This window comes from Chionomys nivalis, chromosome 2 (assembly GCF_950005125.1).
Source record: "Chionomys nivalis chromosome 2, mChiNiv1.1, whole genome shotgun sequence".
NCBI classification, from domain to species: Eukaryota; Metazoa; Chordata; class Mammalia; order Rodentia; family Cricetidae; genus Chionomys; species Chionomys nivalis.
The window spans coordinates 35,061,477-35,205,655 of NC_080087.1; the positions used below are offsets into that span (position 1 = coordinate 35,061,477).

The 144,179-nt window shown below is 39.7% G+C and overlaps 1 protein-coding gene across 1 annotated transcript; it reads left to right on the forward strand.

Annotated features, from left to right (window-relative positions):
• The first annotated feature begins 15,818 nt into the window (after positions 1-15,818).
• Moxd1 (monooxygenase DBH like 1) lies at positions 15,819-94,182 on the forward strand. The gene is made up of 12 exons (XM_057761985.1): positions 15,819-16,184; positions 38,694-38,840; positions 43,517-43,684; positions 43,850-43,933; positions 71,599-71,778; positions 72,070-72,172; positions 73,979-74,145; positions 75,159-75,350; positions 77,395-77,454; positions 80,654-80,796; positions 91,585-91,753; positions 92,883-94,182. The coding sequence occupies exons 1-12, from the start codon at positions 15,921-15,923 to the stop codon at positions 93,045-93,047; spliced, it is 1,842 nt and encodes a 613-aa protein (XP_057617968.1). The 5' UTR covers positions 15,819-15,920; the 3' UTR covers positions 93,048-94,182.
• The last annotated feature ends 49,997 nt before the right edge of the window (positions 94,183-144,179 follow it).

The following is a 144,179-nucleotide window of genomic DNA, read 5'->3' on the forward strand; positions in this document are numbered from 1 at the left end:
TTTGTCCTGTCTACATTTAATTATTTTTAAAGGTTATGGAAGAAATGCTGAACCCTGATAAAAGTTATGTAACTCATTCCCTTTCTGATCTGAAAAGGGTTAATTCCAATACTGAGTAACTGTTACATATAAACAAGATTTAAGAAGCAAAGAAGGTATTATCAAACAAGCCAAAGCAAAAGGGGAAACCCAGGGAACCCGAATAGCTGAACATTTTCAGTGCCTGAGAGCCCAGGGAACACTACAGGCATTGAGTGGAGTAGGAATGTCCTATGAGAGATAGCAGAGTGTACACAACCTTGGATTTGGAGACCAGGGGCCTCACACTCAATCTTTCTGGAAATCTTTGCGGTTAGATCAGAGTTCCCAGGAGAGAGATCTATCACAATAACCTGAATGAGGCTCATGTTAAAATTTCTCCCGTTCACTTACTCATTCTGGACACATTATTGGATTCTTACCATTTTCCAGGTACCACTTTATGTTACAAAGCATAGCAGTAAACTTATCAGACCAAAGTCTAAGCCTCTGTAACATATATGTTCTAGTAAAATACAGATGGTTGAAGCCATTATTATCTTTAGTAGTCATAGAAATCCGTGGGAGGAATCAGGGAAGGAGAGTAAGGGGGAAGGAAGACTGAAAATTTAGAAATGGGAACACAAGAGACCTTCAAAAGCAAAGCTGTAAGATGACCTATCTTGGAAATCAGACTGTCATTTCCATATTATCCAAATGGTCACAGGGGTCAGCTATTCAGAGTAGAAGGAGTTAAGCAAGATCTGAGTGCCAACAGGAAAAGACCATTAAAGACTATTCAAAACTATGTGCAATACTGATACCTTGATAGGTGTGCATTCAAGAAATAAGGAAAGCCTAGAAAAACTTTGTAGAAATATCATGGAATCAATAATTACCATCTCTTGGGTCTTAAGCATAGACAGCATATCACTGAACTTACAAATAATATCACATTAATAACCCCAGAGAGACAATAATTTGGAACAAGACAAGCAGTGTGATCAGAACCTCAAAATGCTGAATCCATAGAAAAATGAGGGCTTAAAACACATGGCAATCAAGAAAGGAAAAGAACATGAAAAGATCCCAGCAAACCGTCACCTTTACTGCCCTGGGTACTGGTAGGTGGAAATGTTCTTTAAGGACTTGGTCCCACAGTTAGACTTTCACATGACTTTGGGTTTGTAATTACACTTCCTGAAGAATCCAAAAACCCAATGCTAAAAAAAAAGAGTCCATAAAGTGGTCCTGAGTTGATAGCTTTGAGATACATGGAAGCATCGGTAGCCAGTCATCTCTGCAGGAGTAAAATATAATTTCTGTTGCTGCAATGAAATGCCATGACTAAAAGTAACTAATGGAAGAAAGAGTTTATTTTGGCTTCTGGTTTCAGAGGGTTGAGTCTGTTGTGGTGGCAGGCATGACAAGTGGACAGCATGGTGGTAGAAGCAGGAAGCTAGGAGAGCAATCATATCTTTAATCATAGGCGGGAGGCTGAGAGTGACTTGGAAGTGTAGTGAAGCTCTAAGTACCCCCCAGTAATGTGCATCCTCCAGCAAGGTTGCCTTCTGAGCCTTCCCAAACAGTGTCACTAACTGGGGACCACGTGCTTAAATACACGAGTTCATGGGGCCCATGTCTCACTCAGACCACAAGCAGCAAGGCTTTTGGTCATGGCTTGTTGGTTTTGCTCTTGTTTCCCTCTCTCCCTTTCATTTTGAGGTAGCTGGAGGAAATCCAGCACCGTGTACCCCTTGTATTTTGTTTACTTGCAGCACATACATAGTAAATCTGAGAACAAGTCATGGAACACATCAACAAACAAGGCATTGTGAGTGAGAATCCCAGGAATAATAAGCGGCAGAATCAGACAGTAAAAAATTGGAATTAGTAATTATTTAAATAATAATAATAATATGTTGTAACTGTACAAAAATAGTCAAAGGAATAAAAACGAAATAAACACATACAAAAAAGATCACTCAGTTTAGGGAAAAGCACAAACAGAAAGATAAAAAAACTAGTAATAAGTAATATAATCAATATGGTCATCTAGCAGAGACACCCTACTCTTAGCATGTGGGAGTGAGGAAATAAACTCTTTACCTGTGAAGCTGGGCAAAGCATCTGTTCATTTCAATAAGTGTAGAAAAGCATTTGACAAGACCAGTCCTCATTACAATAAAAATACCTCAGTGAGACAGAGATAAGAAGAAACTTCTGGAAGAGATAAAATGCACCTGTGAAGATGTCTATGTAACAGCCTATCTGACTGTGAATGACTGGATTATTCTTCTTAAAGTCACCTCCACAGCAAGGTTAGCTAGTGCTGTTACTATGTTCAACGCCATGTTGGACACTCGGTCAACAAATCGAACAATCTCTTCCTGGCTCTCCTTTTGTTGGTTTTGCTCTTGTTTCCCTCTCTCCCTTTCATTTTGAGGTAGCTGGAAGAAATCCAGCACCGTGTACTCCTTGTATTTTACCACTCTCAGAGCTGGGGGAATGGGAAGCCCAGGGACCTGGAGGGACTTAGGCAAAAGAGTCGTCCTGGTGTCAGAAGTCTAAGGCAGTAGTTTTAAAAAGGAGCCCTAAATCCAGTCTTCAGGCTGAGTGGGTCCTCCAATGAGGAATCTTCATCTCCCAGGGTTTAAGTTCACTACCAGAAATCAAGGCAAAAATCTATAACATTCAAGACTTTGCCTATTCTCCTCTTCCTCTCAGGCCTTCTTTTCTCAAAGCTGTCTCTGTGTCATCCTTTCTGAAGAATAAGCTTCAGTTTGGGACAAGGGGTTTAAAGGTGTAGCTTAGTGGGCTGGGGTGAGGCTTTGCTTGGCTTTTCCCTGAGTTTTCATGGATGCTCTGTTTTGATGGTTCTCTTCACTCATCATCTCTTGACGAACTACCTAAAATCCCTGAGGCTAATGCATCACTTGGAGAGTGTGTGATTGATTTAAGTCATCTTTCTTCTGGCAGGCTTGTTTCCCCAACTTAGTGGAACAAGTGAACGCCGCTCTACAGGGATTATAGATGCCCGGAGTTTGTTGCTCTTTTCTTCATGGGTTTCAGGCTCCACAAAAGTCAGTCTCGTGAGGTTATGGAGGGAATCCAGGAAGAGCGAGTCCAGAGGTGACTCAACCTGTCACCTCCATTCAGAGGTGTAATCCTACACACCACATCTTTTTACACGCCACGAAACTTCTGTAAATTAAATTAATTTGCTGGAAACTCCCATGCTTATAAAGAGGTAGAGTTAGGGTACAGAAGAATGACTCAGTCCCCAGAATAACCCCCCAGAATCCCTTTCTTCTGTCACATAGAATACAGCTCTGATGGTGAAAACCTGCTGTTCTCCCACTGACACATTTACATAAAAACACCTAGCCTTACTCTGTCTTCACATTTGACCATTCCTTTCTTTTATCTGTTCTTGAAAGAGTAAGATACTGCATAGTGTCATATAATTTTAGCAGTGACGAAACAATGCACACTTGAAACTCTCAGGATTGCTGACCAGTTCCAGATGATTTTCTCAGGCTTGTGTTTTCCCTTCCATACTAATGAATGGCTATCTCAGAATTCCCAGGAACTAGATCTTTCCATTTGGTCAAAGGTCAGCTTGGTGCAGCCCATAGAGGGTGAGTGTTTTGTGAGTGACGTCAAAGCCCGCAGGGGAGTCTGCCAGTCTGAGGGGGCCTTATTCAAGGCTCCCACACAGCAGCCTCATGGCTCACACGACATCTGGTATATAATTTCAAGGATTTCTTAGTTGGTCCCCAGGAGTGACTTTTTATAAAGCCTCTTGCATGCTCATATGGCACGGCTGCTGAGAAAAATTCACACTTAGCATCAAAGCTGCGGAATTGGTTAGTAACATCTAGCTGGGCCAGGGAGAGTGGGTGGGACCCCTTGGCCCATCACACTTTCCTTTTGCTTTTGATGTCATTCACTCTGCAACTCTTCACCTCTGTATTTATGGCTAATGACACAGAAAAGCGGACATTTCTCTTCTAGCCATGTGATCAGAACCAGCCAAGGTTAACAGGACTCTGAATGCTTTTAATTACAGCGCTCGTAAATATTTTTTTTTTTGCTTGCATCTTTAGGACTCCTGGTGTATCCCATCTCTCACTCCATCTAATTTGAGAAGCCCTGCCTCTCAGTAATGACCTATCAACAGAAGTAGTAGGCAATTTTTGGAACTTGTACAAATGTGAATTCAGTGGATAAAAAGAAATAACTTCAGCTTCTAGAAACAATGTATTTGTTGTGAAAGCAGGGGAGTAGTATGGGTGGGCTAGTGGAAAACTCTGGTGTTTTCAGGAACTTTCCATGTCCCTCTTCTAGGGAAACTATTTCTGGGAGTGAATATGAATTTTGTCTTTAGGGTTAGTTATTAATTTATTGACTACATGCTATATTATTTCCTAGTGTGTGCCATACTCTGAGAATTTTGTGGATAACCTTACTTTCTCCTAACAGTCTCTGAGATATTTATTTCTTTTGCCCACATTTTAGAAATGCCAAAAATGAAACACAGAGAAATTAACTGACTTAGTTCAAGTTGCAGAAAGTGTAGCCAGCAGAGCTGAGGCTCAATTCCATTAATCCACTCCCCTGTCCCAACATTCGTCTTCTATCTGTCCTAATTTGAATTGAACTTATGTTGTCACTTAAAGGTTTACCTGATTATGGAAACCCAGAAAAGGAAGGGAAAGAGAAAGAGAAAAGAATAGCTGAAGGAGGGTGAGGGGGAAATAGAAGGAGGAAAATAGAGGTACAATGTAAGGACAACAGAAGGGAAATCAAAAGTGGCAATGATCTGTCTCCGCAATCATATATAATGCATATATATGATCAATACATAGTGATCAAAACTTAGAAGGAAAGTTTAAGTTTCAGCATTTTTTCCTAAATATAAGATTCTGGTATAAAGTACAGACTCAATGACTGAGTTTTAACTTTTGCAAAAATAGATTTAATTGATTTTAGGCAGATGCTATAGATGCGTGTTCTTTCTAGGAAGACTCAGCTAGTCCATAAAACACACGGTCCACGTGCTGGCTCATGGCCTGTAGTGTGATAGAGGCTGCCCAGGAAATAAGGTTGGGAGGTGAAGCTGAGGTAGTGAGACTTACAAAATGGCACTGAACACAAGCATGTACATCCAGTTGAATAAATATAAGAGAGAAGCCGAGACCATTTCTAATTCTCCAATGTCTAATGATAAAGTGCTTCACGTATACCCAAGCAATCATCTGCTCAGATGAGTTTGCTTCCCAATGCATTTAACTTGATAAGTGAAACAGCTGTGTTTTGGGCTAACCATAACAAAACACATAGTTATTTCTGATGTTGGTGAACTAAAGCCCCACCCAGAATGATGCTTTTCTATTTGTTTCTTTAGAGCCCAAGTGCATGACTTTTGCTGGTTAAAACTTTGTGTTTTGGCTCTGTGAAGAGTGTCTTGATGCAGTTTTATTTTATGTAAATACTCTTCTCCACAGTTTTTGTTTTGTTTTAGTTCTGATAATTCTTACCACATGGACAAAAACAATTCAGCACTTTGTTTAGGAGAGTGAAGGCCTCATTTTGTATTTTTGTTTTGTAGACCTCAAAATTAAGAAAGTAGGGCAGATAAATAGAAGACAGACAGAGAGAGAGAGAGAGAGAGAGGTGGGGGAGTGGTAGATAGAAGGAAAAGGAGAGAGAGACAGAGACAGAAAGACAGAGATATTTCACATCTTAGAAACTGACTTGAATAGCTACATAGTCTTTTTTTTTTTTTTTGGTTTTTTGAGACAGGGTTTCTCTGTAGATTTGGAGCCTGGCCTGGAACTAGCTCTTGTAGACCAGGCTGGCCTCAAACTCCCAGAGATCCGCCTGTCTCTGCCTCCCGAGTGCTGGGATTAAAGGCATGCGCCACCACCGCCCGGCGAGCTACATAGTCTTGAGCACATGTTCCTCATGCCTGTACCTCCCAAGTGCTAAAATTACTTGTGTGCACCACCTCTTCTGGCTATAAGTGAGTAATACCTTAAACATTATTTAATATTAAAGAAAAATATGTCCCATATTTAAAGGAGGGTGTTCTTTGGTTTGTGACAAACTGTATCTTTTTTCTCCTATACCTTTTCAGTCTAAAGCTATCCTAACAGATATTTCAGCTTATAGATTTGCTAGTGTGGTGGCTCCTGCTTTTTTTGGAGAGTCAGTGGAGGGATAAACATAGAGTTTCTTTGTGTAGCCTTGGCTGTCCTGGAACTCCCTCTGTAGCTCAGGCTGGCCTAGAACCCACAGAGATCCACCTTCTTCTGCCTCCCAAGTGCTGGGATTAAAGGTGTGCACCATCAACACCCAATTGCCTATCTCTAATACTTTTTAAGCCACCGAAGGACTAGAATGCAAGAACCATGAAGGAATAAGATGAGTTCTGCTCAGCACTGTGTCTCAAGATAACCCCCAGGGACATGGCAGGCTCTCAGATATATTGGTGATCAATGAGCAAAGTAAATTCATGGAATGCAAGATAAGTGAAAAATGTGTGTACTTTTAAACAAACAAAGCATAAAACTATCAGTCAGGCCCATTAAAATGAAGATTTATTTCTTTTTAATTTAGATGTTCAAACACAATATGCATTTAGGGGAAAGATGATGGAGTGGAGGAGGAACGAGAGCAAGAGACGGGTGGCTATGCTCAAAGTATGGCCTGTGCACATAAGGAAATGCCATAGAGAAACCCATTGGTCTGCACAGTTAATAATATAATCAGGTACCTATAAAGCAATAGAATTTCAAAATATATTGTAGCCAGTGATGGGTTAAGGCATATCCGCAGTTATGGTCTGAATGAACTAAATGCCATTGCCTTCTGATGTCACAGTAGGTCACAAGATAAACACATAATTTAAAACATTTGATCCTGGCAATTTTCTCCGTAATGTTTTGCTGCTGTGAATTCTAAGTAGTGATTACATGCTTGAAAAGGCGATCTGAGTGACTTTTATTTTTAAAGTTGTATCCCACAAGATATCCTCTCTCAGTTTATGCTGCACAAAGCTTGAATTTTCAACATGCCCAGTTTTCCTATTCCAAACAGTGAAAAGAGGAGAAAAAAGATTCAATAGTAGCATGCCCCTTAAGAAGAATGACTGAATTAATCATGACACTCGTGTGTGTGTGTGTGTGTGTGTGTGTGTGTGTGTGTGTTTGTGTGAAGGGAGAGAGGGGTAAAGAGAGAGAGGAAGGAGACAGAGAGAGAGAGAGAGAGAGAGAGAGAGAGAGAGAGATTCAGATTCACTTATTTCTGCTTTTCACTTTCCCCATCATGACTTTTCATTTTTGATATTCTTATGTCCATATGATTAATTAATATACACTCCCCTGGGAATTCAGTAACCACATAAAATCGTAAAAACATATGTCAAGAATAGCTCTAAGTATCTGTAGCAAATTGGTCTTCTTTTACTTAATCTGTAGCCAACAAAAATAGTGTCAATACAGTTATTTGATGAGAGTTATAAAAGAGGTAGCAGTTGAGAGTCTAATAAACAACACTGCATGAAAATTCATTCTTCACAATGGAGAGATGTTCCTTCTGTTCTTACAGAATTTGAATTTTTTTCTTCAGTTGCTTCCAAATGATTTCCATGGAGTTCAAGTGAGATAGTCTTTGTATTACACCTTAAGGACTCTGAATTCTTGTTGCTGTTTTACACTAAGTACTAACAGTAGCTGGCTCTCTTTACCTCCTTTATGCTTCTGGTATCAGGCAAGTGCTGGGTGGCCCTGATATTATATTAACTTCCCATAAATGGGACAGAGAAGTGACAAGGAAGAAGGGGCTGTGCATAGAGTAAGTTTCCCCCCAAATTAGACTCCTCCTCAGTCTTTACTCTGCTACTGAGACTCCATTGATTGTTTTGCTGTTTAAAGTAATCTTGGAATAGCCTGGGGTCTGGATCGCCCACAGTCTGGGCAAACATGGCCTTTAAGCAAGGGGAAAGTGGTTACTCGGTCCATGCTTTACTAAAGGTTTCTATAAAATACCATTCCCCAAAATAGCTTGGCTTATACTTCTACATCACAGCCCTTCACCAAAGAAAGTCAAGGCAGGAACCCATGGCAGGAACCTGCAGGCCATGGAGGAGTACTGCTTCCTGCCTTGCTCTCCATGACTTGCTCCATTAGCTTTCTTATCCAACTTAGGACCCCCTGCCCAGGGATGGTGCCACCCGAACTTGGGCTGAGCACTGCCACTGTATCAATCACTAATTTTATAAAATGCCCTACAGAGTTGCCTAGTAGCCAACCAATATACGTATTTTCTCAACCATGGCTCCCCATTCTCAGATACATGTAGGTTTGTGTCAGGTTGATAAAAACAACCAGCACAGTCTGTTATGATTATGATGTTGAGTCAGATTATTTGAGGAGTTATATTCTATAATTATCTAAAAAAGGGAAATGGTCCTTTTTGAAAACCAAATTGTATTTATATGAAGCCAATTATCTAGTTTGGATCTTAAAGAGTAGACATTTCAAAAAAAAAAAAAAAAACCAAGACTAGAGTTTAGATTTAATTATGAAATAAAATCTTGCAACATAATAAATAGGCACACATAGATTTCTCCTTCTTCCCATTTTTGACTAGAATGCTTCAAAGTCTCAACACTCATTCTCCAAATATGCCGTAAATCTGTCATTTTCCATATGAAGATAAATGGTTAATTCTAGTTTTTCCTCTTCAGAGGAAGCTTTATTCATTGTTTGTTATTCTTGGTAATGGCCATGATGACTTCAATTTAGTTTTCTGGATGTTAAAATTCAGTTTTATGTTTCTGGTTTTGATGTTCTTCATTTCTTACAATACAGATTATAGTATATTATTTCACTATGGTATAGATTTCAGTAAATTTTCCAAAACCACTTATGGAATTCTGGAATCAAGTGAGTTACTCTGAACCTGCCTGTCATTCTGAGTGTGTAGTTAAATTTCCATCCAACTTTGAATCAACGTTATATGCCATTTAGACAGAATGCATGCTTTTCTTTAAATTGATGGCCACAGAAGTATAAAAGTGTCAAAATATTTATATGTCAAGTCTAGCAGAAAGGGTGATGTCTATGGAGGTATAGGCTTGGGTAAGAAAAAAATGATGCTTACACTAGGTCTTCTTCCTCTCTACTATCTACTATAGTCTCCTCCAAGTTGCTAAACGGCAGCCAATGTTGTCCTGGAGAGATTCAAAAGGATCCTTTAAAGGGAGGGTGTGGAGGAGTCAGGCATTGCTGATTGTGTCTGACAACCCATTTTCCTGCCTATTTACTTTTGCAGCTGCAGTCTGGAACGATTGACTTTTCCACAGGATTCATTTCCTTTATTTGCAAGATAAGAGTATGGAAAAGAAGTCTCTATGGTTCTTTGCAAAGCTGACAGTCCTGTAAGTAACTCAGTTCTTTCTCCGGCCCTCGCCTCTTCTCCTGCAGTCGCTGACAACTCAAGTTGTCTGGTCCCCTCAGGAGTTAGATCTAAGAAGCCAAGGATATGGCAACTTTCTAATGTTCAGGACCATCCTGATAAAAGCACAGTTCCAAGGCTTGCCCTGGCTGGGTCCCCAGACAGCAGCTTAGACATGACTCTATGTTAACCCAGCTGAGGGCTTGGTGGACACCAGTGTTTTCCTAACATGTTGCTGAGGTCACCATGCTTCCTTGTAAAGGGAAATTCTAAAAGATAGGGCTAGTAAAAGAATTTTTGCTCCCCCGCCCCATCAATCCTCAACATACTAAAGTTAAAGCAGTTGACTTTTAGAGCATGGTTCATAGATAACACTAAAGTGTGTTTTGTTTGCAATGGTTTGCTTTCTATGCCTTGCAGCAGGCAGAGCCGAGGAGTGATTTCCATGGCCAAGTGGCACCCATTTCAAAGTCACCTCGAGACCCAGCTAGGAGAAGCAAAAGCACGTGGTCCTCATGCTTTTCCCTGCACATCTCTGCTGTCAGTCAGATCGTCCCTGCCTCAGATGGGTGTACATACCATCAACCCATGCAGCTCCTTGCTCCCGAGGAAAATATCAGCCCTCCTGAACACTCCACAGCCATAAACCTGGTGACTTTCAATTTTATTATTGTTTTTATTGGAGATGAGTTGAGAGCTAAAGAAAGTATGTAGTCAGGGAGCCATTACATTTCTATTTCAGTCGTTTCTACCACTGACTCACAACATGAATTTGAACGAGTCATCTACCCACAAATGCAGTTTAGTTACATAGAGTAAAGCATGCAAATGCTTCCAATTTCCTCTGCTAGAGCTGGAGAACTTCTGAACACTTACATAAATATTTTTCTTCACACTCCCTACAGGAAATTTATAAATATTTAGTAGTATTGTTCTACCTTAGACACAAGGAGACAGAAAAATTATGATCCTCCCAAGAAGTGAACTATTTCAAACCCTCCTGGTGCATACCAAGAGACTTTGCATTGGCTTGCCCCCACCTGCCTGAGCTGGTTTTCCCTACTCCCCACCCTCAACCAGTCCTGTGTACTTGACTAATGTAGCAATATAAATAAACATTAGCAACAGGGGTTTGGTGGAGAGTGAGGAAGCTCAGTTTGGGTACAGTTACACTGACTGATGTCAAGCTGTGCATCGTCACAAAAGGGAGTCAACATTAAATCTTGAGTTCCTGAATGAAAAGTGTGAGAAGGAGCAATCTAGTTGAATGTAGGATCTCAATTTATAGCTTCCTTTCTTCCTTCCTTCCTTCTTTCCTTCCTTCCTTCCTTCCTTCCTTCCTTCCTTCCTTCCTTCCTTCCTTCCTTCCTTCCTTCCTTCCTCCTCCTCCTCCTCCTTCTTCTTCTATTTCTCTTACTCTCTTTTCCTTCCTTCCTTCCTTTTTTCCTTCCTCTGTATTTTGTTTCATCTCCTTTCTCTTCTCTGTCCCCCCTCTCTCCCTCTCCACCAATTCACATGTTCCAAAGACATATGGAAAGAAAATAAGCCCATTCAAGGTATCCAGTCACTGTTTATCTCAAGTGGAGTCTTCACAAAATTAATTCACTTGTTTCTTGGCACGTTCTTGCTTAACAGGCTGCTCCTGGGATGTTTCAATGTAACTGGGTCCTGAAGGCAAGGTCTAGAAATGCACACAGGGTTATGTTTGGATGACAGATTTTCAGGTGATTTTTTTTCCAAGTTTACTTTCTTACTTACACTTTCCAGTGTTTCCTGGCTGTTTTATTTCTAAAAAAAATACATTTCAGTTTTACAACCAATAGCTTAAAGATGAGCTTCAATCCTGTTTTGCCTTTGATTTAATTCTCTTCCCTCCTATAGGACATGTTTTAATGGATTAAACCTTTCTTCTACCTTCAATTTCTTTTTCTTTTGTTGGGAATCAAGTCTCATCATCCACACCAAGAAGCCACTGATCCACACCCCAAGCCTTCTGATTTCCTTATAAATTTAAGGCAGGCATTAATACACTAACTGATTTCCAATGAGTTGAAAAGAGGCTTTTGATCTAGGGAACTCAGGCATTTACAAAGGGAACATGACCCAGTTTTCTATTTTGTCTTAAATTACTAGTCTATTTCAGGCCAAAATAGAGTATGTCTCTGGAGTAGGCATTATGCTGATAGTTTTCTGTGTATTCAACCAAGCTCAAGATGGCTAGATGTAGCACCTGTCATGAAAGACAAAAGGCAATAACCTCTTTTTATATAAAAAATCACATTGCCAAACTGATTTTTCTATGAAATATTTTGAAGCCCATCCCATCACTGCTTTCCAACCAGATTAGTATGGGCTATTGAATTGAATGACACATGCATACAAACCTAGTATTGTTCAAATTGAGTTTTAATATTTATAACTTTGATTAGCTATCTTGTTAGCTGTAGACTGTCTGTAAAATTCTTTTGTAAATTTTACAGTAGTTTATGTAGTTTTAGTTTCATCATTTATTTGATAATGTTAATATTTAATGTTATCATTAAAGTCTATTTTCTCTTGGAAGAAAAAAAGTAACTTCACCCTGAACGATCTTCATGACACCAGCTTGCCCTTTTCTCTGTTGTGTATTCATGTGTGGTCTCATATTTTTGCCTTAATACCCATGCAGTGTATAGCATCCAATCACAGCTGGGGCTCGTACTTGCCCTAGCAAGTCCACATAGTTAACAGGGCTCCTTGGGGGTAACCTAGAGATGCTTAGATTTGGTCTTCCTACAGATGTTCATTAAGCATCTCTTTCCTGCCTGCTTGTGTGTTAAGTAATGCGAGAATTAAGGGGCCATCAGCCCATAGAAGCGGCTAGAGGAAAGCAAGCACACATACTTTACATGCTCTCGTGTGTACTGGGTGCTATAGGAAATCTTGGCATATCCTCCCTGGAAACTGCACTATCACTGAGGCAGTAATGCTCCCTGACTGAGAAGTATGCAAAAAGGATCAGGAAATACTTCCAAGGACAGACGGGAGAAAGGACAAACCTGGTGGAGCGAGCAATCTGAAAAGGCATTGGAACATTAGCCAACATGGTTGTCCAAGGGGAGTGGCAGAGGGAGTTTGCATGTATCTAAAGATCAGCGAGTAAATGAGTCTAGTGATGAGGTGAAGCTAGAACAGTAAGTGTCAGTCAAATCCTAGAAGGCATGGCATCATGGCATGAGCAGACAGGAAATGTCCTAGCAGATGTGAATTTAGAATTTACATAGGGATCCCCAAAAGGCAGGTATGAGTGGTGTGTTGGTTCCCAGGTGTGGTAATTTGAACATAATTGGCCCCTATATGTTCTTGGGAGTAACACTATTAGGTGCTGTGGAATAGGTGTAGCCTTGCTGTAGGAACTGTGTTACTTTGGAGGTAGGCTTTGAGGTTTCATATGTGCTCAAGCCATACCTAGTGTCTCAGATCACTTCCTTTTCCTAACAGATCAAAAATATAGAACTCTCAGTTCATTCTCTAGCATCATGTCTGCCTGTATACCACCATGTTCCCTGCCACAATGATAATGAAACTAAAGCTCTGAATCTATAAGTCACCCAACTAAATATTTTTCTCTATAAAAGTTGCTGTGGTTGCTAAGCGGTGGTGGTACACACCTTTAATCCCAGCACTCGCGGGAGGTAGAGGTAGGTGGATCTCTGTGAATTTGAGGCCAGCCTGGTCTATAAGAGATAGTTCCAGGACAGGCTCCAAAGCTACAGAGAAACCCTGTCTCAAAAACCCAATAATAATAGTAGTGTAGTAATAATAATAATATTAAAAATTAAAAAAATAAATAAAGGTTGCTGTGCTCATAGTGTCTCTTCACAACAATAGAAACCCTAACCAAGACACCGGGGTAATTGAAGGCTCACAAACAGGATGCTTAGCTTTCATTATTCTAACATCTCTGCCATTAGAGGCACAGTGAGTCTACCTCTGGTGGCACTGCCTCTGGTGGCCCCTCAGTCCACTCCTCTTGCTTCAGAGTCCACTCTCTTGTCATTTCTAGTCACATCCCTGTTTCTTCTGGTAGAGTTCAGCAACATCCCCCAAAGCTCTGGTAGAAACTCAGTTCTAAAGCTGTGATCTCTATGCTGTTGTCCTGAAGATCTCCCCAGAGGGCTCTGTGGAAGCACAGGCACCCCACCCAGTGGCTGTAAGTTCCATTGCCCGTTCTCCATCTCTTTCAAGGCTCTGCTAGCTCTTACTTGACCCAAGATCATCACATCCTTCTTTTCTCGGCTGTCCTGTTGTCAGTAGCCCTAGTCCCTTCTTTCCTGGGAATAAATCATTTCTCCAGACAACTGCCTAAATACCTCAGGAGGCAGTTCCATCTCAAAGTTACTTAAAAAAAAAAAAGACCATATAGTTAGATGATGGTGGTGCACGCCTTTAATCCCAGCACTCAGGGAGGCAGAGGCAGGCGCATCTCTGAGTTTATAGGTCAGCCTGGTGGTCTACAGAGTGAGTTCCAGGACAGCCAGAGAAACACAGAGAGAAAACCGGTCTTAAATCACCTCCTACAAAAACCATGTAAATATGTATATACTTATATGTTTATATCTAAAACAATTGACATCATTATGGTCATTAATATGTTAATATAAAAAATTTAATTGACATCATTGTGGCTGTTTCTAGAAATGAGAAAGAAAAACTACAACATTAAGCATTTATCTTCATATGGAAAGTGGCAGATTTAGGGATATTTGAGAAGTGGCTGCTAAGGTTTTAAAGTACTCTAGTCAACACAGGTATAAAGAAGTAAAATATGTGTATGGTTATTTCCCATGCTGCAAGATTTATTTCATCTCTAAATTGGAGCTCTAGTTTTGACGTCTTGAAAATTTCTACAACTTAAGCTCCAAAATAGATAATTAGCTTCATATAAATATCATTTGGTTCTCAAAAAGACATGTGCCTGATTTCTAACAGAGTTTAGAGATATATAGGTTACACACACACACACACACACACACACACATACACACACACTTTTATGTCAACTTGACCCAAGCTAAAATCTCTGAGAGGAGGGAACCTCAATTAAGAAAAACGCCTCCGTGAGATAGGATTGTAAGCAGGCCTATAAACCATTTCCTTAATTAGTAATTGATGGGAAGCCCCAGCCTATTGCGAATGATTCCAACCCTGGGCTTGTGGTCCTGGGTTCTATAAGAAAGCAGGCTGAGCAAGCCATGAGAAACAAGCCCATAAGCAGCACTGCTCCATGACCTCTGCATCAGCTCCTGCTTCCAGGTTTTTGTCCTGTTGGAGTTCCTATCCCGACTTCCTTGAATGATGGACTATATCGTGGAAGTGTAAGCCAAATAATCCCTTTCCTCCCCAACTTGGTTTTGGTCATGATGTCTCATGCATGCAAACCCCGGACTGATGTTTAACACGCATGGAGAGAGGAAGAAGCCTAGTTGGTTTGTGTGTCTCCAAACCCAGAGCAATCATGCTTTATCTATATTCTTGCCCTTATTTTGACCTCTTATACCCTTATTTGTTTTCCCATTTGCATTTTTAAGCAAAGCTTAAATTTGCTTTTTGAAATATGGGAATGTGTACATAAACAAACAAGGAATCTAATTTATCCCGAATATGAGTACTGAGCATCTGGAATAGGGGTGTAGTGTTCAAAGGCAAATAAACTGAACAACACTTTTGATGAACAGGCCCTTGGCCAGAACTTAAACCACCAGGGTAAAAGGTCTCCAAAGGAAGTTGACCTTGACTATTCCTCAGATGTGTCTGCAGAAGCCATCCAGCCCTTCCCAACCAAATCAAACCAAATCAGATTCCCAGGGGAAGCCCCTAAACCAGCACATGACCCTTCCACTCCCCCCAGGAGGAAAGATCAAAGAAAGGGAGATGGAAGTGGGGGTGAACTATGCCTTCTCTGTAGAGCAGGTATCACTAAGTGCTCTGACTGGGTAAAGTCCACAGCCAGGGATGCAGATTGTGCGGTAATTGTGTGTGTGTGTGTGTGTGTGTGTGTGTGTGTGTGCTTTCACTTTCCCTCCCCTGCATCCCAGACTCTCAGAGTCTCTTCTCTCCTCTGGTCCTGAGCAGGATGCTTTCATTTGATCAAGTGTCCCTCTCAGACTGCACTTGAAGTCCTTCCTTTCTCCTTTCCTTCTACCCGGACGGGTCGCCCTCTCGCCACTTCTTCCAGGAAGCTCATTCCACTTTCATCTTCTCAGCCCAGACTTCAGGGATGTAGGGCAGTGTCAGCAGGTGGATGCCCAGAGAAAGGTTAGAAAGACCCCGCGCCAGCGGGGCGGGGACAACGTGCCGGCTCGGCCAGCCCCGGGGCGTTCCCAAAGCTGGGTTGTGAGTGCGGTGCGGGTCTTCGCCCCCAAGTGGCTGCAGCCCAGGTGCGGCGGGACAGGAGGATGTGCGGCTGGCGGCTGCTGGTGCTGTGGGCGCTGCTCCCCGCGACGGCTGCGGGGAGCTCGGGTCGCTGGTACCCGCACGGCACGGTCCTCGACCCAGAGGGCAAGTACTGGCTTCGCTGGGGCCGCCAGGGCGGACGGCTGGCCTTCCGCCTGGAGGTGCGCACGACCGGTTACGTGGGCTTCGGCTTCTCGCCCACGGGGACCATGGCCGCGGCAGACATCGTGGTGGGCGGCGTGGCGCACGGACGGCCCTACCTCCAGGTAAGCTAGCACTGCGATCTCTCTAGGCTCACCCTGGAAGCGTGGTGCAGGAATGGATGGGCAGTGGAGTCCGCTCAAGCGCGAGGCTGGTACCGGCTCAGCATAACGAGTACCTCTCAGCCTTCTCTGCCACCTTTTGCCCCGTGGTTACTCGCGCTCGCCGTGGGGTCCCTGCCTGAGCCACTTGCAGTTCCAACCCGGGAAGTTTTCCTCCTCGGAGGACCTTCTCGCGTCTGAGTTCCCTACTTAACAGACAACCGCGCGCACCGGCCACACGTTCCCCTCTGCATCTCAGGAAAAGAAGACCACAGCTTTGGAGACCTAACTGGACAGGTTTTGAGGAAGGGCGGGGTGGACTTGGGCATCTTGCTGTTTAGGGTTGGAAATCGCAGAAAGTCTCTAGTGGTTGATTTTGGGCGCCCCAGGAGTGAATGACGGGTCCTGAAGAGCTGCTTAAGGAAGTTTTGTTATTGACAGTTGTTGGGGAAACCATGAGTCTCCAAGCGGAACACCCTATTTCAGGGACAGTTTTTCCATTTTAATAGGCAACAAAGTTCATCTGATTTGCTCGCTGCCCCTTTGCTCTGGGGGACAGAAGTTTATGCTACCTGGTATGAACATCGTTACGTATGGGAGAATGTACGTGAAATGACATGAATGACTCTGTAGTTCAGTTTCCTGGATGTTGATACTCCTTCGCTACTGACCAACTTTTGGGTCATAGCAAATAGATACACTTTGTTAGGGGCCAATTTCCGTCCAATAATACTTCCCAAAGCATCATGAAACCTCGCAGCTCTGAGATTGTCTCACCCTGGGCAACATGAAAATGTCCAACGTGGATTTCAACGTGTATGGCTGAGAGATTTCTTCCTACTTCTAAGTTGGGTTTTCACATTATTCTGATGGAAGTGTCCTTACATTTTAGCTTCAGTTCTGACCCTGATTTGGGCTAGAAATAAAGTGATAGCAATTCAGATTTCCAAACCTCTCCACCGTGTCTTTACTTATCCCAAGTCCATCTCTTCCTCTGCATATAAGTCCCACATGACTCTGCCAGAATAAGGCTTGATGAGGTTCACAGTGCGGACTTCCCCACATGTGGATTTTCTGGTGCTGCATCATTTCAGATAGGAAATATGATAGCTGAGGATTTCATCCCAGGCACGGACCTTACTAGTCAACTGGCTTAGTCCCCCGTGACCTGAGGTAGAAACTGCCTCGTTTTCATTTCATAGTTCCATACCTATTGCAGCAGGGGATATAGACATGAGTGTAAGGCATCTTGCTTTGTAATAGCAACAGGGCACACTTTAAAAGTTGACTTGATACGATGTTTGGCAAAAGAGCAGCGTTTCTAGAAAGCCCACACAATTAGACAGCAAATGAAAGTCAGAGGCAAGAATCCCGATCCAGCTCCACCATGGGCCCATCACAAACATCTTGCTAAACCACAGAATATTTCCGTCTTGTGGGTGGTTATCCTAAGATTGTGTAAGAATTAAGCATTCTTCAGATTGATTTTGAAACTTTGAAATTTTTTTTTAGGCAACGGGAATATACTACTGTGAGATAAATTAAAAATTGACAGTGCATATGTAATGAACAAGAAACAGCATTTTTCTGCTTTCTGTTGGTCCAGAAGTGCTGCTCTGTGTTTTCATATCTAAGGACTGCTCAGTTTCTCATTTGGCTCATAGACTTTACCAATCTGTTTCCTTAGAGATCCTACTGATTTTTAGGGCATATGTTATTTTATTAGTTAACTGGCAAGAAAGCTTATTTCAAACCTCTTTATGAAGTTAAACAGGAATAATATTGAATAACATTAACAAAAAAATATTTTTACTATGGCTTGTAGTGCACGGTGGGAGATTTCATTTTAGAGTACTCGAAATGGATTCTTCTCCCTAGATATTTACTTGAGATTTCTCATACAGTGGTACTATAAGGGCATCTTAAGTGACTATGCCCAAACCAAAGTGCTTCCTCACTGAAGTGTGTTTGATTTTATTAGTAGACATTGGGTTTTATGTAATTTTGTTTTCAGACTTTGCATGGAACAATGACACAAAAAGCTCTGGTTCCTAGGGCATTGGTGTATGACGGAAGGCACAAATAGTTAACAATGGCATCCAGCTGTGTGATTTAACCTAAGTTGACATCTCCGTCATTTCATTTATGGTTTCCTCTTTTATTTTAGCCTTTTCAATTTTAAACTTAAACTTCTGATTTCTTAATGTTTTGATTTTGTTTTTTTTTTTAAAAAAATATCTATAAATGTGTCTTTGCAGATGGGTGTTGACTCTGGTATGACTAAGTAGTTCCTAACCAACTAGGCAGGGGATTTTTGGTCTAGTAGATGCCACAAACCCGAATGCCTGGAGTAATCCAAACGTAGCACATGCTTGAGAAGAATGGGTGGGAGGCAACAACAGCTGGAGGGTGCTAGAAGGCCAGAGGCTTTGTGAGTTATCTTTCCAGGGGAGTAAAAACCCAGTATTGCCAGATTGTCTGTCTTGTTTTTAGAGATAAGGCAGAAATTTAGTGCGTTTGTGTATGTGTGTGTATGTGTGAGTGTGTGTGTGTACTTCTGACTCTTCAATACTGCCCCCCACTCAAGTCTGCACACAGCACTGTGTACAAAGTATACATACATGTACTCAGCTGGGGTCTATCTTACAGATGATGTAATCTTAGACCAAGAAAGCAAACAGCTAAGTTAGACAAATTATCAACACAAATTATGAAAATCCATAGGAGGCAGAAAGGCAAGTCCAATTTCCATCGGAGTGTTTATTCTGTGCCAGGAAGTGATTTCAGTATCTGGGGTCTTGGCCATTATTTGGTCTATTTATCTTTATGTTAAAAAAAAAAAAACCCAAACACAGTAGTTTAGCACGATCACCATTATTTGGCTCAAAGATAAGTAATTTGAGCAGGGCTTGGTGGGAACAGCTGCTCTTCTCCGCTGTGTCGACTCTCAGGCATGTGGTTAGGAGGATCTGCAGGCTTACTCACCTTATGTCTGTCTGGGGTTGAGGCTGACTGCTGGCTGGGGCCTCACTCTGTCATTTCTGTGGTGGGAAAGTGGCCTCTCCATGTGGTTCTTTAGCTTCCTCACAGCATAGTGGCTGGTCTCAGTTTGGACATCTCCAGGCACCCACATAGAAACCGCGTATGTACAGCCTTTTATGACTTTGTGCTGTTGCCATAGGTTCACAGAGTCAGAAAAGAGCATCGACCCCACCTTATCTTGATAACGGAATATATTAGCGTGTCCATTTTGGTAAAATGGGTTCTGCCACGCCTATCCCCATCCACCATGCCTCCTATTGCCACCGTCACTTTAGACACTTAAGTGTGCATACCTGCTCCATTTTGACATTATTTACATCAGAAGACAATGTTCGTTCATTGACAATTCCTTCTTCTCTTCATTGTGCTCACTTCACCCCTACCTCCAATCGCCAGGAATTGGTAAACTGTAGTAATTTTCCCACTTCCCTGTTTAACCACTCAGTTTCCTTTCTGTGTACCTACTCTCTGTATAAGATTTCTAAACGGTAGCAACCCTTCCTTTGTTGTTGTTGTTGTTTGCTTGTTTGTTTGTTTTTATGGCTACCGATCATTTATACAGCTTAGACCCAAAGGGACGACCTGTAGATGAAAGGGTGGCATTTGTTGGCTGGCTTAAAGAGATTTAAAAATTAATGAATAAAAATCAAAATTTGGATTCCTATGAGTCAGCAAAGCAACAGGCTTAATAACTCTTAAAACTATACCTGAGACTCAACATGGTGGCACACATCTGTAATCCCAACACTAGAAGGGCTGAGGCAGGAGGATCTGAATGCTGAAACCAGTCTGGGATGCATTCGATGCTGTTTCCAAACAAACAAACAAACGAAAGAATGAACAACACCTAAACCAAGGGACCTGTTAGTCATGGAAATTCACTCTGCCATTTTCTGACACTCTGAGGTGCTGTCATTTGTATTTGATCAGCTACAATCAAAATGGGGAGGAAAGCAAGGAGGGATTGCTGTGGAGGGAAGCCTGCCTCTGGGAAATCATCAAGATGAACCATAGGACAGATGAGCTGGGAAGTTTACACTCCTGGAAATGGCCCCTGTGGGGTGCTGGGCAGGTCATTTTCTGTTCTGTCTTTCACAGCAGGACCCAGGCTGGGTGGGAAACACTCTGTCCTTTCCTGCTGGTGTCTCCGCGCCACAGTGTTTTGTCTCCTTGAACCAGCCCAACTGTCATTTTTCTCCGATGGATTCCTGTCCTTCCCTTGTGCTTTGCCCCTTTGACACAACAGCTCCACCCCCCTCTAAACCATTTAGCAACTGTGAGTGCCCCTTGGAAGCCAGTAATCCAGCTGATGAATGCCCAGTTTGTGTGAGCGAGACAAGAGAGCATCATTGTCGGATGTGTTCTTGATTTGCACAAAAATGGACTCACCCTTCCTAAGGGGGTGGACATCACCAGTGAATGGAGCCCAACACATATGTCATCACTTGTGGTAGCCTTGCTTGTTGGCCCATTCAAACACTGAGGCCTTTCTGTGCAAAGCAGTGTCTTAAGCATCTGGGTAATTGCTGCTGGGCTCCTCCCCAGGAAGTGCCTGCGAATGATCTGAAATCTCAGAAAACAGTAAGCATTCTTTGTGGTTAGCGATGTGCTTCTTTTTAAGCTCACGCCAGCCAACTGCAACAAAGCAACATTGGCAAAGCAAACTGGAAGTGCACAAGCCTGACACAGCTCAGCTGCAGCTTTGTTAAGAGATATTTATATAATTTTGGGAGGCTGCTTCCCGATTACCAGATGAGGAAGAGACCTTTCCACGCCGCTTCTTGCTCTGGGCATTATGAACGAGGACACACGTCCCACTGTTCAAATACAACATAATGGTCTTCAGCGGGAAGCTGTGTACTTCTAGCAACAACAGAAGAAGATTTCATGATTAGCCTGGGGAAACAAGTCGACCTCACTGCTAAGGAAACAAGGCACCTGAATTGAAAAATAGAGTTCAAATTTTGAGCTTCCAAAAGTAGATTTGGGGAATCTTGGATGGAGAGTCCAGAGTTCACTTCAAGGAAAATGAATTGTGGCTGATTGTTTCACAGTTTGTATAATGGTGCTCTTAAAGTTATTCACACACACACACACACAAAAATAAATTCATTACACACTACAGAGTTTCTGGAGATGTTTTATCTAATAATAATAATAATAATAATAGAAACTGTACACAGAGATGTCTCACAATGCTTCCCTGTAATATAAAATTAGTCACCAGTAAATAACTTTCAAATAGAAAGAACTTTAAAGTAGGAAAAAATAATTTCTTTAGGAAACTTCTTCCAAATTTATGTCGTGTGTGTGTGTGTGTGTGTGTGTGTGTGTGTGTGTGTGTGTATTTAACTGCCTTGTTTCATGCCTGGGAGAAATAAATCACAGAGCATGTAAAATGACTAGAGAAAGTAACACATAAAGCATAATCTCTTTCAAATCCATAATTTTATAATTGTTTTGCTTTCTGAAACAGGGTCTCTCTATGCAGTCCTAGCCATCCTAGAATTCCCCATATAGACCAGGCTGACCTTGGATTCAGAGATCTGCTTGCCTCTGCCTCTCAAGTGCTTGGTTTAAAGATTTGCAACACACACCCAGCTTCAATTTTTTATCTTTTAAAAACTTGTCAAATTCTACAGTAAAAAAATCTGTTTGAAGGACTGCACACAGCAAGCACATGAGCAATGATTGTTGCAAAAGCAATTGTAGGGTGTCTGCTCAATAAACATGCTTGCTACCAAGTCTAATGACCTAAGTTCAATGCCTGAAACCTAGATGGTGGAAAGAGACAACTAACTCTCAAACGTTGTCCTCTGGCCTACACATGTCGTGTATGCACACACCTTTCCTCTTCTCTGATAAAAATGTAGCAGAAACATAACTTTATTTTTTTTTTTTATTTATTTATTTATTTTTTTTGGTTTTTCGAGACAGGGTTTCTCTGTGGCTTTGGAGCCTGTCCTGGAACTAGCTCTGTAGACCAGGCTGGTCTCGAACTCACAGAGATCCGCCTGCCTCTGCCTCCCAAGTGCTGGGATTAAAGGCGTGCGCCACCACCGCCCGGCTGAAACATAACTTTATTGACTATGGTCCTGGGATCATCAATTTGAGTGAAATGTAAATAAATAATATATTATGAAAGTATTGTTTGATTGCATGTTCACCCAGTCCAAAATTTATGGCCTTTTCACTGCTTTTGCAGGTTAAATGTTGCTGGCTCGAGTATTTAACTATTGCCTTTTAAGAGTCCAGTTTTTGATGGCTTCCTTTCAAGCTTCCTGGCCCGCATCCTTCTCTCCCCATTTTGTAGGTGAGGAAAGCAGGGCCTGAAGAAATTGTTAAGTGACTTTTTGGAGGTCATACAGATCTAAAGCCTACAGTCATTTCCTCTGAATCCTGTTTCGCTGCCATTCATTCTTCCATAAGAAGTCTCCATAAAAACACATTCTAGCATCTTTTTCTTTTTAAATGAAAGTACATGCTCTGTGAAGTATGCCTCTTACTAATTTTATTCCATTTTAAATGTCACAGACATGTATTTCTATGATAGGATTTTATATGCCTCTCATTGTGGGTGATAAGTCTTTTAGATAGCTGTCTGTGTAACTTTCAAACAGCACATTTGAGGCCAATGTCTTATGTATAAGCCCTGGATTCCAGGTTACACACCCTAAAAATCATCTGTGGTTTCCATACAGCTGCTCCATGGAAGGGCTCACCTATAGGCAGAGGATGTTGAATCACTCATTCTTCCATTCAGACAATATTGATTGACAGTTCTAGATGCTGCAGAGGGTCACATCATAGAACCAGATGGCATCAGTGGTTTTATGAGCTTATGTTTTAGTATAGAGGTTTTCATAAATAAATACTTAATGAAAATTATCAGAAAGTGAGAAATGTTGGGCAGAGAATTCAAATGGAGGAATGTGAGAAGGTGTGGCTGTGTGTTTAACTCTCTCTGTGATGCTAACAAACCCTAACAGGAGGAAAATAAGTACCATGAGTATTGAGGATTGCCTTTGGCAGTTGACTGTAGTGCTCCCAATGTGAACATCATACAACGGGAAGAAGGCAATCTTGCCTGTGAATAAAGAACTCAGAAGACCTTGAATGTAGGAAACTATCTACCTGGATAAAACATAATGAACTTGCCCTTTCTTCAGAGGGAAAGTGGGGTGGAGGCTGAAACATGATTAATAAAAACTCAGAGCGAAAAACTGGGGTTCAATCTAAAGGTCAGAAAAGCAAAAGAGCCAGCCATTAGCTCTTACCTCTTTCTCAGTCCAAAATGGCGACTCTACCTCTAAGAATCTCAGAATGAGATTGAGACTGAGAGCTGTCTCCTCCTGTTTTATAATCCTCTGGGATTGAAGGCATGCACCACTGGGATTAAAGGCATGAAGTGCCCAGCTACTATGGAAACTAGTGTGGCTCTTGGGGTTAAAGGTGTGTGTTACAATTGTCTGGTCTGTAAGGCTGACCAGTAGGGCTGTTTTACTTTTTTGATCTTCAGGCAAGCTTTATTTATTAACGTACAAATGAAATGCCACTATAGGAGGCTGAGAGGAGAGGAGGGAGGGGAAACTGCAGTTGCGATATAAAACAAACAAACAAATAAATTCAAAATGTACTAAAAAATTAAAAATAAAACAAAGACAAACATGCTGTAGAAACTATTTGCAATACAAAAAAATACCTGACCACATGACTGTCTCTCCATTTCTGCTTTGACATCACAGAGGTAATAAGTAAGCTTATCCGGGGTCTTCCAAGTTCTCAAGATGGTGTTTCTGTAAGAGCTTCTTTATTAGCCTTTAATATTTTTTCTAGCTGATTGCATGAAATTAGAGAGTTAAATACCCTTGAGAAATTACAGCAATAAAATAGCACGTGTTTGAGAAAGATTTTTATCTTTTTATATGATATTTTTATGAAAACTTAGAACTCTCAGTTTCTTAGAGGAGTTTTAATTTCTGCTTTCAAAAAGTCTTTCTCTGAACAAGGAAGTGTATATGGAGGATATAAAGGGAGGAAAGGGAAGGGAGAAGTGATATGATTACATTGTAATAACAGAAATAACTAAATATCTGCCTGCAAATGTCATGCACTGAAGGCCACTTATAAGAATTGTTGACAGAGGTTTTTGTCCTGCCTGGTTCCCAAAGCTGTTCAGCCCCAAAGAAACACAAGGAGATCTACGTTAAATATTAACTGGTGGGCCTATTAGCTCAGGCTTCTTATTAACTCTTATAAGTTATATTAACCCATAATTCTTATCTATATTAGCCACGTGGCTTGGTACGTTTTATCAGTGAGGCGTTCTCATCTTGCTTCCTCTATGTCTGGTTTACAACTGCAAACTCACCCTTTCCTTGTCCCAGAATTTTCCTGTTTTTGCCACCCTGCCTGTACTTCCTGCCTGGCTACCGGCATTTTATTAAAATACAAGTAACAAATCTTTACAGGGTACAAGAGCATTGTCCCACAGCAAAAAAAAAAAAAAAAAAAAATGTTTCTATTGCTGTGAAGAGACAAAATGACCACGGCTACTCTTATATAGGAAAACATTTAACTGAGGTGGTTCGCTTATAATCTCAGAGATACAGTCTATTATCTTCATTATGGGAGGCATGGTGGCTGATGTGGTGCTGGAGCAAGAGCTGAGAGTCTTACATCTTGCAGGCAGCCTGAAGTCAATTGAGACACTGGGCAACATCCTGAACATAGAAAACCTAAAGTCCACTTCTACAGTGACAGACTTCTTCCAACAAAACCATACTCACTTCAACAAAGCCATACTTCCTAATAGTGCCACTCCCTATAAGATTATGGGGGCAAATTACATTAAAACTACCACAACAGGGGAACTGATGACCGCCACCATCATATAGACACTGGGTATCCTGGTGGCCCAGAACAGAGAGGGATTCATTTTATGCCATATTATAGAGTTTTGATAAAGCTGGTGAAAACCAGAAACTATATCTACCAGTAACTGGGGACATAGTCAGTTGGTACAATGACTTGAGTTTGTTTTTTGGAACCCATGTGAAAAAGTCAGGCATGGTGTCAAGCTTGCAATCCCTGCTCTAGAAAAGTGGAAACAGGAAGGTCTCTAAAGCTTGCTGGCCAGTCAGCCATACCAAGTCTGTGAGCACTGGGTCCCAGGGTGAAATATTGTCTCAGAAAGTGAGGTGAACCCAATCCTGAGGAATGACACTTGAGGGTTTCCCCTGGCCTCTATACACATGTGCACACACTTGCAAAGGCACTCCCACCACAATTCCAATGCCTAGGTACCCTCCTCACCTCACTCCTAACTGATTAAGCTGGCATATGGATACAGATGCCTGAGGTAATTTCCGTATGAAGGCAAGTCTGCTAACTGTTGGTTTTCTGTGGTCATGCTCTATGACAGAGTCATGGAAATCAACTTGCTGTCATTTGGAAGATTCCAGGCAGAAGAGTTCATGTAAAGCCATTTCACAGTGACCTTTTGATGGGCTAATACCAGCTTGACTCTTTAACATTATTTTTTAAAACTGAGACACAAGGTGGTTGTTCGTAGCAAAGGAACACTTCTGAGATGCATTTAATGAGTCTGTATGTAGTTCTAAGCATTTCTTCAAGATCAAATGCTTGCAACAAGAGCAGTGACTTTTGCCCTTTGATTAGAAGTATGTTTGAAAATATGCTTAGCAAGGAATCTTTCTTCCCTTCCCACCAACTCTCTTTATAACTACACACTTTTGCTGGCCTGTACCAGTTGCTGTATTTCTAACCAACAGAAATATCTACCCCCATAAAATGTAAAGTGTATGGTATGTGTTGCCACAGGCTACCTCATTTCTTTCATTATTAATTGGAGGTCCCAGGGCTATAATTTCACCAAGAGAAGGATTCTGACTGGAAACTTTTGATTAGGCTCAACAGTAATGCTTTCTTTTGTATTCGGAAATATTCTCTAGTGTTTCTCATTACATAAATAGATACCATTCCCCTACCTCCTCCATTCTGCAAGATTGCTAATAAGCCATGAAAATGCCCTCAAGCTATAGTTGCAAGGGAGGAGGAGAAGTGGTATAGGAGTGGGGGATAATTAGCATCTTATTAGGGCATGGATGGAACATTGTAGGTTGATGACTGTGTCCTTGCTGCCAAACCTCCCTGAGGTATTGGGAACACTTCTATGCTCTTGGCAGGACCTCAGAAAAGATGGCTGAGTACAGCTAAGAGCAGGGAATCTACTAGACTGACCCCGAGTCTCAGCAACGCTTGCTGCTGATTTCTTGTGTGGCTTTGGCAAACCATTACCCCCTTCTAAGTGGCAGCTTCCTTTTGTGCAGAAGGTAAATCGTGTTCTTTAGCTCCTGGATTTTGTGAGGATTAAACAACATAGGCATTAAAGTTTTGAGCAGAGTATGCTACATGCAGAACTGTATAAATGAGAGATATGATTAGAGTGAGTCAGTAGTGCATTGTGGGAACAGTTAGAAGATTGCACAAAGACAAGCATCCCAGGTTTTCAGCTTGGGAAAAAGGCATTTGCTAAATAACAGATAGGAGGCTTGGATAGTAAAATACCCAATGAAGTATTAAGGCAAACTTCAAGCAGTTGGGTAGTGATTATTGGAATTATTAATGTCTAGATGGTGTGGGATAATTGTCTGTATTCTGTCAATCATGTTTTCAATAAATGTTGATTGGCCAGGTAGGAAGTATAGGTGGGTCAACCAGACAGGAAGTAGAGGCGGGGCTGATGAGAACATGAGTATTCTGGGAAGAATGAAGCTCTTCCCGCAGTTCTTCCCAGAAAACCAAAGAAGCAAGATGTGAGCTGCCCCACTGATAAAGGTAAAGAGTCATGTGACTAACATAGATAAGAATAATGGGTTAATATAAGCTACAGGAGCTAATAAGTAGCCTGAGCTAATGGGCCAATCAGTTTTATAACTTATGGAGATCTTTGTGCGATTTTCTTTGGGGCTTGCCGGCTGTGGGGAACTGGGCAGGACATAAACCCCAACAAGCCCACCCCTCATGTTACAACTAGAGGCCAACTTATTTCTGTAAATGTAATTTGTAGGCAGCAACTGCCTTTTCTTTTACAATTGATTTGTTGTTCTTGTAGTTTGGGGTCTTAAGCAAATGATGCCTCTGAATGGTACAGTAAAGTATTTTGCAGGGTTTCTTATTGTATCCTAGAAGATGGAATAAAATATTTAGTTCATTATAATCACAAATATTTAATATCCATACCCAAATGGGATATCAAAATGGCCATCTTAAGTTTCAGATGAGGGCTTAAGAGACAGTGGTACACTAGAAGAATGCAAGGGAAACCAAAGGCTAAACAATTGTTCAAAATATAAGCAAAGATCAGTAATTTAGTTGAATAATGCTAACTGTAGAATGTACAACTTTATAAAATTGTACTAAATTGGGTTTGTGTGATAAAGGCTTTGTTAATTCACTAGGTTATGTTTCAGTTCACTATAATATGGCTGATAAACACTAAGAGGTCATATTTGTTAGTGGTCTAACTAATCAGTGGATGCAATATTGACATTGTACTGTGTCCCAGAGTGACCACACCAAAGGGCCCTTTCTAGGAATACTGTTTCCGAAGGGCATATGGATAAATGAGAGCATTCTAAAGGTAGCTGAAACTTCTGGAAATTTGGATGTCCAAGGACAGACAAATAGCTGGCAGTGTTTTCAAGGAAAAAGCATGATTCAGGACGCAATCATTGTCATCTAGTGGACAGACTTTCTCCAGAAATGTGGGTGAAGCATCACTCATCATGCTCCAGAAAAGTTAAGACCCAGTTGGCACCCCTTAAGGGGTAGAAGAATGCTCTATCTTAGTGTCAGTGTGTTTCTGTTGACCAGAGGCACTGACACTCAATGGGTGGCCTCGTGGGATTGAAAGGTCATGAACTTCATACTGCAAGTGTTCAGTACTGTGTGGCCATCTCTTAGAGATGCTTCTGAAGACCTGCAGAAACAGATGGACTAGGCGATGAATTGCTTGCCTCATAAGCATAAGGGCTAGAGTTTGAATCTCCAGAATGAAGGTGAAAATCTGCGGAGGTAGAGACTGGAGGGGTGTTGTGGCAAGCCAATTGAGTCTCGCTGGAAAGTTTTAGGGGTGGATGGGACCTGAGGAAGGATATCCAAGCACTCCCAGACATGCACACACATGTGACAGGAATGCATTTGAGAGAAAGCCTGCTAAGTGCCAGCCAGGATTAGGTTTCCCTAAGAATTAGTTTCCAGCTACAGCCTTATGCTAAAGAGAGCCTCACTCCACATACATGCTTTTTGATAATCCCAGAGATGGATAGAGAAAGGTTTAACGTCATGTTGCTTTTTAAATGACAGTTTTCCTCATGTCTGTGGATAGTTATGTATGGAGCTGGTATGGTCAAGACAGAATGTCATTTTTAGCCCTTTTATAAACTTCAGTATATTTAAACGTGCAGAATGTGTGTTCAGGTTTAAATCTGGAGAACATGGAAATAAGAACATTTCTTTTTCAAAGCAGTGTTTGGAGGGCTTCAAGAGAAAAGTCAAACATGAATTTGTTAGGATTCTGAGCACCCCCCTCCAACCCCATGCATTGTTTTGACCTTTCTTGAAGTACTTTCTGTCTCCTGACCTGCCTACTACAATATTGAGGTTGGCTGCTCAAACTGAGCATGATTTATCTCCAACCTGTCTTTTTGCCAGTCTCCCCAGTACATGGCAGTCTTTGAAAGTTCCAGTTAAACTTCAGAAGTAATTTTTCCTCTCTTTCCTCGATCCATGATCTAAACCCTATCAGATCCTACTGTCCTTCCTATAACAACTTAAAACCTGTTCAATTCTCTGCAGCTGACATAAGACCAGTGGGATTACTGAGAAATTCTCTTAGCCACCATTCTTGTCTTCTCCTCTTCATTCTCCACATAGTAACCACAGTAATCTGTGACTACTTTACACACACGCGCACACACACACACACACACACACACGAGAGGAAGCAAGGAGGGAAAAAGCTAGGAGAAAAGGAAAGTAGGGAGGGAGTAAAGGAGACTAGGAAGAAAGAGTAAGGAAAAATAATCTGAATAAGATTTTTATCACTCTTTGGATAAAATGGATCTGGGCTTGATGTAGGAGTGTCTTCTATCTATCTGTTGCTTTCATTGGTTAATTAATAAAAAAAACTGCTTGGCCTGATAGGTCAGAACATAGGTAGGCGGGGAAGACAGAACAGAATGCTGGGAGGAAAAAAGCAATGAGGCTGTCACCATGCTTCTCCTACCCAAGATGGATGGTGGTTAGAATCTTCCCAGTAAGCCACCACTTCATGGTGGTACACAGATTATTAGAAATGGGTTAATCAAGATGTGAGAGTTAGCTAATAAGAGGCTAGAACTAATGGGCCAGGCAGTGTTTAAATGAATACAGTTTCTGTGTTATTATTTCTGGTATAAAGCTAGCCGTGTTGGAGCCGGGCAGGACAAAAAGCAGGCCTGCTTGCCTTATCACTCCATGGGGTCTTCAGTGAGGCCATCTAAAGTCATTTTTTACAAATTAGAAGATGAAATGATGGAGGTAAAATAATGTTTCTTTTTTAAAAATTATTTATGTATGTATTTTTTAGGTATGAGTGCTCTGTCTGCATGTATACCTACATGTTAAAAGAGAACTTCAGATCTAATTATAGATGGTTGTAAGCCAATATGTGGTTGCTGGGAACTGAACTCAGGACCTCTGGAAGAGCCGTCAATGCTCTTAACCTCTGAGTCATCTCTCCAGACAAAATGATGTTTCTGGAATAATTAAAACTGAGACTTTATTTTCAGGATTAGGAACTAGAAATAGAAATGAAGGATAAAACAATGAACTTTATTCTACATTTCTCATAATTTTATAGATTATTTCCATGAAAGTTGAAGTGAAATGACCCTTGTTGTTGACTGTGTGTGTGTGTGTGTGTGTGTGTGTGTGTGTGTGCAGGCACACGTGCCAGAGTGAAGCACTGACAGAAAAACACACTCCTTGGGTGGCCCTTTAACTAAGCCTAAGAGTTGATATTTTAGACTTCAGGTAGATATTTAATGACTAGTATGAGACTCAGAGAGAAGTTTCTCAGACGTTGTTTCCTAAGCACCATCACCTTGTATTTTGAAACTCCATTTTGATTTCTTAGTGAAGAAATTCCATTTGAAAGTTATTGAAATGGGAAAATTTATGTGATCTGCTTATACAGCTTTACACAGCCTCCCGATTGTTTGGGATCAAGGGCGCTTCTATGACACAACAATGTTCACTATGCTGTCAATATTATAGCTACCACCATGAACAGAGATGTGCGACCGGACAGACTTTGGAGAAGTAGAAACAGGAGAGAAACTGCAGGCACCTGTTGAAGGAGAGGATGCCGGATGGAAACAGTGTGTTTTCCCTTAAGATCTCCGTGCAGCTGTGCTTACATCCAGTTTCCCCAAGCCGAACCAAAGCCTATTCATATCTTTTATTACACCCAACAGAATTTTTGCTTCATCCTGTTTAACACAAGCATTCGTCAAAGTGCTATTCTATAGCAGAGATTTCATTTCAGAGAGGAGGAAAAAGAGTGGCAATGGCAAGAAAGCAACCGAACATCTGTGTGATCACATTTCTGAAAAAGAGACCTTAGCAATCCTGCCAGTTAGCAAAGCTAGCTTATTGGTATATTATCTTACTTTGGAAATGACAGCCAGTGTTCTTGGTACCATATGAAATAATTGCTGTCGACTCCCTGCCAACTGCTGCTGGAGGGTAGCTTACTTTATTGTTGTTCACACAGCATTTTTGAAACCCCAATTATACACTTCATTTTTTTTTTAAGTGTAAAGCCTTCCGGGGGAAATACCCTGTGAGATGATGCCTCGGGAGGTGTACTTTCTTGTGACAGAGCCAACGAATATCTTCATTGCTGAGGCTGATTAACTGACTTTTGAGGGTACTGGGTGATGTTTTGTTAGGAAAATAAAAACAAGGTCACTGCATGTTCAGTAAAATAGTCCACAGTTAGAATCATGACAGGATGGTTCGTATGGAAGCCAGACAGAGTGTCTGTGATAGAGTCAATAGAAACCCACATACAGTAATTAAACAAGTGGGGTAGCAGCGCACCATGTTTGTACTGGAGAACATTAGCACTGACTGAGCACAGCCAAGCTTTGTTACTGTACATCAGCTCTTCTGTTTGCATATTAATGATATCTGCATGTTTTTAGTCCTAAATTCTTACAGTTCCTGTGAAGCCATGGTTTCTTCTATCCTCTGTTACAAGGTACACTTTTAATGAATTAGTGTGTGTGTGTGTGTGTGTGTATGTGTATGTATAGTATGGTGTGATATGGGTGTGTATGTGTATGGGTTTGTGTATAGGCCGGAAAGTGACACTAGGTGTCTTTTCTTGACTTCTCTTTGTTGACCGAGGTTTCTGTCCTGCCTGGTTCTGTGGGCATTAAGTCCCAAAGAATCACACAGAGGTCTACATTAGTTATAAACTGATTGACCCATTCTTGTTTATTAATTCTTATAGTTTACACTATCCTGTAATTCTTGTCTGAGTTAGCCACATAGCTTGGTACCTTTTTCGGTGAGGCAGTCACATCTTGCTTCCTCTGAGGCTGTGTCATGATTGCAGACTGAGCTTACCTCTTCCCAGAATTCTCCTGTTCTTATTGCCCCACCTTTACTTCCTGCCTAGTCACCCCACTTATACTTCTTGCCTGGCTACTGGCCAATCAGCATTGTCTCACAGCATCTCTCCACCTTTTTGTTTAAAAATGTTGTTCAGAGTCTCTCACTCTGAATTGATTCGCCTCATTGATTTGGCTAGGCTAGCTGGTCCATGAACTTCAGGGATCTGCTTATCCCTACTCACCCCAACCCACCATGGTAGTGGGGTTAAAGGTGCATGCTACCACACCTAGCTTTTTACATGAGTCCAAGGGATCTGAACGCAGGTCCTCATGCTTCTGCAGGAGGCACTTACTGATTGAGCTATTTCTCTAGCCACCCACTGCTAACTAATCTTAATTAAAAACTTTCCATATTATTATTTTATGTTTATAATACATGCATTTATTGCATAGGTAATACATTTAATAATGGCTCCAGCATTCTACCTGTGTATTGTGAGACACACTCCTATTCTTATTTTAAGCCCCAGACCATCATGCACTGCAGGAAGATGACTGAGTAATAAATGACCTTCTTCGTGCAAGTGCAGTGCAGATGTGTATGGCTCCATTTGCTGTGTAGAACAGGGAGTGGTCAGGGCATTGTTTATTTGATTATCAAGATAGAAATAAAATGCAGTGGAAATGAGCTGGGAAATTTAATATCCTAAGTTTTATATAATATCATTTTGTTAATTTCAATGTCTAGGTCACTTTATCAATATTTGAATTCTCAATTGGCTAATGTTTTAGTGTTCCAATTTCATTTTTTTCTCCCCAGAGGATAAGAAAACAATGCTACACTTTTAATTAGCTCCCTGAACAATTAAATCTTTTCTCAAACTGCCAGGAAGCAAATTCATTAAATCTTTTTTTTTTTTAAAAAAAAAAAAAAGTTTATTTTAACTTTTAGCCCTGATCTTTGCTTTCTTATTCTATTTCCTTTGTTTTTCCTAGTAAGGATGTTTGAATGATGCAAAAATTAAGATACGTTTTTATCCTCTTTTTTCCCTTTTCCTCTCTTAATAAATTGCACTTGAAGATTTTCCAATGTGCCATTTTCTTTTCTGTACAAGACTAACACCATCAAGGCTGTGCTTGGTGGTTGTGCACACACTTCCTTGTGTCCCTCCAAGTTCAGTTTTTCCTCTAGAACAATGAGACAGACAATATGTATCTTTTTCTTATTTTTTGTTTAAAATTTTCTCATTCTGTTAAGTAGTCACCTTGTAATTTCTCTCTCTCTTTTTCCCCTAAATTATGAGCTCAGTCTCCCAAGATACTTCTCATATAAAGGACATGACAGTGTTTCAGAGTGTCACAGGAAGCTGGGCAGTAGATCATATGGACCCAAATCCATTCCAGAACCTTCCATACCAGGCCTTAAGGATGTAATTGAGAGTACATAGTAGTCAACTGGATCACCTTTGTGTGGTTCCATTTACAATATAATTGACTGCTTTAAATGTAGAAATATGTAATTGGATTAGGAGGATTAGTTGCCCATTTCTTCACAGTTGCCTAGGGCTTAAGATGATTTTGCAATTTCTTGAAAGTATCATTTGATACAAGAATACAAACGGAGAAATAAAGATTCAGAGAGGCAGTGATTGCTTCCTGCAGGGAGGATCAACAAAAATTGCAGTGGAAGAGGAAACTGCATGAAAGAAAGAGAGAACTTCAGTGGGTGAAGTTAGCAGAGGGAGCATCTCAGTTCTATTCAGTGACTAGAGAGATGGAAAGGAAAAAAATGTAAACAAGGCAAAAAGTTGAGGAAAGGTTAAATATTTAAAGAAAATAACACTCAGGGAACATGTATTAAATAGCAACTTTGGAAGCTCAGGTTAGGTTAAGTTTCATGAAACAAGGACCCTAGGGTGAAGATTTTATTATATTGTAGCATGGGCGTTGAATCAAATGTAATGACATACTGAGAGAAACGCAATGAAATTTCAAAGAAAATCTTAACAGAACTGTGTAATTGATAGAGTCTAAAATGAGTTGTTGGCATGAATTAGAACAAGGTGGATTGTTTATTTTCAAATTCTAACTTAATAAGAGCAGAAGTTTCTGAATAGAGAAGAGTCATGGGGAACGTTAAAGATGAGAACTTTGAACTTGGCTTCGTGGAGGAGTGTCCGATCATTAAAGACCATCTGGACAACATATACAAGGGGTCCAGGAGTGGAAGTACAAGGTTGGATTCATTGCATTTGAAATCACAGCAAGACTTGCCAGTGAAATGGACTTTGGTGATACTGATTAAGGGTGACAATCTGAATGTTGACAGAGGTTTCTACCCTGCTCAGTTCTGGCAGTCATCAAGTCCCAAAGAAACACAATGAGGTCTACATTAATTATAAATGAATTGCCCTAGTAGCTCAGACTTCTTATTACCTCTTATAACTTATTTTAGTCTATTATTCTTGTCTATGTTAGACAGGTGGCTTGGTACCTTATTCGGCAAGGCAGTGACATCTTGCTTCCTCTGTGTCTGGGTCACAACTACAGACTGAACTTTCCTCTTCCCAGAATTCTCCTGTTCTTATTGCCCTGCCTCTACTTCCTGCCTGGTTGCCCTGCCTATACTTCTTGCCTGGCTACTGTCCAATCAGCATTTAATTAAAAATAATGCGAGTGACAGGATAAAAGACCATTGTCCCATAGCATCTGAAGTCATTAGTTAAGGAATAGGAGAACACATAGGGCCAGGGAACAACAGGAATAGACTGGACCTCTAACAGTGGGGCCTCTCTCTCTCTCTCTCTCTCTCTGTGTGTGTGTGTGTGTGTGTGTGTGTGTGTGTGTTTATTTCTTTGCCTTGCTTCCAAAACTTATTTCCAACCATGGGCTGGAAGAGAATTCAGTCCCTCATCATTAACTCTAAAGGTGTCTGTAGACCTTTTATTGGTTCCCATTTTATGGTTGAGAGTTGTAATATTACCCTTCTATTGAATGATCACTGAGAAGTTTGGCTGTGAATATCTCTTCTAGTGACTTGAACACACTTATGGAAATATGACTTTTTGTGGTTAGACTTTTTATAGGAAAATTGGATGACTGTTTTTCTATTGTTGACTCAAGTCAGTATATTAATGATATATAATTTTTATACTGCTGCCATGTATTTTCCAATTATTTCTGTTTTTATTTAAGAAAATATATGCCTAACTCAATGAGAGATATTAATTTGCAATTCTTTATAATATCTCTCACACTGGTATCAGCATAATGTTAGAGACTTAAAAGTATGACTTAGAAAGAGTCCTTTTATTTTCTAGAGAAATTTAGGAGGGATTGGTATTAACTTTTCCTTAAAATATTTGATACAATTTTAAGTGAAACCATCATGGCCTAGAATTTACTCTGTAGGAAGATATTTCACTTATGAGACACTTCGACTGTCTGTGTTCTCCTGAGTGACTTTTATTGGTGTTTGTCTTTTTAATTTTTGTTTAAATTAATTCATATTTTTTCCACTAAGAACTGCATGATGTTAAAAACTTTGAATGTCTGTACAATGTGATATGAACTTTGACTTTCCCTATATTTCATTTACATTAATTTTTTTTACTTCACCTGTTCTATGTGTTTCTTTTAGATTTAGTATATTTTATGATTTAGCAGAGTTGATATTTTCTAGGATAAAAAGAAGGTAGGAAAAGAGCTCTCAAGTATCATGGCTGAAATTCTCACTAAATGAGAGAAGACATAGGGTGAGGGTGGGAAATGTTGACATCTTGTAAAAATACCCTTGTAAAAGTACCCTTGGTTCTCCTCTGCTTAGAAGGAATGATGCTCTCCCTATTTATCCTGGAGACCTGAAGACATGTAGATTTTTAGTCATTGATTATCTGAACTAAATACATAAACAATAACACCATTTGGATAGCTGAGGTACAAAGATGTCTCCAAATAAGCTTAAAAATGGGAAAATGAGAAAATCATCATGGTGGTTAGATTATTTTACATATAAATTTAATTTTAATAACATTCAGCCATATTTTAGTTCACTAATGTTGAGATTATCAGTTTCTTTTGACAATGTTATTTGGATCAAAGCTTTCTCCTGTCTCATCCTGAGTGCTGGGTCCACAGATAAAGGCACCATGTCTACTCCAGACTTTTTCTTTTTGGAAAAGAGAGTTTTATTATTTAAATATTATGTAATAACAAGATTCGTACATATACATAGATAGGTTTTGAATAATTATTGTATTTGTTTTTTAATTAATTATTTTTGTTTGTTTTGGTTATGAGCCTAGTCTTTGCTATTTGGCTAAGATCAAGTGCAGTAACTGTTCTTATCAGTTGCCACTTCAGATTGTTCTGAACATTAGTGACTGCATAGACCTATAATTCTAGCTATTTGGGAAGCTGAGGTAGAAGGATTACAAATTCGAATTCAATACTGGGCTACAGAATAAATTGAAAGCCAGCTTTGGCAACTTAGTAAAACTCTGTTGCAAAAAAAAATAAGTAACAAAAAATGTAAAAAGAAGACAGGGGAACATATGTACCCCGGTCCATAGCAGAGTGCTTGCCTAGCATGTGGTACCACAAAATACATCATATCTACATGCATGCATAAGTAGTTCTTATTGACAGAAGAATGAAGGAATCTGCAGTAGTCCTAAGGGAAGCTTCTCCCAATTTCTCAAAACTGAGTTCCCCAAGAAGCCAGAGAAAAGTAGCTGGTAGGAATTAGTCCTGGTGGGCAAGACAAGATGAATGGAAACTTGGCAAGCAAGTTGGATATTGTATGCAACTATGGGTGGGGGAAACATTTGCAAGATCAGGATAATTATCCTATACTTTGAACTGATTACATTTTGCACTGTGTTCATTTTTTGTTTACAAAATGAATTGCATGACTAATGTAGCAAACTATGAGTGTGAAGGCACAGTTGGTCTCAATTCCTTCTTTCCTAGGCATTGGGATCTAACTGAAGGATTCAAATCTACGTGATGGAAACCATCACACAAGAATTATCATGGAATATGTCACAAATTATTTTCATATTTATAACCTAGTTCTCAGGGTCAGTCCTCAGGTTTAGCACACATAGGTAATATTTTATGTAAAGCCTAATGTAATGAGTTTCTACAGGCAGAGAAAAGAAAGTAAAATAAAACAAAACCCACATTCCAGCAGTGGTGGCCACAGTGAAGTATACAGACTGTGGGCTAGGGCGGACAGCATCTACCTGAGTTATCCTGTACCTATGGCTTCATTCTTGTTTGCAAATGAAGAAATGGTTTCATATCATTGATCTAACACTCTAAAGAACGAGTGAGTACATGTACCAGGCTGCAGCAGCACCTTGGGCATTATATACATAGAGGTTACAATTGTTATCCCCACTGTAGAGAAAGGTTAGTTAGACTCTGTCAGTAATTGGAGGGTTTTGTATTAAAAAAATCTAGATCTTGGATGTCAAATTTCTACACATTTGATAATTGCATTAAAGTATACTAAGAATAAAATTGCCAAACGTCACTCAAGTGTTGCTTCCCTACATAGTTAAAGACTTTTCTTGTGTGCTATGGTTTTTTTGTTTTTGTTTTTTTGTTTTTTTTGGTTTTTCAAAACAGGGTTTTTCTGTAGTTTTAGAGACTGTCCTGGAACTAGCTCTTGTAGACCAGGCTGGCCTTGAACTCACAGAGATAACCTGCCTCTGCCTCCCAATTAAAGGTGTGCGCCAACACCACCCGGCCTGTGTGCTATGTTTTCTGAGTCCAACACAGCAACCAATTTTTCAAATATAACTTGATGTTGTTTACAGTAATTATAATTATGTTCTGGTGTGTGCACTCTAACACAGTATGATCTCAAAAATGAAATATATTCATGTTGATAACAATTAAGCTATATATAAAACTTAGTATTTTGCAACAAAATGACCATATTTATTTTGATCCTTTTCAGTGTAATAGGCTACATGCTATTTAAAAACCTGCAACAGAAATACATGCTATGCCCATTTTGCTAGTGCTCAAATAGAAGATCCCAGAATGTGACCTCTACGATACTACAAAACCATTTACAGGACCGGTGGAGGTCGAATTCCAGTCACCTGGTTTCAAGCTCATGCTGCTCGTGTCCACGTCCCAGAAGTGACCCACAAAACCAGAATTTTTTCAGCTGGTCAATATCCTATATTTTGGAAATTTCATTCCTTTGCATATTTTCTCATTGCATTTTGTTACAATAAGTGTGTGCTGTTGAAGTTTGTATTGGAATTGCCCATCACTCCTCTTGGTGTTCTGGATTCATGAATGAAGGGATGTTGTAAGCAATAGAAAAGTGCTGATCTTGGGCCTGGTTCTGGCTTGTTGCTGTCATGGGGGACCAGCCATTGCATGATGCTGGTCTCCCCTTTTTCATTTGTACACCAGAAGAAATCCACTTGGTGACCTTACATGGTCATTAAGTTTTGATGCTCAGCGTGAGTATGGATCTTTACTGCTTTTCCCCCAAAGGACTGGTTGTTTAAATGTAGATCAGTTAGCTAGATAACCAACTCTTGATTTGTAATAATCCAGTCCACTGGGAAATCCCAGGATTCATAAAATGGGTTTAGATATAAAGGTTTTATCCTGAACAAACCAAGAATTGACTTTGTAATGTCCCCTACATTCTCTTAAACTATTTTTATTCTGTATTAGAATATCCTGATCTTTGTTTTTCCTTTTTCGACAGGACTATTTCACAAATGCAAATAAAGAATTGGAAAAAGACACCCAGCAAGATTACCACCTAGACTATGCCATGGAAAACAGCACGCACACAGTAATTGAGTTTACCAGAGAGCTGCACACATGTGATGCCAATGACAAGAGAATCACTGTAAGCAGAGTGGGACTGAGCACTCTCATGGGTAACGTGGTAGCGTGTTTACATATATGAAGCGATTGAGAGACTGGAAGCAGTATTGGCAATGTCGAACAATCCTTGGGAAATTTTTGTTCTGCTCTTTGCAAACTCTCCCAAGTTTAAAACCATACATTTCATGGAAGGCATCTTTATGCAGATGTAACAGTTTGAAGTCCTCCTTTAGGACAGCTGAAATAAAAGTACATCTTAGCTTTTCCCTGTAAAATTTGAAAATAGATAATAAAGGTTTGAAGAAATGTGCTACACAAAAGACATTCATAATGCTGAATATGAGGGTGTAATTCATCCGATTTGTAACCGGTTTGGCTTTGTAAATTTCGGAAATCTGGATGAATAGTCAGTTGATTATAATCACCTATTGGCACGTTCTATGAGGTTTCTTATTTTTAGATTTCACACAAAATTATCTTCATGAATATGCAAATTAAATATTTGGAGGAAGTATGCTCCTGTGGGGCTTTCCATCGGTTGCTTTTGCCATTTCATTTTTGTGTAAACCAATAAAATTTTCTTTTTCATTCAATCCACTAAAGCTTCAAAAAAGAGAATGTAAAACATCTGAAGTCCTTCTGATTAGACTTTGGCCTAAGGAGTGAAGAAGGAAGAAGGCACAAGGACAGACCAGCATCACTTTCCATGTAGCACACAGTACAACCATAATTCTGCTGGAATACTACTGTAGTCATTGGACCTACAAAAAGTAGAGCTATGTGGACATTTGACACAAGTAGCCTTCCTTTATTGCTTATTCTCAGAGTTCTTATTCCAAGGAGCAGGCTGAAGGATCCGGTCATTTTTCTGTGTTTCTGCAAACCTTTCCCATCCCACAGCCCCTCAGGCAATCTCCCTCTGTAGCTTAGTCAAAGTCAGTTTCACTCGCTTCCCCTTGGAAATTCCTGGTATTCCCATACTGAACACAGATTTGAGTTGTAAAATAAACAAGCCCAGACACAGAGCTGCCTTCTTCTGTATTTGCACCTTCTCTAAATCCATAATTGAGTTTGTGCCTAGAGGAGAATCTGCTGTGGAAACAAGCAGTCTTAGAGTAAGCTAATGTTTTTTTAAAAAAGAACTTTTTATTTTAAAATTATTTTTAAGTTAACATACAAAGTAAAGGATTTCATCATAGCATTTTCCTAGAAATATGCTCTTCTGCTTTGCCACATTTGTTCCCTTCCCCACTGCCCTTTCTGTGCCCCCTATTCATAGTTTCTCTGCTTTCTTGCCTGTCTTTTCCTCTTCTTGAAGATCCCTTCCAACTCTCTCATGATCCCCATTCTGGTTTCATGACCTACAAACACACACATACCTAAACAAACACATACGTAAATGCATAAATATATAAAATTTAAACTCTGGGTTCACTTAAAAAAGAAAACAGAAGCTTTCTGAGTCTGGCTTATTTTGTTTAACATGGTGATTTTAGTTACATCAATTTCCCTTAAATGTCAGAATTTCCTTTTACCAATATCGAGGCACTGCTCCATTAACTATGTGTACTCCATTTTCAGTATTCATTCATGACTGATGGGCATCTAAGCTGATTCTATTCTCTAACTATTTCGAATGATAGACTAAAAATGAGCGTGCATACACAGGTGTCTTTGTAGTGGGATATAGCCTCCTTTGTAATATGTCCAGGAGCAGGATAGCTGGATGACGTGGTTCTGCTTTTCACTTTGCAAGGGAACTCCACATTGACTTTCACTGTGGCTGCACATGTTTTCACTTCCAGCAGCACTGAACTACAGGTTAAATTTTTTCACACAATCACCAGGATTTGTAGTCATTTGTTTTCTTGCTGATAGCTATTCTGACAGAGGAGAAAGGGAATGTCAAGATTTGAAAGGAGGAGAAAAGGGGGTGATAAGAGAGGGATTATAGGGAAAGACAATTAGCATTAAAAGCCGTTTGGAGAACAATATGAAAACTCACTACTGTAGAAGCTTCTGAAAATATACACATGTATGAAACAAATGGAATGGACTCACCGAACAAAGAGGGAGAAAAAGTTCCAGCAGACATCTTATGCCACCAAGTAAAACCTCCGTTGCCAAGACTAGATCACATTTAATTGATTGGTTAGTCAAAGTGGTACCAAGGAAACACCAAAGATCTTAAAACTTAATTTGAAATTCTCTAATAGCAAAGGATTTATGACACTTGTTTATATTTATTTGTCATTTGTATTTATTTTGAGAATAGACTATTCTGTCCACTAGCCCATTTGTTGACTGGCTGATTTAAAGTTATGGTAATTAATTTTGTAGTTCTTTATGTACCATATTCCCCAGTCTGATGATTTGTTAGGAAACACTCTTTCCATAGTGTAGTCGGGCTGTCTCTTCATCCTGGAGATTGTCTCTTTTGATGTGCAGATATGGTCTGCCATCAGTTCTTGAAATTATTTCTAGTTCTATTTAAAAACAATCCTTGCCTGTGCCTACATTTTGACATGTTTTACTTCTTTTTATCCTTAGCAGTTTCCAAAGTTTCTTACATTAAAGTTTTCATTTAATCCATTTAGATCAATTTTTGTTCATGGTAAAATATTAGTTCCCCCCCCAGAAATGTTTGTAAAGACATTGTCTCTTTTTCAAGCTGTGCTTTGGGGACATTGTTGAAAAGTAGCTATCAGGAGCTTCCTGGATTTATTTCTAGGTCCTCTACTGTACTCCGTTTACCTACATGTTTGCTTCATATTGATTCTGCTAACCCTTGACTACGGAACATTTTTCTGTCTTCTAGAGACTTTTTCATTCTCTTTCTTCAGTGTCTTAAAGTTTTGATTGTAGAAATCTTTCACCTCCTTGTTTAGCTTTGTTCCTTGTTTTTTTTCTTTTTTTTTTGATTTGAAGTCATTGCAAGTGATATTTTCCCCTAATATCCTACAGAGCAAGTTCATTATTGATCTATAGAAAAGTTACTGATTTTTGTAAATGAATTTTGTATCCTGCTATTTTGCCCCATGTGTCTACTAGAGGTAAGAATCTCCTGGTGGAATCTTTAGTCTTTAAGATATAGGATCATTTCATCAGCAAATAGCAGTAAGTTGAGTTTTTGTCTGTTATTTGTATAACTTTGTTTCTTCCTTTTACTTAGTACTCTAAGAATTCAGTCACTACAGTGAGTAAAAGTTGAGAGGCTCCCTTATCTCATTCTAGACTTCAGAGACCATGTTCTCTGTTTCCCACTATGTGCTATGCTGGTCACAGATTTGTCATATATTTTCTTTATTATGTTGAGATATGTTCCTTCTATTCCTGGTTTCTTCAGGGTTTTTATCCTGAAGGGATACTGAACTTTTTAGAAGGCCTATTCTGAATTTGTTGACATCAGCAGATGATTTCTTAAGTTTATGGGCTGATTTATATTTACTGACTTGTGTATATTGAACCAACCTCACAATTCTGAAATGAGATGAACTTAGTCATGGAGTATGATCTTTTTCATATGTTCTTGAGTTTGGCGTGCTAGTATCTTAATGAGAGTTTTTGCCTGCATATTCGTATGGAAACTGGTTTGGTAAAATTTGGAAATGAATTCATCTAGTCATAAGCTTTTCTTTGCTGTGAGACTTTGTATTCCTGTTTCAGTCTTGTTGGTGGTTATATATCTGTTTAAGGTGCTTATATCCTCTTAGTTTAATTTGGGTAGATCACGTGGTTGTGTGACACTATTCATGGGTAGACATGAGCAAGCATCTACTCATCCTGGTAAGAAACTGGCAACAAATCAAACTAAAGATAGTACCAAATTCAAACTTGGTGAACCAATGGGTTTTATTGGGATTACTAGTGGGAGGATAGGTGAGAAATTACTCAGGCAGCTGCATTACTAAAAGCTCACCTTGGGATGGGTCACCGTGTATGAAAGCTGGAAACCTGGGCACACTGCACAACTTGTGGGCAGCTCAAAAGATTGGACTCTTCTAAGAAGCTCATCTGGTCTCTCCTTTTTTCAGGCATCTGGACAGATGGGTATTGAGACCCATCTGGACAGTTCAGCTTGTCTGAGTCTTTTTCAATAGCTTAGTTGGTCAGAAAGTATTCTCAGAGCCTCTGTTTGTCTGAGTATGTTGCTCAGAAGAAGTCCTTAGTGCCTATATACACTTAGAAAGGAAGATTCTGGTCAGTTTCAGGGACTTCCTGAAACTGTTGAGTTGTTTATTTGTGTCTAAGGAGGTTGCTTTCAGGACAGAATGTTTCACCTCACTTTAGAACATCCTGTAGTCTAGTGCATGTCCTCAAAGATGGAAGATTTTGTTTTAGAAAAAATTTCTACACAACACATATATGTATAGAAATTTACCATTTCTTCTAAATTTTCCACTCTTTTTTAAAATCAGTTTTAAGGGTTCTATAATGAGTTTCTGGATTATATTTTGATAATATTTTCCTTCTTAGCCTTTAATTTTATTAATTTGAATATTCTTCTTTTGATTAGTTTGGTTAGTATTTTATCATTGGGTTTTTGGGGGGGTTAGAATCAACCCTTTGAATATTCTAAATATCTTTATTCTCATTTCTTTATTCTTACAAGCTGATTTAAGTAGTATTCTTCAAACACAACTCAATGGCAAGGATAGTGCTGCTGTGAGACATAATGTACCTATATCTGATTACCAGGATAGCACAGTGAGAGTTATCTGGGCCTACCACCACGAAGATCCTGGAGAATCTGGTCCAAAATACCACTATTCAAATCGAGGCACAAGGAGTCTGCGGTTACTGAACCCTGAGAAAGTTGATGTGTTGTCTCCAGCCTCACCATACTTTGATCTGGTAAATCAAGACGTAAGTTTCTTCTTTCTTTCTTTTTTTTTTTTTTACCTTTTCTATTTTTAAACAAAAATATTGGTTAATGAAAGTATATAGGAGACTGTTTACTTATATTATTAAATTTAATGCCATGTCAATAGAACGTGACTTTTTATTTTCTTCCCCTTCTTCTTAAGACAGGTCCCCATTCCAAATAAAGGCACAACATACTGGTGCCAAATGTTTAAGATTCCTGAATTCCAGGAAAAGCGCCATGTAATAAAGGTATGTGACTTTCATGTGGGCCATGTGAATGCCAAATTATTTTTTAAAAATATAAAATAGTAAAAAATATAGAAATGATTTCTAAGTATATGGAAGTTACTGAGAAAGAAGAAACTGTTTTGTCTGATCCACACACTGTTTTCTGATATTGATAGCTTGGATTGTGGTTAGCATTTCAGTTATCTTCCAAGTTTACATATCTGAGGTAAGTAGGCGATATTGTTGTAGTAGGAATAGCTATTTTAAATAGTATGTTTGCATATTGATATATCCTATGAAATAAGTGACATTTCTTACTTACATTGTTTGAGAATATCTGCTTCATTGAAAATACTAGATTTTGTCATACAAAATATCATGTTTTCTTGAAGATGGGAAAAATTGTAATCAGTGGATTTCTATTGAACTGATGAAAATGAAAAATTGGAGAAGCTTAAATTGCCCTTGACATGGAGTTCTCTCTTCTCATTCCCAGGGATTGGGTCTCCCAAAACTTTTACATCTAATGAATGAATGAAGAGACCTTTGGCTCTGACAGTTACTGACAGGTCCAAAAGAAAAAAAAGATTGAAAATTAGGCCATGGGCTCTCCAAAGCCTCACGTGGCTATTATAGAATAAGATAGAGTTAAATATTGCCAATTGAATAATGTGAGCCTTTAGAAAGCCTAATGTTGCTACCTTTCTCTTGGCACCCAGACTATGTAATTAAATAGTATGGATGTAAGAGAGGAGCAAATGGTTAGATTCTGGCATCTGAATGATACATGGGGTTGAATTGTTGGTTCTGCCTTTCCTCAACATTGTTCTCACAGGTAAATATCTCTGAAAAATGCTGTAGCCATAGTTTTCTCTGCTGTAAACAGTCTCAATCACAAGATTCTCCCTACCAAGCTCAGAGCATTTAAGTTGAGGTATGATCGCTCTTGTATCCTCTAGAGTGACTTACATATGTTGATTTATAATGTGTTCATCCAGTTGCCCAGATCTATCTTTGCTTCTGGGATGCTTCATAGCTGCGTAGGGTACAGGGGATGTCTGAGTTAATAGATGGTCCTAAACATTTACAGGGTATATTTTGCCAACAGTTGTCTTAGCAACCATACAACAGTGAATGCATTGCTTACCTCTAAAAGAAACTAATTTTGACTCCTTGCATGTGTAAGTGGAAGGAGGATCCAAATACGTACTGGTGCATAGGCCAAAGTTCTTCATTCGTGCCAGTGGAGTCTTTCTCAGAAAATAGAATATTCATGAACACCGTGTGTCATTTACAATTTACAAGGTCCGGGCTTAATAAACAGATGTAAAACTAGGTCCTGAAATGAAAGCAAACATTTCAGAACATAGGTCCTCTATTCATTTTAAACTTTAGTAGAAGGTAAAATCCTTGACTGCTTCTACTCACATGTTTCGTTCTTACTATTATTAATGCTAAAAATTGAGTTGAAGGAAATAAAGTCAATTGTATCTATCAGTATGGCTTTCCTTTGCTTGACACCTCACCAAGAATTCTTAGGTAACTTTTCTGTCACAAATCTATCACAATAACACACAGATAAGGGGGCCCTGGAGTAGGTACTAGAGAACATATTGAATGCCTTTGCTGCATATTTGTAGCAAGAAAAATCAATGGCATGAAAGACTGTACACACACACACACACACACACACAATATTTGAAGTTCTACCAAAACTCAAGAGAGCCTTATTTTATATAAGATATAATTTGAAGGAAGGAAGGTCACCAAGTAGAAGGGGGTTCCTGTCAAACTTATGACTGAGGAGAGTTTTAGTGACTGCAGGTTAAAATTCTATTAATTAGTTTAAAATATCCCTCACAGGATAGACTTTTGATCTTATCTTCCAGCTCCCAAAGTAGAGTTCAAAACAGAGTCCTCCAACTAAGACAACATACAAAGAATCAAGCCCTACTGGGCTAAAATACAAGTGCTGTGCAAAGCTGGTTAGAGTCCATTTTTCAAAAGGTATTCTACTTTTTAAATAAATGTCACAATTAAGTTCTAGGAAGTATCTGCGGTAAAATTCATAGGTCTAGAGCAGAGATATTATCTCGATTCCAGTCTTTTTGTCCTAGAAGAGATGATCTCTAGTACTTTAAAGGCAATGTGTAATCTTCCCACGGAAACAAAGACTCCTGGTTTGTTTGAAAAGTCATTAAGTGGGGTGTTTTCCCTAGTGCCTTGCCCAGCAATGAGATGTGTTAATACTGGGGAGATGATCCTGCAGGTAAGAGCACTGGCTGGAAAGCCTGATAACCCGAAACACACACAGTGAAAGGAGAGAACCAACTCCCACACGTTATTCTCTGAGCTCCGTATGGGATTTATGAAAACCTCTGTGGCACATACTCATACCTCCCGGTATACAATAAATGAACAAATAAGCATGGTTAGGTTTACTATTTCTGTAATGAAACACCATCACCAACAGCCAACTGGGGAGGAAAAGGTTTATTCAACTATGCTTCCACATCTCCTCATCACTGCAGGAAGTCAGGACAGGAATTCAAGCAGGGCAGGAACCTGGAGGCAGGTGCAGATGCAGAGGACATGGAGGAATTAGTGGCTTGTTCCTCATGGCTTGCTCAGCCTGCTTTCTTACAGAACTCAAGACCACCAGCCCAGGGGTGTCTCCACCCACAATGCATTTGGCCCTTCCACATCAGTCACTAATCAAGAAAATGTCCTAGAAGCCTAACTACAGTCTGATATTATGGAGGCATTTTCTTAATTCAGATTCCCTCCTCTCAAATGACTTTACCTCATATCACCTTGACATAAACTATCCAGCACAAAATATCAAAAAATTTAGACATCCATCCTTCTCTGATGCAAAGTCCTTTTTTTTTTCAGAAGATAGCTTTTGGATTATCAATGATGTGATTTATAGTGAGTTTAAAAATATTGGTATAGGTAGATTTTTATAAGATATAAATTTCACTATAATTCAAAGAAAGTTTCTATTTGTGGCTTAAATGTTGAGTCTATATCTTTTATGACTGTAAACAATAACAAAAATAAATAGAAAAAATATATTAGTTATCCAATTATGAATGTATTTAATGGTAGTGACTAAAGTTAATAGCATTATTTAAATTAAATTTTAACCTTAAATATGTAAAATGATTTATTATAAAGATTATGAAATGATGAGGTAAATAATACTGAAAATTGCTACAATCATTAAACGAATATTTTTTCTGGAGCAAGATGGGATCATAATAAAAGTTATTTGTCTAAATTCTCTCATGACTTCAATACATTTATTTCTATTTAGTTTTTGAAAAAAATTTGCTTAACTGTGAATTCAAGTCAGGCATAATGGTATCTATGTATCCCAAGCACTCAGAAGGCTGAGCCAAGCTTGTCTCACAAGAAAATATTATGACTTTGCAAATGTGTATGTTAGATGACGGTATTTCATTATTACAAGTACTTCGGAAACCATAGAAAGTTATTGGTAGTTTCTATTACTTTCTCTTCTTGTCTAGGATCATCTGCTCATATCATCTGTGCTATTCACATTGGTAACCCACGCTCCAGCCCATCTTGACAGTTTAGCATGGCCTGCTTTATTTAGCCTTCTCACGCTGTGTCCTCACCACCAGCTTGGAATTCATTTTAATATATGATTCCTTCATGTGGTGTGCTCAGCAGCCATAGAGTTGTCGTGAGAGAACCCTTAAAACATGCTGCAGTAGAAGCTGGAGTTACTAATTGGTTTAGTACAGTGTCCTTTAAGGGTTTTATCATTGGGAAATTCTCTTCATTTTGAATTTATCTGTTCAAACAGGATACATCATTTTGTTGTTTTTAATCTAAGTTGTTCTATTACCAATAAGGACTTGGGAGGCAGATACTGAGTTGGAAACCTGATAGAACAAAGAGGTGGTGAGAGGAGCGACCAACCGACCTTCCCCCTTTCACCAGAGATCCAGCAAGCATGTCTCTCCACATAACCCATACCAAAAAGAACCTTGAATCTCCCTCCTACTTTCTGTGGGTCTCTCTATCTATCTCATTCCTGTTTCCCCCCTGAAATGACATCTTAATTGATGTTGGCTTTCTTCCTCATGGGAATGGCTTTGATCCTGTTATCAGGATGTGTCTCCATGCTTTGACTCTTTCTCACACGTCTGCCTCCCATTTCATTTTCTCACGGGGGGGGGGGGGGTTACTAGATGTTTGCTATGACTTCTGACTCAGTGGTTGTTTGTGCTTTGCCGAGATCACTCTAATCATGTAGGATGGTGTTTGTTCATGGCTGTTTCCCTCTCATCTCTGGCTCTTACCATATCCTCTGGAGGCAAATCTTTGGATCTTCAGATGGATCTTTTTAACAAGTTGAGACAAATGAACTTTCACAATAAGCCTCGTGGGAAAACTTTTCTCTCCTTTTTAAAACTTTGCAACACTAACTATTCTAGTAAAAGATCATGGTGTAAATATAAAATTTCAAAGATCCGCATTCTGGTGATTCATGGCATGAAGATTATTGGTGTTAAATAATTATACCCTAATATTTAACTAATCTGATTTTATATAAACATGAATGAAAATATGGGAAGTCTAGGGTATTTGCTATGACTCAGTCTAAAATTCTGTATAGAAAGATGTTAGTAGAAACACCAGTCCTACTGAGTGACCAAAGCAGCAAGTTTTAAAGCTTTCTGACACAGGGTGCTCAGTTTTAAAGATGTTGCTCTGTTTCATCCGTGTCACAGATCTATGTGACATAGATACTTCTTTGTCACAGATAGGTCGGGGGTTTGTCTCGCTACCTGGGTGTTCTCTGTAGTCCCATAGAGTACAAGTTATTGAGTTCACTCTGAAAGCTTGTCTGTTTGTGAACGTGATTTATTGCTCTGCTACTAATTAGTTTTCCAACCCTAGAGAAAACACTTAACCTTGCCTGCTCCTCAAATTCTTTCCCAGTCAGATAAAGAGATTTGACCAGATGATCTCAATTGGTTCTTTCTGGTTCTAAATATCTATGACTTGCTGAAAACAAAAGCTTAAGTCTGTGGTGGAGACCAGATGTCCTGTGGTCTGAGTTTCCCATACTCTGGTTTCTCACAAGCCTCCAGCACCCAGAGTGAAGATGTTGACCCCTGAAGTTAAAAGGCCCCCACAAGGGTTCCTTTAACATAGATTTTGATGTATCTTGGTCCTCTCTAGGGCATTCCATCAGAAGAAACTGTGAAGTCGAGATGCAATTGTGGCAGCTCAGTATGCTAACAGAAAGACTCAATTTTAAAAAAGGAGACCAGGAGACTTCATTCTGTCTGGGCTGTCAATCATTCAGCTTTTAATCTTTATAACCACAAGTTACTGAGCTTGTTGCTATTATTATTCAATGATTCTTACGTTTCTGTAACAATTTATTTATTTATTTATTTATTTATTTATTTATTTATTTATTTATTTATTTTTGGTTTTTTGAGACAGGGTTTCTCTGTAGCTTTGGTACCCGTCCTGGAACTAGCTCTTGTAGACCAGGCTGGCCTCGAACTCCCAGAGATCCGCTTGCCTCTGCCTCCCAAGTGCTGGGATTAAAGGCGTGCACCACCACCACCCGGCTCTATAACAATTTCTTATGAACATATAAAGATTTTGCTTTAAACAAAACAATGAAATCACACATGTTTATGGCTTCTATTGTGTAGTGGCTCAAACAGAGTCTGATTCAAATCTTGACTCCTTAGCCAATAGATGCTGATCCGGGCAAGTTTCTTCACTTCTTTAAGTCTTAGGCTGCCATTTGTAAACAGGGCTGATAAAAGAACTTGTCTTGGTTGTTAATTGTCAATATCAAATGAGTGTTTACATGCTCAGCATATATTGGCTGAATGAGGACTCATCTGCGTTACCCATTTTACCATGGTTTTCAAACCTCTTACATCTTAGGAGAAGACGGAGTTGAGGCCTTTCTGAAATGGGCTGGAACAGAGCACACTGACTATCCGACTCTGCTTTTCATTAGCTAAGTGCCCTTGGGCAAAGTAAACTATCAGGACTTGCCTCTTCAGTTGTAAAGTCCAAAATCTCAGGGAAGATTAAATGAAGACAAGTGAAAACACCTGTTGCAAAAGAGGCTCACCATTGCTTGTTTTCTTCCCTCAGAGGGGATTATAGTGATAGATGACTAAAACTTACTTCAAGTATTTTCTCAGAGGCTGGACAGAGGCCCTGATAGGCAGTAAGTCACTATGTTATTTTGAAAGAAAGATTCCTCCGGAGTTAGATTTCATTGCTTGCTTCTATTACTCTAAGCCAAACGAAATGTAAATGACTCCCCCCAACTCTTGTCTAAGTAGGGACAAAGTCCAGCTGGTGACACTCCTCTGGGACATTCTTGGGCATTCTCAATGCTCGCCATTAGTCTTGCATCTGGTGACTTTAAATAATTTTCAACAGACATTGGGTATTTATTTTCCTCAGCTTTCCTTCCCCCGCTCAGTCCTAACCCCCATCTAGGATATCACTTTCAAGTGGTGCGAAGGTTGGGTGAGAACATGGTGAAGCATTAGCACATACAGTGGGAGTTAATGGCTGTAAAACTGGTAAGAGACTCCATCACCACTTTCATTCAGATGACACAAAAATATTTGTATTGAATTCTAGGTGTGGGTGCTACAGTCAGATTAGGAGATGTTGGTATCACTGAGATTTGAATGACTTTACCTTGACAGAGGGAAGTATTTAGGTAAAACTTTTGCTTATTTTTGCTACATAGATAGATCGTTTCATCAGTCTTTCATATTTTCTGATAAGGTAAACTGACTTTCCACAACTTTCTAGTGTCGGGCAAGGTCAAAGGAATACATCCATCACTGTACAATGCGTGTCAAGTGGAGCTGAGATTTGAGGATAGATCCTCAGTGAAAAACTAGCAGACCTTCCTCTGGAGAGTCTGTGCAGCTCATGCCTTTTGACTCTCGCCCAGTGGGAAATGGCTGATAGCACTCAGTCAGCCTGAGGTTTCTCAGCAAATGCCTCAGAGTTTAGGCGACGTTCAGTTTTGTTTTCTCAGCTTTCCTGAGACATATGGTATACAAAGAACTGTACATGTTTAGTGTGTCCTAAATCCCCCGACTTGATTTCCAAAGCCAAGGTAAAAGACACTTTCACTACTTTCCAAGTTTCCCAATGGTGGGAGGACAGAAACCAGGCAGGACAGAAATCCCGACAACACATATGACTATAGAAAGGGACAGAATGTTGAATCTGAGGTGATGCTTCCCGGAGGTGGGGGGGGGATTAGCAATAATTTAAATGAAGATTGCGAGCTCTAATCTAATTGGGCATATGCTGTAGTATAAGAGTCCTTGGGACCAAACGAGCAGCTTTTTGACTGAGTTAAAAAAAACTTCCTCAGAAATGAAAATAATGGTAATGGGCCGTTTTATTCCCATCCTTACAACGGTCTATCTAAAGTGACCCATGAGATGAAAACTAATATTGACATTCAGCCTTAAAAATACCTGTACTGCTTTTAAACAAGAAGAGGACACATTGGGAAGAATGTAGAAAAACCGTTATCTCAGAGCAGCCTAAGAACCACTGGGAGCCCAGATTCTGATCCTACCCTAACTGCTGGCCACCAGAAAACTAATACCATGGTGCCTGTTGGAGGTCAAATTCATGTTACCCAAAGCACTGGAAAACTAAATCTGTGAAATCAAGAGGTGGTCTATGTGATTATTAATCCTTAAGAATGTTGTATCTTCATTCACTAAATATTGTAATCAGGAAAGCTGGGCATTTATGAATACATAAATTTATAAGTGTTTCTTTGCATTCTTTGGTTAATTATGCTGTAATACAAAATTATCTTAAAATTGCAAAAATAGTGCAGACAGCTTTTATGTGTTCCTAATACAGATTATGTTACAATTTTCAGTGTGAAAATTGTATTAATATACAACCAGGATGACATTACCCAACTGAAGCAACAATACTTTTTTTTAATAGTTTTTAAGAGTTGCAACTTTTGTTGTTGTTGTTGTTGTTGTTGTTCTTGTTTTGTTTTGTCAAGACAGGGTTTCTCTGAGTAGCAGCCCTAGCTGTCCTGGAACTCACTCGGGAGACTCTACTGGCCTTGAACTCACAAAGATGTGCCTGTCTCTGCCTCTGAGTGCTGGGAGTAAGTGCATGTGCTATAGTTAGAACTTTTAACAAGTGTAGTAGAAACATCACGTGTGCAATGAAAACTGACTTTTACTAAATGAGATATTTGAAATTCAAGTTTGTGTAACTCATGAATTTAATATATTTCACAACTTTGTAATTTACATTCTCCAAGCTGAATTGGCACACTGTTAAGGTATTTACTCATCAAAAACTCAAAATTAAAGCTTAATAATACAACCATTTTTGAAAGGGGAAATTACACCAATTTTAGAAGCATTATGGATGACTCTTGTTGAGTCATTATTGTTCTGCCTGGTTCATATCCTTAGGGGAGAGCTTAAAAATCATTTGAGCTAGATCTTTCTGGATGGTGCCAACTCCTGTGTGAAGGGTTGATTGTCAATACTGTTTGGAAAAATTCTTCTACTAACCCTGATGTCAACCTACTGCTGGAGAACCACTGTTTCGTGCTTATTTAAAATTCCTGCATGGCACTTGTTATATTAATATTCTATAGCACATGGTAAATTATGTTATACTTTAATGCTTAATACAAAGGATGCTATGCTTTAATACAACATTAATACTTTTACAATACATTATGTTGAGATATTAATGTTTATAATGTAATGGTTGCTTTTCATAGCAACGTTAATACTGTTTTTATAGTAATAAAATGGAAGACTGAGCAACATTAATACTACTTTTACATTAATAAAATAGAAGACTGAACACATATTAAGCATCTACTATCAAAACGTAGTAGTCTGCTGAAGAACCCAGGTGGCTGAACAAAATGGCTTAGTGTTCAAGTGTACTTACTGATCTTGGAGGGGGCCCAGGTTTTATTTCCAGTAGCCACATGATGGCTCACAATGACATCTAACTCCAACTAAGGAGATCCAGTGCTTTTGTCTGGCCTCTGTGGGATGATGCACACATGGGATGCAGGAAATAGGAACTCAGACAGGCACAAATACACACATAGCAATATTAAGGACAAATCTTTATAATTCAACAGTTTATGATATTGGCATCCTTTGGTGCATTGGTGATTTAATTGCAGACAGAGAAGCTGGAAAGCCAGTCACTTCCTGGAGCCACAGCTGCTTTCTATTACAAAGCCTGAGCCACTTGAGAGCTGCAGGATGCTTTCTTCACGAGGCGAATAAGACTTGCTTGCATTCTAGTGGAACTGAGGCACCACCATTATGTCGCGACATTAGCGTTTATAATGTAATGATATTCAAGAAACAATCCTGAAGGCCACCTTGCTGACTTTTTTAAAGGGTGAATTTCTTTAAATCATTTTGTCACCCAAAATCTTACCAAATCATAGAGAAGCTGTCTACCCACTGAAAAAGGATTCTCACCGAATCACTGTATCTATATTTTAAATGTTAAATAAAAGCAAGACCATGTAAATAACTTTCCCCCCCTTTTTTTAGTTTTTCAAGACAGGGTTCCTCTGTATAGACTTGGCTGTCCTGGAGCTCACTCTGTAGACCAGGTTGGCCTCGAGCTCAGAACTCAGAAATCCTCCTGCCTCTACCTCCCAAGTGCTGGGACTAAATAAAGGCATATGCCACCACCACCTGTAAATAGGTTTTAGCATGTGCTTATTGCCTATAGCTTCTCACCCTGAAGAAGGCCTGAAAATACACACAGTATTTATTAATAGTATAATCTAGATATACGTTCACCACACCCACTACATATCTTAATTACCTAGAATCATCCTTTCATCCGACACCTTTACATTGCAAAGTGAGTGCCTGTGAAGGGTCTACTCTAGTAAGTGTTTAGTGCCGTGTCTTCTATCACATAAAAGCCATATAACATAACAGCCATCTGCATGAAGGAACTTACAGCCCCCATAAGGAGAAAACGTGCATATGCAGAAGTGAAGCGAGCCTGTACACACACCTAACCAGTAGACTTTGGTGCTCAGTTCTGTGATAGAGGAAGTCAAAGAAGAAAAGGGAGAAAACAGTAGAGTTTGGGAGCAGTGTAGCGTTTGGAAACCCTAATTTGGAGACAGTACAAAGGAGACAGGTTTCAAGTGTGAAGAGGTACTGAGGTGGTACTGAGGATGACTGGAAGCAAACTCTCTGGGACAGACTGGATACAAACAGAAGGCCATAAGATCAAAAGCTCACTGAGAACACTGTCCGTTCTCACACCAAAACTCAAAAAGGAGACAACATTATCATCCTTGTTCCATAGGTGAGACACTGAAGCCCAAACAGGTTAAAGAACTTGCCTGTGGCTGACCATTCTCTTGACATCCTCTCCCTTGGGGAAGAGTGTCTATTGTAAAACTAACCACAAACAGCACTGTGGGTGCTTTAGCCTTAAATGGGACTTTTGTATCTGTAGAAAACAACATCCTTTGCCCCCAGACTCAGGTCTTTGCTTTGCTTTAGCATTCTGAAACATGACTCATCAGTATGGAGGAAGCTCCATTTGGTTCCACATGTGGCAGAGAAGCATTGATGCTATAACCAGCATCTGCTTGTACCAGAGCCAAAAAGCAAGCAGCTGCCAGCCCAACTTCAGATTCTTAGTCTAAATATGTCAAATCTGAATGCACAGTGACTTCTTGTCAAGAAAACCATATTTTTTTTAAAAAAATCATCGAATGCCCCAAACATACCAAGACTCCTAGTGTGAAATATTGAAAGGGGTTGCATACTGTAGGCTTTCATACCTAAAGGGAGGTACACATTTTTGTCTTGAATGGTATCATTGTGTATTTCACAACTTCATTTAGTGTTAAAACTTTGGCAAATCGCATCATACTTTCCATGCTACATATCAAGGCTACCTCTGAATTGCAGGCATATGTATATAACTATCAGCAGTGAAGTTGTGACTATTCCTAAGATTCAGATAATGGCCCCTCAGTTCTCCTGGAAATGAAGAGATCTTCCCTTGGATGACAATTTGAGTTTATTGAAATAATGTCTGTTCCCATGTCAATGCTGTTCACCCTTTCTTAATAGTTTAAATGTATATTATACACGTGAGCTTCTGTAGTGAAGGTGTTCATATAAGTAAGCTCTCCATTTTATTGACATACAAAACCAAGAATGATGTCAATATTAATTGTTTGCTTATAGTCCAACATTTAAGAAAAAATATTGCTTTAACCAGACACGCTGACACACATCTATAACCTCAGCACTCTGGAGGCCAATGTAAGGGGATCATGAGTTTGAGAGCAGCCCTTGATAGTGTAGTGAACTTCTGCCTCAAAAAAAAAACAAAAAGAAAATTTGCCACCTTAAAGCCACCTACCTAAAATCTACATTTGATTCTCTTAAATATTAAGCCCTCCATATATGTGTTCAATTCATGTGTACATGTACGCATGTGCATATACATTTCCATGTGTGTGGGTGCACCTCTATGTATTTGTGTGTGTGTGTGTGTGTGTGCACGCGGGGATGCGTGTGTGAATGCCCTTCATATAGGGAAGCTTGAGGTTGACATCAAGAATCTTCTTTGGTCATCTTCCTTCCTTGTCCTTCGAGTTGGGACATCAAACTCTGAACTCACTTATTCAGCTCTCTCTCCAATCAGCTTCCTTCAGGGATGCCCTGACTCTCTCTGCCTTCTTGAGCTGCAATTACGAATGAAGCCCATACCCACTTGCATTTGCATGGATTCTGGGCAACTCAACTTTGGTCATCTTGCTTTGACAGCAAGTACTTCAACTGCTGAACCATACCCTGGTCCCTTTAATCTTTTTTTAAATAATCACTTCCACTATGAAGCTAGCGATTATGTCCACAGTAATTGATTCTTGACCCATGACTTAGAGGTAGACATTCATCCTTTCAGAGGGAAGCTCAGTGCAAGTCCCTCAACACTACAGTGGCTACAACAGCCCCCGAGCGAAACGTTTACATGATGGCCCTTGAACTCCATTACCTTGATGTTAGTGGGCATACCAGTAGGTGAATACGAAGGCTTTAAAAGTGTCTAGATTTAGAGAAGTCACACTTACGATTGCTCACTGTATCCCCGGACACTGTTTTATTTAACAGTTAATAATTGTCCAGAAGAGAAAAGCAAGGCTCAGAAATGACAGGCGTCTTTTCTGAATCCGCAGAGATGGAGGCAGGACAGGATAGTTATCAAATCTAATCCCCCCCCCCGTCTCCCATATACATAGGTAAATGAGGGTAATCAACCCCAAGAACTGAGTCTATTTAGTTTTATTTAGTTTAGCTGAGGTTGACTTTTCAGCTCACAGAGATAGCTTAAAATGCTCACCCTACTCTTGACCTTTAATAACTTCTTTGAATCTTAGTTTCTGTATTGGGAAAAACAGATATGATACCTATTTACAAGACAAACTTGGAACTTATTTGAAAATCCGTAGAGAGCACATGAGGCTGATAGATGGCACACTGTCACCTTATTGTCACCGTTCTTCCTTCTGACAGTCTGAACTAGCTGTCTGTTTATGTGATTATTTTATCTCATGGTTGTTAAAAATGAAATATAGTGAGAGAAAGACAAAACTTCACAAAACTCTTTCTCAACCTGTTAATTAAACTAGGATTTAAATTTAAGTCATAAATGGCTGTTACTTATCTGTATTTTCCTTTTAACATGTGAAATTTAAAATAATTTCTATTTCCATATATATATTCTTCTGGATAATCTTTTAATAATCTATAATTAAAGAATTTTCAGCGCTTTTGAAAAAGCTCTAATTGCTTGGATATAATTATCCAATAATTCAAAGCAGCTGAAAATTCACTTTGATTTCTTTGACTGTTTCAAGACATTTCAGAATAGAAAATTGAAATGTATTTTGTTTATAGCTGACTGGATTCTATGAGGTGTATCAATTCCTTTACATCTTGGAAGTCAATAATTTTACCATCTTTGTTTTTTATTCCTCCATTCTAAACAGTGAAGAGATTACTGCCTAACTCATTTTGCTCGCTCATAGCCTAGGATAGATTTCTAAGATTTACAAACTAAACTTAAAATGTCAGAGAACTAAGTTCTTCCTTGTTACTATAAACAAGGAACAATAGTTCTCTGAGAAATGTTTTCCACTTATATCGCAATTAAAATTTTTTGATAGCTTGCTGATGTAGTCACGTACTTTGACATACTATTTATTGAAGTGCTAAAAGTCACCATTATGAAATAATTTATATCTTCATCTTGAATTAATAATGAGAAATCCCCATGTCACACCGTGTTCTCCTGCCATGGCTTTTGGAGGTCTTGAAAAGAAGTCAAAACAGCCTTGTTCTGTTCACTCCCCACTGGGAAGAGGGAGGAGAGTATCTTCAGCTCTTAAGACAGTACACAGTTTTCCAACCTGAGAATATTCTCTGCATGTTCTTGCTTCATTTCCAATGTAATGATACTTGTTTTTATTTTAATTACTCAAATATTTTCCTGTTTATGTTTTAATTTCATTAATTTAATACTAAAGCTTGCAAACAAGAGAATAACACACCAAAATGAGGCAGATCCAAAGTCTAAATACTTGTTCAAATAAGTAGGAGAAAGAAGCATTTTTAAAAAATTAGTTATGCCTCTTTCTCCTGTTTCCCTTTCCAGGAGGAAGTTGACCAACGATAACAAGTATCTGTATTCTTTATTATTTTATGCTCAAAGAAGCGTTTATAATATTATGCAGGTTTTTTGTTGGCTTAATTCCTCTCTTTTGTAAAGTTACTTTGAAATTTGTTCTATCAAATTACCACACTTTTTTAAAAACAGGTTAAAATATAATACAGCATTAACTTCCTACTCTGGTTTTTTTTTTTTGTCGTGTTTCGCAGCCCTCTCCCACTGATGAACATGCAAAGTGACCTGAGGTTTTTTGCTGTTATAAACATAGCATTAAGTACTGGTGGTTTCATTTCTGTAGGCTGCACTGCAAGATGTGCTTGGTCAACGCTAGTTTCTACCACATCTCTCACATACCATCAGGATGCACGAGTATCTTCTCAGCATCCTTTTAGCACTGAGTCTGTTGGTCACGGCCACCTGATGGCTAGAAACATGCATGGTTGTAGAGATGTTCATGAAATCTTATTATCCGTCTGTCAGAAGCTCAGGCTCTAGAGGTAGGGGCTCAAACGTTGTGTTGTCAGATTTGGGCTTTAGAAGTTTAGAAGGAGCCGGGCGGTGGTGGCGCACGCCTTTAATCCCAGCACTCGAGAGGCAGAGGCAGGCGGATCTCTGTGAGCCTGGTCTACAAGAGCTAGTTCCAGGACAGGAACCAAAAGCTACGGAGAAACCCTGTCTCGAAAATCCAAAAAAAAAAAAAAAAAAAAAGAAGAAGAAGAAGTTTAGAAGGGCATGGCCTAAAGCATAAAGGAAAATATAGTCTTAGGAGTGTTTGAAGATTTTGTAAAAGGACCAGAAAGATTGTGCATGGTAGCCCATAAAGTAAAGTCAGTATTTTTTGCTTTTGAAGGTGGGGGTGAGATAGAGATTAGATAGATAGATAGATAGATAGATAGATAGATAGATAGATAGATAGATAGATAGATATAAAGTGCATATATTTCTATTTCCCCCTTTCCCCCTTTATACATGTATGTTTGTGATGCATGTAGATGTGTGGGTATATGGTCCCTGTACATACATACAGAGGACCAAACAGGATATTGGATCTCTTCCTTATTGCCTTGAGGCAGGGTCTCTTACTGAGCCAAGCTAGGCTAGCTAGGGAGCTGTCAGTATCTGCCTATCACTGTGCTCCAAAGCTAGGTTTATAGGCATACTCAGCAATGGCTGGCTTTTACAGGGATGTAGGGTTCAAATTTAGACCCCCATACTTACAGAACAAGCACATTTAACCACTGAGGCTTCTCACCAGTCTCTGAAATGACTTTTTTTTTTTTTCGAAACCAAGCACATGTATATGTGAGCTCACGTGCACAAACATGTGACCATGGCAGTAAGAGCAAGTGATACCCATCAGTTCTTCACCTGATTTTTGAGGAAGGGTCATTCACTGAACCTGGAGCTAAATGATTTGTCCAGATTGCCAGACCGACAAGACTGAGAATCCTCCTGCCTGCCTTCCTAGTGCTGGGATTACAGGCGTAGCATATGCTGATGCTGCTGCATCCAGTTTTCCCCTTGGGTATTGGGTATCAAACCTGGGTCCTCAAACTTAGTAGATAAGCACTTCTTACACACTCTAGCTAAAACTACTGTGTTTGGACTAGAGAAATGGAGTGATGTACGGTAGAATTTAGATCTCAGATCACTAAACTGGGAGTTCAGCCAGAGGTATTCAGATGGGGTTGGGGTGAGAGGAAAGGAAGCAATCTTGAGGACCAGGAATATGCCCATGACAGCTGTTGCAGAGGAGGGGCTGATGTGTCACTTCGTTTGATGTTAGGCGATAGGACTGTAATAAGCATCAAAAAATAAGTGACAGTTCAAAGGGGAGAGGAGGCAGAAAGTTCTTTCTTAGAATGATGACGATCACTCAACTCATCAGCTCCTAGGATCTCTTCTTCGTCTGCCAAGAAAAGAGACCAACCACCTTTCTAAGATTGTAAACCTTTTCTTTGAGTACCTAAGGAGGCTCTGAGTTACAAAGTTTAAATGGACTGGTTTTTATCTGTCTGGGAAAACATCCAAATATAGAATAAATCACCCATTTTTTTATGTTTCATTTGTAACTGGATCCATTTTTCAATGTAATTTCTATGTTTCACAATCTAAGAATATTTAAATTCTGGAAAAGCCATTGCATTTGTTTTATTTAAAGGGAGGTGACGACATGTTTGTTATTTAAAAACAGGTTAGATCTATTGAGACTAATGAACTCAACAAATTTGTGCTTGAGACTCACCTTGATGAGTGAGTTTATCTACTCATTTTATCACTGGAAGTACTGGAGGGAATGCAGAGATTTGCTGGATTCGGTGGGGATGGTGAGTGATAAAACAAACATTACAAAAAGTGAATTCATTTGGCGCAGTTGCTGTTTGAGGATTGCTAAAATATTTTCTCTGTGTATTAACTTATTAAATATAACACACATAAACAACTGCAAAGACGAATAAGACATTTGTCATGCTCTCCAAATATCAACATCTATGGGAAAAGACTAACTTATTCACATACCTGGAAGGCAGCAGGAGCCTCAAATGCTTTAAGACAAATTCAGTGTGGGTCCAGTTTATGAAGATAAACAGCCTTACTAGCATGGGAAATACCTATCGAGAGGGAAGAGTCACCCACAGGCAGTGACATCAGCATTTAATCCAGTCATAGCCGGAGACAACTGAGGTTGTTATTTCTCTGCTTTTTATGTAATTGTCCTGTTGATGGTGACATTTTTAAATGGTATCCTTCAACTTAAACACATAAAGAACAAGAAAAAAGTCATAACACAAAAATCTGTCAATTTACCTACTTTTTTTTGTTTGTTTCTCGAGACAGGGTTTCTCTGTGTAACAGCCCTAACTGTCCTGGAACTAGCTCTTGTAGATCTGTCTGCCCCTGCCTCCTGAGTGCTGGGATTAAAGGCATGCGCCACCACCACCCAGCCTAATTTACCTACTTTTATAAAACCTAAAAGAACATGTTTCCTTTCCCCCTTTTTTGAGTGTGTGTAGTGTATGAGAGTGTGCATATGTGTATGTATGAGTATGTGTGTGTATGTGTGTGTACGCAGGTGAACATGTGTGCAGGTGTGGAGGTTAGACATCCACATCAGGTGTCTTCCTCAGTTGCCCTCCATGTAATTTTTTTGAGACAGAGAGCCTTTCACTGTTGTAATAAGAGCGGCGGGCTGCATCCCACCACCCAACTAGCTTTACACCTGAAATAATTACATGGAAACTGTATTTTTTTAATCACTGCCTGGCCCATTTGTTTTAGACTCTTATTGGCTAGCTCTTACATATTGATCTAACCCATTTCTAATATTTTGTGTAGCACCACGAGCTGGCTTACCAGGGAAGATCTTAACCTGCATCTGTCTGGAGTGGGAGAATCATGGCGACTCACTGACTCGGCTTCTTTTTTCCAGCGTTCTGTTCTGTCTACTCTGCCTATCTAATTTTCTGTCCTATCAGGGCCAAGCAGTTTTCTTTATTAATTAACCAATGAAAGCAACAGATAAATACAAGACCCACCTCCATCATTTCACCGAACCCGGAGTTTGTTGTGTTTAGGGTAGACTGGCTGGCCAGCAGGCACCTGGGGTCTTCTCCTTGCATCCCCAGACATGGGGTTCGAGTCACACAGTTCTGTTCTCAGCTTTCCCCTGCATTCCGGACATACAAACCCAGGTCACCATGCTCACGCAGCAAACCCTTTACCCTCTGAGCTGGCTCTGCAGTCCTAGACAGCATGTCTGAATTCCAGGCATAATAAAACACAAATTAATAAAAAAAGGACAAGATGACCTTTCCAATTAAAAATATTTTCCCCTTTCGGCCAAAAAGAAATGCTCCATACACTCTAATGACATTTTGAAATGGTGCTGTAACACAAAATTGTTACACTCTCATCCCTTTCCTGACCTCAGTCCTCACTCTGCTTTTCCCCAGCAGCCTGTACAGGTAAGAGCATCCGACAATTTGTATCGCCCTCAAAATGGGACTGAAACTAGTGAACTCCGAGGGTGAATTCAGGCTCAGAACTCAGAAACTGGGTGAACGTGTTCACATTACTTAATTGGTCCTCAGTTTCTTTGCTTATAAAATTAAATGAGATACTACGGGAATATGCGAGGAGTGGTGTGTATGTATATACAAAGGCACAAATTGATACGGTAGCATCTCTGCCCTAACCTCCAGTCCTGGGACAACTGTATCATGCCATCTTTGATCTTTAGCACTGGGCACAGGTTCCAAGAGCTTAGGAAATCTTTGTGGACTCAATGGCTCGAATCCAGACAGAGCAGAGTAAGCGATGGTGAGTTGTAGCCAGGCTCCGAGCATCTGTTTTCTCTCCAGGACAAGTGGACTTTAAAAGGGTGACCTTAATCTCAGGAGTCTGTGTTGAACTAAGGCTGGCCGGATGAGCTGTGCTACACTGCTTACAGACACCTCACAGATGAAACCAAAATTCAGGAAAACAAACTAATAGTCACGAGCCAGGCGGTTATCAGGTCTAAAGGAAGTTTATTTTCAGTCTCAGAGAAGAACAGCATCAGTGTCCTGCTTTCGTTACTGATAAAACAGAATTTACTGCGAAAGCCTTTAAAGGAGTAATGGATTCTGGGATTTTGGATGAAGTCCAGCACAGAATTCTGTACGAAGCAATGTTCCTAATTTGTATTGCATGCAAATAGATCTAATCTTTAGATTATGTCTGAAGGAATAAAAACTGCCATTGTATTACTTCCCTGCTCTCCGAAGAAAAGAACAAGACACCTCGTTTAGTGATTTCTTCCAGCAAATAAATTCATCAATAAATTATGATAACTAGCCAGGCAGTGGTGGCATGAATCTTTCATCCCAGTACTTGGGAGGCAGAGGCATGCAGTCTTTGTGAGTTCAAGGCTAGCCTGGTCCACAAAATGAGTTTCAAGACAGCCAGTACTACACACAGAGAAACCCTGTCCTGAAAAAAATCAGAAAAAAATGATGAATAAATGCTAAAATAGTATACTTTAGTTGAAACTGCCAAAATCATTATAATAAATTATATTTAATATAGACAATCAAAATTTCAGGATGAAAAGTAATATATAAACATATATCTAATATATATATTACAAGGAATATATATTTTGTATATAAAGATTTATCTGTTTTGTATATATAGTACAAGGAAACTAGACTTAAAATATGAAGGATTTAATTGATAAGTTCAACTTGTTTTGTTTGCAAGTTAGATTGAACTAAATGAAAATCTTTTTTTTTTCCACTTCCAGTTTGGGGATTTGACATTTTTACCTTTAGAGTCATCTGTTAAATTCTGTCCCAACATGCTCGGCATTAAGACTATGAAATCACACATTTAAAAATATAATAAAATAGAATAAAGATACACTCCAACAACAACAATCAAGATAGAGCCAGCAAGCTGATCTTTAAAGGAGACCCAGAAATGAGCAACAGCTCAGAACAGAAAATACACAGTGTAGAATCCAGGTGAGATTGTGATATTCCTGCTGGCATCTTCTCATGAGGAATGAAGCAGTCAAGGAACCTGTACATTAGTGCTGGGAAAATTTTACACCAGGTTTGAATAAGAAAACTGTGGTGATTATTTTTTGAGATGAAAGCCTCCAGGACTATAATTGAGTCTTGAAAGGGAATATATACATTGTTAGACAAAGCTATCTTTAAATCTATTACAATTAATACTATTCTAAATATTAACTTTAAATAAAAATTATACAGTGAGTTTAATTGTGTTGTATTAACTCAGTATTTGGAAAATTCATATCAATAACATTTAAGTTAGAAATTTTAACTGAGGGCTGGAGAGATGGCTCAGAGGTTAAGAGCATTGCCTCCTCTTCCAAAGGTCCTGAGTTCAATTCCCGGCCACCACATGGTGGCTCACAACCATCTGTAATGAGGTCTGGTGCCCTCTTCTGGCCTGCAGGCATACACACAGACAGAATATTGTATACACAATAAATAAATAAATATTTAAAAAGAAGAAAAGAAATTTTAACTGATACGTAAAAAACATAGAAACTGTGCTATATGAACACCATGTAGTGACTCAGTACACATGTACATTTGTTGAATAATATTTAAATCAGGATACATATATCTGTCTCCTCAAAATTGCTCAGTTTTTAATGCTGAAAACATTTGAATCTTTTCTTCTAAGTTCTTGGGAAACACAATGCATGTTATTTCCTTCTGGGCCATGGCATAACACAGCCTGCTTCTATCTTAAGTGGAGGTTAGCATGTGGAGAGTTTGGTGGATAGACATACATAGTTTTGAAGGATTGCACAGACTCTTCCTAAGTAACTATGATAGCCCATAATAAATATAATTTAATTTTTCAAAGAAATAACAAGTTGTGGGGAGAAATATGATCATTAATTCTGGGTTGATGCTTTTGTGACCACTCTCTACTGTGGGAGATTTCCACTTTAACTGATGCCTTCATGATTGCCTTACAAGATAGGAAATGGAGACTCATAATGTTAAGTTAGTGATAAAATCAGAATTTTAAGTGTGTGCTGTGAATTAATATCTTTTTTTGCAGCAAAACAAACCAAGTTATTAAAGAACAAAATTCTATTCTCTCTCTAAGTTCTTCACAAAACATCACTAATACCTTCTTGGATTTTTCTGAAAAATTCTCTTTCCATATATCTGTGTGTATCTGTATGAAAACCTGTCTGTTATGATATTTCTCTCTCTCTCTCTACATATATATATATATATATATATATGCATATTTTCATTTGGCTTTTAGACTTTAGTTAATTTTGATGATCAATTCTCAGGGCTGAGAGGTCCCTATGCAGTCTCTGTGTGTGTCTGTGAGGGCTTTTCCAGGGGTCGTAGGTCAGGAGGGCTCCGCGCCAATGAATGGTTTAACCCCTTGACAGACCCAGCATTTAAATAGATTCTTTGGGGTGTGTGGGAACTGTGGGAGAAGGGTTAACTGATGAGAGAAGGTCACTGGCTGTGCCTTTAGAGGACATAGCCTGCCACGTGCCCCTTCCATTCACTCTCTCCTCCTCCTGGCCTTTGTGAGTTAAGGAACTCTACATCACACCCTTCCGTCACAAAGTGCTCCCAAGTCTGGGAACATGGAAGCAGCTCACTGCGAACTGAAACCACGAAGAACTATCAATCTTTCCTCACATAAACACTTCCCTCAGGTGTTTGTAGGATCCATGGACACTCTAACGCAGACTCTGATAAGGTATGACAGTTGCCTTCTAAATTTAGACATGTCTCCTAAAGTGTTACATTCTAAACAGAGATATATCTCGTTTTTATGACTGTATCTGTTAACTGAATTTACTGTAATTTAATTAACTACCTGAAGTGATTTCTAGGTTCTTGTCATTGCATTCTTTTGAGCCAACATTACCTGCTAACAGAGCTAAGTGTATCTAGTCTGGCAGGTAAATGAACATGCTGTTTTGTTCTTGTTTCCATATACTTCATCACGAATGAGTTTTGGTGTCTTTCCCTTGTACCCATGGGGGTGTAGTTACATAGACTTTGAGTTCATGTACTTTGTCTATTTTCACTCTTGTGCCTTTGACGTGTGACTGATTTGGAGACAGGGTCTCACCCTCTGTTTGGCACAAATTTGCAAATAAATTTTCCATTATTTTTCTTATCTTTGCTCAGTTTAGCATTACTTCCAATTTTTTCTTCTGCTGCATTTAGTTTTCTTCTCCAGGATTAGCAGTGAGGCACATAAATAAAGTTGATATATGTGTTCATTGCGTAGCTATGGCTTTCCATATGATATGCAGTTATGTAAAAGGTTCCCTGTTTCTGCAGTGCTCACACACAATATAACAAGTTGATCCATGTCTGTCCATCCTGAGTAGGTCTGTCATAAATCTAGCTACATTCATCCCTTTGACATATTGCTGCACCACAGATTATATACTGTTTAAAATAAAATTGTTTGAATGTTATCTAAACTTTTTTTTCTATAGCATTAAAAAATTCAAACCACATGTATATGAACTGTATACACCCTTGGCTCTATACATTCTCAGAATTTGAAATGTACAAAAGAAGATATCTTTTGAAAACAGTGCACACTTATAGCGATGTAGAGATATCATGTCAGAGAATGTCTAGTTTGTACATGTGTGTCTCTCTGTGTGTTGTACATACTTGTTATTACGGATGTGTTCAGGAGTTTGTTTCCATGGTGCTTTTTGTTAACTCTCTTGATAATTTGCATCTACTACATACACGCACACACACACACGTGCACACACTAAATGTTTTGAAAATGTCTATTTTATTGGTGGCATGAGAAAAACAATGAGTTGTTCCTCTAAGGGGGTAATACACTTGTGCAATAATTATATTCAATTAAAAATATAATTATCTACTATGTTGGACAGAATTTAGTACAATTTTTACCAGAATTCACTGTATATTATGCATTGGATGTACTTCTTTCATTTCAGTTTCAAAGTCGACTAAAACTGGATTCGGATTTCCACTCATAAATAAGAAAACTGGGTTAAGCCAAGGTAAAGAAATGAGCATCAGCTCACAAAGCCTGTGAGTGGCAGACCTGGCATTCAAAGCACAGACTTTGTCATCGGGCTGTGCACACAGTTCTACGTCCTGGGGAAAACTTAGAGAAACAGGACAAATGTGAGCCAGATAGAAGGAGGCATCCAAAGAAACAAAATGGGCTCCAAAGACAAGTAATACGTTACTCAAGAGGTTGCATAAAGGCGACTAATGGGATGGAGGGGAACCTGAGTGAATGAGATTTTGGTGGCAAGAATGGATATGTGTGTAAGGAGAAATTTGGGGGTTCAATGCCTCAGAATTCATGTTAGTGGGACTGTATGGATATCTAACATGCCGCTAGTTAAGGAGAGAAGGCCATGGTTGTCAGAACAGAAAACTCCTCTGCTCAATTACCATATATAGCTCAGCGTTACTGGTCAGATCGCCAGTGTGCAAACTGCTGTATTGGGAAGACTGGCTGGTACTTGGAGTGCTTTTAGGGGACAAGTGTCCAAACATCTGTCTCAGATTGCTTATGCTGCTGTAACAAAATAATTCAGACCTTAGTATTTATAAAGAAGAGATGTTTACTTATCACTCTGGCCTTTGGGAAGTCCAAAATAAAGACACTCATCTGGAAGGTTGGCATCTGATGGTTCCAAATATGAGCAATGAAGACACCAACCTTCTGATTCCCTAGATTTGGGCAATGTTGTACACCTGATTTGAACTATCACATGAAAACAAAATCTTGGCATTGATAACTGCTGAGGGCTGCTCCCTGCTCTCACGGGAGGTCCTCTCTGTGTGTGTGTGCAAAGTACGGGCTAGGAAAAACGGCTGGAGAATAACATGAAAGACATTCTCAAGATGTCTCTCAGCAGGTTCTCAATATTCAATGTTGTATTTAGTAAGGTTTTTAAAGTCATTTCAGGCATAAATGGCTGTTTGTCACAACATGCTACCTTTCTGAAGGGAGCTTGCATGTTCGTCAAGTGAAGCAGCTTAAATGCTGGAGTCTGTGTGGAAACCCTGGGGACGGGAGTCAGGAGATAAAGGTCTGTATATTACAGCCTGTGTTTTGGTTTTTCTCTCTTAGAACACTTACAGGGAATACACTGAAATAACTGATGATAACTTGCTCAGATTCAGTTAAAATAGTAAATAAAAACATTAGGTGACAGTATTTCTAAGATAAGAAAAATAAGAGAGCTTCAAGGTGCTGTGTGCAGGACCTGTGGATAAACTGGTGGCCTGTATTCATGTTTTCATGGCTTTGGATGGCCAATGGAAAACTAAACAAAACCAACAACAAAGTGAACCAGCTTGGGAGGAAAAGGTTGTATTAGCTGAGGTGTACAAGTGACTAAATCTCAGAATGGCAGAGAAGGAACTGGATACAGAAACCTTACATAGTAAAGCTTCCCCGGGACTGTCCCTTCTCTATGTGCTGGCTTTATCGTACACTCTGCGCTGGGACTGTTTCCCACGTGCTGAAGCACATCACTTGTGGCATCTTCTGACCTCATAATGTGAGTCTTTTAAAGACAGCAGATTATTTCTTATAGTTAAATAACAAACAATGGCAGATAGATGGGCTGGGTGCCCATCCCTGAGCTGATCAGTTGTGATATGTATAAGATGGCAATCCTAGTGAGGCTTCTGCACTACAGTAAGGGGCGAATGATCTCCCAGAATTCTCTTCTTCCTACTTCTAGTTCCCATTATTTTTTTTTTCATGTCTACCCCAGTTTGACCTCCTCTTCTTGTCACCTCCTCTCTCTGCCAAGTTCATTCTTGTTGGGCTGTAGAAGCCACATCAAATAATGCTTCGCTTTGATCCCCAACTTGCTTTCAGAGTGGAATATTTGTGGTATGAAGACTCCATTCCAACTCAGTCTGGTCGAATGTATTGTTATGCTCACGTCATTCATTTCAGAGATGAGAGTTCGTCCAGGCCAGGTGATGGTAGACATTTCCTCCACCATCTTCATATGAGCATGCCAGTGAGTTCATGCAGAGACCTACCAACAGCTTTGCCCGGGACCTCAGAGGTAGTGCCACTTTAAGAGCCAGCTCACCTTGAATGCCCTCTGTCAGAGAGAGTTGATGAATTTTCCCATGGATATTAACTTTGGCCTGGCTGTGGAAGGGTTGTGCGGAAAGGGGGCCCATGAAGCAGAGCACCAGGAATAAGAATCGGCAGGAAGAAAAGTGATAGGACTTGACAAAAAATTCCAGCTCATTCCAGATTCCTCCCGTCGCCTCTCCACTTTGTTTCAAACTTTAATTTATTGAATCGCAAGTTGGTTTTGGAGAGCTTCATTCTGCTCCTCCACTCATGTTCCAACAAGCAAGGAACCACATCTTAGGCGGATAACTTGGAAGAATGAGAACATGGAAATCAATCCAAAGAGTTCTAGTCACCAGTGCCCCGTGGTTATGCTTAGCCCAGGCGGATAGGACAAGAAAGGTACTTCTCCCTTTATACTGCCACGTTAAAACTAAGGCAAAATACACGAAGGTTTACTTTTAGATAAAGATAGTATTAATCACAAGGGACGCGTGTATCCTTGTGCTTTCTGTGTTCTGAACAATTGCAAGGGCAGTCACGACCTCCATATAAGACCTGAAAATTGCTAATTTATGGTACAAAATTCAGACCAGGTGATGTATCAGCTTTCTGGGATGCTAGAATAAAAAGCTGCAAACAGGACCTCTTGAAACCACAAAAGCATTCTATCCAAGCTAAAGGTGGGGGCAGAGCTAACATGATTCCTTCTCTCTGCCCAGCACCCTCCCCACCCCCGCCTTCTTGCCCCCACCTCCTTTACGTTCCAAAGGTTTTTGCTTCTTCCAAACTACTTTCCATTTTCTCACATAGTCAGGTCTGCATCAAGCTTCCTTTCTGTTTTATAAGTAATTTACTCCTCAAAAAAAAATTCTTAATTTTTTTTTTAGGTTATACCCTTAATTTGTAATCTGTAGATGAAGCCATAATTAAATTCTCCTTGAAGCTCTGGTAGGTTCACTGGAGACACATTGTCTTTTGTTCTCTTTAAGAAAAGGATATATTAACAGGCCAAGGGGCCATGGGGGATGGATAATAAGAAGATCAGGAGACCCAGCACAAGACTTCCAGCTTGATTCAGCTTCTCTGATGGGAACTTTGTGTGGTGCCTCTTGCTGGTTGTGCCCCAGAGACTCTCCTGGCGTTAACTTGTGATACCATTTCTCTCTTACCAGCTGTTTCTAGCTAGGCTTATTGTAGGCTTTCAACCTCTGTCCCACTGGTAGTGGCTTGTAGTGTTGGTGGCTTTCCAACACACCTTCCTGCCACAGCATGTTCTCATTAGAAGAGACTTTGGGGTCAGAGCAGTCTGGTCTCTCATCTTTCTCTCACTCCATGACCGCAGTATTTGTGGCTTATTGCCTACTCTCTTAGAATCTCGGTTTTCTTATTTATTTCGTGGAGACAGTGAGCATTTATCTATGTAGTTTATAGACCAGATATAGGAACAGAGAATGATCCTGTGGGTAGTACATGAGAGTTGCTGGATAAAGGAGAGATATCATTATTCAAAGAAGGCATTATAATCTAGAAGCTTGATGTTTGTTTCAATACTTCCTGCAAGAACAAAGATTTACTCCTAAAAGGCATTTTTTATAGTGGTATTTGGGGCTCCCAAATCTTAACAATCACCCAGCACCACATACTCTTCACTTCCTCTCACTATGTCATGATGAAGGTGTCTGCAGCAAGCCAGGTCCTTCTTGTTCTTGTGGCTCCCTTCTGAGTTCTGATTTGCAGAATTCTGTGCACACTCCAGGCTCTGCTTGAACTTTTCCCAGACATGTAACAAAAACCTCACATGTATTTGAATATCTGGCTGTGGAGAGCTTTGCTTCTGTCTTATCTTTGTGGGTGAGCTGAAGTACCCAAATAAGTCTATAATATCACAGGACAATTTATCCTGGCTATGGAAACACAATTTTGAAAGAAGTTCTGAGTTAGACTTCTATGCAATTATGGCTAATTTTATAATCATGCTTGAACCATACCTGTCATTTTCAAGCAAATGAAGAAATAGTTTATGCCTTCAGGACTTATGACCTTTAAAGATAATCAAAAACAAAGCCAGATGCTACCTTATTTCTACAACTGGGGGTCAGAAATGTGCAAGTAGGTAATAGGAAATGGGATTTAAAAGGTTGAATCTCATAGCAGCTTGCTCCAGACCTCTCCCTGCTACATCCTTGTGCTTCTTAGGCTATTTGGATTTTCCTTCCAAAATGAGAAAATCTATAAAAACAACAGATGCAATGTCCTAGGAGAAAATGGCTAAAGTTGCTCCGTCTAAATCTGCAGCAAGTGTTTCTGAATGCAGTGCCTGCAAGTGAAGAGAGAGAGCTAAAGCCTAAGAGTAGCTGAGCCCTGAGAACACCAGAACCACTGGAGTATAGCAGGTCCTCTGGAGCTGATGCCCATACCCAGAGCCCAGGCTCCCATTTCATCTGGGTGTGGAGATCTCTGGAAGGGCGTCCTGCTCAACTCGTTCTGGGTGGGTTCGTATGCAGCTGGGTGAAATAGTCACAAGTATCTTGAAGGACCCAAGTCCATGAAGGAGACTTACAAAGATGTTGATGGAAAGGAGCTGTTCACATGGGCCATCAGTGCCAATTACCCTTTCCCTTTTAACTGGTTTCAGATCCACCTCATAACTCAAGAAACGTCATAGTAGTTCATCACTAATAGTTGGTTTTTTTGACTTCCAAATTCCATCTCCCCAAATTGCTGTTAGAACTGCAACTTTATCATTAAAATTAAAATGTCCATTATTGGGCCTTATTTCATGTCCAGCCCATGTTTATAGAAAAATGACCAAGATATCATCTGTTATTTCAAGTAGGGAAAGAATAATATTTTGAGATAGAGAAGAGAGAGACAGAGAGTTTGTACTGGTAGCCTTGATATATATTTTCTACGTGAGGGAAAAATAAGAGGGAACAATAACAATGCAAAGCGAGGGGCATGAAAGAGAGGAAGATGTATTACAGAATGGACAATGGAAATAGACATGAGTTAGACATGATGGAAAGAGAAAAAAGTTGGTGAAGTCCTGCGACTCTTGAAATACACGATTGTCTCTGTTGTCACCCTGTCATCTCGCATCATCACCAGCACCACCATCTTCAGGACAACGCATACTTGGATCTCAGTTCCCTTTCTATAACAGAGAGGGATGTTCCTGTGAAGACCGAGCAATCAGTGGTGCTGTTTCCACGCTCTCTCTGGGATGTTATAAGGCGCTGTTGGTTATGACACCCCCCCTCTTATCTGTATTTGTGTAGGTTGAGCCGGTAATAGAGAAAGGCCATGAGAGCCTGGTCCATCACATCCTCCTCTATCAGTGCAGCAGCAACTTTAACGATAGTGTTTTGGACTATGACCATGAGTGCTACCACCCAAACATGCCTGATGCCTTTCTGACCTGTGAAACTGTGATTTTTGCCTGGGCCATTGGTGGAGAGGTAAGGCTAATGATGATGACCAGTTTGTAGCCAGTTACCTGATTGTGCTTCTCCTACATGTATGGGTCTAGCAGAAACACACCATTCTCATGCAAAAATAAATAAAAATTTACTTATATTTCTAAGTCTATAGGAAAAGATTCTTCCCTTAAATGGTTATGTTTGATCTGTGTTTGATGAATGGTATTGTTCTAAAAATTGAAGTGTCGTGGGGGAATAGTTGGGTTTGGGAACCAGCACTCTTAGGGACTTTCACAGGTTACTGTCTCATGAAGTTTTTTCCATATTTAGGGATTTACTTATCCACCTCATGTTGGATTATCCCTCGGCATGCCATTGGATCCTCATTATGTGCTTTTAGAAGTGCATTATGATAATCCCACACATAAGAAAGGTAAGCTCTTTCTTTATTTTTAACTGCTAGTTTTAAAATATCAGATAACTATTGTCTGTAACATAGATGAAGTGGAATATGAAACTCTGTAAGGAAGTGTTAACCTGCACATTTGCCATCTGAATTAAGATGCTTTTCGAAGCAAAACAGGATGCCATTCAGACTGACACTAGGCAATAGCCATTAACCAGTAGCATCTAGGCAAACGGACATACATCGTCACAAGTCCTAAGAATACATCTCATATTTCTCACCAGGAAGTAGGAAAATGGAAGTTCCCTTTGTGATATAAATTAGTTCAAAATGAAGACAAAGGGGTCATTTTGGATACCTTCCTCACTTGCCCTCCACCTCATCTTTTGAGACAGAATGTGGGTTTTGGAGAAGACTGTCACCCATAGGTGCCTTTGAATACTTGCTCCCCAGTTGGTGGACACATGCTAAAAAGGGAACTCAGGACGTCCTCACACTTGCAGATCAAGTGCTTCATCAAGGGAGCCTTCTCCAGCCCTAAACACCTTTCTTTCTAGTTGTACATATGAAACAGTTACTGCCATCCCTCACACTGAAAACTACTGGCAATTTGTTGTTTGATAGGCTCTCTGCAAGTGTACTAAAGAAATATCTATGATGAGAAACTGTATGAGAGAGGTAGCTATGAGGATATCCACTTGGTTTCTGAATTTACTGAGACCATTTTTTTTCAAAGCAAAAACACAGGAGATTCACTGTGCGTTCGCCAATGAAAGCAATCTTAATTATTTTAATTCACATTTTTTTTCCCAGTAAACATCAAACATCAGTGAAAAAGATACTCTCTCAGTCATAGAAGTCATAATCATGGCAGGGTATACTGGTGCATGCCTGTACTTGCAGCACTTGGGACCTGGTAGAAAGGATTGTCTGTTTGAACCCATCTCAATCTGCATAGTGAGACCCTGATGTGAAACAAAACAAAATGACAGAAACGAAGGTTATGGTCTTGTAGGGAAGAGAAACAATTAAAGTAACACCACGTTTCTACCAATCGATACAAAGGAGGGTGTATCTGATAGTACAAGAGTATCTCATTGTTGACCCAATTAAATCAGGAGGATGCCGTGGTAGACTGTCAAAGTTTTCCTTGTAAAAGCAGATTCTTCATAGGTATATGTCGTGGTACCTCTGGGAAGGGTTTCAATTAATTAAAATTAATTACAGGCTTCTAGTATCTGCGTCATGTATTCTCCCTCCTGTCAGCAACATGTCATAGCAAAGAATTTGTTATTCATCTTTTAACCCCACAATACCCACCATGTTCATGCATCAGCCCTAGCAACTCTTCGATGAGTTCATTAAGGATGAAGAGAATGTTAACAAACTGTACAGAGGTAAGCTTTAGTAGTTTGCTCTATCCGAAGATGATTTCTAAGCTGAATGGTTTGTACCTATAAGTAAAAGGAGATTGTCATCCCAAAGCAACATAAAATAAAACTTCTGGACTTATTTAATCTTATGATGAATGACTTTAAAAGTTTTGTTCTGCCCTTGTGTTAGAGAATTGTGGAATATGTCCGCTAGATAATTCAAACATACCCCCCATAGCGTGTGGCATGGGTCTATGGTACTTATAGACAATGTGGTGACTTTTGTTCTGGTTTCTGTTCACAAAGCTAATTTTTGTCTTCGAGTTATTTCTGTTTGTATTTCTTTTTCTCATGAGATTTTAATTTCCATTAAATCAACCTATAAATGGTCCATTTCAAAGAACCGTGAAAACTCCTCTTAAAGTACCCCAGTTTTCTTCGTCATTTGCTGTTGTTACAGGCTTGATAGACAGTTCTGGGCTGAGGTTTTTCCATACCACGGACATAAGGAAATACGACGCAGGAGTGATTGAGGCCGGCCTCTGGGTGAGCCTCTTCCATATGATCCCTCCAGGGATGCCCGAATTCCGTTCTGAGGGTCACTGCACACTGGAGTGCCTAGAGGAGGTAAGCTGTGCCACAGTCTACAAATTGTCATCCCCAGCTTAGCGCATGCTCTTAGACACCGAGTTCTGAAAGTTTCCATGCACATTTATTATGCTTTCAATAATGGCATCTTGGAAAGCTATCGGTGTGATCCCAGTAGGACATTTGGCTGCCGCCTCTTCTGAATCTTGAAGGCTGGAAGAGAAGAATGATGGATGGCCGAATAACCAGGGTGCTTTCTCCTTTCTTGGTTGCTTTTGTTCCTACTTCCTTTGGGCATTTTATGGTTTTTCTTCCTTTGTGTAGTTTCTTTTTCCTTTCCCAGTTTTACCTGTTATTCCCATACTTTCCCACTATTCACTGTGGCTTTTCTCTTTTCCTCTGCTTTTTAATTCTCTTCTTTCAGTAAAAACAATGCAAAACACATGGTAATACATGGTACAGAAGGGAAGTTGGAACCTTGTAGGCATTTCATGACTACTCTCATTAACAGGTTTTCTCTTGAATCAAAGCCTTTCATTCAGTGTGGATCATATTTCTGAAATATGGGATTCTGCAAGCATTTACTGGCGAAGCAGAAAGATTATGTTCATCTGAGTCACTTAGCCACCCCACCCCCATTAAATTACCATGACAACACATATTAGCTGTAGAACCAGGGTGAATCATTTCATTCCACTGGGGAAGATGCTCTTTTCTATCTGGGAACAGGTCCTCCTTTTGAGAGGTTACATTTTCCCGTTAGCGACCTGCAGCTGTCGTCTTCACTGGGCCATGGTTTGTCTCTTCACAGACCAATGGCAGTGAAGAGAAAGCTAAGTTCACTGTGACCTGGTACCTTCCCCTTCCTTCTCCTGGCAAATGGTGAGCACAAAGACAGTAGTCAGTAATCCACATTCAAAGTGTTTGGCAGCTCAGGCTTTCACTGAAATTGCTTCATCTTTTTTTTTTTTTTTCAATTGAACCTCAAGTATGCCTGAACTGTCTGAGCATGCCTTCCATGGGCTAATCGGGTCCTCCTCGCTATCCCGCAGGCCCTGGTGGCAGAGAAGCCAAGTGGAATCCATGTGTTCGCTGTCCTTCTCCACGCTCACCTGGCAGGCAGAGGCATCAGGCTGCGTCATTTTCGCCACGGGGAGGAAATGCAGTCCTTGGCTTACGATGATGATTTCGACTTCAATTTCCAGGAGTTTCAGTATCTGAAAGAAGAGCAAACAATCTTACCAGTAGGCATGCATGCTCTTTGTCAGAAAATGTTGTGTCTTGAGGCTGATCTCCCAGGATGCAGTAGGGATCCTGCTAGCCAAGAGAATTGCTCATCAAGTTCATATTCTTGAAGCCACCCACTGTGGGTGTTGCATACATCAGAGGGAATGCGTTTGATCTGCTTCCCAAACTGGAAATTCACTTCTCTTAGCATCCCCTGGAGGCAATGCAAGCTCTTGATTAAAGAAAGAAACAAAACAAAACAAAACCAAGCAACCGAAGGGTTCAGATTCCAATCCCTGACTAGTGACTCTTTGGGTTACAATTACAATAATGGTGAAATTGCACGTTATGATAGATTGAGGAGGGGACACATCTTATCAGTTTCATTTTCATGAAGAATGAACCGAGCAATAATTCTTCCTTTAGAAGAGCAGGGCTGGAGAAATGACTCGGTGGTTAAGAGTCTTGCTGTGCTATCAAGAGGACTTGTGTTCAAGTCCCCAGCAACCTTATAGAAATGATACAGCCCTGAATACCTGTGACTGGCATGTTGGGAGGCAGAGATGGGAAGCTCAGTGGCCAGCCAGGATCTGTGATTGCACACATGTACGTGTATGAGTGCACGCACACAAACCCAAGGAAAGGTATCAGACATAATTAACTATTCTTTGCTTTATGAACGAATTATGTAGCAGTTCTTTGGTTTATGGTGTCCGAAGAGAATTGTATGTCTTACAATAGTGAAACCTTTCACTTTTTTCTTGATTTTTTGATGCATTGTCTCCCTTCAAATGTTGTCCTATGCTCATTGGACTCAGTAGTCATACAATTTCCAAGCCTTATATAGAGTATTAAATGTTAAATATCTATACAATTTGTGAAATGACAGCGGCATATAGGTCTTCTCTAGGTGAGTGAGGCTTGCAGTAGAATTTTTTGGATGAAGTTCAGGAAAAAAACAAAATGTTGGAAGGAAGTTTGAAAAACAGAAGTAGCTAATGAAGAGAAAGGGGGCCTTTATTTTTAAATGACCACACTTTACTCATCAATCTGACTCACTACACCTTTTAGAAATTTTTATATACCTTGGCATATGTAAGATGTCTTGAGAAAGAGTGATTTGGTGTGATTCTTTTTATGCTACACTTTGTCTCATTGTATTCGTCTCATGACTGGCTATTCTAGCACATCAATTTCTAACAAGGGTGCTGTGATTAGGGCCATATTCAAGCTGAGAGACTGATCTTCAGGAGCAGTGAGGGAAACCAGGGGGCTAGTGCCAGAGATGCCAGCATCCAGCTCATGTAGAGTTGTTCCACGCACTTAATAGGATGCTTCTTTTTCTCCTTCTTATCCTAGGCCCTGAGGATTAAACTCAGGCTGTTACACTTGATAGCATGAACTTTTATTCACTGAACCATCTCGCTGGCCCTTTAAATCTGTTCTCAAAAGTTAGGTTCTCATATAGTTTGTGAAATGGCGCCAGCAGAAATATCTACATGGCGGGAAGCTATAAAAATGTCATCATTCTTCCTGTCGGCTGTAATGTTCAAAAAGTTGAAAAAAGCACTAGCATAATAAATTACTAATAATTTCTAAGGAAAGGAGAACATCACTAAAGAGCTTTAGGGGTGATCATGGGTGCAGAAGTAATCACAGTTAGGATCTTGCCTACTATTTCATTACATGTTAATCGCTACTAAAGAATGAATACTAATTATATCGTCAAATCGCCTCCAAAGAGCTGTGCAAAGTAAGTACTATTTTTAATCACTGTGCTCAGATGAAAAGAATTGTGCCCAGATTGTTCAGTTTCTTACCTAGGTGTCTGGCCAGAATACTGGAGAGTCTGCTCTGAACTTAAAGAGTCCTCTTGTTTGCTTGCTTGCGGATTACGCTAACACACTACGGTTAAGCATATCAACATCTTCTGAATCAAACTGCCTGATGCTTTCTCATGCAGTAACTATAAACTGCTGATCTAACAATTAGACAGATTAGATGGATTATATAGACAAAAGAGCACCAACTCTAACCTGAAGGTGCTTGCTTTTGTTTCAGGGAGATAACCTGATTACTGAATGTCGGTACAACACCAAGGACCGATCTGGGATGACATGGGTAAGAAAATATTATTCTTAAATTTCGTTTAAAGAGAGGAAGGAATAACCTTTGGTTTTGAAGCTGAGAAGTCTATTCCTATCTTGAAACAAAACTCTGAAGGTCTTCATCATGAAGCATCATAGAGGGGAAGCAAGAGCTGCGTTCGTGTCTTACCAGACTTCAAAAACCTGGTGGCACTACGGAAAAAGACTATGCTGTAATTTACTGGTGCTTTGGGAAAGCTATGCCTCCTTATCTTCATCCTCATCAAAGAGACAAGGCCCTAACTAGTCTCTACATTATTTGGGTCTGCCTGGGTGTTCACTTATTCACTTACATAAATCCAGACTTCAAAAGGAACAACGAAGCACATTAACTCAGAGCTTCCGACCCAAACAGACGTCCAATCCCAACAGATTTACTGGGGACTTCTGCCAAACTCTCAGGAAATAGATATTTCATGCCTTGCTTGGTCTCTGCTAGGAACACAAGTAGAGGTCATCTCCCACCAGCTTGTTTTATCTTTACTCCAAAGCTATATACAAAGGCATGAACTAGGCCAATATACTGACTGATTGTTTGGCAAAATACCGACTGATTGTATTCTGTTTTATAAAGCTGTTATAAGTGGTTTGGGTTCAGACAGAGAATATAAAGTTGAAAAATCAGAAAATACATCCTGCCAATTAGGAGGTTGAAGGAAAAAGATATGGCTTATCTAAAAGAATCAGAGAAAAACTTCCTAAAACCCTTAAGCCTAGGGGGAAGAAAAAGGTAGTAGCCAGGAACAGGAGGAAACTGCCTTACCTGGATCAATGACATATCTAGATCAAAGTTAGCTATGATCAAATCTGTAGCTGATCTTAAATCAAATGCTAAAATATTTCTTCACATTTGTGAAGAATGCAGGGTCACTTTTTATTATTGCCTCTGTTGGGTGTTGTGTTGAAACGTCACGGTGCCTCTTGGCAAAGAATGAACAAAGGACTCTAAGGACCACAAAGGAGAAGGTGAGACGGCCAAACACACCCAAGCTCCCCATGTTTATATTTAACCCTAATTGCAGTTTACTGTCAAAGAGCAATCTCGAGGTTAAATAATTGAAAATAAGAAGTTGCATAGACATAAAATCCAACATTAGACACGCTTAATTTTGTAGATAAAAATATAAATATTTGTATGAGACAGTAAATGACAGCTAAAGAAATTAAGAGACACTGTCTTCATGGACAGTATGCTCAAAGTATGCTACACATTTATATAAAATACCCCTGTTAAACACAGTACAGAGTACAAATTAATATACAGCAATAAAAAATTTTTAAAAAATCAATAAAACTTAAAAAGAAAAAAACTAAATAAAAGGAAGTGGCCTGTAAATTCATATGATTCCAGTAAAAGTAATTCAGGGAAATTTCATGATTTGGGGGGGGGTTGGTATACTAATTAATAAACCTTTGCCTAGTCACCACTAAGATCTTCTCTTGCTTCATTTTTATATATAAAAAAAGATGTTTGCTGTTTTAGTTCTTCCTGCGTCAAAAGTAAACTTGGAGGAGCGAAGGGTCAAGAATAGGAAAGACTGCGGAAGAGAGCGAGGGGGCGAGAGCTAAAGCAAGCCTTGCTTTGCAGCCGTGGTGACTGATCCAGGGTGGTGTGGGCGCTCAGTTAGAATCCCTGCAACAAACCTACTCACCCTACATCTGGATATGTGGCTGCAGATAGACAGATAAGTGAGGAAGGATGCTGGCATGACCAACTGCCTATAATAAGAAAAAGAAATATCTTTTTATAAGTATCCTTCTGTTACGTGGGTCAATTTTATCAATTAGTTTTAAAATTCAATAAGTCATAGCAAATATGCGGTTGAACTCGACTTGTGGACTTTCATCTCTTGAACTCCCGTTAGTCTGGGTTTCCTCTTTCTAGTGTTGCTCTTGAACTCTTCCCCCAGTTTGGCCATATTTGCCTTTAATTACTTGACTGTTACCGCCTTTGCTAAATCCATCATCTGCTTCTCATCACAGTTTGTGACTAGTGACTTCTTCTTGAGCAAAAATAACAGTTCATTGTTTCTTTAATAATTTTTAGTTGAAAGCTGGACAGAGCTACTCTAGATTCTTCAGATACTTGAAGTTTTGATTAAAATACAGTGGAGAAATTGCCATACCGATATCCAAAGGGCCTGTTCCAGCTTGCACTCCCATCAGCAATGCAGAAGTGTTCCCTTTACCCCACAACCTCTCCAGCTTAAGTTGTCATCAATGTTTTTGATCTTGGCCATTCTTAAAGGTGTAAGATAGAATATCAGAGTTGTTTTGATTTGCATTTCTCTGGTGACTAAAAATGTTGAGCATTATTTTAACTGTCTTTCAGCCATTTTAGATTCCTCTATTGAGAGTTCTCTGTTTAGATCTGTGCTCCATTTATTTTTATTTTGTTCTTTTGATGACAGATTTCTTGAGTGCTTCATATAGTTTTGAGATCAGACCTCAATATTACCTACTTATATTTAGAAGGTACTGCCCGTGGTCACCGTAGCACATAGCTGCTGATATTTATATACTAAAATAATATAGAAAATTCAGTTTTCCTGAGAAAACACTCTAACAGTACATTGGAGATGGAGGCAAGAGGACACTGAGTTCCAAAACACCCTTGACTCCATGAGACTCTCCCAAGCCTGAATAATTCCATCCAACTGTTTTGTAACATGCAGACATCGCCAGGAACTTCTGAAATGTCTACTGTGGCAGAAGTTTGTGTAAGATCAATAGAACTCCTACAGACTTTAATAGATTCTCTAAATAAGGAACCTTTTAAAGAGATATAAATAATATTAATTTTTAATACTTAAGTATTTTTGAACGTTAAGAGTCCTTTAAGTTAATAATTTTCAAGCCATCTACATGAGAGGCAGAGGCAGAAGGACTGTGAGTTCAAAGCCAACCCTAGCAACATAGTGAGAGCCCATAATAAAGATTTTTTTAAAAAGAGACCTGGGCTAGAGCTTAGTGGTAGTGGTTTGTCCACCAACTCTGAGACCTGAATTTGATCCTCAGTACCACAAGAAATAACAATGAGTGGTTGCTTGTGAATGATAAAGACCCAATGTATTTCAGAGCTGGGGATCTGCACAACACTGTCAACTTTGTTTGTGTCCTGTGTGTGGGGGGCTGGGAGAAACATTACAAAATAAATCATCTCTACTTTTCAGGGAGGATTAAGCACCAGGAACGAAATGTGTCTCTCATATCTTCTTTATTATCCAAGAATTAACCTGACCCGCTGCGCCAGCATCCCGGACATCATGGAGCAACTGCAGTTTATCGGCGTGAAGGAGATCTACAGACCTGTCGCGTGAGTGGCAGTGGGTTTTAGGCTTCCAAGAGAGGGTCACATCTCCATACTGTGACGTTATGGGATGTTTTACGTGCTGCTCTTTCTAATTGCTTGGAAACTGGCAGAGTGAATGAGCGTCTTGGTTGCTCTGTCCAAATTCTTCCACAATACTCTGGGGATCATTGATGACTAGGAAGACCTAAAGGATCCAGCCATTAGCTGGATAAAGTTCTTGCAGGGAAAAGATACAAAGGGAAATGAACACTGGGAAAGGCAAAGTTCAGAGCATCCAGTCTCCCAGCTGCCTGTCCAGGTAGCCACAGGGAGCACACATCCAGTTGGGATTATACCCCTGAAGGGATTTCTCCTAGAAGCGTTCCATAGAGCCGCTGTGCCTGGGCTTCTTACTGGGCATGCTCCTGTAGTGCTGTCTGACTGATGCATGACAATTTGCAGACTTGACAGTAGAAAGCAGGTGTTCAGGATGAAGCACATTGACTATCATGCTGAGCCTTCTGATACATTAGAGGAAGTTTCCTACCATTCTAGGAAACGGCCAACTATTTAAGTTGATAGCCCATAGCCCAAAGCGAACCTTGTGGTCAGACTTTAGGCAGGGCCTTCCTGCATGATTTGGGTCGACTTCAAGTTAGCGATCTTCCTGCCTCTTCCTCCCAGGTGCTAGGATTCTGGATGTGTGCCTGCATGTGTAGCTAAGAAGCGGGTGTTTGTGAAGAGCAGTTTCAGGCCTGCTCTGTAAACACAGTATGACTGCATATCATAGAAACCAGTATAATTAAATACGAAGACTTTTCTTCTCCTCTTAAGGTTATTATATTCTAGAGATTTGGGGGGTGTAATAGGCAAACAGATGGAAATTCAATTTTAAATAGTAGTGGTTATTATAAAACAGCAAATATAAGGAAGGAAATGAGCAACTTTGCCAAGAGAAGAGTCAAAACCTTTCTGGGAAGGTGACATTTGAGCAGGGACCCACAGGCTGAGGAGCCAGGGACAGAAAGATAGCAAACGTATTGTATGCAGAGAAAAGAGAGTGATGAGTGTCATGATTCTGCTGGGTGTGAAAATGAACAAAACGATGCCTTTGACTGGAGCAGAGTGGAGTATGGCAGAGACTGTGTGAGGATGTGGAGTCAGAAGTAGCCTGGGCCACAGCGGCCATTATGAGTAGTACAGAAAGAAGCCACTATGGGATAGAAGCAAGTCTGTTTGGCTACAGTAAGAAGAAAGGACCACAGGAGGGTAAGATACGACAAGAGTACTGATCAAGAAATTACTGTGACTCTCCACTGAAAGTCAAGGGCATCTTGGACCTAGGCACGACATCATGCTAAGGATGGTTGCAGGAGATGCTGAAAAAAAAAAGTATGTGTTCTCAGGGACACTGGTACAAAGTATGGATGGTGGGAATTCATAAATGGTGCAATTTGTCTTAATAGGAAGATCTGAGAATTCAGACTTTCAAAAAAGAAAAAGACTGATGCAATTGGATAAAAATATACACAGGTTTTTGAGTGTTTTTAAGAACAGGATGAAAAACATTTAATGAAGATATGAAAAAACGCAGATAGTCAAAGAAAATATAATCTCTGTTCCAAATAACACAAGGATTAGAAATTGTAAACTGTTTTCTTGTTCATTATGTGCATATACGCTTTCCCCTGTTCCTTTTCACACCACACTGTGACCATGAGAGCAAAAGGCATAGTCCAGTTCTCACTAAATACTAATCACAAACGCCTGTGTGAACTGAGTAGCAGTTACTAAGTGTGCTTACATGCATGATTTAGTTTAACCTACTTGTACATAATTCCAGTTGCTAAAGCAGGACATGGGCAGCAGTGTGATAGAGGAGAAAGCAGAAACTGCATTTAGGAAACTATTCGGCACTGAACATTATATTCATAAATGGGAGAATTAGGATTCACAGTCCAATATACCCTCACCATCTAAACAATGGAAGAGCTTCCTAAAAGCTCACATCTTCCAAAATGAAAATGTGATGTAATTAGACAAAAGTACATAGGATTAATATGTTTTTATAGACATCAAAACAACATATAAAATGTGATTCTAAAAAACACTAGGATGGAAGCAATGAGGAGCATCAATGGGCAAAGGCACTTGCTACCAGACAAGTGAGAACCTAAGTTTAATCTCTGGAAACATAAGGGTATGGTTTGTTTAAATATTTGGATGATTGGATTTGGGCACTTGTGTGTGTGTCTTTGTATGTGTTCATGCATGCATGCTGATGCACTGCTGGAGATCAGACACAGAGCCTGGCACCTGACAGGCAAAGGATGCACCATTGACTTATACCTCTAACTTACCAAATATTCATATCATATCGCTCCTTACTTCAAGTACATTTTTCTCTTTAGAATGCATTCTACACTCTTAACAGGAAATTTCCTAACTGTGTGTTTGTTAACAAAAATGTAAAAACCACATAGCTGTATGCTTACAAATGAATGGATGCACCTTGCTCCTTCCTTTATGCTCACCTTGGAATGAGCATCTCTCCAGACTCCCCTCACTGCCTCATAGGTTGCCCCAGTGTCCCTTACTTCTAGCTCCCTCAGAAATGCTATATTTGAGTTCTTACCACTTGGAATGGAAGGGAGAATTACTTTCCAAAACAAGGTTAGCTGTGGGCTATCATTACCCAGAGAAATAGTACTTCATTTTCTTGTATTATATCTTTATTTTCTAATCTATTTAGAATTTTCCCTAGATGTTTTCTTTTTTAAGAAAATATTTTCTTTTGGGGAGGAAGAGACTGAGATACAGTGTTTTACACATGACAATCCTCCTGCCTCTTGCTCTGTAGTCTGTCAGTGATGCTCTGCTCATCTTTTTGTGCTGCTCTATAACTTCTACTTGAGGTTTTAATCATTCAATTAAATTCATTAAATCCACATTATTAATTAAAATAAACTGCAAGAGGAGACGTTGTCTATAACTTTGTCCAGTTTCATTGGCTCCCACTTTGTTCTGAGTTCAGCTTTCCTGTATTTTTAAAGATTTGCTTTTATTGTGTTTAATTATGTGTATGGGGGAGGGTTTGTGCATATGGGTATAGTTTCTCACAAAGGCCACAGGTGTCAGGACCCTGGAGCTGGAGCTTTAGGCGGTAGGGAGCTGCCGTGCGTGGGTGCTGGAAATTGAACTTATGTCCCCTAGAGAGGCGATACATACTCTTAACCACCGAGCAAGCTCCATAAACCCCTTTAATTTATATTTTATGAGTCTTTTATAAGTTGTGCCATGTGATTTTCTTTAGCCTTGTGGTTTCATGGTTCCCATCTCATTTCTTGCTTATTCTGAGGGCTTCTGTCCAAAACCTCATCAAACATATTTGAACCTAGGCTTTCTTCTTGCCACACCGCAGCTGGGGGATTAGATGAGTCATTTTCTGCACACATATTTTGAGAGGAAAGGGTTGTAGGGTGGGACTGGCTGCTCCCTGGTTGAATGTGTGTGTTGTCTGGGCTGTGGATTTATTACTGCTGTTGGAAGCCACTGTCTCTCTGCTGGGCTGAATCATTTTCATGGAGGAACGTGTTGGCCTTGGACAGGGATGTCCAGTCTCTTGCTACCCTGGAGACTGCCTTCTGTCTAGGAGACTCCATCTGGCTGTGTTCCTTTCAGTCTTTCTTCAGGGTTGTGCATTACTGAGAGAGTAACAATTCATTAATATTCATTAACAATCAGAAAGGTATGACGTCATGCTGCATCTTGTTTTTGTTTTCTTCTTGTTTATCTGCTTCCAGCTAATGTATTTACCCTTTGTGTCAATTGCTTGGGAGCATAATTTAAAATTAATAATAATAATAATTTGAAAGTGTTTATTTAAATGTAGTCTCAGAAAATTTCATTAATATCACACTTATCCTACCTGATCATAACATAAAGAGGTCTGGCAATCCCACCTCCTCCTTAAAGTTCTGGGAAGCTGAAAATCTGCTATATGTCATTATATGTTAATTTTTTCTTGCATTTTATATATGTGCTTCTGTGTCAGGCTCCTTTATTAATAGTGATTCTGAGATTCATCTGTATTTGTGGCTGTTTCATTTAATGCCTTTTTCTTGCTAAGTAATATTCCCCTGGACCAATCACTTCCTAAAGGCTCATCACTGTGGAAATACAATTTCAGTGAGATGCAAACATTCAGACCACACCAAGCCTGACTTTTTCCAGTTCATCATTCTGTTGTTTGGCATCTTTCAATCCCAGAGTACTCTACAGTTACTATTCAGAATTACAGAAAGAAAAAGTTCCCTTAAGTTATTTATGAGTGTGTCTGTGTGATTCTTTTTACTTTTACAATTTACTTTTCATGTATTGTTAAGCTGAATCATCTGCTTTCTTATTGAATTATAAGGACTCTTTTTGTTATGGATATTCATCTATGTTAGACACTGAACCATGGATAATGTCTCTCGGTCTATAGCTTTATTTCAACTGTTTTCTGAGGTTCCTTCTATCATTTCGTGTCTTGTTTTGATTTTTTGAAATCCCCTTCAAGAAGTCTTTGCAAACTATACATTGTAAATATTTTCCTCTTTGGGACTTTAAAGTTTAACTTTTACATTTAGAGTGATTATTTATTTTGAATTGATTTTTCTTATAGCACAAGGCAAATTCAAAGCAAATTTGTTTTTCAAATAAATTTCAAGAACCATTTGGTGAAAGAAAACTGCCTTAAGTTTTTTTATATTATTTATTTAGATTATGTAGGTGTGTGTGTGTGTGTGTGTGTGTGTGTGTGAGAGAGAGAGAGAGAGAGAGAGAGAGAGAGAGAGAGAGAGAGAGAGAGAGAGATTAGGACAACTTGCAAAAGTCAGTTATTCCTTTCCACCATGTGGTCCCTAGGGATAGAATTCAGGTTGTCAAGCTTGGTGGCATTTACCTGCTGAGCCTGAAAGCTGCAAATTTAGAATTTTTGTTGCATAGCCATTTGACCATATACTAACTCTGGCCTGGGCTGCGTTCATGGCTGTGTTCATGGGTTTACTTTAGCACACATTTGATCTTTGCAGTCCTAGGGGGAGCCTTTAAATAGCAGAATACGGTCTGCAAACCCCCACTTGCCATCATCCCTTCCCAAATTAATTTTATTGTCTAGGCTCATTATATTTTCACATATAAGATTAAGACAATTCAGTCAAATTTTTAAAGGAAACACCCAAACAAAACTCTTTAAAAAAAACGTCTGATTGGAAACATTACAGAAAGCTCAGGATATGCAAAGGGAGCCATTAGTCACCAAATAAAAAACAGACATTCCCAATTAGCAATCTATCAGCCCCTGTTTCTGTCCCTGAACAAAAAGCTTGAAAACAAGCAAGCAAGCCAACATCAAGACCAAGGGAGAATTATATGGGTTATATGGAGTCCCCAGAAAAACTGGAAAGGACCGACATGTTAGCCGTAGGAAATCTACTCCATGAACATAGTACACTCCACACACTGGAGTGTTCCCTCATTTTCCTCAGCAGTTTTTTAGGTAGTTTTCCTGGTGGTTTTCACCTGTTTTGTTACTAGCATTTATCTTTTATGTTCCGATACCTTTGTATGCTAATTTTTTAAACTCTCTCTCTCCAATTTCCAGATCTTTGTGTTTTTCTAGTTTGTCTTTAGATTCAGGTTCATCTTTATATACCTGTTCGCGTGCTTAGCAATTTTTGACTATATGTTTATATTTTGTGTTGATTAGCACTATACTTTCTCTAATTCCTTAACATCCTTGTCGGCACGACTCTAGAATGGATGTTTAGGGCCACTTTCCTTTTCTACTAAGGCCTGATCCACTCTTAGGTCTCTGAGATGGTTCTCTGAGATGTCACTGGATACCTGTGACGTCAGCAGACTCTCTGCTCTGGCTAGCTGGAACTGGAATGTGTACCATATCTGGGAGTTCTCAGAATCGTAGTTTTGTGCTGTTTTTTTTTTTTTTTTTCTAAATAGTTCCCCGGTTCCTCTTTGCCTATCCTTGTACAATTTCATCTTTAATCTAGTTGTCTCATTACGTGAGCTTAGTTACCCCTAATACAGACTTAAAGAACTCTATGTTTGCTACTTCCCCGGCAGGACTCTGCTTTGAAACTTGTAGTACTTCCAGACTCCTTTATTCTGACATTTGTCTCTTTAGTTCATTGAGATTGTCAATTTATTGCTTGGAAATTCTCCTTTGCTGCTTTGTGACCCAGGGCACGCTCACCGGCAGAGCTCTTGGGTGAACAGAGTGTTCAACTATGACATGTGTTCCTTTCCTCCAGGGTCATGGTTTTCTCCTTCCTGTTTTCCAGTCTCCTAGCCCAGACATTCTGTTCAGCTTTGTTAACAAGTGCTGGCATTTTTCACAGTAAGTTGGTGTCTGTTACTCCACACGGCTAGGAGTGAAAGTCCATTAATGAGCATCTTGTTTGTTTTACTAATTTTTAACCATATGTTTACTTGTGTGATGGAAGGAGACTCTATAAGGCTATTCATTCCGCTGTATGGACCCGGCCCTGCTTCTTGGCTGAAGTTACCCTCTTTCTCCCCACACCTCTTCCTCTTCCCAAGACCTACTCTAGCAGTAAGACCTTAGAAACAGCCGCGGGGGTTCAGGCAGGCTTGAAATCTAACAACTGCGTTACTTCTTCCACCTGGTTTTACATGATACAGGAATGCCGTGCCTAACGCCATTGCATCTTGGATGAACTGAGTTTATAAATATTATTGCTTACCTTTGGCAAAGAAAACTAAAACACATTCTAGATTGAGGTGGGCAGCAGTAAATTTTGCTGTGTTTGTTTCAAGAAAAATGTACCTCGGAATTTAAACTCGATTTACAAAGGAAAATTATCCATCAGATTTAAGGCAAAATATTAACAAAACTTGCTCAAATCAACCTCAGTGATTATTTATAATATCATTTTATTATAAATATATGTGTATCTGTGTAGACATGCCCGAGATATATCATTTTAGTTTCTCTAACAGTCTCAATTCTTCCAACTGAACCCTAGTCCCAGCAATAGCAGGGATATTTGTTATTTTAACTAATTAATTTATTTATACTAATTTAATTTATTTATTTAATCCCACTACTGTTTCTGACAGGAAGCTTAGTCCTTTTCAAACAAATAATTAGCGTATTTGCTTTTGCAATGCTCCCTCCTCTCTTTCCTCAGTTCTCCATGGAGTAACCTGAGCTGTGTCGTTAGAAAACTTGGATGGTTTTTGTTTAGAGGTGACGAAAAGGACATTTATTATGAAGGGAAGGATCGGAAGAGATAAAGTCTGAGACAAGAAGCTCCGAGAGGCTGGTTCTGCATTTTCAGGTTCCCAGTCCTCGAGCCTTGTCTCCAACACATGAGCCATTCGGTGTGTTCTTGTCTCCCTGGCTGCCCTACCAACACACGTAGTTACCGCTTTTACTATTTTGGAGCGAAATCTCCATAAATATTAACTTACTGACTTATTATAGAATCAAAACTTTTAGAGTCAGCTCTTCAGAATGCTCACAGTGTTCACTTTGGCCGGCAAAGCTGCACAAAGGTCACATTTACCACACTGATCATACCAAAGCCCTTAGTAAAAGTTCAGGTGCCCCCTGGTGGTGTTTCAGGAGATTGCAGGCAGATGTTTCTTCCCATCCCACCTCTGAACCGTCTCCATTTCCACTTACTAAGTTGGCTGATGGAGGTGGGTCTTGTATTTATCTGTTGCTTTCATTGGTTAATTAATAAAAAAACTGCTTGCCCCTAATAGGACAAAAAATTAGGTAGACAGAGTAGACTAAACAAAATGCTAAAAAAAAAAAAAAAAAAAAGCCAAGTCAGTAAGTCACCATAATTCTCCCACTCCAGACAGACACAGGTTAAGATCTTTCCTGATAAACCAGCTCATGGTGCTACACAAAATAATAACAATGGGTTAGATCAATATATAAGAGCTAGCCAATAAAAGGTTAAAACTAATAGGCCAAACAGTGTTTAAAAAAATACAGTTTCCGTGTAATTATTTCAAATAAAGCTAGCTGGGTGGTGGGACACAGCACAGCCACAGCCCCCTACTACAGTTGGTCTTTCTTCTTTCAGTATAGATACCTTGTCTCTATAAAACTAAATGTTATTTTAATAGTTAATATCCACTATCTTACACGTAAAAAAACTAGCAGCGAATTTTAAATGGCAGAATATGCAAATTTAACAGGCTTCTTTCTAGAAAAGGTTTGCTTTGTAGCAATTCTGGGTTGTAGCTATTTTAGAAAACATCACGGTGTATTTAGTGTAATGTGATGCTGGCTGCTCTTATTACAGTACTCAGCTTTAAAGATTGTGTGAAATAATGTGTTTAAGACTCCTCAAAGTTCTATTGACTTTAATTAGAGGGGGGAACGAAGATGGAAGGTGGAGTTTTTCTTTCCTGTCCCAACCACCCAGTCCCAAATAAACACACAGAAACCTAATATATATTAACTACAGAATGTGTGTCCTATAGCTCTGGCTTATTACCAGCTAGTTCTTACAACGTAAACCAACTCATCTCTAATGATCTATATTTTGCCACATGGCTCTTGGCTCTGCCTGCTCTAGCACTTTGCTTCTTCAGTGGCTGCTTGCATCTCCCCCTCTAACTCCACCCTTTTCCCTCTTTATATATTTTGTTTGGCTTTCCCGCCTAGCCTTATTTTGCCTTGCTATAGGCCAAAGCAGCTTCTTTATTAACCAATGAGGGTAAAGCATATTCACAGCACACTAGGGGCTTATCTCACAGCATAGAAGCCTTACTAAAATAGTACCCACTTTTCTTATTTTCTCACTTCTTAGAACAGATAAAAAAAGAATTTTCAATTTTGTCACAAAAATATTATTTGTATACCCTCCACAGATTCATAAGGTTTGTGTTTTTTGTTGAAGAGATAACATGTAGTGATGAGGCAAGTGGCTAGTTTTACCCGAAATAATTATACAGAAACTGTATTCATTTAAAACACTGCCTGGCCCATTGTCTCTAGCTTCTTCTTGGCTAACTCTCACATCTTAATTAACCCACTTTTAATAAATCTATGTATCACCACATGACTGTGGCTTACCGGCAAGATTCTAGCCTATATCTATCTCAGGCAGGAGAGCCATGGCATCTGCCACACTGCCTTCTACCCAGCATCCTGTTCTGTCTACTCTACCTACCTAATTTTCTGTCTTATCAAAAAACCAAGGCAGTTTCTTTATTTAACCAATGAAAGCAACACAAAACAGAAGACTCTCCTACATCAATAACATCCAGGGTATCTGACGGGGCTGTCCAGGTTAGAAAGAAGGTGGCAACAAACAAGTGAACAGAGTGTGAGGACCCTTTATTTAAACCGTGGATTCAGCAGCTGGCCATGATTATCCTTGACTACTGGCAATCCCTAAGTCATCACTTGGGGCTGTCATGGGATCTGACACATATTGGTCACTCATGATAATCCCATGTAACAACTGTGAATGAGTTAATGTAAAGTTTTGGATGTGTAAATAATTATACCTTTCTTTGTCTAGGAATCAATAATCTGCAGCCTGGAAGGGAAGCTGCCTCTTGAATATCTTTTCAAGCTGCTAAGATACTTTCATGTTAACTCTTCTTGTTTGGCATTTATAATCATGTGTCTTTTTTTTAAAGGTGCCCATGAAAGCAAAGTATATTGGGCGTGAAGCATAATTTTCTGAGTAAATTCATTTATTTCTTTGTTTAGGTTTTTCGAGGCAGGGTTTCTCTGTGTAACAGCCCTGACTGTCCTGGAACTAACACTGTAGACCAGGCCAGCCTCGAACTCACAGAGATTTGCCTACCTCTGCCTCTTGAGTGCTGGAATTAAAGGCCTGTACACTACCACCCAATCAGTAAATTGTTTTTTAGCAAAGGTTGACCTTGAACTTTTTACACATCTCCCTGTCTCCTGAGTGCTGGGGTTGCAGGCAGCTGTCACGACGTATGACTTCAGTGCAAACTTAAGTCCCTGATTCAGTTCTAAATATTTTGTGTTTATCCTTGAGCAACCAGAGCAGGACATCCTGGAGAGGCTTTTCCCCAGGGAACCGGGGAGTTTATTCCTGTCACGGTGACTTCCAAGAACCTGCAATATTCTTTTCTGTGGGGTGATCATATATGTACATGATCGTATTTTGTTGTGTGTGTGTATGAAATTCTTAAGAACAAAGGAAATTTGAATAAAAGAATCTGCGATCAAAACAAACTTTCTGGCCACAAAATTTGATCAGTGTGGGGAACTGAAAAATATAAATAAAGACTGACTATAATTTCACCTGAAGCAATCAAAGTAAAAGTAGTGACCAGTTTCGTCTAAAGAAGATGAACCACTCCATTAAGAGTCTCGTCATTTGTTAGCCTGAGAGCCCATTAAGCAGTTAAGAGCTCTTGCCTTTCAGGAAACCCAGGTTTGTTCCTCAGCACACAAATGAGAGTTCACTGCCATCCATAATACTCCACTTTCAGGGAATTTGACCTGTGTTCCAGCCTCCCTTGGCACTAGGTCTGCACATGGTACACATCCATGTAGGCAGCCCAAACACTCATACACATAAAATAAATACATGTATAAGGAAAAAGAAAAAAGAAAGGCACCTATGAGTTCATAAATGCTTTATATGGAATTATTCTTTTATTTAAAAAATGAGCAAGCAAGAAGTCTATGCTAGAATGTTGAAAATTATAGGAAATACAAAATGTACTCTGCTGTCATGTGATGTACTGAATGCAATTGTGATTATTTAATTTCAGGACATGGCCTTTCATTATCAAAAGCCCGAAGCAATATAAAAACCTTTCTTTCATGGATGCAATGAACAAATTTAAATGGACTAAAAAAGAAGGACTCTCTTTCAACAAGCTTGTCCTTAGCCTGCCCGTGAACGTGAGATGTTCCAAGACAGACAATGCGGAGTGGTCGGTAAGCTCCGCTTTTCATCCTCTGGGAATCTGATTTTCACAGTTGGTCTGAATCCCAAAGAAGAAACCTAGGCTTCAGATTCCCACCCATTGATCAGTGGTCTGGGTCCTTTCCTGCTTGATCATGTTAAGCTTGCTCAGAGATAATCTGGGAGGATGAACAACTTCTGATTCACAAGAAGTCCCTTTGAAGAGAGAAATTTATTCTGAAGCTGTAGTTGTGTTTGTTGTTGTTGTTGTTGGTTTTTTTTTTTTGTTTTGTTTTTTTTTTTTTTTTTTTTTGGTTTTTTTTGAGACAGGGTTTCTCTGTAGCTTTGGAGTCTGTCCTGGAACTAGCTCTTGTAGACCAGGCTGGCCTCGAACTCACAGAGATCCACCTGCCTTTGCCTCCCGAGTGCTGGGATTAAAGGCGTGCGCCACCACCGCCTGGCTCTGAAACTGTAGTTGTGATGAAGTGGAATAGATCCCGCAGCTTAGAAACCACAGGGACCTACTTGTAGCTTTTTCCAAGGAGTGCCTGGTCCTTTCACACCCCTCCCTCCTTTCCAGGGCTAAAGTTTCTGCCTCATCAGATGCTTTACTTCTTCAACAAGTGCAGTCTGTCTCATAATCGCAGATGGAAGTGGAGGTGGATAGGCGAGTGTCTCGGTGACTTTTTAATGCTGTGATAAGATACCACTGCTAGAGCACATATAGAAGGACGAGTTTGTTGGGGGATTAGAGTTTCAGAGGGCAAGTCAGTGGCCATCGTGGCAGGGAACTTGTCAGCAGGAAGTCAGGCATGGTGCTAGAGCAGTATCTGAGAGCTTACATTCTTATCTTATCAAAGTAGGAGAGAGAGAGAGAGAGAGAGAGAGAGAGAGAGAGAGAGAGAGAGAGAGAGAGAGAAACAGAAAGAGCTAACTGGGACTAGCATGGGCTTTTGAAACCTTAAAGCCTCCTCCCCTTGATAAAAATACTCTAACAAAACCGCACCTTCTAATCATTCCTAAGCAGTTCTACCAACTGGGGGTGAAGTGTTCAAATATATAAGTGATAGGGACCATTCTCCTTCATGCCACTGATGTGAGCAAGGCCACAGCCCTGCTCTTACACAGCTGCTCACAGGGACTGCCTTTTTCTTTTTTCAGATTCAAGGGATGACAGCGTTACCTCCTGATATCAAAAGGCCTTATAAAGCAGAACCATTGGTGTGTGCCATGTCAGCTTCCGCTCCTCTGCATGGCGTTTTCTCCCTCAGGTTGCTCGTGTATTCTCTGCTTCTTGGGAGTATGCTTAGCACCCAGGGCTTGTGACTGCTGTACTTGGTGATGACACTAGAGTCTGGAATCAGAGACTGCCTTTAAAGTCAGGTTAAGGACTATGTTCATGTTGGGCCTGAAGAGACGGGTGTGAAGAGCATGGAGACTTTCAATACGCACACTCACTCCATTTTCCTCCACAGGGTACCCGGACAATGTCACTGAGGTTCTCAAGGGTTTCCTTATAAAAACAGATGTTCTATGCCTATAATTAGTAAAACGAAACAGACCCGACTAAATTGTTTTGAAAGTTCGAGAAGTCAAGTAGAAAGAAAAGAATCTTTCATTTTTTCCACATTCTGTGTTATTTCAATACCTATTGTTCAGCTTGACACCCATCCTTCTTTTCATCAACAGCATCAAAGGAATGCTTGTGAATTACTCTGAGCTCCATTTTCCTTCCTAGGTGTAACTTGCAAGTGTGAGCACAACCCTACTCCCTCTGACATTGCCCAGCCCCTGTGTTCTTTGTGACCCCTGACCTCAGTGTTTTTCGGTGGTACCGCTCCTGCTTCTTCACTTATCCTGGTCTGTTGGTACCCAAACCCACATCAAAGTGTTTCCCTGTCTCTGCAATACTGCTCTGCTGATTTTTTTCTTAAACTCTTTAGCGCTCTTAAAAGAAAGAGATTTTGATAAATGTAGAGATGGTGGTAGCTGATTGTAGGCTAAGAAAAAAATACAGATGGCTGCAAATCCTTTGCTGTGAAGGGTCCCAGACGAGATTCCAAAGCAGGGCAGACAGGGTGAGCAGACAGGAAGCCATGGGGTCTGTAAAGCTCCTCATCGCTGGGTGTTACACACTGGCTCAATCTGAATCATATTTCCTATGATAGATTTATTTTTATATTAGTTGATGGACTGACTTCCAATATAAAATTTCCACCGACTGAAGAACCTATCACTCTTTTTGTCTATTTGTACTAGCTAGTTAAATTTTGTTTTATGTCTCCTTTCCTTATCTATGTGATCCATGTTCAGATCATATTAATAAACTTAATGGAATTAAAGTTTTTGTATGGTATCATTATGTGGTCCTTGAGGGAACCAAGTGATTGTGTACTGATGTCAATAAAAGCACCTGAGGAACTGTATTTTTTCCACTTTATGCCTTTTCTGTCCTCCAAACATAAGCTATATTGTCATTTAAATAAATATTATATTTTAGAGTGTTTGCTTCTTGATTCAAGAATTTTTCAATGTGTGGAACTATTAATATATTCTGTGGTTGATTTTACTTCTTTTTTGTATGAATATTTTATATCAGAATCTATGATTTTTTCATTTGGATATTTGCATAAGAAATTTGCAAACATTACTTCAGATAACCCCTGGTTGAAATTTCATGTTTAATTTTACTTCGGAATTTCTGGATCTGAGGTATCAAAACCAAATGATTTCCGTGGTAAATGAAGCGGTACTATATTTATTGTCATTGTTCTTGGTAAGGAACAGGAACACACCCAACCATAAAAAAACAAAGAGTTTTGGGAGCTGGCTTGTGAGGAGCCAGCCCAGGAGAACTCTTTCCACTGCCGTTGCTAACCACAAAGCTGGCATTCTTGCTCCCCGAAGGTTTTCTTATGACTATATATGGCTTTGAGGAATCACATATAGGCTGGTAATAGGTGAGATTATGTAGGGGGAATTCTGCACAGTGCTCATTAAGTCTGAAGTTGTTTGATACGATACTAAGTAGGCTTTCTTATACGGCCTGTGCTTCTTTTTCATGGTCTTTGTGATGTTATCTTGGACGAAGCAAACATGTTAGCTGCTTCATAAGGTTGTCAGGTAGAGAAGCCAGACACTTAAGGAAATTTGAAATCCAAGCAAATGAAATAACCTCTGCTTTGACATGTAAGGGAGATGTGAATGATGAAATTCAGAATTCACCATGGTTGAGTGGGCCTTAGATAACCACATTTTTCTGAAAGGGTCCAGGAGGGGTTCTAGCACTGAGAAGACCAACATCCTCAAGAGAGGCAGCAGATATATTGAGCAGCTTTGACCTGACCCTGATCCTAATGGCCACAGAAACCAATGAAAGGACATTTGGAAACAGAAACAATCATGTTGCACAGTTTGCTTTAACGAGACTCACTACAGAACATGGAGGCTATTTCTGGTTTTCTATATAATAAGCACCATTAGCTTTCTTATAAGAAAAGTCCTCGTACTTGTGAGTATGTATCTATAACTGACTCAGTATAAGAGGAATTAAGGAAACAATCCCATACATTTCTGTGAATTCTGATAAATGTTGATAGCTGTCTTTAATATTTCTTCCACTTTGCGGACATCGACTTATTTATCTTGTATTTACAAGGGGAATAAGTTACTTTACTTAAACACAATGAAAGGTTAACAGCGATGAAGCTAGGATGAAGAGTGCAGGGCTGCATTGTACATTTCCTCAAGTTATTTTTGTTTGAAAATATTTAAGAATAAGAACTTACAAAGTAAAGTAGAGAATAAGGCAGCTAATGTTGACTTAATCCAAGGTACACGCAGTCAAATGGGCCTTCTGCCCTTTGTAGTAACCCGACATTTGGGGTAACAAAGAAAGAGATTGGGGAACGGGTGGTAGTGGCACACGCCTTTAATCCCAGCACTCAGGAGACAGAGGCAGGTGAGTTCAAGGCCAGCCTGATCTACAGGAGCTAGTTCCAGGATAGGCCCCAAAGCTACAGAGAAACCCTGTCTCAGAAAAGAAAGAAAGAAAGAAAGAAAGAAAGGAAGGAAGGAAGGAAGGAAGGAAGGAAGGAAGGAAGGAAGGAAGGAAAAGAAACTGATTGGATTGATAAAAAGGGCTGTTTCTGGTCTTTGTCACCTGATGCACAAGGACCAGAAATGGGTATGTTACCAGATTTAAAGTCCAAAAGGGGAGGTGGTTCAAATAATCAAGAGAGAGGAAGAATTCCAAGAACAAAGATGAAGGAAGAATGACTGGTAATCATTACAAAAGAAATAAAGCAAAGGGTTGGTTTTGATTATAAATCCATTGTGTGGCAGTGCTTATCCACTAGAGAAAAACATAGAAATTATGGTAGTTTAGATAAAAAAAAAATTTATTCTACTTGGTTAGGCAATAGCACTTTTAGTGTTCAGATGTACATGCTTCCAGTCTTGTTTAAGAAGGTATGTATTTGTCTGTATCCATATGTAGATATTTATAGGGATGTGAAGGAACTAAAATCTAGAACAAATTCAAAATATTATTGGTTTGGTTGCAAAAAGTTTACTTTGTATTTAATAGTTTGGTGGGTATGGCCCATTTTGTGATTTCCTTTCCTTCTGTGAAGAGTCAAAGCCCTAGAATTTGTGGTTCCATCATTCCTAGCACCCAAGGGTACCCTGTATCAAGCTGATACTGGAGAAAGACTACCAAGGAGGGACATAAGTCACTCTGCTTGCACTCTCTTTGTTAGTCATGTGACCTTATTAAAATGTAGAGATTAGGAATACAACCTCTGATACCTTGCCAAACATGACGCCAAGATGTAAAACCACTTTGGATGCCACATACATGTTAGCAAAATTAAATTTTACATAGTCTGGTGACTCTAAGATTTTTGAGTTCTAGAAATGGCTACCATATTTCACAGAATAGTAGTGAAGAGAAATAATTGTTATCATTGTTAATTGCATCAAATGCCTACTCAGATATAGGTGCTCAATGAGTGTTGAATTTAAAACAGTTAATAAAATCAAGCATTGTCTGTACCATGATGTGAAATAGAGTTTCAAGATGATGTTCATAACTGAGTAAATCTAAACTTATCGTGAACAGTTCATTTTTGAAAATGGACAGATTCAGAACAGATGTGAGTCCTTTAAATTGAATAAACATGGGTTTGGGAACAGCCTACTTCATCATCAGGGACAATTAATTTTTCCAAAGATGCTTTCAACCATTAAATTGATTGATATAGTTTTCATCTCCCCTGCCCCTGTACACCCTGAAAAGACCTTGATTGGCAGTACAAATCCAACAGAGTTACATTGATACATTATGGGCAGGAAATATTCAATCAAACAGACTCATAGAAGAATCTGTTACTGTTCAGCTGAGAGCTAAGATCTATGGAAAATAAGGGTGAAAATTGTTGCAAAGTACAACAGATGGATTAGAGAATTTCTGAGTATCTAATTAAGCCTTTGAAGTCCAAGAGACTTTGCCTAGGGTGAAAGATCTCCCAGACTCACTGGCCATTGTGCCAATGGTAACAAGACAATACTTGTAAAGGAACACAAACTTTTAATGGATGCACTTTTTAAGCAGAATGCATCTATATTTCTATAACAAATGTTTGGTCTTCTCTGGTTCTTTGCCACTCTGTTTTATCAATCATTAAATAACCTATTGTTTATTAATCTATAGTGGTGTGAATTACATAATGTCATAACGATACCAACATATAGGGATTTGAGGTCTGCTCTAAAGCATGGAAGGAATGCTTACCTTGTGCTGTAATCTGCCCCAAAACTTATGCCTGGGGAACTCAAGGGCCCAAAGGGAAAGCCTACAATTATTACTTTGTTAAATTGATGTAGTATCAAACTGCCTTTTAGATATTTATCCTTATGCTCATCAATTAGTGCAGTATTCACCCTCATTCACTTTGCAGTTGATGGCATGTAATTCAGAGTTTCCTGACTGGCAACAGCAAGTATGAACTAAACCAATATCTCCAGTAACTCACTAATTATTGCCACCAAAGTAGCATACATGCATATGATGTTTTAGAATCCATAAAGTGATTTCTCATTTTTTTCATTTAACATGAAAACTGCTTTTCTCAATGAGTGTTCATATTCAGAAAAACTCAGCATATGGCATGTTGAGCTTCAGTGATCAAGGGAGACTTAGGTCCTAATTCCTTTACAACCTAGGATAAAGAAACCAGGTGAAAATTACAGAGCTAATGACAAGCATAAACATCAGGTCCAAACGAGTTTGACCATCACTTCCAAAAAAATATTTAATGACTGGCTCTGCACATCTTAGGTCTCATGATGTGGGATTCCCCTCTGTATGCTGTGATTATTATTGGTGAATAAAGAAATTGCTTTGGCCTGTTGATAGGGCAGAACTTAGGTAGGCAGAGAAAACTAAATTGAATGCTGGGAGAAAGAAGGGCAGAGTCAGAGAGAAACCATGTAGCCCTGCCAGAACCAGATAGAACTTTAGCTGGTAAACCACAGCCATGTGGCGATACACAGATTAATAGAAATGGGTTAAATTAATATGTAAGAGTTAGCCAATAATAAACTAGAGCTAATTGGCCAAACAGTAATTTAATTAATACAGTTTCTGTGTGATTATTTCGGTTCTGGGTGACCAGGACGAGCAAGCAGCCCTTCCTCCAACAGTCTCATGCTCCTGTGAAGAAAAGATGTACTACCCTTTGCTCTCTTTTCCCCCTTATAAAGAGTCCAGTCTCATTAACAGTAACAAAACTCTAGAGTTAAATTGAACCAGTATACCCTTTGTCTTTTGTATGGTTTATTTTATGGAGGTTGCTTTACATTTTTTTCTCTTTTATTGTTCTGTGAGCTTTTCTCTTGCATGTTGGATTTACGTCTGTACATAAGTGTAGGAGGAGGCTGCTTGTTTGTCCCAGCTGTCCAGAACCAAAATAATCACACGTCATTCATTTGGGTATAGAATTCCTGAGTAGCCTCTGGCCGCTGTCCTTCATATTTTCTCATTAAATGCCTCAGAGTTGCTCCAAGTTCTCAGGTACCTTGACCACCTGTGACTGTATGGTGGGTTCTCTGGTTGTCTCAGTTTGACTTTCTTGCTCTTTTTGGCTCTTTTGGCTGCTGACCAGTCAGGGACTTCCTCGTGGCCCCTGCTCTGTGTTTTACACTGAATATTTGTTTTAATTTTATCTTTCAGTATTTAATGCTAAAATTAGATTCGAGCCAGCCACATGGCTACAACTGCGCCACAACACTTACTTGCAGGTAACAGTTATTGCACCTACTCCAGCTCAAATTCAATCACAAGTCAAATTTATAAATTAAAATGCAAATTATAAATTTATAATTTAACAGGGAAAGATGACAATTTAACAATCCAAGAATTCAATAGCTTTTTTACTTATACTTATACTATGTATGATGTTATGCAATGTTTATATGATTTTCCTCCTACATCCCTCTATTTGATTCTTGGAATTAACTTTGTCCATATTTTCTTCTTAAAAACATGGTTTGATAATAGGGCTAAGAATGATGCACTTTTAGAAATGATACAGCCCTTGCAGACTGATAATGACAAACTAAAAGGGAATTCAATACTCTGGTGAAAGGTACAACGAATTTGACAAAAAAAAGTCAATGACAGAGGGTGCTGAGACATTGAGAGAATTCATACTGTTGAATGTATTAATTGGACTCTGTCAAAAGGTTATGATACAATGACTGATAGAATGTCTCTCCAGGAACATAATATGTATTCTATAAAAATTATGTCCAAGGATGAAATGTTATCTTTACTGGACAGACTTCACACCTTGGAATCCTCAATGAGGGCATTAGAAGAAAACACTGGACAGGAGATCCAGACTTTATAAATGGCAGTCATAAAAAGATTTGAAAGGGAATTTATCGAATTTGATGACCAGGGACAAAAAGTACAAAGACAAAATGTAACCTCATCAGTACATACCAAACTTGAGGATAGCTTACCCACAGTTCTACCTGTCTTTCTGGTGATATCACCAGAAAGAGCATCTGGCACCCAATACTCTAAGGTAATCAAAGAATATACATGGGAGCCCATCCATATGACTGATCTAATGTAAATTAAACAAGTAATTGTATCTTATGGAATACATTTGTCCTTTGTTAGGGATATGGTCAAAATGTGGGCTTTAAGTAACAAGGCAACATTACAAGATTGGATTCAGTTAATCTCAGCAGTCCTAGAAAAGGGACCTCAGCTGCTTTGGAAGTATTATTTGAGAAAAGAAGCAAAAATTTTAGAGCAACAGGGAAAAGCAAAGGACTTGAGATTTCCCAAGATCAAATTCTGGGCTAGGGACATTACTCTGATCCTCAGAATCAAGCTCTTTCTGATGAACACATCTTGTTCCTATGTAGCATAGCAGCTTTAAATGCTTGGGACAGGATTCAGGAAATAGGAAACAGATCGAATCATGTATTAGAGTTAAATGGGGTCAGAGAGAATTTTTAGTGAGTTTTTACAAAATTAATTAAGATTGTACAAAGAGGGGTAACAGACTCATAAGTTAGACATGTTAAGTTAGACTAATTGAATCTTTCACTTTTGAGAATGCCAACTTAGACTGCAAAAAGATCCTTAGGCCTTTAAAGGTCAGATCAGCACCAATGGATGAATGTATCTTACATACAATAGACACTAGACTATAGTACTGAAGCTTGGGTAGGAGAAGCAATTTCCAATGGTATGAGGAGACATCAAATACCAAATCGTTTAATTGTGGTAGAAAAGGACATCTGAGAAGGAATTGTAGACAAGGAATTCCTAGGAATAATGTATCCTCTGGGAATGGCAAGAATAGGAGAATTCAGCCTTCAAGTATATGTAGGAGGTATGGCAAACACTGACATTGGACCGATGAATGTAGGTCAACAAAAGACAGACAGGGAAACCTGATACCATTGATAAACTCCTTGGGGTCCTCTCGCAGGTCCCCATGATGAATGTGATCTAATCATTCCCAGTTACTGTGGAGAATGTGTCTCACCAGGAAAATTTAAAAATACAGTGCCTACTGTAAAAAAATCATACTTGTCTAGATGATGGAATAGACGTGGAGGATGAATAAAAAACTCCAGTAGGACGTAAGAAATGTGTATTCTGGCAGACTTCTATAAATGATCAAAGATCAAAGCTAAGAGTGTATATAAATGGCACTTTTATTGAAGGCTTACTAGACATGGGTGTGGATGCAAGTATTACTACAGAATCTTGGCATGCGAATTAGCCTCTTCCGGAGGTAGATGTTCAGTTCCTAGGAATTGGAACCTATCTCAAGTGAAACAAAGCACAAGATGGATTTGTAGTGCGGAGCTGTGGGCTGTCTTCCTTCCACCCCAGCTCCTGGTCACCTGGCTAGCTTATGCCCCGAAATAACAACACACAAATTGTATTCTTTTAAACACTGCTTGGCCCATTATATCTAGCCTCTTCTCAGCTAACTCTCGTACCTGGACTAACCCATTTCTAATAATGTGTGTAGCACCCCAAGGTGCACTTACCGGGAAGATCCAAATTTTGAAGTCAAGGTATTTTCCAAATATCTATGTTGGATTAGTTATAGCAGCATTTATAAACAAATATCTTTTAGCAGATGTTGCTCTTTCCTCAGCATTCAAACAATTCAAAGAGAGCATAATAGCATACAGTATCAAGATTTTCTGTTTATTTTCCATCTTTGTGTAGCTTTATTTTAACTCTATTTTGTTTATTTTTACTTTTTGAGACAGGTTTTCTGTATATCTTTGTCCTGGAATAACTCTGTAGACCAGGCTGTCCTTGAACTCTCAGAGATCCTTCTGTCTCTGCCTTCCAGGCATTGGAATTAAAGGCGTGTGCTACCACACCTTGAAGTCACAGAGGTCAATCTCCCTCTGCCTCCCAAGTGTTGGGATTAAAGGTTTGTACTACCACACCCAACTACTTTCCTCCTTTTTTTACTTTTAAGAACTTTAACTTTTAGCCTGCATATATCTTTAAACACACTGTAAATCATTTAAAGGTTTTCTTTGTCTTTGAATCTCTCTTTACTGTATATCTCTCTTTTTCTGATCACACGAGCCTTTAAATTACTGAGCAATATGGGTAGGATTAAAGCTGTGGCTTTAGAGACTGGATCCAGCCCATTCCTTAGCTTTCTAGCCTCATGGCGGAGGTACCAGCTGTAGCCATGTTTATTGCCAAAAGTCTATGGCATTTCAAGGTCCCTGCCAGCAAGCAAGCTGCAACAGTATATCCACAGACAACACTCAAGCCCTCTCTCTGTAGCCAGCCCTCCTGCCTCAAACAGTCAGAGTTTGCCCTGGCAGGATGGCCCAGAAAGCCGGCATTTTTAAATGGCGTAGCTTTTTTCCTGCTACGACTGAAAACCGAAAAGCATGCATTCAGCTTTTATCAATACCATTTAAGTGTTTCGTGGCAGGACCTCTTAATGAGCTGCAGGGTTTTGCAGCTAAAGCTGAGTCAGGAAGACTCTCTTAGATGAGAGTGCTTGCTTGCCTCTACCAAGCAGAGCAGACTCAAGAAATTGCTGCTAACAAGAAAACATGCTTTACTCTATTCTTTCCCATGATTTCTCAGGCTTTCTGTGGATATAGTTGTCCACACGTTGGGGGCCATTCTGTTGTAGGAGCTGTGGGCTGTGTTCCTGCTGCCCCAGCTCCTGGTTGCCTGGCTAGCTTATGCCCTGAAATAACAACACACAAATTATATTCTTTTAAACACTGTTTGGCCCATTATATCTAGCCTCTTCTTGGCTAATTCTCATGTAATAATTTAGCCCATTTCTAATAATCTGTGTAGCACCCCAAGGTGCACTTACCGGGAAGATTCTAGCCTACGTCCATCCTGGGTTGGAGCTTCATCGTGTCTGCCCCAGAGAGGAGAGCTATCGAGTCTGAGCTCACTTCCTCTTCCTCCCAGCATTCTGTTGTTCTGTTTACTCCACCCACCTATGTTCTAACCTATGAGGGCCAAGCAGTTTCTTTACTTTTTAACCAATGACCTTCCTCCATCATGGATTGAATACATAGGACCAGAAGTACAGAGAGGAAAGCTGAGGCCTTTTGTAGCTAATATTGCAGTGAAATTGTGCAATGACCTATTGCAGCAATGGAATACCCAGATTAACATGTCTACAGCCCCAAAACTTATGTTTCTGGGAAAGATATTATAGACAAAGGTTATCAGTCATTAAGGCTCTACAAGAACACAAAGCAATTACAAGACTTCAGAGGCAATAATGGCCCAGCCTTTAAAATGGTTAATTGAGAAACCAATATAGGTTAAACAGTGGCCTCAACTGGTACAAGAGAAACTAAATGCTCACCATATTGAATAATATACCAACTCTTGGAATTTTTCTGTACTTGTGGGTAAAAAGAAATCTGTAAAATGGAGAATGGTGACAGTTCTTAGAGCTATCAACAAGGTAATTCAACCTATGGGACCTCTACAATCTGGAATTCCTCTGCTTTCTCTGTTACCAAAGGGATGGCCTCCATAGTTATTGATTTAAAGGCTTATTTCTTCCTTATACCTTTACAAGAAAAGGATAAAAATAAATTTGCCTTCACAGTGCCTACTAGGAGATATCACCATCCTCCCACAGGGAATGCTCACCTGCCGTATTCTTTTTTTTTTTTTTTCCGAGACAGGGTTTCTCTGTGGCTTTGGAGCCTGTCCTGGAACTAGCTCTTGTAGACCAGACTGGTCTCGAACTCACAGAGATCCGCCTGCCTCTGCCTCCTGAGTGCTGGGATTAAAGGTGTGCGCCACCACCGCCCAGCTCACTAGCCATATTCTGTGCCAATACTTTATCAGTCAGCCATTGGAAATAATATGTGAGCAATTTCCTAAGTTTATAATCTACCATTTTATGACATTTTATTATCTGATTCAAATGCAGACACTTTAGAAAGAATGTTTGAAGAAGTAAAGAAAGTTTTGCCTAACTGGGGATTACAAATTGCTCCTGAAAAGATTCAAAGAGGAGATTCTGTTAATTACCTACATTACAGAATAAGTTTATAGAAAATTAGAACTCAAAAGGCACACATTAGGAGAGACTGGTGCAGACTCTTAATGACTTTCAAAGAGTGTTAGGAGACATTTCCGGTCTATGACCAGCTGTTGGGATAACATCTGGTCTAATAATTCATTTTAACAAAGCCTTAGATGGTGACAAAGACTTAAATGGTCCCAGAGAATTAACAGTTGAAGTAGAAAAGGAATTGACAGTTGTTGAGGAGAAATTACAGGAGGCACATGTGAATAGGATGAATACAAATCTTTTTTTTTTTTTTTTTTTTTTTCGAGACAGGGTTTCTCTGTAGCTTTGGTGCCTGTCCCAGAACTAGCTCTTGTAGACCAGGCTGGCCTCAAACTCCCAGAGATCCGCCTGCTTCTGCCTCCCAAGTGCTGGGATGAATACAAATCTTAATTGTATTCTAGTCATATTGCCTTCCAGAAATTCTTCTATAGGAATTTTAATGCAGAAGGATGACATTATTTTAGAATGGATCTTTTTTTTTTTACCACATAAACCAAGTAAAAAATTAAAAACTTATGTGGAAAAAGTCTCTAAATTAATTATAAAATATAAATTGAGACTTTGTCAACTAGCAGGTATAGACCCAGCAGAGATTATAGCGCCTTTTACTACTGAAGAAGTTTTTTTTTTAAAGTTATGGGAAGACAATAAACTGTGGCAAAGAACTTGTGCTAATGTTTTTTGAGAAATTAATAGCAATTATCCCAAAAGCGATAGACTTAACCTTATAAAGAGAACTTCTTGGATTCTTCCCCGAATTGTATAGAATGCTCCAATAACTGGAGCCCATACCTTTTATACTGATGCAAATAAATCAAGGAAGACAGGTTACAAGCCAGAAGAATTAAGTAAGGTGGAACAAAGCCCTTATAATTCTGTCCAGAAGGTAGAATTATATGTTATTCTTATGGTACTGAGGGATTTTAAAGAACCTCTCAACATAGTTACTGATTCATAATATACAGAAAGAGTTGTCTTACATATTGAAACCACTGAATTTATATCAGATGATACACAATTGACTTTATTATTCATTCAGGTGCAAGACATAATCAGGAATAGGCTTTGTCCTATATACATAAAACACATCAGATTCCATATGGGTCTGCCAGGTCCTCTAGCACAAGGGAATGCAGAAATTGATTAGTTATTGATTGGAAGTGTGTTGTAGGCCTCAGAAATTCATGGAAAACATCATGTCAATAACAAAGGTTTAAAGAAAGAATTTCCTATTACATGGCAACAAACTAAGAGGATTATAAAGAAATCTCCTACTTGCTCTTTCTATAACCAAACACCATTGCCTGCAAGGAGTAACCCAAAGGGCACTTAAAGGAATGAGATATGACAGATGAATATGTTCCACTTTATGAAATTTGGAAAATTAAAATATGTGCACCACACCATAGACATTTATTCAGGTTTTCAATGGGCAACTTCCTTGAGCTTGGAAAAAGCTGACTCAGTAATCACACATTTATTAAAAGTTATGGCCATCATGAGTATTTCTGCACAAATAGAATCAGACAATTGTCCAGCATATATATCTAAGAAAATGAAACAATTTTTTCTTATTATAATATAAAGCATATTACAGGTATACCAAATAATCCTACATGTCAGGCAGTTATAGAAAGGTCGAATAGAACTATAAAGAATATGCTAAACAAACAGAAAGGGTTGGAAAATACCCCCAGAATTAGATAGCATAATGCTTTACTAACCTTGAATTTTCTTAACACTAATGAGAAAGGAATGATGGCAGCACAGAGACATTGGAAAATGAAAAAAAATAAACACTGAATTGAATCAGCCAGCGTATTTCAAGGATGTGTTGACCTCACAATAGAAAACAGGAGATATGCTACTTTGGGGAAGGGATTTTGCTCTTGTTTCCACAGGAGAGGAAAAACTACGAATACCACCAAAATTAATAAAGATTTGCTTTGAAAAGGAGAAACAAGGGAAATGACAGCTCATCTACAATGGTGACAACCATACAGGTGGTAGGGAAAACATATAGGGTTGGGGCAGGGTTCTGTTCTTGTCTTTGCAGGAAAAGACTCATATTCAAAAATTCAAGAGACCCTGAATGTTTGGATGCAGAAGGAAAAATAACTATCCAATATGGATCATCACAAAAAGAAAAATGACTTATGAGGACAGGTGATCAAAACGTATACATCTCTATATATGGATATATAGAGCTGGCTTTGAAGTTGGACAATGGCTCTGTCCTTCTCTAAATCCAATTTTGTTGTTAAAATGAACATTCAGAGTTTCTGTCTCATGTCAGGAGCCATCTGGTATGACAGAAGGAAGACTGTGGGAAAAATTTTACTTTCTCCATGTCCATTTTGTGTATATTGTATTCTTCATTGAATGTATGTCTACATGAATAATGTTTAAGTTTTCCATGATGAACAATAGAGTTTCCTACAGATCTTTTTTCTGCAGTAATCTTTGCAGTATCCAGGAAGAAGATGGGCCCCACAGCAACAACTCCACCTGGTTGAGATGACATCATGATGCTGATAGTGTTACTACAGCTGTTGAAATGGTGCACCTTCTCATGACATTCTGGCCAGAACTCCATGTAAGAACTCTGGAAAAAGCCCCATCTACTGCTTGGAAATTGTTTGCAAATATACTAGACAGTAATCTTGAAACTTAACCATCATTTTACTTTCTCAGGATCCCATAAAAAGAACATTGCCCTCATGACAGCTGGAAGCAATTCTAGAAGACAATGGCCCCTTTCTTAACAAAGTATATCCTTAGGGTTAGGGACACCTTTAGGGGTTGTTGATTATTATTTGTACAAGGTAGAGGGTTGGGGTGGAAAGCATGTGGGCTCAAAAAAAAAAAGAGAAAAATCGAATGGGATAATAAATAATTTAGTTTGTGCTTATTCACACTAATAATAATAGTGGGCAATAGAGTAAATACTTGTGAGCCATTATTTATGGATAATTTACATTGGTATAGTTTTGTATATTGATATATTTGTTATTTCTGTTTACAATATTTGTACACCTATGCAAAGTTATTCTGTCAGATTGTATACATGCATGTTTCTACCTCTGTTTAGAACATTTTGTATATTGATACAACTTTTAGGATATATTTTCATATTGCATTATATGTTATTCTTGCCTCTGATCAAGATACTTATATATTGTTTACATTTTGCGATCATTGTCCTCATTTGCTGCACATTTGTTTATAGATTATTTAATATTCTGACATGAAGTCTTAGTCTTTAAGTTATACAGGTATTAAATATTATAGGTCAATAATTGTTCATGTTTGTTATATGTATGTGATGGAGGTGGGTCTGTCATTTCTAGAGTTTGAAGTTTCTTATTTCTTGTTTACTTAGGTAATATTATATCCTTCTGGAGTCTTTGATGGAGTTGAAGAATGGGTAGATAGTTATAGTTTTCCTTAGTTATGATAAGAGATAAAATAGATATAAATATTGTAACTGTAATTCTTACTTTTGTTATATGTAATTTTACTATGTTAAAGTTAAAGCCTTTCTTTTTTGTTTAAACAGAAAAAGGGAAAATGATGGAGGTGGGTCTTGTATTTATCTGTTGCTTTCATTGGTTAATTAATAAAGAAAACTGCTTGGCCCTGATAGGACAGAAAATTACATAGGCAGAGTGGACAGAACAGAATGCTGGGAGAAAGAAGCTGAGTCACTGAGTCGCCATGATTCTCTCTCTCCAGACAGACACAGGTTAAGATCTTTCCTGGTAAGCCAGCTCGTGGTGCTATACAGAATATTAGAAATGGGTTAGATCAATATGTAAGAGCTAGCCAATAAGAGGCTGGAACTAATGGGCCAGGCAGTGTTCAAAAGAATACAGTTTCCGTGTAATTATTTCTGGTAAAGTCATGCGGGCGGCCAGGTGCTGGGACGCAGCCCCGCTGCTCTTATTACTACACATATATTCAGATTAATTAGGTTCTTTAGATACTTAAAGATTTTATTCTGCCTAGATAGGTAGTCTTCAACCACTTCAAGGATCTGTGGATCATGGAATTTAAATAACTTAGGGTTCTGTTGACCTGAGACATGATTGCTCTTGACGGCACCAATCTATTCCCAAGAGAATGTTGAGAACCGAAGACACTCCACTGGGAGTTTGTTTTCTTCTTGGCACAACTGACCTTTGGGCAAGGAATTGCCAATGCCTCAACCACTGACAAAGTACATGGTATCCAGACTGGACAAGCAGGACACAAGGAAAAGGGCTGCCAAACCTTGGCAAGACAGGGTAAGACAGTTCTGAAAAATTGCCTGTCTCTGAAAATGGTATGTCAGTTAAGCAAAGTTGGTTGCTTCAACATTGCAAATGAAACTTTGGGTGATTACTCAGGTAGTCAATTGTCTCTGTCATATATTGCTTGCTTTGGAAGCTGCTTGATTGCACTTCCTGCCTGCTAAATTATTTCCCTTCTCCAGCCTTTGATGTGGTTGAAGATTAGATACTCGTAGTTACCATCCTCTTATGGTTTAGCCAAGCCTATTTCCGATGCAAGACTTAGACTTTCTGGAATAGAATGTCTATTAAAACATTTATCACGAGTTCCTTGCTTAATATTTTTTATGTTGGTTGTAATTTTATACTTGATTTCTGTTCCTATTGTATATAGTTTTGTATTGGGTTTGGATTGCTCTTATTTAGAAAAAAGAGGGAGGTCATGGGGAATCTTTGCCAATTAATTATCTTTAAGAGGTGGGACCAAGTCAGGGTGTGACTTTCTGGGACCAAGAGAAAAAGGGCTAGTGGCCCAGGTGCCCTCTCTCTGAGGTTCCTTTGTAGCACAGCAGAGCTTGGACTTCTCGTTCTGGTTTCATGAGTTTTCCCCTTATAATAAATAAAAATATAATTGTTTTATCTTTTAGCTAGCCTGGTTATTTCCAGAATCGAACTAACTTCTACAACCTCACACTGTCCAGTTGTGGGTCTCAATATCAGTTCCAATCTATAGCAGGAGGAAGCTTCTCTGATGATGGCTGAATGAGACGCTGATGTGTGGGAGTTTCTCTGATGATGGCTGAGTGAGACTCTGATGTGTGGGTATATCAGAATTTTGTTAGGAGTCTTTTTATTGAAATTGCAGTGTTAAGTATTGGAACCGCTTTGTTCATTTTGTTTTGTTTTTGGGACAGGATTTCTGGCTGTCCTTATACTCACTGTGTATACCAGGCTGGCCTTAAACTCAGAGAGATCCATTTGCCTCTGCCTTCCAAGCTCTGGGATTAAAGGTATGTGCCATTATGTTGGGGGTGGAGGAGGAATGGGTCACCAAGTTTTCAACAACAAATATCTTTTTCATGGTTGAATGGATGAGTTATGGTTGATGGATTTTCACTTTTATTAAGAAAATTTTAAAGAGGCACAGGACACAGGTGACAGTGGGAAATCAACACTGTTACATGGAGTGACGTCTGGACATGACCTGGCAACAATCCTGAAATTAAAATGGGAACAGATTGTCATTTCAATGACATTTGGTCATTTTCAGAGGGCATATTCTCTAGAAGTAACAGATCTTTGTAGTAAGCTGAGAAAATGAAAGAAAACTAAAAGTCGCAAGCTTTAAAAAGCATCTTCTTTGAAAGATGTTCTGTTTTCAAAATGAAGGTTCGAGTGTGTGTGTGTGGGGAGTCAATTCTACTTCTTTGCTCCGATGCAGTTGTGATTGGGGACCAGGCGCCATCGTGTGGCACTGACGAGAAATGACTCTGTTAAACCAATCGTCTCATTTGTGTTCTTGCTGTCGGGACTCTCGAGGTAACTCAGCACGGATTCTCTTGTTCAACCCCATCCCAGTACAAGACACAGATGCAATAGTTTTCTTTTGCAACACCTGGAACTTTCTGGAACCATCTAGGATGGCTCTAAACTAGTGAGCATTTAGGTTCGTTTTACCTGAACTGTGAGCGCAGTGCCCTCTGGTGGTAGTTCTGTTACTTTGCAAAGAGAATGACAAATTTGTGGAATCCTGATTTTAGTTGAGAAAACCTAGATCAAGGTGTCCTAGACTATAGTGAAAGAAGAAGCAAGGATTTCTGTGTGAGATTGCAAAATAGGGAAAATTAAGATACACTGCACATTTTTTAAAAAAATAGGAAAGGATTCGGGATGTTCCATTATAAATTCTAAAATAATCTTTGAGAGTGATACACTGTACCTGAGTTAATACAGGTGTGACATAAATCAAAAGTCACATGATACCACGCTACTTTTATTTTTTATATTTTATGTATCACCTAAAATATATGTAGCATAGAAAAAGGCATAAGCACTGATTTATGGTTGGGTGAGTATTTGAGGACCTGTGGACTCTCAAATAACATACACGAGGGTTAATATTGTCTGCTTGACAAGATCACAGATCACTGAAGAGACAAGCATCCAAGTGTGTTTGGGAGGGGTTAACTAGATTAAGTGAACTGAACTGGTAAGAACCACCCTCAGTGTGTGTGGCACCCTCTTACTAGGCTAGAGTCCAGGGGTTCACATGGAGGGGGGAAGTCAACTGAGCACCAGCCTTCCTCTCTCTCTCTCTCTCTCTCTCTCTCCTTTCTGACCTGGAATGCAATATGAGCAACTTCCTCAATCTCTTGCCTGTCATGATGGCCTATATCTTCAAACTGTGAGACAAAGCAATCCTTTCCCTCTGTAGGTTACTTTTATAAGATATTTTGTCCCAGAAATATGCAAAGCAGTCAACACACCATACTAATCTAGTTTAATTTTAATATCTATTATTTATTTATTTTATCAGTCAAACTGGCATTGTAGCCAGATCTGAACTTGATCCCTTTTGGTCCAACCTCCCAGTCCTATGATCACAGGAGTACACCACCGTTCATAGTTCACTAAAATTTATATTTCCTGTCTTATTTAGGGTGTCTATTGTCGTGAAGAGATACCATTACCATGAGAACTCTTATAAAAGAAAACATTTAATTGGGATTGGCTTACAGTTTCAGAGGTTTAATCCATTATCATCATGGTGGGAAGTATGGTGGTGTGTAGGCAGACATGGTGCTGGAGGAGTTGAGAGTTGTACATTCTAATCTGCAAGCTTGAGGATGGAAGACTGAGAACCACAGTGGGCACAACTTGAGCATCTGAGACCTCAAAGGCTGCCCCACAGTGACACATTTCCTCAAATAAGGCCACACCTACTCTAACAAGGCCACACCTCTTGATAGTGCCACTCCCTATGGGCTTATGGGGGCCATTGTATTCAACCATCACATTTTATGATATTATTTCATGAGAAAAAAAAGAAATTTTATCTTATTATAGGCTTTTAAAGGAAATTTTGTGTAAACCTTTATTGGCTAGTTTTATGACAACTTGACAAGCTAAAGTCATCAGAGAGGAGGGAACCTCAATTAAGAAAATGCCTTTATAAGATAAGGCTGCAGACAAGACTGTAGGGCATTTTCTTAATTAGTGATCAATGGGTGAGGGTTCAGTCCATTGTGGATAGTGCCACCCTGAACAGGTCATTTTAGGTTCTATAAGAAAGTAGGCTGGGTAGGCCATGGGATAAGCCAGTAAGCAGCACCCCTCCATGGCCTCTGCAATCAGCTCCTGCCTCCAGGTTTCTGCCTTGTCTGTGGTCCTGTCCTGACTTCAGTAATGAACAATGCTATGGAAGTGTCAGTCAAATAAACTCTTCCTTCACCAACTTGCTTTGTGGTCATGGTGTTTCAGCACAGCAATAGAAACTCCAATAAGACAAAGACATTGACTTTGAAACTAAGTATGTTTCTTTCAAGTGTCTTTGGAACATTAGTGGAATCACTTCAAAATAATGACATGGTAGGTCACTCTAATCAGAGAAGCAAGCATCAGTAAAACCTCCCAAATGTATTATCAATTACTGTTTTCAAAACATACTGTTAAATATGATTCTTCCATCTTAACCATACCTTAGCAGACATCCAAGGAAAACACATTGGCATCATCATTCGTTAATTAATAAGTAGGAGATCCACATTATCTTATCTTTCTGCTGCAGTTCATATATGGCTATTTTCATGACATAGGCAGGTAAGTGAGTAAAAACCCTGTGAATTATGTTTTTGGTGTTTTAAATGTATTTGGAGAGTGTGTAATTAAGATAAAGCCCTCATTTACTATGGGTGGGTTGAGTGATAAGGTAACCACGTTCAGTCTGATTTTGAGAAAGTAGATTGATCAATAACTATATTTTAATTTCATTTTCCTCAGAAGAAATAAAGTTCTATGGTCAGTTTTCTTGTGTGTTTTTTAAACTTTCTAAAATAAAGAGAGATTTGACAAAAGTTTAATTTGGCACAAAGTTCCTACATAGTATGGCCTTCTGAGGCCTGTTTCTGCCTTCAGAATAGTGACAGGAAGTAGAGTTGTGGGACCACAGGCATCCAGATACATAAGGCTTCTTCTTCATGTCATGATCTTCCATGACATGATGGTAATGAATGTCTTAACATGAAATAGGTGTCGTTCTTTGCCAGCATATCTAGAGGCTAGTCATCCTACAACTTTCTGGGACTGCTTAGGACTGGAACGTTAGCACTGAGGACTGGATTCTATTCCTTTAGGATTTTGCTACCTCATCTCGGAATGTGCAGAATGTACTTAGAATTACATTTGCTCATTTTTTTAAAAGGTGCCTCTTCCATAATACAAGTCCAAAAAGAGCATTTCTTCACAGACTTTCCTCTTTGGGACATGAAGGGTTTCACACATCAATTGTCCCCTACACTCATCTGCTTTTCAGCATTGCTTTCCAGGATTCTTTCCACACTGAGTCCCCATCACTCTTTTCTATGATGAGCATAGTTTTGGGAGTTAATAAAAACAGCAGGGTGAGAGGAAGAAACCTAGAAACCTATACTCTGCTTCCCCAAATTTAGAATGATCAAAACAAAAAATCTTCAGGAGAAACTATGTGTGAAAGCAGATAATGACAAGCAACCTGTGACAACCTGTAACACTTCAAGATACAAATGAAGGCAGTCTCAGAGTTAGACCTCTTCCCTAAGCCACAAAGGTACACACAAAAAGCCAAATGTTAAAGGTATATAGTGTCAAAGGCTAGGTGGATGATTGAAGACAATAGAAAAGATTGTAACAACATAACATAATTATAACAAGATGGTGGAACTTCTCAAGGTGCCCCCGCTACACTAGGTAGCAGTACTGAAAGGGAGTGACTCCCTGTTGTTTTGTAGTTCAGAATCTGACGTTTAAGATTAAGTACTTCTGTGTGTCACTTACAGTTTCTATTTGTCACTTAGCAATGATAACATCCACAGGAAAATGAGTCATGAGGCCATTTTATCCTTGTGTGAATGTCAAAGTGTGGCTTTATATAAACCTAGATTCATCACTTGATGTGGCCTCTTGATGCACCTCAGATATAGTAAACAAAATGGATAACACTGCTGGCAGCTGACTGTTTTTTGATAAAATAGCTATAAAATACAGTAAATATGTACACTGGCACATGTTCATCGATATGAGACAGTATTATGTCCCATACTTCATTGTATGTATTACACTTACCAGTGATTGACATCTGCCTACCTATGCCAGAATCATCACAAACATAAGTAATGCTGTATTATATCATTAACATAGCTCTGATGTTGCCATCATCAAGCAGATGGGAAGACTATCACAGACCTGTCCAGGAAGACAATCATAGGTTCACCCAGCGCCCCAGAGCCCAGTATCAGGCACCGCTAAGATGAACAGGTATACAGCAGAGAAATGGGAGAGGAGAAGTAGAGTGGGTTGCACACTGTGGAGAGAAGTAGAACTAAATGAAGCAATGGTGGTGAGGAGCAAGCGGATATGGGTGGTGTATGTTGCCACCTGAGGCCATGCTGACATCCAGGCCTGAGTGACAGCTGAGGGCCGTGTCTGAGTGGGTGGCCCTACCACCCACAGTCAGACTCTGTGGTAATGTCCATGTTCCGTTATCACTGAAAGCCATAGGATGGGATGCCCATGGTCTGGGCCACCACCTGAGGCCATACAGATCTGATTGGTCTATGCTGGTGTTGATGTCTATGATCTGTGTTGGCCCTGGTGGCCTGGGCACCAGAGAACTGACCCAGCCACTCATTAGCTTCATCAGAAGAGCTGTCCCCTACCCCGGAGAACTGACCCCAGTGGCATGGGCGTGGAATGATGTCTTAGGGAGAACTATCCCCCTACACCCACCACAACGAGAGAGCTGGCCTGCACGTGGGAGAACTGGCTCTCTTATGGGAGAGTTAGCCCTGACTCTTGCCTAAGAAGGGTGTTCCTAGTGGAAGCCCAGACTGACCAACCCAGCTACGACCCAGGACCCCATGCAGGGCTTTGAGTTAGTCTACACCATCATCCACTTCACCTATGACCTGCTGAAGCATGTGAAGGGACTGGTCATGCAGAACCATACCTTCAGGATTTCCATGACTCAGGGCAGCAGCAGGACATCTGAAAGGAGTTTCAGGGAGGGTCCAGGATTGATGGTGAACCAGAAGCCAGAGGCCTTGAAACTGACCAACAACTCCTTGCAATGAACATTTATAAGTACTTGGGAAAAGGGGTATACTGTGTACCACACTGTAGCTCCCAAAGCCACTACAACAAAAAGAATATATGATGGAGATGCAGACGATGGACTGGTGAAATGTTTTCCTTTTCTGTTATCTTTCGGGGAGGGAGGCTACAAGAGTGGAGGGCAGACATGGAAAGATTTGAAAATGAGTGGGGTTAGGGTGCATGATGTGAAATTCCCTAAAGATTATGTTTAAAAACATACTTGATAAAAGGCCTCATGTTGTAAATAAGACGATAGAGCAAATAAGGATAGCCTGTCCCACTCCCCTTCTTTGTACAACACCAGTCACCAAGCACTGCTCCCTTGTGCTCTGGCCCAGTGTCTTGCTTCTGAGGATGCAGAATGTTGTTGTGAAGGATCCAGAGGCACATAAGGGCCACTCAAGAAGCCTGTTGCTGCTGACTCTGGTAAAGGTTCTGAGCACTTGGCAAAACACAATTAACAAAGAACAAATCTTAAGGTTCTACCAATATATCTCCATCTGATATAATGACCAAGTACTGCCAATAAACAGGTCTTTAGGAAACAATACTGTATGGATTCTGTTTGAAAGCATAAGTACAATTTGTACTTAGGTATAAATGAGTAGTTCATATTTTAGTAGTCTGCTAATGTATTCAAATGGACAAAAAAACTTGTTGGTCAGTAGCCCTTTCCGTAGAATTCGTTTCACCACTGAATACTATGTAAACATCAGGTAGATAGTGACAGTGTCCTGGATGGTCAGAACACTGACCAGGTAGTGACAAAACTCCCTTCCTAACTCTGCTTTTCCAGCTGTAGTGACATGTCGCTTTTAGGAGGAAATCCACATATCCAGTGTTCTCAGACACTGTGATTTTGGAAAGCCAGCACACCAGGGATGTTTTGTTTAACCTTAAAAATTGCATGCTAATCTTGGTCCCAAACTTGATGTCCCCGCCAGCCCCTCTGATGTTCAAGGAGCATCCTGGAAGATGAGGTAGAAGGACTATGGAGACCGACATGGGGAGGAAAGCATTGTGAGACTGTGCCCTGGAGACAGCATGGACTTGGCAATCATGAGCAGCTGCCACTGCTGCCTGGGGTCTGAGAAAAGAACTGGGGGGCCATGAAAGTAGGGAGGGGAAAAAGAAGAAAGGAGTGGACTAGAGTGGGAAGGGGGGGACAGAGGGTAGTGGGAAGTGAACGCAATCCGAGTGCATTGTACACAGTGTGAGATTGCAAGAGTAACAATATCCTTAATTACACACAAAGAAACTGCGTTCCATAGAGCAACTAACAGCCTCTCCTGACCTCTTTTCTCTTTTCCAAACAATCTACATCTCTGTAGGAAAGAGAGTTAGTGTGCACATGTGTGTGCGGGTGTGTGGATGTGCACATGCGCATGTTTTCACGCAAATGAAAGCTATTTCCACTAATACTCAGAAGAAAAACCTTGACATTTCTCCTGTAGGAGCCTTCAGAAATACCAGCGTGGTGTAATGTCTTAGAATCACAGTTTCTACCAAACTCCACAAGTCCACAGAGGTTCTCTATTGGCGACCCCCTACCCCATTCCACTTGATCGTCAATGAACCACTAAGCATGGGCAGCTGGACCCTAGTCTTGGAAGGGTTAAAAACGAAAAAGGGCTGAGTAAGGACAGCAGACAGTCAGCTGTGTTTACCCACCCTGAGCCAATAAGCAAGGGGTAGGAACAAGTTCCCACTGGGGTGTAGAGCCAGCTGCACCAGGATAAAGGACCAACTCACTGACACAGGAAGAAGACTGGCCAGTGTTTGCTCTTGATATCTGGCTGCTAAAACAATTTACGCAAATCACACAGGGCCGAGTAAAGGAGGCCAACGGCCCGAGGTGTAGCCTGGAAGGGAGATGTCTCAAGCGAAGGAGGGAGAGTTTTCACATCCTGTTCAGCTTGAGGCTCGAGTTATTTTCTGTAGTAAGTCTATGGAAAATACTGGAAGGTTTGGGCAGGCAGTTCGAAAACAAAACAAAACAAAAAAAATTGTGCTGCATGTAGCTGGACATCCGCCTCCTTGCCAGCGTCTGTGGAAGGGAAGCAGGCCAGGGTCACTCCCCGTGTTTTAATGCCCGTTTGGAATGACTGATTCTTAAAGGTCACCCAGCTTGCCCGCCAGAACATTTTTAGGGGCGGAATCCAGCTTTCTGTTTTGACGCGAGTCAGATGCGTATGTGGCACCTGAGGAAGAAGGAGGAGACCTGGAAGAATCTCAGTCTCATTTGGCTCCACCATTCTCAACATGGAAACACACGTCTGGGAGCCTTATTTGACCTAGATACTTTCAACCCTAGCAAAATATCCCAAGACATTTTAATAATATTTCCTTTACCACAGTCTCAAATTTTAATATTGATTTCCCTCCTCCTATTCTCTCCCTCCCCTCTCCTTCTAGTTCTAATCCCTTTCTCAAGCCCTTTCTAGATTCTCACTCTCGATGTCGGGCATTAGGTCGCTGTTGGGCATCAGAAAAGGTAGAGGAAACAGCCTCGGGGCGGCTGTGCTTAGACTCATAGAAAATAATGACAAGCAACACAACCATGCAAAGGCCAAGGAAGGGCTCATGTACAGAGTGCCATGTATCCTGGGCAATGACCTACCAAGCTTGAAAGATACACAATAAATGCTACAATAATAAAATTGCTTTTCTTATCAGTCTATCTACCTGATTAGCAGGTTTTACTTTATTGTTATTTTATTCCTAAAAATCTTTATTTGTTCTTACAAAGCTCATGTGACTTATCCAGTTCAACTAATTTGTCTTGAATGCTGATCACACATTAAGTGCACACTAGGATGTGGGGCTTGCAAAATTGAACTAGAAAGTCACCTGAGTAAAAAGCACACGACATTGTAGATTAGAGAGTTGAATTGCTTTTATATTTATTTGTTCATTTATGGGAGCACATTCATGTGCTTGCACGAAGTGGTCAGAGGATAATTTGTGGGGGATAAATTCTCTTCTTCCGCCATGTAATTCTAGTTTGGAGGAAGAAGCACAGAAACAGGGAACATGAAAAACTTTTATTCCACTGATGCATTTTCTGGGAGATGGATGATCAGGTGAGATCACTAAATGGAGAGGAGAGGTTGGTGCGAATGTTGAAAACAGTTAAGTAAGACTTCACAAGTAACAATGTTTATTCCAGACTATATTGGGTTAGGTACAATAAGATAGGACGTTGCAAGTATGAGTTGTATCTACTTAGGATTTCCCATTGGTGCTCTGAGGTTTTGACTTGTCCTGACGATTTTGGCCATACTACTCAATCCTCTCTCTCTTTAGCCTTCTCTTACTTACCCTGGGTCTCCATTTTCCTGACCCATGACCTTAGGTTTCCTTAAACTCCACTGACTTCTCAGCCACTTTTTATGTCCATAGACACTATGAATTTGCACCATCCAACAAAAAGCTGTCACTGAGATCTTTGAAATTTTAGACAGTTTTTCTATGCAACCAAAGATACATTGTTCTATTATTAATTTTGAATATCTTATTTAATATCTGTGGAAGTCACCAGAGTCAATTTCAGCTTTAATAATGTTTAGTATTGAAAGTCTCCATGAATCACTCATGACTGTTGACTGCATATTATTCTAGGTATTCACTTCTTGCTCTTTTTTTCAGCTTGTCCCCATAACATAGCACCAATGTGATTACTGCACATCCTTCCAGTACATTTTACACCAACCATTCCTACTAGAGAGACTGTATGTTAACATTTCACTGCTGAATGCCCAATGTTTCAAATCAGAGTGACCCTCATAAGATTAGCTGAGTCTTTATGGCCCTCAACACTAGTTTGAACTATGAGAAATCTAATAGCCAGTCATGGTATTGGATCTGTGGAATTCTAGCACTTGAAGGCCATCTTAGGAGAATCATGGATTATAAATTCCAGGCCAGCCTGGGTTATACTGCAAGTCTCTGAGAGGAGAGAAGAGAGAGAGATATGACTGACCAAGTATGGGTTAAACACCAAGCAAGATGATGCATAGCAGAGATGTAATGGTTGGTGACTTATGGTCTATGTTTGACAGTTTATAAGACTTAAATTATGGAGTTATAGCCATGAATTCCTCGGGGCTTTTGTTGTTTAGTCTGCTGCAAATACACTGGGCTAAAGAAAGTTGCATACAAATTCTGAGAAGCAAATTAAATACATTTTTTAGGGAGTCTGCGTTTTCTGACCTTTTCCTTAAATTGTCTCTTTGATGGTAAGGGCATATTGGCTTCTGAGAAAAGGTATGTTCTTGGAACGACTGTATAAAACTAAAAATAGTGGTAACTGAACCTAAGAATGCCTAAGGCAGGAAAGTCAAACTGTAGATTCTGGTTACTATATTTAACAAAAACCACTTTCACAGGACAGAGAACAAAATCCTAATCCAATTGGTCTAATTTAAAAAACAGCTGTCTTTTATGATGCAGAAGTTATTTCCCTTAAAGTACCCATTTCATTTCATTAATTTTTTTTTTTTTAGTTCTCAGAAATTCAGTTCAATTGGCTTTAAGTATTAGGCATTATTACTGAATACCTAAATTTAGTTTTATAATCATGAAGTAAAAGTCATAACATACCATTGCAGACTGTGGTATAATCATCTGCACAGTTTTTTAAGAATCCAGGTTTCTTCTCAGTGTCTAAATGTCATTCTCGTCATAGGGTGCTGGAAGCTTCAGGTGAGGAAGTTATTTAAACCCTGAGAACAACTAACGATCCATCTAAATCCAGTGGTGTGCTGCTTTGGGATTCACTATTTGGATATCAAGGAGACATAACTTATTTTATATTCCCCTTGGACAACATCTGTGCAGCCATTGTTGTAAAGATGAATAACTGAAGGTACTTTTAAGATCTTCCATCTAAACTCAGTCTTTCATTACTATAATTGACATTTGATAAGTGTCTGCTTTCAGATACCCAATTAACCCATCGGTTGACATATATTTTAGTGGGGATGCCTGGCAAATAGGTGATTCTAGTTTGGTTTTTGAAGAGCTTCTGAGCCTACTCAAACACGTTTTTGTGTGTGTGTGTTTGTTTGTTTGTATGTGTGGTAACAAGTAGGTTCCAAGGATTCATGGAAATGGAGCATGATACTTGACCTAGAATTTCAAAATTCTTGGCACATGTTTTTGGTGATGGACTTGTCATCTGTATGACTGACAGATGCACTTTTTAGTAACCCATCAGTCTTTATCCATGCTTTAATCTTCCCTCACATCTGCCCAGTGATTGGAGGTTACCTACTTTTGGAAATCATATATTATTTGTGTATTGGGTAGTGCTCTGAAGCTGATACTAAACACAATATCAATTAACATGAGCCACTGGTGCAGCCCAGTGAGAGACTCTGGGCTTCTGTGGGTTAATAAAGCACATTGAAGCTGGAGGCTCTGATAAAGTGTAGAGAATATTGTAAAGTAGCCAAAGTGGTACCTCACAGGGTTGTGGAAACACTAAGTATGCCATCATATCAAAAATGAGCTCATTAGGAAAGTCTCCAAGTGATGTGGCTATATTGTCAAAATAATAATAATAATAATAATTGTTTCCTTGAGAAATTTCAGTGTCGGTGGTAGAACATATTAAAAAAAATATTTTCTAGATACTCTTTGCTCATGAAACACACCCATTAAAATATTCTTTTTTGGGGGGGGGGTTCGAGACAGGGTTTCTCTGTGGCTTTGGAGCCTGTTCTGGAACTAGCTCCTGTAGACCAGGCTGGTCTCGAACTTACAGAGATTCACCTGCCTCTGCCTCCCAAGTGCTGGGATTAAAGGCGTGCGCCACCACTGCCCGGCTAAAATATTCTTTCTCTGTAAGAGGAGGCTGCTTGTTCGTTCCAGCTGCCCGGAACCAAAATAACCACACAGAAATGATATTGATTAAAACACTGCTTGGCCCATTAGCTCTAGCTTCTTATTGGTTAACTCTTACATCTTAATTTAACCCATTTCTATTAATCCGTATATCAAAAGTCATGGCCTGCCAGCAAAGTTTCAGCACGTCTACCTCTGGGATTCACGGCATCTCCCTGACTCTGCCTTTTCCTCCCAGCATTACGTTCAGTTTCCTTCGCCTACCTAAGTCTGCCCTATCAACAGGATACTGCAGTTTCTTTATTCATTAATGGTAATCACAGCACACAGAGGGGACTCCCACATCATTTCTCCCGTGATCTTAAATAAGTAGCAGTAATTTATCTGAGCAGACAGAATTCTTATCTCATTTTTACTTCATTCCTGTGAAAGAGGGAGATGACATGACCAATTACCCCATATTTATTAAAACATTACCATAATTAGTTTACTGAATATATGTTAATTGAGGGCATAGAAGATATAAGAAATATTCCCAAGGCAAGAGATATGGAGATCCTGCTTTAAGAAGAAGTGTGTGTAAATGTAAGGTCATAAGCTGGTACCGGAAGGTATATGGTAGAATTAACAGAAATGTCTATATTGATCCACATAGTTTTAAAATATTGATATGGTTGAAATAGGAATACGTTTTCTCCATATCTGCATATTTAAGGAATTTATGAAAACTTGTCATTGGGAAGAATTTAGCCTGGGTGGAAGACACTGTCTTTAGTTCCTATCTCATCTACCTTTTCATTCATTTTAGTCTGATGGCAATGCAGAAGAAAGAAAGGGAGGCATTGCCAGAACTGATAGTTCACTGCACAGGAGAGCTGGTAGAGATGGGAATAAGGAGAACTTGAGGATGACCCCAAGCTCTTCACCCTCAGTGTTACATTTCTGACATTATGTTCCAATATGTTGCTATATACTTTTGTATTATGTAATGTTTTGTGTTATGTAGCAAAGAGAAATTATCCAGGTGACCTAATTTAACGACACAACCTTCTCTATCAAAGTAGCTGTTTATGGCTAGGAGAAGGCCAATAATTCATATTTGTAGGATTGGGATTATTCAGCATAACCATGTGAATGCCTTGACATCACTGGTTGAAGATGGAGAGGCTAAACTGAGGAGTTTCCTGAAAGTTGGAAAAGACACATGACCAACGTCCAGCAAGAAGACAGTGACCTTGGTCCTCCAAACGCAAGAAACTGAGTGCAGACCAATCTGAGTGTGACTGAAGAACGGTTCTCTCCTAAGCCCAACCTAGTCAGCATCTTACTTCCAGCATGCTAAGCAGAGAAAGCTTGCCTGGGAGTCAGAGCTGAAGAACTGTGGAAATAGGTGGTGTCACTTTAAGACACACAGTAACCTCCACCAACTGTAGTAGAAAGGACTATTCAAGTGGGAAAATCATTGGTCAATTCCAGGTGACTACAAGCATGCAAGTATCTTTAAGGAGAATAGTGAAAATTTTAAAAAAGAATCAGATTTTAAAAGAAATGGGCGAATTTAGCTTATGGCTAGGCTCCTTGAGTAATTCATCCACTTACATGGAGGTCAAACAGCATTTAACAGATACATACCACATGCTAGGTGTTGGGTTTATATTGAAAACACTGATAAAACTGACCTAGATGCAACGGCTGGTAGATAGTGAACAATCAATACGTGTTGAATTCAGCTGAATTTTATTAAATATTTTTAAGAGGCCTCAGTCTTGTGTGTTAACACTTTTAAGCTATATAAAGAATAAATATTCATGTCTTCAGAGTCTACCACCCCATGTGATCATGATCTGACTCAGTTTCTTATTCTCCTCGTGTGTTTCCTATGTACAGGCATTTACGACACAAACATATCGATGATAATTGCTCCACAATTTGAATAGTGTATAGTGTGTGCTTAGAAGCTTACAGGCAGCATTTTCAACGCCCACCATTAAAGTGATGGACAGGCATGACTGGGCGCCTCCATCTGCAGGCCATTCTTCTACTTGAAATCCACAGCAGATGCTTGGCATGGACTGTGTCCACCGACTTCCGCCGTGATCTACCAGCCAGGAACAGTGCTCGTCAGGAGACGGTCCTAATGTCACCCTTGACCTATTTACTTCTCAGACTCCTTTACCAGACCTGTCCTGGACATCTAGTTCAGTTTTGATGGATACATATACTTTCTGTGACAGTGAGTGAATCTAGAGATTCTAGACTGCCCATGCTTTCCATTTTTGAGTCATAAATTTTCCTTTAAGCATTTTTTTCCTGGCCAAATATAATAGTCATAGCCTTTTAAAATTCTTGGGGGAAAAGGGCGTGTTCATTGCTCCTAACCTGCGTGATCTGATTGCCATCCTCTTGCCGCTCTTAAATTGCTGTTGTACAAATGTTTTCATTAGATAGTTTTGAGATGAATGGGATTTCTTAAAAGGGCAAAAGGAAAATTTTCATTTCTAAATGTTTTCCTAGAATTATAGCTAGAAGAGGATATAATGGGATTTTTAAATATCAGCCACAATTTTGCTATTAAAATGCAATTATAAGTAGGTTTAAAAGTACTAATAATCAGCAACAAGTCTTAAAGTCTATGCAGAACGCTTATAATTAATTGGAGTAATTAGGTATAAAGATTTAGAAATTGATAACACTATTAAATATTAATTAATTTTGAATATACATGTATATGTCTAGCTTTTATGGTAGTGAAGGTTTCGTCATTCATCATTAAGATACTTTTAAAAGAGCAACTTAAAAGGAAGGATTTCTTTTGACTCAGTTTCGGAGGTCTCTGCCAATGCTAAGTTTACCTCATTGTTTGGGGGCCCTGGTTAGGGAGAATATTACCACAAGAAATGCATGTAGTGCTTGCCTTAAAGTGGAAAGGAAGGAGAGAAGGAGACAGCCAGGCATCCGTTACATCCTCCAGGGCACACTTTCAGTAGCCTAACTTCCTCCTGGTAACTCCTGCCTCCTAATGGTGCCACCATCTCCCAAGACTACCGTAGACCGACAGTCAGTTTTTAGTTCATGGATCTCTGGGTACACTGAAGATCCAAACCATCATAGACAACCTTACACCCATTACAGAGAACTATCAAGAGAAAAAGAAAGGCTTTCTCGGAGCACTTTTACAGCTTTTTCTCTTCATCTACCCCTCCAGGAAAGCTTCCCTGGTTAGTTCAAGAAAAGTGTTGATGTTCTTCTTTATTCCTGTGTCCTAAGTCCTACTTTTCACTGGATTTCCCATTTTATGTTCCCTGTGAGTTTTCAAAAGCTGAAAAGATCACATTATGTCTGATGAAGTAGGATTTCCTGTCTGTGTTAGCCAATCCCCAAGGAAATTTGAACTCATCAAAGAGGTTCTTTCTAACTCACAGCAGTATCAACAGTAACCAATACCTAAACACCTGGCTCTAATAACTTTATGCTGACAGATGAAGTTGCTGATCAGATATGATGACTTTGCAATAAACAGAAAGAAAAAGTGTTAAAAACTAGGAATAAAAGCACTAAAATATGATATTTAAAGGTGGTAAAAAAAGGAATTGATTTGTATTATTTATAATTAGTTTATTTGTTCTTCCACTCACCCATCACTCCACCCATCTAATCATCCATCAATTGACAAAGCATGCATTGAATACCAATTATACGTAGACACTATTTTCCTTCTACTTATGGCCAATATGACTTTATAAGGCAGGAGCTTCCTGAAACATTATTTAGTTTTATGAAGTAATGGCAGTTATCCGCATATGTTTAATGCATAAAATTTGAATGGCATACTTCTTGTAGAGTAATTTAAAAATGGTGAGGTGTTCTATAACACTGAGATATTGTCATTACAAAGAACATAATTATCATGAGAAATGATTATATTTACGGAAGAATATTCATCCCCCAAATTCTTAAGAAATCTTAAGAAAAGAAGGCTGAAGTCATACGTCTATGTACTGTTCTCAAAGCTCTATGTTTAAAAATAACTGCTTAGGGAATGTGATTTAACATAAACCCATGTTTTCTCAAATTAACATAAGTCAAATTATCTAAATATTCTATTATCATTAATCATGTGAACAAACTCTTTGGTTATTTTCTTGCTCCCACTGTCAATTCAGGTTCAAAAGCTGACAAAGCCGAACTCTTGTCTCAACCTGTGAAGATTATGTTATACAAAGAGGAATGTGTGCTGCCAACTGGATGTGCTAGAAACAACCATTCTCTTGTGAGGCTCAGCATGTCAAGTGGTGTCTGCATCCAACTCATAGAGACATATAAGAACCAGCATCTTGTATGTATAGGAACTGTCCGTGTTATTTTATTTTCCCATCTCATCTTTGGAAAGGATCAGTTACCTGGAAAAAGTAACCATGGTTTCAAAAATCTGGGAAATTCTTCCAAGCCTGTCAAGCCTAAGCCTGAAGCAATCCCCTCTTTGACATCCGACAGCTATGGATGTCCCAGCATGTCTACCTCAGTTGTGATCAGCAGGAGGGATTTGGACCATTGATACCACATGTTGCAGAAGCGTGCATTCCAGATGGCAGTGAGTCTTTCTCATGACATACCCTTAAAGCTCAGACTGAACTACATAAAGATGGTAAGAATCCAAATGAGAATTTTCATTTATACCAAGGAAAATCTGTTAGCTCGGTATGATAAAAATCATATGTGGTCTTTTTTCCCTATCCACACAATTAGAGTTTTCATTGACATACATGACGGGGAAGATTTGACCAGATAATGGTTACAGAGAAGACTTGCATTGTTGGAGCTGCCAAGAAGATTACACACCAAGCGTCTTATTCTGAGCCTGCTCTGGGCGTTTCTTGTGCACTCTAGAAGAGCTACAAGCAAGGAGTAATATATGAGTTCAATACTCACATCGTCGATGTTTAGACTTTTAATTTGCTGAAGTCTGCTCCTGTGACCTACAAGAAATCCAAAAGTAACCCTCGTCAGTTTATTAACAGGGCTGCCTGCAAGAACTGGACAAAATTATCTGACTGGCCTAACAACACCATTTCCTCTTATGTAGAACCCTATACACTAATACAACCTAAAGCAATGTCTAAACATAGAAGAGGGTTCTTACCATCGCTGCCTGGTCCATCTTAACTGGCATGATTTCAGTGAGGGTTTGGAAATTTTCTTCTAAACTAAAAAAAAAAAAAAAAAAAAAAAAAAAAACATCATTTTCTTTACACTCGATTATTCCATTTTTCCACTACTGCCTCCATGCTTTTCACTATCTGTTCGTGTCCCTTCTGTCTTGAACTCAATCTAATTTCTGTGATGAGCCTTCAAATTCTCTGTAATGCCTTTATTTTGTTTCTAGAGCACCTTATATACCTTTCAGGTTATTGAATCTCTGGAAGCAAAGATGATTCTGGGAGATACAGTGATTACAGGAGAGGGTATGGTCACGTACCATGACTACTAGTGATGTGTGAAGAGGGAAGCCATCACCCAGGAAAGCAGCTTTTCCTGTGCTCCTGGTGATGAGGGAGAAAAGAGTTCAGAGATCACATCAACAATGACCATTTTGAGTTCTACCCCTAATGTCGTTACCCCTAAATGAGGAAAGCTGGCAGAGAAGCAGCTGCCTGGGGATAGACTTCGAGAGCAGCCTTTAAAGAAGTTTCTTGTCCATTGCCACTAGGTGGCATGAAGAGCCCATTGAGCTTGGTTGTCCTGCACCAAACAGGCGCCAATGGAGAATAACTGGCAAGCTGCCCCTGGGGAGGTGGAATAGAGAAGAGAAGCAGCAGGGCTGGGTAGAGGGGGTAGGAAGTAGAAGTGTTTACAAGTAAGGAATTATGGGAAGTGACTGTAGTTGCTTTCCTTAGAGACCAGTTCCCCTCTCTCTTCCAGATGCTTCTCTTCACAGCTTTTGCCTCTCTTTTAATCTATACCAACCCTGCTTTCTCTTTCTGAACTTGCCTCAGTGACCTGTTTTCTCTTCAGAAGTAACATCACCCCTCCTCAGTACCTACTCTCTTAGCCCATGACGTGCTTAATAAGTTCCTATTCTAGAATGCAAGCTTCCCTGGCGCTGAAATAAATGCTCAGGATTCCATCCCATCTAATTACCATTGCTGAGCACAGTACATCCACATCCCTCCCTTCTTGAGTTGGAAGACTATGGAAAAGTAAAGTGATATCAAAAGGGTATTCCGTTAGCTTCAGCTTCTTGGAAGAACATGCCTGTCAGTGTTTGAACATTTTCCATCTGGCCTGTCAACACAGGTTGCCCGAGCTGGGCAACGTTGGTGGAAACCAACCTGGAAAACCCCTGCAGGGTACCAGTTTGCCTTTTCCCAAAGAAAGGTCTGGGCATGAAAGGAAAGCCTTGCTGTTCTTACTGAGAGTCACATTCTTTGGAGACATTGGTTTTTCTACTGGCTTACAGATCTGAGACTTAACAGTCCAAAAAGGCACTCCGAAAACTTTATTTTCCCAGTAAACATTATCTACTCCCAGGACAAGTTCTGCTCTATAAGACTGTCATTAATCAGCAGTGTCCTTCCAGAAGTACCTTATGAGTAACCGAGTGAAAGAGCTTCCTAATACATTAACATGTGCTTCTTTCAATTCAAAGCTGGTTTCTGGTTCCTCCTCAGGGGTTGTTGATGCCTGGACAGAGCCTGTAGGTCTTGCTCTTTACAGAGCCACTGTTCTCTATGAAGATGAGTCAGTATCCCCGTGACTGAAGATGCAGGTTCATCCACACCCAAAGAAAGAAAAGTAGACTGCATTCCCCCGGCTACTTTAAAGAGAATGTGGATTGTTTTTGGAAAAGGTCTTGACAGGAAGCAGAAATGCAAATGATCACAGGTATTCAGCAAAGGTTGCAACTCTATTTCAAGAAGGGGAACCTTGACCCCAGGGTTATTATGGTAGCAATGATAAAAGCCAACCTTCATTTAGGCTATAGTTGTTATCCATGGTTCTTTTTTTTTTTTTTAAGATTTATGAATTATGTATACAGTATTCTGTCTGCATGTCTGCTGCAGGCCAGAAGAGGGCACCAGATCTTATTACAGATGGTTGTGAGCCACCATGTGGTTACTGGAATTGAACTCAGGATCTCTGGAAGGGCAGTCAGTGCTCTTAACCTCTGAGCCATCTCTCCAGCCCCTTATCCATGGTTCTTAATTTTCCCAGTGGCTTCATGAATTGTTTTGTGTTACCTCCATTTTATAGCTGAAACAACCATAGCCCAAAATTGTTAAACAAGTTGCCTAAAATAATATAGCTTCTGAGTGACTGAGCAAGGACTTGCAAAAAAGGGAGACCAGGTTACAAGCCCAGAACATTTTTTTTCAATCATAACATGACACAAGTTCTGATTTTCTAATCTAAATAAAAGCTATTGTTCAGGTAAAAATGAAACCAACTTATTACTTCAGCACCTTCTCTTTAGGGACCTTCCATTTGAAAACTTATAGATTTGGAATACAATTCTGAATTGGAAAGAAAAAAATAACTTGAACAGCTAAATAGACCCTGATCAAGGCTCTAAGGCAGAGCTGGCCCTTAGTATTGATATATTTCCTATAACTACCTATGTATTATATGTGTTTATTGTTACTGAAACACATACCTTATCCATTGTCACTGCAAATACAGTTTCCAAACCCAAAGAATTCGAATTTCCTGTCATTGACATCAACATTTAGAGTAGGAATGAAACAGGGAAAACTGGGCCCATCTTAATAGACTCTAGAATCATCATAGCTTTGCACATAGCTCATTGTGCCAAAGAAACAGATCCATAGGATCATCACACTACCGCATAAAATATGTAAGTATTTGTTCCTAATTTCAAAAGGCATATCAATCTTTGTTTGACTGCTATTTGAGATGAAAACATAAGATGCTATGTAAAAGGGAAGATGGAGTTCAGTTCAAATTAGTTAATACATTTTAAAAACAAAAATTATAGTATTTTTACTTTTAAAAGAAAACAAGGTGTCGGAAAGGAAGGTCCTGGATCACACACCCATGACTGGGTAGAAAAGATGTTTCCTGAACACAGAACTCCATCCCACAGGGTTGGAGATGGGAGCAGGAAGGACCTCACAAAGTAGGTGCATGTGCGAGGCAGGGCCAGCGGGGAATGGTGTATCTGTAGAATTTCAAAATATCTCATTTTATCAGAACAGTAAATAAAACCAGTATTAAGTATGACTCATATATTAGGAGTCAGTGGCATAAAAATTGTTGTTATAATTGTTATAATGTTTTCAATCCCATGCACACCGCCTGATTTTTCAAACTGTTTGCTTCCTCCCAGAAATAAAACTCAGATTGTCATTTATATCGTTTTCCATTTTGTATGCACACTCTGTCCTATGATTATTAGGACTGACTGTCTTGTAGCACTAAGCACACATGGTCTCTATGTACGCATTTTATCCCCATTATCATTTGCAAACTGCTGTCTCTGAAGGCAAAGACTGTACCTTATTTAATTTATCTCTGCATTACTTGAGATACCTTATAAATAATTAATGTTCAATAAAATGATGAGATGACTCAAGTAAGTCAGCCTTTCTAAGATTTCCATGTTTTGGCCTCTCTGTTAACTATCTGAGTCGTCCCAAATATAAATAGCATAGTAAACTAAGGATTGAAAGAAAATTAGCTATGCATACCTCTTCATTTTCTCTGTTTTGAACTGATCACCGAGTCACTAAATATGGCATATGTAAAGAATAAGAGAGGAATTAAGGTGAGGTAGTTACACATAATGATAAGGCAGTCCTCTTCAATTCATATTTTTAAGTTATGTTACCTATGTTATCCTTGGAAACACACTTGGTACAATAAAAATATCTTAATTAAAAAAATTGTTGTTGTTACTGTTATGACTTGGCCTCGGTCTGTCTTGTAAATACCCAGGGATTTTTTTAAGTTATGAGCTGGAGCCCCACAAGATGACTCCACAGAGGAGGAACCTTGCTATCTGAGCCTGATGACGTGAGCACAGTCTCTGACGCTCACCTGGCGGAATGGGAGAACTTACTCGTACAAATCATTTGCTGACTTGAATGAATGTGTGTGTATGTGGTGTGCATACTTGCACATGCACGTAAACACACACAAATAAATAAATACACGAAAACATGAAGAGTTATAAATGGCTTTAAAGCCTATGGCGAAAACCTATGGTAACTTTTCTTTTGTTACATTAAAAATAATCTCCCTTCCATAGAACTGATGGTTTTAGTACTTTATCTGTTATAAGATACAAAACAAAAAGAGAATGAGGGAGAAAAAGAGGAAGAAGCTCGGAGCTAGCCAGTAAGGCAGTCACCAGTCAGCCAGACATGCAGTAGGACATAAAGAATGGAAGGTAAAAGGCCCCAAGGCAAAACACAGACGAAGAGAAAGGTTAATTTAAGTTATAAGAGCTAGTGGGACAAGCATAAGGTAAGGCTGAGCACTCATAACTAATGATAAGTCATGATTTCGGAACTGGTTGGTGTCCCCCCCCCAAAAAAAAAGCCTGTTGCACTGCCCTATGCCAGAAGACTCACTACTGAAGGTAAGAGAAAGGTGGCAGGACATTGCGAGGGTTTAAATCTTCAATGCCTTCCCTCCCACCCAGCCCTCATGTGTTTAAGACATGGTCCACAAGTAGTAGTGGGCTCTGAGAATGGACTAATTCCACTAGAATTCATAAGCTAGTGATGGTGGAAACCAAGATGGAGGGACTAATTGAATGAATAAATGAAAGAAGGCAAACGCCATATTCCAACCCAGCCTTTTCCTCTCTCTCCCGTTCTCTACTTCCTAGAGGCAAGCAATGAACAGCTTTGTCCACCATGTGCCCCTTTAGGATGCTCTGCATCACCATCAGCCCAGATGGAGTGGAACCAAGTGACTAAAATCCTAGAAGGGTGACCAAAAGAACCCATTCCTCCTTGAGCGTGATTTCTCGAGAGTTGACAGATACAGATCTCAAGGAACCCTGGATCTTATTAAAGAGGTAGCCACAAAACCAATAAATTATATCTGGAATGCTACACAAGAATTCTGGGGCCAGGAAAGATGGGATGCTTATGTTCAGGGGAAGCAAGGGGTTCTCCAGTAGAAAAGAGGCAGGAAGGGAGAGAAGGGTCTGGTGATTAGAAGGGACATACAGCAGCTAAGCTCTCTAGGTCTAGTCAGACTTAGACAGCAACGCTATTCTGATTTCAGTGAGCTTGGGTGAGTTACTATCTTCTGTGCATCCTTCCTGCGGGAGTAAGAACAGACAGCTCTTCCACACTTAGGTTGCTTAGAGGATTTTCATGAGATCATGCATGGAAAATAGTAGCTCAGTGCCAGCCAAGAGTTAGCTGCCTTTATTAAATGCTAGTCAAAACTAAAGAAAAAGGTGGGTTGGAGGATTCTTCTATCCATAGATGCTTCCGTCTCTTCAGAGACCTGAGTTTGGTAGAAGCAGTGAAGTGCCAAGATATCATTTGTTGGAAACATCAAGTAATGAAAGCAGCGATAAATTAGTAACAGTTACCAAGGCACGAAAGACTTTGATGTGGTAAGTAACTGAAATGAATTATCCCTAAGTCTTACACATGCTCAATGATTTCATCTGTAGTTTCACAGTTTCAGAAACAAAGATTCAAAGTGAGTCAAAAAAAAAAACAAGAACAAAAACAATGCAAACCAACAGAAAAACCCAAAATCTAACTATGGGACAGGAATCAGGATGAGGCTCCTCCCATTCCAAAATGTAGGGATTTTTGCTAAAAATACACTCCCTTACCATGACCACACATTGTCTTTCTCAGATCACCCAAAGACTTTCCTGGGTTTTCTTTCTTTCTTCTTTACACAAGCTTGTGTATGCATGAGCATGGGTCGGGGTACTAAGACCAAGAGTGGGAGTCTTGCTCAACCATTTTCCATCTTTATTCTTTGAGGCAGGGTCTCACAACTGAATACGGAGTTAAAAGATAGGGCTAGTCTAGGGAACTAATTTGCCCAGGCAGCCACCATCTCTGTCATTTGAGGCTAGAATTCCAGGCAGTCCTGCACACTCAGTGGGCATTTACAGGGCTTGTGGGAATCACTCCTCCGGTTCTGCAGCAAGTCCTTAATCCACTGAGCCACTCCTCCACCTCAAGGCCTTTTCTTCTATCGCCGTCAATAAAGTACTACTTATAATGGTCCTTGACCTCACTGAGAATCTGGACACACTCCCCTGTTGTCTGTCAAATGTTTTTCATTATGACCTACCACTCTGTGGGAAAACTCTTAGGCCTTGGATTTTCCGATGAAAGTCAATGGTCAGATATAAAACTACTGACTGTTGTCTATGCAATACTAACAAACATCATTATATAATGCTGTAATTGTTTTAGTGACAGAAGCTTGGGGGCCAGGCAAACCATAGCAACTGCAAAACATTAAGTCACATAAATAGATTTTATCTTTCAAATGGCCAACAGGAAGACAAATGCTAATTGGGCTATTAAAATTCGGAGCAACAACAAGGGTATTCTTAATCTTCAAATTAATACAATGAAGTCACTACTTTCTTCACAAGGTATCCTATGATTCCATCGAAGACTTTAAGGAAGACTTTAATGACTTTAAGGAAGAACATATGGATTACAAGGATTTAATTCTTTGTATTTCTATGATGAGAAAATTTTATTCATCTAAGAATATTAGTGACAAATAAAGTCTCACTCATAGAAACTGCCATGACTAATTAACTCTGTTTTTTTCTCTGATTGATTCAGGCACACAAGTATGCTCTTACCATCCATTAAATGGTGGCAGGAAGAACTGACTTGCAAGCAGGGTCTAGATCTGCTATGGTTGTTGTTTTCTTCACTTGAGTAGTGAGTTATCCAAGTAGGCAGAGACATGTAGAGGTTTCTTCATCGCATTAAAGCCTTCTTCCTCTTCCTTGCCTTGTACTTCGTTGTTCTTTTTCAGTGTATAGGATTGAATGCAGGGTCTTGAGAATGCCATTCAACGGTGCTACCTCGGAACTGTAAGCCCATTCATCTCTTTACTTTTTAAATTGTGAGACAGCGTCTAAGTTGCCCTAGTGGACCTTGAACTCACTCTAGCGCTTGAACTTGCAATCTTTCTTCCTCAGTCACATAGGTAGCTTTGATGGCTTACCTGACTACCGGGCTTGGTTCCCCTGTTTTTCTTTGAACCCCTGTTCCTGTACTACTTACTATCCTCCTTAAAGTCCCTCCTAGTTTTCGCAGTAGTCTTCAATGCCCCTGCCTAAATATTTCTAAAGTAAAAGATATGGACAAGTCTCATGGTAGGCTCACTCTCACTTTGGTTTCCCCAGGAAGGAGATGCTCTCAGCACAAATTTAATGAGGTGGCATTAAAGTTCTCACAAATCGTCTTCAACACAATTCTTCCACCTTAGCTCCCAATAGCTCCAGGCATTATACCAAACTTCAACCTTAGCAAACTCCGTGTTCGTCAGATTTTCAATGCCCATCTATATATATTCTTGTCTTTACCTATGTTGGGACACCTACCACACACCCACATGATCTAGGCTGATAGAACTGATCTGTCAGTGAGGACTCAACAGAAACTCTCTTCTCTAGCAAAAAATGCTCCTGACAACTCATTCCCCATCTGACTTAATTATCGCTTCTTTCTGTTGCTCCTTAAGAATCTTCCCAAAATTTATATATGTAGTATTGTATTGTGTTTCTTTCTTTACCCTCCTGTCGTCTCTGTGAAGGGAGAAAGTCATGTCTTCTAACCTTGGATCATCTGTGTGTCACACGGTGCCCTAGAAATTGTAGAAGTCATTCTTTTTTTTTTCTTAGATGAGTAACAGTGAGGTAGATGTTCTTTCTGGAAAGAGACCCACACTTGTGTCTGAAATATGAGCCTCTTGGCGAGGTTACCTTCTGAATGTACAGACTGTGGATTGATTGTTCACTACCCGCTATTTATTATAACCACTGATCCATCCACATACAACACCATTATAAAATATCAATGAATTAGCCATTCAATAATTCCTGGGGCTCTGTTGACACAGCTGGTCTTGGTTGACGTTACTGATTTTGTGCCAGCCAGTTTGCACACCGTCAAAACAGAGATTGCAACAACTCTACACGAATGGATCCAAGTTTAATTGTGAAAACAGGATCTTCCTGAGTTACACTTGAGGGCAACCCCAGACTGCATCTGGGAAACGTATGAGAAAAACACCCCAGTTCTACTCCAGTTTCATTCCAGAGAAGTGCCCCCTGTCAGAAAGTGGGAGTACCCTGGCTGTTTCCTGGTGGCTTTACACACAAGCCTTCCCTTCCTCCCCATGGGGTACTCTGCACTCCCATGGAGGCAAATCAAAGGGGGCAGAGGTCTGCCTTCTCTGAGGCAGGAATGCCAAGGGAGGAAAGACAAGAACTAGAAACTGGGGAGAGTTACAGCTTTGGGTCCCAGAGGAACAATATACTCCCCACTGCCCATGTCTCTCTGCTCTTTCTGTTTTCATAGCCTCACAGTTTCAGTTCACTGGTAGCTCTGGGAACCAGGGCCAAGTGCAAAGGTATGACTGGGGAAAGGACTGAGCAAAGGTACTACTTGAGGCTCACTGATTTCACCCAAGCGACAAATTTGCTCACCTCCCAAGTCCAGATCACTCCAGATAACATCCCACAGACCCACCCTACATGGCTGTCTCCAAGCCTGTGTGCCAGCAGGAACCTGTGATTAGCCAATGTCACCTCATCAAAGAGCAAAGAAAGAGGCTGGCAGCAGGCACTTAACAGAAGGAAATCCAACCAGGGTTCCTACCTGAAACCAAAGGCCTGTTTTCCAGAGCACAGTGGACATGGGGACAGAGACGTTGCTCTTTGAGGCGGCTTTGAAGCCACCCTTTGGTAAACATGTTTCTTGTCCAAGCTCTCTGCACACAAACTGCAACTGCCACCCACAATTCTCCCTCTGCCACCCAGTAGAAAGCCCCGGTGGGTGACTTTCCGTCCCACCAAACATGGAGAGGAGGCCCATGGGGATGCCCATGACCTCCCAGTATTGGGCCGCGGGGACTGCAGGGCTGTTTTCCAATCACCGCAGAGCTGTGCTGGAAGGGTCTGCACTGAGTTTGAACTGGGCATATTTGAAAAGTCTTTTTTTTCCTTTCAAATAAAATATTTATGGCAGGAAATCAGGTTAGACATTCCTGAAACTAGCAAGGGTTTAGGAACACACTGTCCTGCTTTTGCCTGACATGTAACACAGTCAACTTTTGAAGGAAGACTCTTTACATTTAACCTGAGCCCTTGGAGGAATGCAAACACCCATCTGGAGCCAGGCCTGTGGTAAAGGATTACCATATGCGAGCCACACAAGGAAATTCCTCTTGGAAGCCAGAATTTTATACTGCCCAGTGAGCTATGAATAGAAAGTTTGTGCCTGGTTATGAATATGGATAAAATACATCACTCGTGGTCCGGGGACTGGCAAGCCAAATTGAAAACACATATTTTGGATCACAGACTATTTTCAAAAATATATTTCAAAGAAAATAAACAGATTGTGTGTTCATTTATCGCTTGAAGTACTTTTGCACTGCAGGGAGACATGAACAGTCTTTCTCTGCAAATCGTTTGCTCTTCCTCGTACTCTTTAGGCCAGAGGCAGTCCCCCTGGGAAAGAGCAGGGTCTCTTAGAGTGCAGCCTAAGTGGTTTTACTGGCAAGTATCACACCCTCTTCCTGTGAAAGACAAGGACTAGAGTCTTTGAGTAGGTTCAGAGAGGACCTTGTGACTTGGGAAGATCTGCTCTACTCATTCCTCTTAGGCTGTGTTTACTTCCCCGTCAACCCAAAACAATTCTGCTGGCTTCTGCATTTTTATGCTTTGGGTCTTTTTCCTTGCTAGGTAATTCACAAACATCATAGCTACATCTATGTTGTTAAACATCAAGCTGAAAATTGGAGGTCTTGTCTCATTCCCAGGTCTGCCTGCCACAGAGGAAGATGTGAGTTTGCGCCCCCCATTCTGTTTGATAGATAGTCCTTCCCTCCTCATTCATGAGCTCGGATCTCCTTGGTTATTGTTGTCTCCCAAGAACTAATTCACCCACATATTTCCGAAATGTTTTTAGGTTGGATAGTTTGTCACTTTGTCACTGTCGCTCTCTCCTTCGTGTCAACTAAACTTACCTGTTGTCCTCATTGCCAGGAGTCGCTGAACATCAGTACAGATGGCTCACGGATTTGACACACAACAGGCAGGTTGTAGCCATGCCCTGATAACAAAGTCCATGACATAGGGACACTCAGATTTTGTCTGCTCTCCTACTCACTATTCATTCTGAGAGACTTTCCATGTAGCATTTAACTCAAGCAACATAAGCAAAAACACAGTGTGATAGGGGATTGGCTCCTGCATGAATGTGTGACCTAAATAATAATTTAAAATTTAACCAGAACCCCGTGGCATCATCTCATATAAGATGCATGGATTTATGTCTGTTTTGTACTTAGGAATTCTATAAAGGAAACCCACTGAGTGTCCCCATCTGAACTGAGGGGCCAGAAAGTGAGAGATATGTGGCGGTGACAAGGTGGCTTTGACTGCCCAGGTCTTAGATTTGGTTCACACACATCTTCTCTATCCATTGTTCTCTGGCTTTGATGATCTCCACCCATGACCCATCCTGGACCCCAAACATCTGGGGTTTAGTACTTTAATCTCAGGATTAAAGGAATCTACCTTGTTGGGGCCAAACTCTAGCTCAGCCACAACAGAAAGTATCAAGGAAAGACCAGAGTTCTGAGAATAACTGGACAGAGCGAAATAATACATGGCAACTCTGAATAAAGGTTTGCCCATGACCCTACATGATCTATTTATCAACTTCCTGTCACTTCTATAATTATAGCACCACACATTATATTGCCAGTTGTTAATTATTATGAATTAACGTGTATAACACAAATTTTTACACATGCATATATGTACATGCCCAACCAGAATTATACTTACATTGTTTTATAAATGAATTGTTGCATTTGTTAACCGTGCTATTGTATAGTAGAGTGAACTCTAATTTGCATAAGTATTAGCTGTCCTTCTGTACATCAGATGCCCCTTTGTTGGCTTGTGTCTGTTTCATGCTTTTCAGATAATCTCCTGTACACAGACATTGCCTTCTAGCTTCTTTTGTGTCTTACGTGGTTAGCAGGTATTCATAGAGACCTTTGAAAGTAGTCACACTAATGTTAAGTGTGGGGTGTAGTGATGACTGCTGGCACGTTTGAAGTGGAAGATATGTCCCCTGTAGTTGTGGCACAACACTGCCCAAGGGGCTATCTGTTTATTTCCTGTCTCCCTACTAGAAAGTAAGATTGATTGGAACAAAGTTCCTTACTGCCAAATCCCGAATTCCGGGAACAGCATTTAATGTAGTAGACACTTAATAAATATTTGTTGAATGAATGACCCTTAAATATTAAAAAAGGGGAAGGAATGGGGTAAGAAAAAAACCTTTGAAGAGGAAGTAATTTATTCATTTATACTCGCGTATCCGTGTTTGGTCTGCTGCAAACAGAGCGCTTTTCTTGCTGCTGGCCCCGATCTTGCCATTAGTCTGTGACTGCTACCCAGACTTTAATGAATGGTTGACCTACTTGGTACAATATTATTTTTTTGATAATGTGGTATTTTTGGAAGTCTTACATACCTGATAATATTTCTTATCCCTGACACTGATGTGGTAACTAAAAAAATACACCCCAAATATATGCTCTTGTTGCTGAGGAATTTGACAGTGTTTGAATAGGAAGCAAAGGAGGATGTTTTGATAGATTTAGGAGAGACAGCAAAATAAACCATCCCTGCTCATCTCTCTGCTCTGCTGTCTTCTCATAGTTGTTATGAGAACTATGCACATGTGTAAACATATGTATACATCCTATTCAGTGTGTATAAATAGGCACATAACCATGGAAAACTATGGCATGTGCTTTGGCTTATGAAGGTTAATGTTTCCACCAAACTTACAGGAAAATTAATTAAAGGGTAAGCATCTTCCAAATTGCCTCAGGGTTCCATGGAAAATAACCTCTATATGAAAAATGGCTTTACTCTGAATTCAGGTCAGTCTTCCATGAGTTTTATCTTCACGGGAGAGGGAAACCAGGCAAGTGATATTCTATGGATGGTTTTCATTTCTGGTTTACTGTTACTTCTACCTGAAAGGACATTTTGTGAGAAACAGTCATGTTTTCAAAAAGTTTGCAAATTCTACTCACTTTGTAGCAGTTCCAGAAAAGTCATGGATACATTCAGGATCAGAATGAAAACCCAAACAGCCTTGTTAAAGGCCATTGTTTCCGCTGTTGCTTGAGGAAGCTCTTTTTTTTTTTTTTTTTTTTCCGAGACAGGGTTTCTCTGTAACTTTTGGTTCCTGTCCTGGAACTAGTTCTTCTAGACCAGTCACAGAGATTCGCCTGCTTCTGCCTCCCGAGTGCTAGGATTAAAGGTGTGCGCCACCACCGCCCGGCTTTTGAGGAAGCTCTTGAAAGTAGGAGCACTGCTAGCCTGAGGAAGGAAAACTCAGGAGGCAGTCATTGTCATCTAAATTTACCATTTCCCCTGCTCTGCAGCTGATGCATAGATTCTCTATGTCACCAGCAAATATGATTTTGACAATTGTATTGTTCAATAATTTTATACATTATATAGAACACATGCAGATAGTCCGTCTTCCATCCTGTCCTCTTCATCTCCTCTCCCACAATCATTTCTCCCACCTTCAGATGTGCTTCTATTCTTTTGCAATATTCACTGAGTTCACTTCGCACTGCCTGTTTGCACATGGGTGTAGGGCCACCTCCTGAATCATGGATAGCCCTTCAGACACCCCATCCTTGGAGAAAGCCGGCTCCACCACTCCCAGAAGCCATCGGTTGCCAATAGTTTCTCTGCCAGAGGTGGAGATTTTCTTCACCTCCTCTCTCCCTGCTAGGATTTTGTCTGGTGTTGATCTTGTCTGTATTTTGTGCTTGTTGACACAAGTACTATAAGTTCACATGTACACATGCCCTGTTGTGTCCTGAAAAACAGTGTCTTGTTGTGGTCAATCATCACCTCTGGCAATGATCCCTGAGCCTTGAGGATTTAGGGGGTGACTGTGATATAAATGTCCAATATAAAGCTGAGCACTCTTCAATCTCCTGTTCTCTGCATGTGAACCAATTGTGGGTCTCTGCACTAAGCATCATCATGCTAAACAAAGAAATAAATACTCAAAGCAGTTCCATTATAATCAAGAGCCAGCAAACTATATACACTCTCTGCATTCTTGTTCATGGCAGTATTGAAGTTCTCGCTACAACAGTAAGGTAAGTGAAGAAGATAAGTGCAATACAAATAGAAAAAGGAGACAATAAAGCATCCGTATTTGAAGATACTTTTTTATAGCATAAATTGCCTCAGCTGTGGCAGTGAATAACTACAGTCACCATGTGGCTTGCTCGATGTCTTTTCACATCAAAAGGTATCAATATTTTATCAGTTATGAGAACAATTTTTAAGTGCTATGTGGACAATGTATTTAGAAAGAAATAGAACTTTCTTTAAAAAAGATAGAACTTAAAATATCCAGTCCAAAATGTGTATCAAGGAGGAAACACAGAATACAAGACTCTGACATGGGAACTTGATCATTTCATGAACTATACTTTTTAGTTACAGAAGAAATGACCACTTGCCAGATAACTCAGACCATCTAAGCCCAATCATTGAACTCACCATATTGTAGCCATCCCTCTCCTGTCAGGAGCAAAGATATCCCAGAAGGAGGCACTCATGCCCCTCCCTTCAGCTATCATACAATCAAGATGATGGACTCCAAGGAACTGAACTTCCTCTGGGATTCTCATGAAGCTGGAGGCAAGACCAGAATTCTGGTGCCACCCAAGAGGGACCTCGCCTCTGGGGGAGAGATTCCACACAGTTCTGATCATTTTATATCACATTCTTGGTGGACAGATTGGAGAGGAAATAATGATGGGTCATTGAGGAATGGGACCATATCTTAACCAAGACTGGCTAGGTATCGGTGTCTTTTGACGTCTATTTACCTCCAACCGCATCAGAATCCCAAACATGGACTTGGGATCACTGGGCCTCTCTATCTGTTCCTTTTTTCAATGTCACCACACTGGATAAATCTCTTTTCTTTTCGATTCATATTACTTATTTTTCTTAGTGCATTTAAGGTGTGGAGAGAGCATAGCTTGCTGTGGCCACCAGGGCCCAGGCTATGACTCTAACAACTCCAGTAATCGTATTGCTTTTCTTTTATCCTCTCTTTTTCTTCCATGAAATTCTGTCCTAGGCTCATAAATATTAGGTCATCAAACTACTATGAAAATTTGAAAGGGATATTTTAAAAAGAATTTACCATTTTATAAATGCAAAGTTAATAAAATGGTATTTTAGAGGTTTTCATGGAACAAAATCAAGACCTGCTCTATAACCATTAGGCATAAACATCAAAGCAGCAGGAACAATGGGAATGTGGTTTGTCACGGAGTATCTAGGGCTCCACACAATGCCTGGCAGGCAGGAGTTGCATGACAAATGTATGTTGATAGACTGGAACAGAAGGATATATTCCAACAGAAAAGTTAGTTCAGGGAGGCACCGTAGCCATGAGGCATGCCAAACACAAGCAGTGCTAACTAGACACAGCACCCTGAAAGAAGAGAGGGAAAACACAAGCACAATCCGGAGATGTAAACCCAATCCAGAATTCTAGAAGTATATTAGATGTCGACACTATTTAAGGATGCTTACAAATTAGAAGTCGGTACCCTGAATCAAACCAGAGCCCGGATGGCTATTTTGAGCCTTTTAAATGCACAAAACACAATTTTCCTCTTCAGGATCCAGGGCAGACCTGAAGAATCTGCTTCATTTCAGGGAATGTTTTTATGCAATGCTCTTAAGTAACAGTAGAGAAAAGAGCATCCAAAAGCAGGACAACAAGCTCACACCCAAATGCAACAAACTTATCACAAATTCAGCAAGCCCTTACACAAATATAGCAAGCCCTTTCACAAACACAGCAATCTCTTAAAACAAATGCCACAAGAACAGAAACTTATACGGGTACAAAAGGGAACAATTTTGGAGTTTTCTTAGTTAGGATGATTGTTGCTGGGATGAAACATGAAACCAAAAGCAACTTGGGGTAAAAAAGGGTTATTTTGCTTTTACTTCTACATCACTGGAAGGAAGTCAGAGAGGAAACTCAAACCTGGCAGAAACTTGGAGGGAGGAACCAATGCAGAGGGCATGGAGGGGTATTGCTTACTGGCTTACCTCTCATAGTTTTTTGCAGTCTTATTTCCATAGCAACCAGGACCACCAGGTTATTTTTACTGGTTTAATAAAACTCTGATTGGCCAGTAGCCAGGCAGGAAGTATAGGCGAGACAAGCAGACCAGGAGAATTCTGGGGAAAGGAAAGACAGAGGTACAGTCATCAGCCAGACACAGAGGAAGCAAGATGAGAAATGCTTTACTATGAAAAGGTACCAAGCTACATGGCTAAGCATAGACAAAAATTATGGGTTAATTTAAGTTGTAAGAGCTAGTTAATAATAAGCCTGAGCTAATCGGCCAAACAGTTTATAATTAATATAAACCTCTGTGTGATTCTTTGGGACTGAATGACTGTGGAACCAGGTGAGACATGATGTGAGATTCTTATGTTTTGTGTTGCCTGACTGCAGCCCAATCACATAGAGGTGTTGTAATATGAGCGGCAGGGCTGCGTACCCGGCACCCAGCCGCCCGCATGGCTAGCTTATGCCCCGAAATAATTACATGGAAGCTGTATTCTTTTAATCACTGCCTGGCCCATTAGCTCCAGCCTCTTATTGGCTAGCTCTTACATATTGATCTAACCCATTTCTAATATTCTGTGTAGCACCACGAGCTGGCTTACCAGGAAAGATCTTAACCTGCGTCTGTCTGGAGTGGGAGAATCATGGCGACTCACTGACTCGGCTTCTTTCTCCCAGCCTTCTGTTCTGTTTACTCCACCCACCTAAGGGTTGGCCTATCAAATGGGCCTAGGCAGTTTCTTTATAAATTAACCAATGAAAGCAACAGATTAGAAAGAAATCACTCCCACATCATAGAGGAATTTTCTCATTTGAGGTTCCCTGTCCTCAGACTACTCTAGCTTGTGCCAAGTTGACACAAAACTAGCCGGTACAGGAATCAATGCCCTTCAATCGTAATTAGAACTGGTCTACCTTTTTAATAATTAAAAAGTCACCTTAGGGCTATAGAGATGGCTCAGCATTCAAGAGCACTGACTACTTTTCCAGGATCCACAAGGCTCTTACAACCATCTGTAGCCTCAGTCCCAGGGGACCCAACACCTTCTTCTGGACACTAAGGGCACTGCTCTCACATGGTGCGCAGCCATACAAGGAGGCAAAACACCCATGCACATAAAAGAGAAATAAATGTTTTTCTTTTTAAGTTGTTGTTGAACGCAAGCCGGATGTAGGTTTCAATGTGAGAACAAACTGACGAACTAGGGAATACAGAATGTTCTCTTTGGACACACTGAAAAAGCTGAACTTTGATTTTTATACAACGTTGATTTTTTTGTTGCTTTTAATCAATCAATGGATATGAAGAGGTGAATTTGGGGGAATTTCAGAGAGAGAGAGAGAGAGAGAGAGAGAGAGAGAGAGAGAGAGAATTAACTATTACCTAAAAGGACCTATGAAAACTCTATCAGAATACCTCTCCTCCTTCTCTTCCTGAGAGAGCTGCATTGCATCTATGTCTAATGTTGCTTGAGTCAGGACAGTTGCTTGTAAGGACCCAAATCAACATAGTTTGCAGGAATGATGTGATACCACTTCAGAAGCTAATTCATCAGAGGAGGCAAAGTCTCCCCCTGGCTTATCTTCTGAGGATACGTGCACTCAGAACCCAGCCTCTCTTTGAGGAAATGTGAATAGGCCACATGTCCTTATGCTAGCTGAAAACTTCTGTTAAGCCATGGGCAGAAGCCAGTACTCTATTTTATCTAATGTGAGTGAAAGTGGCACCAGATTGCTTCATATCACAGCCTTTTATCTTTCAAGTGAAGGTCCCAGAAGCATGAAAAGTGTCCTTCAGCCACTGGAAATTCAGGGCCAAGAGAGACTGAGAGAGATAAGAAATACTGTTATGATTTAAATCAGTGGTTCTTAGTCTGTGGGTTGTGACCTTTTTGGCAAATCTTTATCTCCCAAAATATTTTCATTGCTATTCACAACAATAGCAAAATTGTAGTTATGAAGTAGCAACAAAAATAAATTTATAGTTGGTGTGACCACACCATGAGAGCTGTTGGGTTGCAGCATTAGAAAGGTTGAGAACCACTGCTTTAAATCATGTCCTACGGCAAGTTTTTTCATAAAGCAATGGGAATTGGTGTATTAGTTTGTCGTTTGTTTCTTTCAACAACAAACTAATTATTTTTTATGTGTTTTCTGTCATAATACAATTACTTTTCTCTTAATAGTGTTCCTCAAACAGACCCCTGCTGACTTCAGTCCTGTTATCAGTTATGGAAAAGGATGCTCTTACATCTCTGCCCTTTGAAAAATCATCACTTTTCCTCAAATTTCTGCCATTTCTTTGAAAACATCTCATTTGGTGAAATTAAGTTTGAAATTAACCTATCTTCTTTAATAACTGATTCCTCTATTCTTATTAAGTAAATATCCTTAGACCCATATTGTCTTATATACTAATGTAGCTTCTTCCATAGGTTTAATATTTTCCAATATGTACTTTCTTGTGAGTTTTTATACATAAAATACACACACACAAACTCTCTCACACACATATATATCACAGTTGTAGTTGGTATATACACTTAGATTTACTTTTATGAACATTTTGTGTCTATATTGGAATGTCACTTAATTTTAATCTACATTATACCTTTCAATTTATTTCCACTTTCTTATTTATACTTTATGCCTGTTCGAAGCACATCATCTCTTTTTTTCTCCTTTTCTAAACTCTAAATTTTTTTTTATGAATGTTTTATGTAGAGAATCACTTTAGGACATTTTTAAGTTTATTCTTGTCTGTATGTATCTCTCTGTGTTTACAATATAGGCTCATGTACCACAATGTGTATGTCGAGGTCAGAGGATGGCCTGTAGGTTTCTGCCGTCTTCTGGGCTTGAACTCAGATGGCAGATCTCTTTACCCTCTGGTCCATCACACTGCTCCGAATGTACATTTCCTTTAAAACTGCAAATGTAATTTCTTTAAGCTTTTAATTATTAATTTTCTTTGGTGCTTACATTGGAATCATTTTCCTTTTGTCTAAATTACATATTATGACTTTCAAAAGTGGTGACTTAAGTAGATTAATTTTACAGGGTTTAAAAATTGTTTTTCAGTGTCTCTCTAGTTGGTCATGAACTCAGTATACACACCAGGTTTGGGTTCTAGCTCAGCCTTTTCCCTCTATTATCATGCCAAGCTATTGTTTCCTTGCATTACTTCCAAAGGTTTTGTAAGCTTATTCTGATACTTATTTTCTTACACACCTGTTTTATTTTGTTTCTCTCTCTTCCAGACTCCAATTTTACCTAAATTACCTCTAGAAGAGCGGGCATTTAGTTGTGTACATGATTTCTTAATGCTTTTCTAATGCATAGCAATTTTAAAAATAAACATTGAAGTATAATTTGTATGCAGCAAAGCTCACCTACTGCAAGTACATAATTATTTCTGACCTTGATTCTTTTTTA

Excerpts from the sequence above, each read along its gene's own strand:
- Moxd1 (XM_057761985.1), top strand. The coding sequence starts at position 15,921 with ATGTGCGGCTGGCGGCTGCTGGTGCTGTGGGCGCTGCTCCCCGCGACG. Across the intron at positions 77,455-80,653 it reads ACCGATCTGGGATGACATGG|GGAGGATTAAGCACCAGGAA; the intron begins GTAAGAAAATAT and ends TCTACTTTTCAG. Across the intron at positions 80,797-91,584 it reads GAGATCTACAGACCTGTCGC|GACATGGCCTTTCATTATCA; the intron begins GTGAGTGGCAGT and ends ATTTAATTTCAG.